The 137,108-nt window shown below is 43.8% G+C and overlaps 1 protein-coding gene across 3 annotated transcripts; it reads right to left on the reverse strand.

The window, feature by feature from the left end:
* Window positions 1-31,740: 31,740 nt before the first annotated feature.
* Window positions 31,741-97,011, reverse strand: bahcc1b (BAH domain and coiled-coil containing 1b). Of its 3 annotated transcripts, none has more exons than XM_045209779.1 (23): window positions 96,443-97,011; window positions 83,752-84,080; window positions 66,818-66,967; window positions 63,763-63,879; window positions 61,342-63,561; window positions 60,815-61,111; window positions 60,500-60,649; window positions 59,250-59,443; window positions 56,864-57,203; window positions 54,870-55,790; window positions 52,388-52,554; window positions 51,593-51,834; window positions 47,210-47,445; window positions 46,899-47,081; window positions 44,263-44,663; window positions 43,995-44,069; window positions 42,667-42,802; window positions 42,422-42,539; window positions 41,152-41,453; window positions 40,454-40,588; window positions 37,131-38,560; window positions 34,699-34,935; window positions 31,741-34,520 (listed from the first exon to the last, which is right to left on the reverse strand). In XM_045209779.1, the coding sequence occupies exons 2-23, from the start codon at window positions 84,029-84,031 to the stop codon at window positions 34,311-34,313; spliced, it is 8,541 nt and encodes a 2,846-aa protein (XP_045065714.1). In that variant the 5' UTR covers window positions 84,032-84,080; window positions 96,443-97,011; the 3' UTR covers window positions 31,741-34,310. The 3 variants fall into 3 exon arrangements, with proteins under 3 accessions (XP_045065714.1, XP_045065715.1, XP_041714827.2); XM_045209780.1 differs by lacking the exon at window positions 96,443-97,011 and adding an exon at window positions 87,356-88,242 and having other exon boundaries at window positions 46,899-47,078; XM_041858893.2 differs by lacking the exon at window positions 96,443-97,011 and adding an exon at window positions 87,356-88,242.
* Between the last annotated feature and the right edge of the window lie 40,097 nt (window positions 97,012-137,108).

The following is a 137,108-nucleotide window of genomic DNA, read 5'->3' on the forward strand; positions in this document are numbered from 1 at the left end:
AGGTTCACCTATTATGTTGATAAAAAAGTTTTCCTTGGCCTGTCTGATTTATTTCATCACCTTATTTCCCAACATCTGTCTGTCATGCTCCAATTTGGGACATCATGGCAGTTTTTAGAGCATGATCTCGTTATTTCATCAGTTTCCAGATTTCTCCATTTGGCAAAGGAAGAGTGCTCTTTTGGCAAGGTTTGGATTTGGTTTTCTTTAGGAAGCCATTTACTGTAGTCTGGATTGTGGATAGAAATACCTGACTGTCAGCTTCCACATTTGTATAGGACAGAAGATCATTCCAGTAAATTCCCTTAATTCAGCCTTAGGTATTCTGAGTTGATCAGGCTTTCTAACAGTAGAGGTTAAACCTGTTCTCGGGAAGCTTTCTGGCTATGAGTGCCAGATTATGGTCAGACAGCCCAGTAACCATATTGAATGATTTAGTCACTCTCTCTGATTTATTACTGAACACCAATCAATCTGTGTTTTAGAAGAATGAGTCACCCTGGTTGGCCCTTTAACTATCTGTGTAAGGTAAAAGGTATTAGTGATCTGTTTGAGGGTTTTCCCGCAAGACTTGTCTTCATGATTAATGTTAAAATCTCCCATTAAGATGACCTCTTTCCCAAAATCACATTTCCTAAGCATGTTATTAAACATATATATTTTTTTTTTACTTTTTGGTGAAGGTGTTCTGTACATTCCAATAAGGGTAAAATACATTTGGGGAGACAGTGTAACGTTTAGGCCAATACATTCCAGTTCATTATCACAGGGCTCCCGAGTGGCGCAGCAGTCTAAGGCACTGCATCTCAGTGCTTGAGGTGTCACTACAGACCCCTGGTTCGATTCCACGCTGTATCGCAACCGGCCGTGATTGGGAGTCCCATAGGGCGGCGCACAATTGGCCCAGCGTCGTCTGGGTTTGGCTGGGGTAGGCCGTCATTGTAAATAAGAATTTGTTCTTAACTGACTTGCTTAGTAAAATAAATAAAAAACATGACTGTTTATATCGGATATGTTCTTTAATGTAAATCATCAGACTCCCTCCTCTTATTTTTGATTAGGGGCAGTTCGGTAGTGCAATTAACTATCCCTTGCACTTGCACTGGATGCGGGAAACTAATTAAAACAGCTTGCGTGCCAGAAGCAGAGTCGGGGATCGCGTATAACGACTTAGATATGTTTGGAGAGTCATGGGACCATAACACTCACCCACCTCAGCGGTGGCGATGATTTGAGGACACGACCCTCCACTGCTTTCCACTATGGTGAGTATCGCTGGCTCGGTGATGTTAGGCCCAGGGTTGAGGTGCACATCCCCGGAGAGCAGGAGGGTAGCTTAGCAGTTTCCGATAGGTGTTGGACTTGTGTTTGTTACTCCCAAGTGATTCAGTCGAATAGGGAGCGAGGTAGACTTGGCCATTATTCAGAACATTATGGTATGATGTGTACTGTCCGCTCCTGTGGAACGGTGAACCAAGGTGTTTGTCTGGGGAGTTGGCATTTCCCGACAGTATATTGATTGTGTCATCCCAGCAAGGCCGCACTGAGATTATCAGTAGAGAAGCTACATAGCTGACAATCGTGGCTATGTACCGGAGATAAAACGCATAATTGCGCTTTAAATCTTTGCAAGAGTTTCTTAGCTGGGGTCGGCATACACCTGATCTTTTAGATAAAATAACAGCATCTGGAAGAGAAGAGGCACCTGCCGCACCACCCTCCCTTCGATCCGTCATCTTTTTCTTTGTGAGGGAGAGAGGGATATAGAAAGACAAAGTTTTAGTGTATATTAGTGAATGCAGGTGTAGACTAACAGTGAAATGCTTACTTACGGGCCCTTCCCAACAATGCAGAGAGAAAGAAAATAGAGAAATAATAGAAAAGTAATAATAATAAAAGTAATAATAAATACACAATGAGTAACGATAACTTGGCTATTGTCATGACTTCCGCCGAGGCTGCCTCCCCTCCTTGTTCGGGCAGGTTTTGGCGTTCGTCGTCACCGGCTTACTAGCTGCTGCCGATCCATTTATCATCACTCCACTTGTCTTGTCTAATTAACACACACACCTGGTCCTTATCCCCAATTAGTAATTGTATAAGTGTTCACTCTGATTCCTTGTCTGTGTGGGTGATTGTTTGTAGTGAGCTGTGTGTAGCTCGGTTGAGCTACCCTTACCTTGTTGTTGCCAGGGTAGATACAGCGAGGGAAAAAAGTATTTGATCCCCTGCTGATTTTGTACGTTTGCCCACTGACAAATAAATTATCAGTCTATAATTTTAAGTCAAAAATGTTATAAATTGATTTGCATTTTAATGAGGGAAATAAGTATTTGACCCCCTCTCAATCAGAAAGATTTCTGGCTCCCAGGTGTCTTTTATACAGGTAACGAGCTGAGATTAGGAGCATACTCTTAAAGGGAGTGCTCCTAATCTCAGTTTGTTACCTGTATAAAATACATCTGTCCACAGAAGCAATCAATCAATCAGATTCCAAACTCTCCACCATGGCCAAGACCAAAGAGCTCTCCAAGGATGTCAGGGACAAGATTGTAGACCTACACAAGGCTGCAATGGGCTACAAGACCATCGCCAAGCAGCTTGGTGAGAAGGTGACAACAGTTGGTGCGATTATTCGCAAATGGAAGAAACACAAAAGACCTGTCAATCTCCCTCGGCCTGGGGCTCCATGCAAGATCTCACCTCGTGGAGTTGCAATGATCATGAGAACGGTGAGGAATCAGCCCAGAACTACACGGGAGGATCTTGTCAATGTTCTCAAGGCAGCTGAGACCATAGTCACCAAGAAAACAATTGGTAACACACTACGCCGTGAAAGACTGAAATCCTGCAGCGCCCGCAAGGTCCCCCTGCTCAAGAAAGCACATATACAGGCCCGTCTGAAGTTTGCCAATGAACATCTGAATGATTCAGAGGAGAACTGGGTGAAAGTGTTGTGGTCAGATGAGACCAAAATCGAGCTCTTTGGCATCAACTCAACTCGCCGTGTTTGGAGGAGGAGGAATGCTGCCTATGACCCCAAGAACACCATCCCCACCGTCAAACATGGAGGTGGAAACATTATGCTTTGGGGGTGTTTTTCTGCTAAGGGGACAGGACAACTTCACCGCATCAAAGGGACGATGGACGGAGCCATGTACCGTCAAATCTTGGGTGAGAACTGTAGTGTATTAAGATTATGACTTTCTTAATGGGTTTAAGTGGAACCTTTGAGGATGTTTATTTTAGTATCAAGAGGGAATGTTTTAGTGTAACGCCACATACAACAGACAGGAAGTGTGTGTTGTAGACAGGGGATTGGACAGTAGAGGGAGCCACCCACATCTTGGGAAGATTATATATACTGGGTAAAAAGCGAAGAAGAGGTAGAGCGGCCATTGCAATTCGGGGGATGCCGTTCTCCGGGTGATCTTGACACCTGTAACTCATGCTGAAAGCTTGTGATATGAATAAAACTTATGATCAAGGTTCAGTATGAGCGGACTCCTTTGTTTATCAGCAATAATTGCCAGCATTTACTCGATACTACAAATGGCGTCACGAAAAGGGAGGGACTGCATCTCTTCTTTGTTTCATTCAGCCGCCAAGCTAACTCGTTCTGAAGTCATGGCCAGATAAGGGTGAGTTTTTTTTTTCTCACCGCTTTGGGAGTTTGTTAGTTTGGATGCTATTTGATTGTGCTCTGGAGAGATGTACCATTAGGACCGAAGTGTGCTTTGTGTTGCGTTATTGCTGAGAACTGGGGGTCTGGCTAATCATTATAAATTTCTTTGCACTGGTAGACAGTGCAAAAGGGGGGAGAGTAGGCTTGGAATTTTAGAGCAATCTATGGTAGTGAATAAGGCAGATATTGAAGGCAGATATTGAAGGCAGATATTGAGGCAGATATTGAGGCAGATATTAAAGGCAGATATACGTATACAAAATTAGGGCATTGCAATCTTGTAAAGACCCCAGGGGGGTGACCTCATGGTGGGCCATAAATCCTCATAACGCGTTAGGTGTTGTTAGGTCAGTCTATGACTGGGGTTGATGGAATTTATTTGATTGTGGTTACTGCTCATCTTTTATCCGACGGGATATCTGCGTGGGGGAACCTCTCGTTAGATATCCATTGAACTCACGGCATCATAAACGGTAGAGAATAAGACAAAGAAAAGGGCAATGCAGGTTCTTGTTACATGTTGCACGCCACATGATAAATGCTAATGCTAATGCTAATGCTGATTGTGTTTCATGCCACATTGTACATAAAGGCTAATGCTAAATGCTAATGCTAAATGCTAATTGTGTTGCATGCTACATGCTAACAGGTGACCTTAGAGGGCCATTGCGATGGAATAAAGCCTCTTAAATTATGTATGTGTGTGTAGAATTCAGGTTCTATGCGGTGTGAGCTCTGTTAAGTGTTATTGTTTGACATAAGGGGTAAAAGAGAGGAGCTGTGGCAGAATGCTAACGTTCTATTGTCTGGAAATCGTATCGTTGAATGTATTGCGCATGCGTTTAATTTTACGACACTACACTACAAAACGGGGGAGTTTACGGCACGAGATTATGACACGTTTGATTTTACGGTACTAAACTACAACACGTTGTTTACTAAAACTACAACACGGGGGATTTTGGGTAAATCAGTCATACTTCTGTTGGACTGTGCTGCAGGGGGAGACAGAGAAACAGACGAGAGGGAACAAAGAGAAAAGATTTGAAAATGAATGGAATCTTCTAGTTGTTAAAGCGGCTGTTGGTTAAAGATGAAACAGGTTTTGTGACCTATTGAATTTATAAATTAGATATATGTTGACGGATTAAAATAAATAAAATAAAATGACGGATTAAAATAAATAAAAATGTTATTGAGCTATTTAGTCCTGAGTTGATTTTTAGAGCGAATGGGAGTGGAGGAATATTGAATGGTTGAAGTGACTCAGTGACTGCATAGACTGCTAAATTCTTTTTCTGTGTCTCGGTTCTTTTGTCATATGAGAGGAACGATGGGGCGAGAGGAGAGAGAGAGGGAGAAAGAGAGGAGGTGCTGACGTATACGTCACGTCACGTGACAAGGATCGAGTCAAAAAGGTTTTGGTACTGTTCTGTTTACAAAATCTTCCCCTACAGGATATTTGATGTTATGACAATTTCACAGAGGCTTGGCAACAGACTGATCAATTTGAATAACATTTGCATTTTGGAGTTTCTGTGCATCACTTGGGTTGATTAGGGTTGTGTTGGAAATCGAGTACTGACATTATTCTGTAAAATTAAGATAATTAGGTGCTTATAGAGCAAGGGGGTTTATGGGTATTGTAGTGATTGTAGGGTTAGAGGGCTTTGTTTTTAGGATTGCTGTGAAGTTGACTACTTGCATTTACTTTCCTGATGGGTTGTGGTAAGATAGCCACTAATTGATAAATTGGTAAGATAGGATATAGAAATAAAAAATTGGTTTTAATTATTCATAATTTTTAATTGATTTTTTAATAGATTTTTTATTTTAATTAAAAATATTTTGTGAATAAAAAATTTAATTGAATTTTTTTAATATTCATATTTTTGTTGATTGATTTATATTTATATTAATAATTAAAGGGGGGAAGCCATAGGCTATATAGTCTAAAATAAAATAATTCACAATAAAGGAATATAAAAGGGTTGTTACAATGGGGAAAAACGACATCAAGGCTATGAAGGTAATTACACCTGTTGATATAGTACAAAATAGTAATCCTTTAACTAAAGTATTGCTAGGTTATCCGGCAAATGAAACAAAAGTTGGCCTGACATTGAACAAACCATAGCTAGTAGAGGGAATCTTAACCCTGACGTCATCAACATAATGAAAGTGCTTCTGTCAATTCATAAAGCAAATCAAAAGAAGGGAAAAAGGGAACTACGTAAAGAAAAGAGACAGAGAGCTGGGTGTTCTTAAGTTGTCCTTCATTCTCAAACAAAAACTGATAAAAGATTCCAGCGATAAGATAAAATGCTAAAGGAAGAGAAGGCGACAGAAAAACTAATGGCAGAAGTTAGTACACCTTTCTCACATACGGATTCAGCAAAAAGACCCCACCTTATGAGAAGGAAGTAGAGCTTAGGGATGTTTATCCTCAGCTTCCAGTGATCATCCAGGAGGGTGATTATTGCATCAGAGATGAAGATGAACGAATAATAGATAGAGGACAAGCAGAAACGACCAGAAAGATGAATCCAAAACTCCAGAAGTAAGAAAAACCGAGATGTCTGGAAACTAAGAGAAGAATACAGTGAGGCCAAGGAAAAAGGCCACTAGTAAGAAGATGATGGAAGATGATATTTTGAGGACAGAACTTAGAATATAAGCTGTTGAAGAATCCTGATATGTCAACAACAAGAAAGAACAGGACGAAGAAACTCTCAGAAAACTCAATCAAATACAACTGGTGAGAAGGAGAAGAGAAGCTTTGGTTATGAAGAATCAGGGTGAACCAAATCAACAATCACTGCTACAGCTTCAACTGAACAAGGTCAAATGCAATTGTACCAGCCACCAAGGGCGGTACCAGTTGTTTCATATCCACAGCCAGTTTCTGGACAGACACAGAATTGGAGAGGAAGAGGACGAGAAGGCTTAGAAGGAGGAGGAAGATTCCAGCTACACTTCCAGCAACTTTCAGAAGAGGGTTATAATTGTGGACAGATTGGTTACTTTACCTGTGATTGCAATGCGCCAGGAGGAAACAACAGAGGAAATTTCTGAGGAAGATAAAGGAGCAAGTGAAGATCACCTGTTCTCTAGGTGAACCCTTCAAGGATTCTAGAGTGCCTAGAAGATACGAAGGGGGGTGTCAGCTGATAGCATCGATTAGAGAAGAAGAGAAAATATCTAACAATTGAAGTAAAAACAAAGGACTAGGAGAGGTGAATAGTGGAAAAGCTTTTATCTGTGTTGAGCCTAAAGAGGTTAAACATCTCACTATGTAAAATTAACTAATTAGGATAGGGATTTGAGGTAGTAAAACAGTTAATTACTCTTAAGGAACCAAGTGAGCTCTTCTATAAAAAATCAAAGAGAAATTAAAATAGACATACTAATATTAGAACATATACCTATTGCATTGTTGGGAAGAGATGCATTGTGTAAATTGAACTGTACAATAAGATGTACACTAAACGGCTGTCTGGTAGAATATTTTAAAAGAGTAGGGTTTTTGGGAATCTATTAGACTGCCTATTAGACAATCTGTCTGAAAAATAAAGTTAAAAGGGGTGATTTATTCTGGGTTACATTCCTACACCAAGAGATTTCAGGCTGGGCTAAAAGATGTTTAGTCGTTTGCCAAGTCTGTGTGTGAAGAAGTCAGAAGCAGGTGGGGACTTCCCGATCACATATTCTAAAAATTGGTGGTAAAGGGATTTTGTGAATAAATCAGTGGAAAAAGGTTTTTAAAGGTTAGGAGAAAAGATTAGATTAAAAAAAGTTAGGAGAGCTAGGGTTGAAGGAACTCTAAGACAGTAAGCTAAGTTTCAAAGTTAGTAGTAAGAGAGAGAGAACAGTGGTGAAGGACATTTTAGAGTTTAGTGGGAAGATAGATATGGTAGGAGTTTAGATCTGTTAGGAGCAGATGCATTGAGAAAGTATGCGTTGCTGAATGATAAGAGAAGATTGAGGGTGATTGAGTATCTATACTTACAGTTCCCAGCAGGAAGATCAAGGTAATTGTAGGTGTATTTTTTTATAATCAAAAGTTTGAAAGTCAGGGATTAGAGGTAGGACTGAGAGCTAAAAAAAAGTGACACTAGTGGTGATAGAGGGAAATACAAGTAAGGAGTTAAAAGTCTTAGGGAAAAAACAACAATGACGTTAACACTTCAGCATATTAAAACAACAGTGAGAAGCAATTTAACTCTTTCAACATTGATAGTTATTAAAGCCATAAATATATCGCATTTGATTATAAGGGAACCAATAGCTCCAGCACCAATTTTAGGGGGAAAAATACTGTTATTAGGGTTAGGATGGGGACGTTCCTCCCACATGGAGAGATAATTATGGAGAAGAAGTATTGTTATCAGGACCAGAAGTAGAAGCTGTTGCCCCTAGTCAAAGGAAGTATATTTTGTACAATGATATGAAGTGGAAGAGGGTTATGAGTGATTGTTCATTTATTTTGCGTAATGTTACAGAGAAAGATCAGGGAGAATATACAGTGCCCTCCACAATTATTGGCACCCCTGTTTAAGATGTGGTCGAGGACTTCCAAAAATTCTCCTTTTTTTTTAAACAACATAGAACCCAAATGCAAAAAAATAGAAAAATCCAACCTTTTATTTAAGTACATTACTTTGGTGTAAAAAAAAATTTTTCACACATTTAGAAAAAAAATAACTTGAAATCATGTGTCCCACAATTATTGGCACCCCTGATGTTAATACTTTGTACAGCCCCCTTTTGCCAACAAGACAGCACTTAATCTCCTCCTATAACATTTCACAAGATTGGAGAACACAGAGAGAGGGATCTTTGACCATTCTTCTTTGCACAATCTTTCTAGATCATCCAGTGTCCTGGGTCCTCTCTTATGCACTCTCCTCTTTAGCTCGCCCCACAGGTTTTCGATTGGGTTGAGGTCTGGGGACTGAGATGGCCATGGGAGGACCTTGAGTTTGTGACTGCTGAACCATTTTTGTGTAGATTTTGCCACATGTTTTGGATCATTATCCTGCTGAAAGACCCAATGACGACCCATCTTCAGCTTTCTGGCAGAGGCCATCAGGTTTTTATTTAAAATGTCCTGGTAGTTCAAAGCGTTCATAATGCCATGCACCCTAACAAGGTTCCCAGGGCCTTTGGAAGAGAAACAGGCCCACAGCATCACAGATCCTCCACCATACTTCACGGTGGGCATGAGGTGCTTTTCAGCATACTCATCTTTTGTTTTACGCCAGACCCACTTAGAGTGTTTGTTGCCAAAAAGCTCAATCTTAGTCTCATCTGAACAAAGCACACGATCCCAGTTGAAGTCCCAGTGCCGCTTAGCAAACTCCAGACGTTTACGTTTGTGAGTGTTAGTGAGAAAAGGCTTTTTCCTTGCATGCCTCCCAAACAGCTTGTTGGCATGTAGAGAGCGTCTGATGGTTGTTTTGGAGACTTTGTGACCCCAAGATGCCACTCTTTGATGCAATTCTGTGACAGTGAGCTTAGGACTTTTTTACTTCTCTTACCATCCTCCTCACTGTGCGTTGTGGCAAGATAAACTTGGGACCTCTTCCAGCCTTGTTTGTCACTGTTCCAGTTGTTTTAAACTTCTTAATGATTCCTCTGACTGTAGATACGGGCAAGTTAAGGCGAGTGGCTATTTTCTTGTAGCCATTGCCTGACTTATGAAGGTCGACACAAATCTGCCTTACTTGAATGGTGTGTTCTCTTGTCTTTGCCATGTTGACAAATGGGTAAGAGAATTAGGCCTCTGTGTCACGTCATATTTATACCCCAGGGAAACAGGAAGTCATGAATTACTAATTAAAAGTTCCTAGATACCCTGACCAACTTTAGCAACTACAGAAAAATATATCTTTAAAAAAATCAATTAAAATTTTCAGCGGAATTGTTAGGGGTGCCAATAATTGTGGGACACATGATTTCAAGTTTTTTTTTTCTAAATGTGTGATTATTTTTTTTACCACCAAAGTAATGTACTTAAATAAAAGGTTGGATTTTTCTCTTTTTTTGCATTTGGGTTCTATGTTGTTTAAAAAAAAGGATAATTTTTGGAAGTCCTCGACCACATCTTAAACAGGGGTGCCAATAATAGTGGAGGGCACTGTATGTGTACTTATCTAGTGCAAGCATTAAAATTTGTTCCGGTTAAGAATTATTGGTTAAAAGGCGATGTAATTCGTAAAGTGACGCTTATAATGGAAGATTTGAAATCTGTTAAAGCTTCCACAGTCACCGAAGGAGTTCAGGAGAAGTATATTACAGTAGCCACTCCAACAGTAAATAATACACAGAGGATATTGGTAGCTTTCCCACTAGAAGTAGTTAAGGGTGTTAATACATCAACTAAATCAACTACTTTAATGGTAACTTGGAAAGGGATTAATGATACGACGGCAATAGCAAATGTAGGAAGTATGACACAGACATCAACAACAACTTTTCTGAAATTAAAGCATGTAGCAAGAGTGACTCGGGAGTTTATGTTACGGATGGAGAGTGCTGTCAATGGTAGTAAGGATAGGGTTAAAATTGGAGAACAGATGGTGGTAGAGAACAATATAGATTCATCTGAAATAGTGAAGGATACTATCATGGAGGTATAGGATGAGGTCTTTGATTTTAATGACAGACAAGGAGAGGTATCTGATCAGTACCGCTCGTTAGGGAAGAGAGAAACTAAATGGAAGGCATATGGTTTGATTCTTCTGTTGTGAAAATTAAAGATGGATGGGCAGGTAGGAATCTTTGGTTCCAGCAGCTAGCTCATTCTGTAAGATCAGTGAGGAATCTTGAGGGTCCATGTCTGTTGAGAATTCCAGCACCAAACATTTTAGAGACGGTCGCTCGACCTCTATCAAGTATGTGTCAATCTTATGCTTTGTCATGGCTGTTGTATCAGCAACAATCAGTAACAGATAAAATAATGTCGTTGTCAAAACATTTGTTTAAGCCTAGGTTTAAGTGTTCTTGGTTAAATGTAATTACCCTATGTGAATTTGTTAGATGGGAAGGAAAATCAGGTAACAGCGAACCCTGAAGCATTGGAGGTGAAACCAGTGAGGGCTAAAAGTTGTTTTTGTTCTAATAAAACATATGATGGAAGGGGTATGTTTATGGGAATATCAGATTGTGATGATTATATGATGACTTTGGGTAAGCATGACCACAGATAAATCTGAATCTAGGTTTGGAAATAGGGTGAAAAGAGACATGGCGACATTTCATAGTCTTGAAGCCTATCATTGGAGGATAAGTCTAAGAGAGAAGGGGGGACTTTTTCCATGGTATGGTGTAACATTTTTGGCAGATCATATTGATAATATTACCTATACTTTGATTCCAGATAGTTATAGATGCATTGAAGAATATAAGGGATGCGTTTGGTAGATCTGAAGGAGCTGGATGGTCAGCGAAGACTTGGTTGCAAGATCAGTTAGGCCCAGTAGGAGCAGTGATGGTTCAGATTTAATAGCAGTTTTGATAGCACTGTGTGTGATGTTTGTAATTTGTTACTGACCTTTGAGAAAGCTATGATATTGAGATAGGTTGGAGTTGTGATGCCTGGAGACAACACTCAGATGCCGTTGTTGACTGTTCCTGATCTGGATGAAGAGGGACAAGTGGGACTGGATGGAGAATTGATGGATAAATATCCTTTTTGATTATTTGATCATTTTTCATTTTTTATTTTTTTTCAATATTAGTGTGATTTTAGTATGATGTTATGAATCAAAGGGGGGAAATAGGATGATGTGATTCATACATCATTTATATATAATTTTTATATTCTTAGTTGATATTGATGTTTAATTTGAAAGTGTTGTTTTGCAAAAGATACTGTTTGGTCTTTTATTTTCTTCCAGAAGCATTTGGGGGAATATGTAGAGATTGAAATACTCAAACAAGGACAATATGAAGGGACAATATGAAAGGAGAATGACTGGAGGAGATGGAACAGGGAAGGTGTGGAAATGTTCCCATTCCATCATCAACGATGCATTGGAAGAGGAGACTACGGGGGAGATGAAGTGTAGTGAACTACATTCCAGTGTCTGCAATGAAATATGGACATATTTGCATGTGTAATACATAATATGTGTCATATTCTTAGGTATTACTTTTTGTAGAATGATATTTGATGTTATTGGATACATGTGGGAATCTTAGATGTTTTTGTTTATTTCGTGAATGCTTAGGGACAGGGAGTCTAGGCAGGGATAGAGGTCCACTATAGCGTCCGATGGGTCGACCAGCCTGAGAGTGGACATTTTGGATAGTATTTTGTTTGCAGGGGCTTACATGTGTATTTAATTGCATCATAGTTTCAAATGCATTGATAAAGATTTATGAATTCATCGGGAGTACCTAGGTGGTTGCCTGGGGCAGAGGGACCGTGAGAGAATTTTACTGTCTTGATTGATGGATGGATATTTGATAAAGAAGGCTGCCAGACAGTTTTTCGCTCTCACACTCCATAAAGATTTGTTCATATTTCATAGTAATGTATTCACACTTCATAAACATTTATTCATATTTCATGGAAAGGTATTTACACTCTAGAGAAGAATGTTTTTGGTTTAATGTTAAAGATACTCAATAAGATAAATTGTTACTTGTCATAATCCTATTCTGTTTGTTTTCGAGACTTTTAGTTCGTCTCGAAGGGGGGATATGTAGTGTATTAAGATTATGACTTTCTTAATGGGTTTAAGTGGAACCTTTGAGGATGTTTATTTTAGTATCAAGAGGGAATGTTTTAGTGTAACGCCACATACAACAGACAGGAAGTGTGTGTTGTAGACAGGCGATTGGACAGTAGAGGGAGCCACCCACATCTTGGGAAGATTATATATACTGGGTAAAAAGCGAAGAAGAGGTAGAGCGGCCATTGCAATTCGGGGGATGCCGTTCTCCGGGTGATCTTGACACCTGTAACTCATGCTGAAAGCTTGTGATATGAATAAAACGTATGATCAAGGTTCAGTATGAGCGGACTCCTTTGTTTATCAGCAATAATTGCCAGCATTTACTCGATACTACAGAACCTCCTTCCCTCAGCCAGGGCATTGAAAATGGGTCGTGGATGGGTATTCCAGCATGACAATGACCCAAAACACACGGCCAAGGCAACAAAGGAGTGACTCAAGAAGAAGCACATTAAGGTCCTGGAGTGGTCTAGCCAGTCTCCAGACCTTAATCCCATAGAAAATCTGTGGATGGAGCTGAAGGTTCAAGTTGCCAAACGTCAGCCTCGAAACCTTAATGACTTGGAGAAGATCTGCAAAGAGGAATGGGACAAAATCCCTCCTGAGATGTGTGCAAAGCTGGTGGCCAACTACAAGAAATGTCTGACCTCTGTGATTGCCAACAAGGGTTCTGCCACCAAGTACTAAGTCATGTTTTGCAGAGGGGTCAAATACTTATTTCCCTCATTAAAATGCAAATCAATTCATAACATTTTTGACATGCGTTTTTCTGGATTTTTTTGTTGTTATTCTGTGTCTCACTGTTCAAATAAACCTACCATTAAAATGATAGATTGATCATGTCTTTGTCAGTGGGCAAACGTACAAAATCAGCAGGGGATCAAATACTTTTTTCCCTCACTGTATTTCCCCTGTGCCTGAGTTTTGTTGTCGCATGCTTGCGTAATTGTTTATCGACAAAATAAACTCTTTGGATGCGTATTACTCTCCTGCGCCTGACTCCTTCTATCACACGCATCACAGCTATATACACTGGGTACCAGTACTGAGTCGATGTGCAGGGGTAAGAGGTATATGAGGTTCATATTTACATATAACTAGGAATAAAGTGACAGATAATAAACAGTAGCAGCAGTGTATGTGATGAGTCAAAAAGAGTAGTGCAAAAAGGGTCAACGCAGATATTCTGGGTAGCTATTTGATTAACTAGCTAACTATTTAGCAGTCTTATGGCTTGGGGGGTAGAAGCTGTTCAGGGTTCTGTTGGTTCCAGACTTGGTGCACTGGTACCACTTGCCATGCAGTATCAGAGAGAACAGTCTATGGCTTGGGTGGCTGGAGTCTTTGACAATTTTTTGGGCCTTCCTCTGACACTGCCTCTTATAGAGGTCCTGGATGGCAGGGAGTTCGGCCCCAGTGATGTACTGGGCCGTACTCACCGCCCTCTGTAGCGCCTTGCGGTCGGGTGCCCTGCAGTTGCCGTACCAAGCGGGGATGCAGCCAGTCAAGATGCTCTCAAGAACATTTTGAGGATCTGAGGGCCCATGCCAAAGTTTTTCAGCCTCCAAAGGGCGAAAAGGTGCTGTCGTGCCCTCTTCACAAATGTGTGGGTGTGTGTGGACCATGGACCACAGAGGAATTTGAAGCTCTCAACCGCCACACCACAGCCCCATCGATGTGGATGGGGGCATGCTCGGCCATGCAGTCATGGGTGAACAGTAATAAAGGAAGGGACTAAGCACACACCCCTAAGGGGCCCTCGTGTTGATGCTCAGTGTGGTGGATGTATTGTTGCCTACCTTCAACGTCTGGGGGCGGCCCGTCAGGAAGTCCAGGATCCAGTTGTAGAGGGAGCTGTTCAGTCAGGGTCCTGAGCTTGGTGATGAGCTTGGAGGGGACTATGGTGTTGAATACTGAGGTCCAGGGTGTCTGGGATGATGGTGTTAATGTGAGCCATGACCAGTCTTTCAAAGCATTTCATGGCGATACATGTGCTACGGGACGATAGTCATTTAGGCAGGTTAGTTTGACGTTCTTTGGCACGGGGGCTATGGTGGTCTGCTTGAAACTAACCTAACGTACCAGGCGTAAAAGAAACGGCTGAAACTAGATCCCCTACATACTGGTCTTGAAAACTGTCGGGAGGTTCTCTTCTGCACTGTTCAACCAATCCAGTAAATGTGGAGGAGGAGTAAAGATGGAGTGTCATCTCATTAACGTCCAAAAGCGGATGTCGCGTCACAGGCTCTCTTTCCATTTCACCTGAAAACCGGAACATCCGGTTGTTGGGCACTCGGCAGAGGCTATCTTGAAACAAGTTGGTATTACAGACCGGGTCAGGGATAGGTTGAAAATGTCAGCTGGTCAGCGCATGCTCTGAGTACGCGTCGTGGTATTCCATCTGGCCTTGCGAATGTTAACCTGTTTAAAAAGTCTTACTCACACCGGCTACGGAGAGCGAGACTCACACAGTCTTCGGGAACAGCTAGTGCTCTCATGCATGATTCAGTGTTGCTTGCCTCAAAGTGAGAATAGAAGGAATTAGCTCATCTGGTAGGCTCGCGTCGCTGGCCAGCTCCCGGCTGGGTGTCCCTTTGTAATTCGTGATAGTTTGCAAGCCCTGCCACATCCGTCGCGCGTCAGAGCCGGCGTAGTAGGATTCGATCTTAGTCCTCTATTGACACTTTGCCTGTTTGATGGCTCATCGGTGGTCATAGTGGGATTACTTATAAGCACCAGATTAGTGGCCTGCTCCTTGAAAGCGGCAGCTCTAGCCTTTAGCTCAGTGTGGATGTTGCCTGTAATCCATGGCTTCTGGTTGGGGTATGTACGCACGGTCACCTTGGACGACGTCGTCTATGCACTTATTAATGAAGCCAGTGATTGATGTGGTAATCTCTTCCATGTTATTGTATGAATCCCGGAACGTATTCCAGTCTGTGCAAGCGAAACAGTCCTGTAGCTTAGCATCCGCTTCATCGGACCACTTCTGTATTGAGCGCGCAACTGGTACTTCCTGTTTGAGTTTCTTCTTGTAAGCAGGAAGCAGGAGGATAGAGTTATGGTCTGATTTGCCAAAGAGAGGGCCTTACATTTTACATTTTAGTCATTTAGCAGACACTCTTATCCAGAGCGACTTACAGTTAGTGAGTGCATACATTTTTCATACTGGGAAACTACGCCTTGTATGCGTTTCTATGTGTGGAGTATAAGTGATCTAGAGTTTTGTTGCCTGTAGTTGCACATGCTGGTAAAAATGAGGTAAAATGGATTTCAGTTTCTCTGCATTAAAATCACCGGCTACGAGAAACGCCGCCTCTGGATTTGAAAATTCTTGTTTGCTTTTGGCCCTATACAGCTCGTTGAGTGCGGTCTTAGTGCCAGCATCGGTTTGTGGTGGTAAATAGAGAGCTATGAAAAATATAGATGAAAACTCTTATCATGACATATTCTAACTCAGGCGAGCAAAAACTCAAGACTTCCTTATGATTAGAGATTGCACAACAGCTGTTGTTAACAAAGAGACACTCCCCTCCTCCCTTCGTCTTACCCGAGTCTGCCGTCCGGTCTTGACGATGCATAGAAAAACCAACGAGATGTATATTATCCATGTCCTCATTCAGCCACGACTCTGAGAAACATAGAATATTACAGTTTTTCAGGTCCCGTTGATAGGATAGTCTCATTGCTCCAAACGTTAAAAAAAATAACACATTGACACCCTGGGTTGCTCCTCCTGCTCCGCATCATTCCGAATAGTTAAGTTAAGGGTTCAAGATATTGGATAGGGTAAAAACTATTTTTTAAGTGAATCTTGAGCAATCTGGCTGAATCTCTGGATGAAAAACAAACAGAACGTGACAACTCCTCTTTTCACAATCACAAAAATACACCCCTTCTTCCCCATCCTTCCCTCCGTCCCTCCCTCCATCTGTCACGCCATCCATGTTTCCCGTAAGGCTACAGTCATGAAGGAGAGGCACCATTCAACCAGAACCAACCTGACAAATCAACCCAAACTGATGAATGTGTCATTTTCATACAGTATGCAAAACAATATAACAATGTTTATCAAGGGCTGAATCTTAATGCAAACTCCCATTGACATTCAAGTTAAGATTTACAGTATGTCTCCAAGTCAGTTATAAAGCCTAGGGCTGATAGTCTCGACTGTGTGTGTATTAGGGGTATGGTGGAGTTGGAGGTATGTGTGTGTGTGTCTGTGTGTGTGTGTGTGTGTGTGTGTGTGTGTGCGTGCGTGTGTATGTGAGTGCATGCGTGTTCATCACTAAAGGAGGGAGATGGAGACATGGACAAAGGAGATGCCGCAAGGGACTCTCTACTCATCCAGCATGGCTGCCCATCTGTCGCCATGGAAACTGTGTGTGTGTGTGTGTGTGTGTGTGTGTGTGTGTATGTCCATTGATTTCGAGTGTGATGTGTGGGGGAGGGGGGAGTAATGTGACTGTTGTGGGTAGGGTATACATATATACCCTCTACCGTGTAAGAATACCTCCACTATACACTATACCTCAATGATTACATTGTGCGTGTCTGTGTGTGTGTGTGTGCGCGTGGTTGTGTGTGTGTGTGTGTGTGTGTGAGTGTGTGTGTGTGCATGGGTGCGTGAGGGTGTGTGTGTGCATGTGCGCATGTGTGTATTCAAGGGGTGGAGAGATCCTATCGTTTAAATACAGGCCCCCTCTGTTGATGATGGATCAACAGAACAGAATGATTGATGAGGGACGGAGTGATGAACGCTTGACGGGATGAAAGACTGGAGAGCTATCAGCACGCAAATGCAAACACACACACGAACGTGCACATGCACGAAAGTCTAAAGTACGAGCACAATCACACACACACACACAGTCTCAGGCGTGAAAGATGAAGGGATGATTACAGGTGAAACATTTTTGAGGCGACAGAGAAGTGAAGAGAATAACACAGCTTAGACTATGCTATCACAAACACACACAGACACGCCACACACACAGGAGGAGGAGTTAAAAGCAGACATGACAGGCTGGGTGACCAAACAAGCTCTCACAGTCTCATTGCAGAATCATAGATTTGTCCATAAACGTCACATTTCGAAGGTTAAGTTTAGGCATTCATTCTGAATGTTTAAGTTAAGGGTTAAGGTTTGGGATAGGGTTAAAACAACTCCACGGTTAAGTTTAGGCATTAATTCTGAGTGGTTAAGTTACGGGTTAAGGTAAAAAACGAGTGCTTAGCGGCTTACACCCATTCCACCATCTCTGTCCACATCACCTTAGCAAAACCCCAGCCTACTTGATGGTAATAGTCCTCACCATTGCACCTAGTGGCCGGTTTTGAAGTCTAATTTCGCAGTGGATCTTGAGCGACCTGGCTGGGGTGACACAGTGGTGATAAAGTCCACTTTGAACTAATTGTTTTCCTCTTTTGCTCTCCCGCTTGAAGACAGAGAGAAAATTTGAGGGAGAAAGAGAGAGAGAGAGAGAGAGAGAGAGAGAGAGAGAGAGAAAGGCGAGGGAGAAAGAGAAGCGAGAGAGAGGAAAGAGCGAGAGTAGCGAGAGAGAGAGAGAGAGAGAGAGAGAGAAAGATTGAAAAAAAAGAGAGAGTAATTTGTTTGCCGTCGGGAGGCTATTTCAGAATGCAGTTCCCCTCCGCCCCCCTTGCCCTGTTGAACAGGCCCACCCAGCCCCCTGGCGCACGCGCGCGCACACACACAGACACACACACACTTGGCACCTGAGGAGTGTGTCCCAGTGCCAGGCTGTGCCAACATGTGGGAGCAGTTACAGCACTCACCCCCATGCCAAAACAACTCTGAGCAGGGCATGCTGCTGCCAGATACACACACACACGCATATGCATATTGCACACACAAAAGAGAACACACTTGTTCGCAGGTACATCCACTTTGACATGGCAAAAAAAAAGACACACACGGGCACTGCATGGCAACACCTCTCTCTTTCTCTCTCTCTCTCTCTTTTTTTTCTGCTCTCTCACTTTCTCTTCCTCCTCTTTTTCTATCAGTTCCACACATACACACACAGAATATTAGAAAGTGCTGACTCATACTAAGAAACAGTGGGTGATAATATGATCACAACAGTGGAGGCTCCTCAGAGGAGGAAGGGGAGGACCACTCTCCTCAGTGAATTTCATACAAATTAAAATAGTAAAACATTAAAAAAGTTATCCTTTTTAGATAAAACTATACTAAATATATTAACATGTTACCAAATAATTGAAAACACACTGTTTTGCAATGAAGGTCTACAGTAGCCTCAACAGCACTCTGTAGGGTAGCACCATGGTGTAGCCAGTGCATAAAATGTGGTGAGTAGTTGACTCGAACAGTTTTGAACAAATTAATTTCTTCCAAAATTAAGGAGAAGCAAGAAAGAGATTGAGATTGTAATTTTTTTTCACTTACTTAGCTAGCAAATGCAGCTAGCTAGTTTAGCCTACTCAAACACCCTGATCAAACAGAGGAATGCTATGTTAGCTAGCTGGCTATGACTATCCAACACAACACTGAAACTCTTCCAAGTCAAGGTAAGCTTTTGGTTTTACTAATGTATTGCCACCGGGGCCCGCCAGTGTATGTCCTAAACTGCTTACTGACTGTACACTGTAACTTTACTGCATGATTGTAGCGGGTTTACTAACGTGATAGTTCTATTAGCTATGTTGACTATGAAGTTACTTTAGCGAATATGGTGACAACGATATAGGCTGTGTGTAGCGGTTATGATATAGTTTGGCTTGGAATGGTTTTTTCGCCTGGTCACATACAGCTGATGTGTTGTGCATTGAAGTCTACAAGGGAAGGGAAAATGTGAGAGGAGGGGAGCTCATAGATGCAAAAAGGAATATACCGTGGCTGCTATGAAAGTTAACCAGGTTTACGCGTGATCAGGGGTGTATTCATTCTGCTGATTTTGTGGAAAAAACATTTCTTAAACAGAAGCAAACGGAATGAAATGTGGATAAACATTGAGTGTGTCACTGTCTGTCCATTTGTCACTGTCTGTCACCTCAAATTGTTCTCTGGACATGTGTGCACCTACGTTGTAAACGTTCATTCATAGGCTAGGTTGTAGTAACCTCATGATGGGTATAGGGAACATTTTTGAATCATGTAGTAGCCTAAACCAATCGCTGTTACATTGAACTGGGTGAATGGAATATGAATAACAGTCATCCAATATGCTGTAATAGAAATAAGCTATGCTCATGAAAAGTAAAAATCGTCCTCCCTCATCTTAAACGGCACCGACCGCCACTGGATCACAACAACAAAATTGATAGAAATCAGAAAATATTTCATATTGACTGAAGGTGACATACACAGATACAAGTAACTGCCAAAATAATGGAAACACTGAGTAAATGGGGGATACAAAGTATATTGAAAGCAGATGCTTCCACACAGGCGTAGTTCCTGAGTTAATTAAGCAATTAATATCCCATCATGCTAGTGTCATGTTAGTGGTCACTGAATGGTTTGATGAGCATGAAAATGATGCAAACCATATGCTATGGCCGTCTCAGTCACCAGATCTCAACCCAATTGAACACTTATGGGAGATTATGGAGTGGCGGCTGAGACAACGTTTTCTACCACCATCGACAAAACACCAAATTATGGAATTTCTCGTGGAAGAATGGTGTCGCATCCCTCCAATAGAGTTTCAGACACTTTATTTTGGCAATTAAGTGTAGGTTTGCATACAGGGTTTACTGTCCATGTATTTTTAGAGCCTATGCCAGGGATCGTGGGTAACCATGTGTTGGCATTTTGAGGAATCTGACAATCCCTTAGGTGGATCGCAGAAGTTTGTGTTACATTCGCACAGTATGTGTGTGTGTTTATGAAATATTGATAAGCCATGAGGAAACTGGGTCTCATCCTCATTAGATGTTCCGTTGTCTTGTCAGCACTCGAAAGAGGAAGCTTGTCATTGGCCAGAGGGCAAACACACACACACATTCCTCATCTCACTGCCCAAGTCCTCCCGGACCCCCTACAGAGTGGACTTGGGTATCCCTGCATAACTCTGTGGTCTGACAAGGGACTGGTAGGTGGATCATCATGCCCTATAAGATCTCAGTGTTTGACTAATTTGAATTTAGATTCCAACGTTTGTCCAAGTTTCACCAAATGTCAAATTGTAGGTGTTTTGGACACCCTGGGTTACTCATCCTGGTGCAGCTGCACGCCGGGTTACGCCGCTGCTGTCGCAGGTGCCTCAAGGCTTGTTAAGTTCAGGCATTAATTCCGAATGGTTAAGTTAAGGGTTAAGGTTTGGGATAGGGTTAAAACAAAAACAAACCCACAGTTAAGTTTAAGCATTTATTCCAATTGGTTAAGGGTTAAGGTTTTAGATAGGGTTAAAACCACAAAATAAAAAAAGAGTGCCTGTCACTGGGATTGAATAAGCGACCCTCAGAGCCGGAGCTCACGTCTTACGCCCATCCACCACCCCCGTCCACAACACCCTAGCAAAACCCAAGCCTACTTGATGGTAATAGCGCTTACCGTTGCCCGTGGTGGCCGGTCTTGAAGGCATCTCCCGACGTCCTGGATACCTGGACGGACGTCGGATTTAGAAGTGGATCTTGAGCGACCTGGCCGACCATGCCACACATAGACCAGCCATGTTAGTTTGACATAGACCGAGAGCAAAAAGTGACATAGATACTGTGGGGGCATTGATGACAATGAGAGGCACATTGCCCTAAGATGGTCCGTGGCATGGAAAGCAGTTAGGGGAGAGGGGGCCGTGGAGGGGGTAGATACAGAAATGGACACCGCCAGACAGGGAAGGGGATTTCATAACTGTAGATACAGTGGGGAGAACAAGTATTTAATACACTGCTGATTTTGCAGGTTTTCCTACTTACAAAGCATGTAGAGGTCTGTAATTTTTATCATAGGTACACTTCAACTGTGAGAGACGGAATCTAAAACAAAAATCCAGAAAATCACATTGTATGATTTTTAAGTAATTAATTTGCATTTTATTGCATGACATAAGTATTTGATCTCCTACCAACCAGTAAGAATTCCGGCTCTCACAGACCTGTTAGTTTTTCTTTAAGAAGCCCTCCTGTTCTCCACTCATTACCTGTATTAACTGCACCTGTTTGAACTCGTTACCTGTATAAAAGACACCTGTCCACACACTCAATCAAACAGACTCCAACCTCTCCACAATGGCCAAGACCAGAGAGCTGTGTAAGGACATCAGGGATACAATTGTAGACCTGCACAAGGCTGGGATGGGCTACAGGACAATAGGCAAGCAGCTTGGTGAGAAGGCAACAACTGTTGGCGCAATTATTAGAAAATGGAAGAAGTTCAAGATGACGGTCAATCACCCTCGGTCTGGGACTCCATGCAAGATCTCACCTCGTGGGGCATTAATGATCATGAGGAAGGTGAGGGATCAGCCCAGAACTACACGGCAGGACCTGGTCAATGACCTGAAGAGAGCTGGGACCACAGTCTCAAAGAAAACCATTAGTAACACACTACGCCGTCATGGATTAAAATCCTGCAGCGCACGCAAGGTCCCCCTGCTCAAGCCAGCGCATGTCCAGGCCCGTCTGAAGTTTGCCAATGACAATCTGGATGATCCAGAGGAGGAATGGGAGAAGGTCATGTGGTCTGATGAGACAAAAATAGAGCTTTTTGGTCTAAACTCCACTCGCCGTGTTTGGAGGAAGAAGAAGGATGAGTACAACCCCAAGAACACTATCCCAACCGTGAAGCATGGAGGTGGAAACATCATTCTTTGGGGATGCTTTTCTGCAAAGGGGACAGGACGACTGCACCGTATTGAGGGGAGGATGGATGGGGCCATGTATCGCGAGATCTTGGCCAACAACCTCCTTCCCTCAGTAAGAGCATTGAAGATGGGTTGTGGCTGGGTCTTCCAGCATGACAATGACCCGAAACACACAGACAGGGCAACTAAGGAGTGGCTCCGTAAGAAGCATCCCAAGGTCCTGGAGTGGCCTAGCCAGTCTCCAGACCTGAACCCAATAGAAAATCTTTGGAGGGAGCAGAAAGTCCGTATTGCCCAGCGACAGCCCGAAACTGGAAGGATCTGGAGAAGGTCTGTATGGAGGAGTGGGCCAAAATCCCTGCTGCAGTGTGTGCAAACCTGGTCAAGACCTACAGGAAACCTATGATCTCTGTAATTGCAAACAAAGGTTTCTGTACCAAATATTAAGTTCTGCTTTTCTGATGTATCAAATACTTATGTCATGCAATAAAATGCAAATTAATTACTTAAAAATCATACAATGTGATTTTCTGGATTTTTGTTTTAGATTCCGTCTCTCACAGTTGAAGTGTACCTATGATAAAAATTACAGACCTCTACATGCTTTGTAAGTAGGAAAACCTGCAAAATCGGCAGTGTATCAAATACTTGTTCTCCCCACTGTATATGATGGCTAATATTTTATCTCTGCAATGTGGCTGCAGACACAATCTTAGGAAAGAACACACTGAGTGTAGAGGAATGGGGGGATGGGGCAGGATGAGGGGAGCAGGGGAGGAATGGGTTCTCCAGTTCCTGATGGATACCATACATTTACAGTACATTATCATTTTAGTCATTTAGTAGAAACTCTTATCCAGAGCGATTTACAGGTGCAATTATGGTTAAGTGCCTTGCTCAAGGGCACAGACAGGTTTTTCACCTAGTCGGCTTGGGGATTCAAATCAGCGACCTTTCAGTTACTGGCCCAACATGCTTTTTTTTCTTTTTTACTTTTTTACCCTTTTTCTCCCCAATTCCGTGATATCCAATTGGTAGTTACAGTCTTGTCCCATCACTACAACCGTGCGGACTCGGGAGAGGCGAAGGTCGAGAGCCATGCATCCTCCAAAACACGACCCTGCCAAGCCGCACTGCTTCTTGACACACTGCTCGCTTAACCCGGAAGCCAGCCATACAAATGTGTCGGAGGAAACACTGTACAGCTGGCGACCAAAGCCAGCGTGCATGCGCCCGGCCGCCAAAAGGAGTCGCTAGTGTGCGATGGGACAAGGACATCCCAGCCGGCCAAACCCTCCCCTAACCCGATCAACCCTGGGCCAATTGTGCGCCGCCTCATGGGTCTCCTGGTCGCGTCCGGCTGCGACACACCCTGGGATCGAAACCCGGATCTCTAGTGACGCCTCTAGCACTGATCAGTGCTTTAGACCGTTGCGCCACTCGGGAGGCCTGGCCCAACGTTCTTAACCGCTAGGCTAACTGCCGCCCATACAGGTGAAATGGAACGAGGGTCTCACAAATTAAAAAAGTGTGTGTGTGTGTGTTGTGGGGGTGTTGGCTTGCCCTGTAACAGAGTTGCAATGCCTGGTTGGGTCTTATATACATATATGTCCTGTCACCTACTGTCTCTAGGGCAGACTAGAACAGCTTGGCACTGTCTGCCGCCTTACCCAGTTACTGTACACACACACACACACACACACACACACACACACACACACACACACACACACACATATGCACACATGCAAGCATTCTGCACTGACACACACACGCACACACACACTTCAACCACACACATACTTCAACCACATCCAGATCATATCCCAAATATCACACACATTCCCAAACAACCTCAGATCATATCCCTCATATCAGCTGCATCCAGTAAGAATTTACACGATGTTTGACCTACACGCTCCATAAAACTCCAATGCCAGTTGGAAAAGTCCCCAGGGTTGGAACAGTCAACCACCATCAGGCTCCAATGCCTTAAATCTTCTCAGAGGATCCAGTTCCATGTCAGTATCAGCCGGGTGAATCAGCACTAACTGGGAGTATTACCTGGGCTCTGTGCATGATATCCCTTTCAACATTAACATTGGGCAATCGTGGGTACAGTTGGTACAGCTGGGTCACATGATTAAGTTATTTTGAGTGCTGTGTGCTATACTGGATCCACTTAAAAATAAGTAGGAAGATTACTTGGACTTCTGTAGCATAACCTTCAAAACAATACTTGGTGGTACCACAATATTTGTTACTCCCCCCTTCCCTTCTTCGGAACTCATGCCTGCTGACCCTGTGCAGAGTTCACAGCTCTCAATGCACAGCCATTGGCCAGTATCCGGGAAGAGGTTAGAAGGCTCCACCAATCAATCACTCAGGCCTGAATGGGTATTCAGGAGAGGAGACAAGAAGGGTTATGGTTGAGCCGGGGATGTGGACATGAAGCTAGGGTTAGGGTTATGGTTAGGGTTGAGCCATGGTCTGAACATAGGTTTAGGGTAATGGCAAGGGTTAGGGTTGAGCTGGGGTGTGAACATGAAGTTGGGGTTAGGGATATGGTTAGGGTCGAGACGGGTCTGGACAAAGGGTTAGGGTTGAGCTAGGGTGTGAACATGATCTAACTACTGCCAGCTACATTCACAGACACAGGTACAGTGGGGGAAAAAAGTATTTAGTCAGCCACAAATTGTGCAAGTTCTCCCACTTAAAAAGATGAGAGAGGCCTGTAATTTTCATCATAGGTACACGTCAACTATGACAGACAAAATTAGAAAAAAAAATCCAGAAAATCACATTGTAGGATTTTTTATGAATTTATTTGCAAATTATGGTGGAAAATAAGTATTTGGTCACCTACAAACAAGCAAGATTTCTGGCTCTCACAGACCTGTAACTTATTCTTTAAGAGGCTCCTCTGTCCTCCACTCGTTACCTGTATTAATGGCACCTGTTTGAACTTGTTATCAGTATAAAAGACACCTGTCCACAACCTCAAACAGTCACACTGCAAACTCCACTATGGCCAAGACCAAAGAGCTGTCAAAGAACACCAGAAACAAAATTGTAGACCTGCACCAGGCTGGGAAGACTGAATCTGCAATAGGTAAGCAGCTTGGTTTGAAGAAATCAACTGTGGGAGCAATTATTAGGAAATGGAAGACATACAAGACCACTGATAATCTCCCTCGATCTGGGGCTCCACGCAAGATCTCACCCCGTGGGGTCAAAATGATCACAAGAACGGTGAGCAAAAATCCCAGAACCACACGGGGGAACCTAGTGAATGACCTGCAGAGAGCTGGGACCAAAGTAACAAAGCCTACCATCAGTAACACACTACGCCGCCAGGGACTCAAATCCCCCTGCTTAAGCCAGTACATGTCCAGGCCCGTCTGAAGTTTGCTAGAGTGCATTTGGATGATCCAGAAGAGGATTGGGAGAATGTCATATGGTCAGATGAAACCAAAATATAACTTTTTGGTAAAAACTCAACTCGTCGTGTTTGGAGGACAAAGAATGCTGAGTTGCATCCAAAGAACACCATACCTACTGTGAAGCATGGGGGTGGAAACATCATGCTTTGGGGCTGTTTTTCTGCAAAGGGACCAGGACGACTGATCCGTGTAAAGGAAAGAATGAATGGGGCCATGTATCGTGAGATTTTGAGTGAAAACCTCCTTCCATCAGCAAGGGCATTGAAGATGAAACGTCTTTCAGCATGACAATGATCCCAAACACACTGCCCGGGCAACGAAGGAGTGGCTTCATAAGAAGCATTTCAAGGTCCTGGAGTGGCCTAGCCAGTCTCCAGATCTCAACCCCATAGAAAATCTTTGGAGGGAGTTGAAAGTCCGTGTTGCCCAGCGACAGCCCCAAAACATCACTGCTCTAGAGGAGATCTGCATAGAGGAATGGGCCAAAGTACCAGCAACAGTGTGTGAAAACCTTGTGAAGACTTACAGAAAACGTTTGACCTGTGTCATTGCCAACAAAGGGTATATAACAAAGTATTGAGAAACTTTTGTTATTGACCAAATACTTATTTTCCACCATAATTTGCAAATAAATTCATTAAAAAACCTACAATGTGATTTTCTGGAATTTTTTTTCTCATTTTGTCTGTCATAGTTGACGTGTACCTATGATGAAAATTACAGGCCTCTCTCATCTTTTTAAGTGGGAGAACTTGCACAATTGGTGGCTGACTAAATACTTTTTTTCCCCACTGTATGTACCCACACACGCACGCGAACACATACACACACACACACACACTTATCCATAAGCAGCCAGATCACACAGGATATCAAGTGGACGATGGATGAGGTGAGTCGGAGTAGTGGTTATCTCCTTCTACTCTCTCTCCCAACCCATGACCCCAAAATACCCCCACCACACACACGCAAGCACGACACACTGATGCACACACACACACACACACACACACACACACACACACACACACACACACACACACACACACACAAGTACTAACACACGCACACACAGGTTTTGAATACTGTGTTCTCTCTTAGTATCTGAAAGCCCTTCTCCCATTAACCCCAAGGTCATCCCTAGCTCCGCCCCTGGCCTCCCATTGTGCCTCTATCTCCCTCGGCATGCTGGGTAAAGTAGTTTAACAATGTCAACAAGATAAGCCCAATGCAAACGTGCAGATAAGCAGTCAAAGACGGCTCTTAATGTCTGTGTTTTTTCAAGGCGTTGGTTGGTTGAGAGGGTGAGTGGGGGGATGTAGTATGAGATATTAAAAGTAAGCAGTGTGTGTGTTCTCTGTGTACCCGTGTGAGTGTGTGTGTGTGTGTGTGTGTGTGTGTGTGTGTGTTTGTGTGTGTGCGTGAGAGTATGTGTATGTTAAGACTGGCAGGCACACAGCTTCATATCTCTGTGTTTCTGCCATAAAGAGGTAAATCGCCCACACATCCAGCTCTGAGAACAAAAGAGGACAAACATACACATACCACAGGATAATGTATGGGTGTCATACACACAGAAGTGGAACTAGACATTCCGACCAGTGGAGGCTCCTCAGCTCGGATGTTCATTTATCTGATCCTCCTCAGTGAACTTCATAAAAATAAAAGTTATCCTTTTTAGAAAAACCTATACTAAATATATTCACGTCACCAAATAATTGATTAAAACACTATTTTTTGCAATGAAGGTCTACAGTAGCCTCAACAGCACTCTGTAGGGTAGCACCATGGTGTAGCCGAAGAACAGCTAGCTTCGGTCCTCCTCTGGGTACATTGACTTCAATACAAAACCTAGGAAGCTCATGGTTCTCACCCTCTTCCATAGACTTACACAGTAATTATGACAACTTCCGGAGGACCTCCTCCAACCTATCAGAGATCTTGCAGCATGAACTGACATATTGTCCACCCAATCAAAGGATCAGAGAATGAATCTAGTACTGAAAACATAAGCTACAGCTAGCTAGCACTGCAGTGCATAGAATGTGGTGAGTAGTTTTTATTCATTTATTTAACCTTTATTTAACCAGGTAAGCCAGTTGAGAACAAGTTCTCATTTACAACTGCGACCTGGCCAAGATAAAGCAAAGCAGTGCGATAAAAACAACAACACAGAGTTACATATGGGGTAAAGAAAACATAAAGTCAAAAATACAACAGAAAATATATATACAGTGTGTGCGAATGTAGTAAATTATGGAAGTAAGGCAATAAATAGGCCATAGTGCAAAATAGTTACAATTTCGTATTAACACTGGAATGATAGATGTGCAAAAGATGATGTGCAAATAGAGATACTGGGGTGCAAATTAGCAAAATAAATAACAATATGGGGATGAGGTAGTTGGATGGGCTAATTTCAGAATGGCTGTGTGCAGGTGCAGTGATCGGTAAGCTGCTCTGACAACTGACGCTTAAAGTTAGTGAGGGAGATAAGAGTCTCCAGCTTCAGAGATTTTTGCAGTTCGTTCCAGTCATTAGCAGCAGAGAACTGGAAGGAATGGCGGCCAAAGGAGGTGTTGGCTTTGGGGATGACCAGTGAGATATACCTGCTGGAGCGCAGACTATGGGTGGGTGTTGCTATGGTGACCAGTGAGCTAAGATAAGACAGGGATTTGCCTAGCAGTGATTTATAGATGACCTGGAGCCAGTGGGTTTGGTGACGAATATGTAGTGAGGGCAAGCCAACAAGAGCGTACAGGTCACAATGGTGGGTAGTATATGGGGCTTTGGTGACAAAACGGATGGCACTGTGATAGATTACATCAAATTTGCTGAGTAGAGTGTTGGAGGGTATTTTGTAAATGACATCGCCAAAGTCAAGGATCGGTAGGATAGTCAGTTTTACGAGGGCATGTTTGGCAGTATGAGTGAAGGCGGCTTTGTTGCGAAATAGGAAGCCGATTATAGATCTAACTTTTGATTGGAGATGCTTAATGTGAGTCTGGAAGGAGAGTTTACAGTCTAACCAGACACCTAGGTATTTGTAGTTGTCCACATACTCTAGGTCAGACCCGCCGAGAGTAGTGATTCTAGTCGGGTGGGCGGGTGCAAGCAGCGTTCGGTTGAAGAGCATGCATTTAGTTTTATTAGTGTTTAAGAGCAGTTGGAGGCTACGGAAGGAGTGTTGTATGGCATTGAAGCTCGTTTGGAGGTTTGTTAACACAGTATCCAATGAAGAGCCAGATGTATACAAAATGGTATCGTCCGCATAGAGGTGGATCCGAGCATCACCAGCAGCAAGAGCGACATCATTGATATACACAGAGAATAGAGTCGGCCCGAGAATTGAACCCTGTGGCACCCCCATAGAGACTGCCAGAGGTCCAGACAACAGGCCCTCCGATTTCACACATTGAACTCTATCTGAGAAGTAGTTGGTGAACCAGGCGAGGCAGTCATTTGAGAAACCAAGGCTATTTAGTCTGCCAATAACAATGCGGTGGTTGACAGAGTCGAAAGCCTTGGCCAGGTCGATGAAGACGGCTGCGCAGTACTGTCTTTTATCGATCGCGGTTATAATATTGTTTAGGACCTTGAGCGTGGCTGAGGTGCACCCATGACCAGCTCGGAAACCAGATTGCATAGCGGAGAATGTACGGTGGGATTCAAAATGGTCGGTGATCTGTTTGTTTAACATGGCTTTCAAAAACTTTCGAAAGGCAGGGCAGGATGGATATAGGTCTGTAATAGTTTGGATCTAGAGTGTCACCCCCTTTGAAGAGGGGGATGACCGCGGCAGCTTTCCAATCTCTGGGGATCTCAGACATTACGAAAGAGAGGTTGAACAGGCTAGTAATAGGGGTTGCGACAATTTCGGCGGCTAATTTTAGAAAGAAAGGGTCCAGATTTTTCAGCTCTTTCAAAACATCAGCTGTCTGAATTTGTGTAAAGGAGAAGCGGGGGGCAAGTTGCAGCGGAGGGTGCAGAGCTGGTGGCCGGGGTAGTGGTAGCCAGGTGGAAAGCATGGCCAGCCGTAGCAAAATGCTTGTTGAAATTCTCCATTATTGTAGATTTATCGGTGGTGACAGTGTTTCCTAGCCTCAGTGCAGTGGGAAGTTGGGAGGAGGTGCTCTTATTCTCCATGGACTTTACAGTGTCCCAAAACCTTTTGGAGTTAGTGCTACAAGATGCAAATTTCTGTTTGAAAAAGCTAGCCTTTGCTTTCCTAACTGATTGTGTATATTGGTTCCTGACTTCCCTGAAAAGTTGCATATCGCGGGGGCTGTTCGACTCAAAGAGAGAGGTGACTCAAAGAGAGAGAAAGACAATAGTTGAACAGTTTTTAACAAATTAATTTCTTCCAAAATTAAGGAGAAGCAAGAGAGAGATAGAGAGAGATAGTCTTTTTTTTTCACTTTCAGTTTCACTTACTTAGCTAGCAAATGCAGCTAGCTAGTTTAGCCTACTCAAACACCCTGCTCAAACAGAGGAATGCTTTGTTAGCTAGCTGACTATGACTATCCAACACAACACTGGAACTCTTCCAAGTCAAGGTAAGCTTTTGGTTTTACTAATGTATTGCCACCGGGGTCCGCCGGTGTAAGTGCAAAACTGCTTACTGACTGTACACTGTAACATTACTGCATGATTGTAGCGGGTTTACTAAGGCGTTAGTTCTATTAGCTATGTTGACTATGACGTTCCTTTAGCTAATATGTTGACAATGATGTAGGCTGTGTGTAGCGGTTATGATATGGTTTGGCTTGGAATGGTTTTTTCGCCTGGTCACATACAGCTGATGTGTTGTGCATTGAAGTCCACAAGTGAAGGGAAAAGGTGAGAGGAGGAGAGCGCATAGATGCGAGAAGAAATACAATGTGGCTGCTATGAAAGTGAACTGTGTTTACACGTGATCAGGGGTGTATTTGTTCTGCCGATTCTGTTGAAAAACATTTCTTAAACGGAAGAAAACTGAAAGAAACAGAGATAAGATACCTGAATTCGTCCAATAGAAACTCTCGTTTGTAACTGTTGGACTAATGATTACACCCTAGATAAGCTAGATGCAGGCAAGAGTGTGCAAGGCGGTATTGAATGTGTCACTGTCTGTCACCTCAAATTTTTCTGTCAACCTGTGTGCACCTACGTTGTAAACTTTCATTCATAGGCTAGGTTGTAGCAACCTCATGATGGGTCTAGGGAAAATGTGAGTATCATGTTGTTGCCTAAACCTCTCGCTGTTGATATGAATGACAGTCATCCAATATGCTGTAATAGAAATAAGGCCATGCTCATGAAAAACAAAAACGTCCTCCCTCATCTTAAATGGCACCGACCGCCTCTGGTACCGACAAGGATCATTAGGACAGTCACTCAGGAAAGGAATGATTCAACTTTTCCAGTTTTGACCAGTCAAAAACACACCATAGGGGAGACAGCACAGAAACCATTTTGAATTTAAGCTCAGATCAGCTTACATTCCCCAACTTCTGACCTTAAACATTACCGAGGGAAACATGTTGAGATCCTCTACTCGTCCTGTGTAAGTTGCCATGAGCCGACTACATTAACATAATGCTTTAGGAAGGGCAGTAATCTATGTGACAAAGGATACTGTTATAATGTAATAAATGGTATGAATGTATCACAGGAAGTATCAAATAATATAATTCTCAAATATATACACTTTGTCTTAGAAACTCTATACTCTACAGGGGATATTATAGGCTTTACACTCACTGCGTGCTGCACATACGCACACACACAACACACACAGGTTTGTAGTCTTAATGGTTCTGCTCCGTTTGTATTATTATAAATACCTGATCCACCTGTACTGTCTCGGGAAAGTCTACCAGTAAACCACACTGTACTGCACACACACACACACCATATCTCTATCGCTCTCGCTCTTTCACTCAACCTTGGTATAAAGTTTCAGTTTCCCCTGCTTATTTTTCTCTCTGTTCCTTCTTTCTGCACCTGACAGTGGATTGTGAAGGAATTATAACTTCAAAACTAAATCCAGGTACTTCTTATCTACTATAAAAATACATTTAAAAACTTTGCTGATGTCATTTTTAGTATTTTTTTTTAATGAAACGCAACACAAAGGCAATAAAATTAAGATAAATAACTTTTCTTTTTTGTTTGTTTTTTACACAGGGGAAATATTTTAGTCATGTTTCCAACAATGACTGAGACAAATGTCACAAAGTATATATCAACACTACAAAGTAAATTGTTTCCAGTGGGCCTCAAAAACAGGTTGCGCAAGGATGATGACACTTTACCCAATGTGATGTTAAGAACTGAATCCAGTGTTTCTTTAAGAAAATACAGCTTTTAAAAAATTGTTTAAAGACCTACAAAAAGTAACATAACATGGATGTTCACATTATATTTCTTTTAAAGCTTTTGCTTTGCAGTGTAACAGCAACAATGTTTAAAAAAGTCGACGTATGTCGCAAACGAAAAGGCATGAATGTTTTCCTTGTGAAAACCCCAACACTGAAAACACAGTCATCCCAGGCTTGCATAACAGTCAGGAAAAAGACAATGGCGAAATAAAAATAAAAATATTAAAAACAGAAAGAGACATTTTTGGCAATGCAGGAACAAGATTAAGCACAATTTTGATTTGATCTATTTTGTTATTTTTTATATTACCCTCTTTTGATTGGCTCTGATTGTCCTTCACAGTCATGTGATGTCATATACGGTTGTCATGGAGCCTTCAAGTGCAAGAGCCGGGCAATGTGCAGAAAGAAAATGTTGCTCCCCTGGCAACATGGAGGTGAACCTTAAGCCGTGTTCTATGCCAACAAGTATGAGGGAACACAACTATTTTATTTCAATATGATTGCAGGATCCCGGAATTTTGATTAGATTGAATATTTTCATATTTGTATATTTCTTCATATTGTATTCTAATGTGATCAAGCGTACATACAGATGCGCTTTGTTTTTGTTTTTTTGAGGCCAGATAAATACCTACATAGATCTCCTCTAGGAATATAATATAGATATAGAACATCTAGAACTCTCCAGTCTAGATCTTAAGGATCAGCGAATAGAAGAAACTCAGTTTCTGTCCAGTATTTATATTTCTGTTAAACCCCCACAGGAGAATAAACACATAACAATAGACACAATAAAAACCTATATGAAAAATATACAAAAACAGACGAATGATAATGTGGACACAAAAAGCCTTTTCCACTTTTCTTATAAAAACATCCCATTCCATCCCCGTCACCAAATCCACCCTAAACCCCAAAATGGGACTTGAACCCATCCCTTGTAGCATATTTACAGCTTTACCCCTCATGGACCCCATCCCACCCCATCCCCACAACATACTCAGTGCAGGAAGAGAAGAATAAAACCTCCTCCTCCCTAAGCCAAAAGAACAACTCAAAGAAAACTCAAGTCTTTGAAAAAATAACACAACCTAAAGAGCAACAAAGAGGAATATAATTCTCTCTTCATGTATATTATATTTGTATACTATGTACAGTTTAATCATAACGTCTTTATACATAATGCTGTACAACACACAGAGATAGACAAATAATTCAGCTGTACATCTATGCACCTGAATAGGAGGATATGAGAGGTATTGAAGTGTATGGCTTGACTGGAGAAATAATCATTCCTTTTTGTCTTTTTTTTTTTAGTCTAGAGAAGAAGCTGTTAGTAAATCGATCTATATATTAATTAATATTCATAGATTTACGTTTAGTAGGTTTACTTTCTGAGTGTTAAAGACATCGAGGGTTTTCCATGGTGAGGTCTAGACTAGAGACCAACGCACGCACAGACAATCAAACACACACGCTAAAGCACTATTTACTCTGAGCTCTTCAAGTACCAAATGCATCCATTACAAGCACTCAGCACACAAACGTACACATACTCTCTCTCATACACACTCACGCACACACACACACTTCAGAACTACAGTGTTTTTGGTCCTGTTAGGATTTCTCAATCCTGCCGTTGTTCATTTATCATCAGACCAGTGTGGCCACCAGTAAGACCATTTAACCCAGTATGGGGAGAGAAAAGTCTCTGCTCTCCTCTCCTCTCCTTATGTTCTCTCTCTCTCCCAGTCTCTTTCATGTATTCTATATAACCCTTATTTAACCAGGTCTATAGGCTGAGAAGTGAAAACAACATATTCTCACTTACAGCAACAACCGGTGAGAGTTCCAGAAGTCTTTCTCTGTCAGACTGCCTGAGAGTCAGTCTATGACAGTCTTTGACTCTATGACAGACTGTAGAACAACTATTGGAGACAGAGAGTAGAGTGGGCACTGTCTGTCTTTGTTTTAGGTCAGTAGAGTACTGAAGTCCCTCTTCAGGTCAGATGACTCCAGTGCTGATAATAGAATCCACTGCGGTCCAAAGTGCTGTTATCCCTGTTGGGGTTTAGGATCGTCCACACCCAGATAGGACAAAGAACCAAGATCCAGAACCAGCAGGAACTAGAACCAGTCCAATGAAGATCCTCCTTTCCGGACTCTTCTAGTTCTGGACAGAACCATGCTTCACTGACACCAGCACCAGTTGCTCGGTCCAGCTCTATGAGATGAGGTAGCCATCTTTAAGGCTTTGTTTTGTTTACACTCCATAGTTGTTGCTAGGGGACGATGGCCACGCCTTCGGCGCTGACTAGCTGGCCTGTGGTTGGTTCGTAGGTCCCGGCCAGGTAGAACAGGTCCTGAGCTCCGCCCCCTGACTTGCGTCTGCGGATCAGGTGCTCGTACTCGGCACGGTTGACCACCTGACAGCGGTGGGAGATGGTCTGGACGTCATTCTCATCCTCGTGGCTTGACTGGTACAAGGCATGCTGGGTAGAGGAGGGAAGAAGGAGACAGATGTTAAACACAGAGATAAATAGAAAATCAAAAGATAAATAAAGTGCCACTTCCTTAATCCCCATGGAGAAATAGATTTAAGTTGATTCATTGTTGATCAAATAGTTGATACATTTGATCAAAAAGTTGTTGAATGATTATCCATCGTACCTTTCCGTCGTGGTGCCTCTTCCCCAGGCGTGTCTCCTCAGGATGGTAGAACCACTTGACCCTGACCACCATGCTGGAGGACCAGGACTCCCAGAGGCTCTCCACCCGCCCTACGTAGGGCAGCTGGGGCCGACCGGGGGACAGGAACACAGCACAGTCCCCCACACGCACCGTCTCACCACCACGCACGATCGCCTTGTAGAACAACTTACGGGCCTTACCCTTCAGACCACGCCTCTGTAGGGAGAGAAAGAGGGGGGAAGTTAGGAAGGAGTCCAGGTAAGAACATGGAACCAAACGTCTATGATGGCAAAATGGCTATGGCCAGAGCCTTTAGAGCAGTGGTATTAAAACCTTTTCAGCCATTTTTTGGCGACCCCACCCCACCTCAAATCTAATGACACAACTGTAAAATTGGTAAACTTTGATTTTCACATCAACAAATAACCTTCAATTCATTACATTTTCATCTTTCCTATCAAAATTAAGAAAATAAAAAAATACAATAAATACAATAAAATTGTATTTTTCAAATTATCATTCTCAATAACATTTGTCCCATAAAATAATCTAAATCTGTACTCTTAATTTTGAGTTCCCCCCTCAAAAATTAAATATACATTTTTAAATTTGGAGACCCCACTGCAATTCCTCCTGACTCCAACTTTGAATACGACTGCTTTAGAGTATTTAGAGGGCCCTGGTTATTCTGTAGCTTGTTTCTCAAATGTGACCCGTTTCAAGAAGCTAGGCGTATGTCGCACATCACTACTTCACAGGAGTGGCAATTGAATGTTTAAAAAAATATGTTTTATCAAAATGCGTTTTGGGGCAGAAATGCCTTCTGGAACATGTGAACTGTCATGTGCCTTAATAACAAACTTGTATGCCATCTGTAAATACGAATACAATTGTTAAATTACGAGCCTAGTTGGTTTAGCCACAGAAAAAGACAGGAACCTTCCCGCTAGCCATGATTGTTTGAGATAATGGATGGGCTGGACATGCCGAGAGATGAGTTCGGATTGGTCTGCCATGTAGCACGCTTCTGTCTATAACATGACCTGCTCAGTATGTGTAGATAATCCTTGCTACCGCAGCTTTTTTGAAAGATATAATGTTAGCCATGGAGAACTGCAAAAGTGTTGCTACTGTTCTCAACAACATTGCTGCCCAGAATTTAGCAGGCGCTATCGACAAAGATCAGTGGGAAAACGTTGTGATGGAATACTTTCTGCACACGGTCAGTGTGAACTGGAGTGACTTGACACAACAATGGACCAAACAAGCTGTAGCGAGCTACAAACCAAATGGAACAGACAAGCTGCCATGAAGCGTTCATCCATATATACGGGTAAGAGTCAAGCTACATTTTCAGATATTATACGTTTCTAATTTTGTCAGAAAGTAGTTTTCATTGCAAGTTAAAGCATACTTTTAGCTAGCTAGCGATCGTTAGCTTGCTGGCTCGCTAGCTGACGTTATGTGTATGATCTGTGTAGTAATATTTTTCATATCTCAGAAAGCCATTTGCATTGCTAGTTATAGCCTAATGTTAGCTAGCTAGCTGACATTGAACCTAGTTGGTTAGCTTTAGCTACCTGCAGATTCATACTCCAGCATTTCATGCTTGATATGACAATCCATTTGTACTGTAGTTATGGGTTGGGATTATCGTTCATTGTTTAGCTAGCTAGCTACATGTCTAAACAAAATACTCCACTTCGCAAAATAATGAATACATGACCCATCAAGTTAGCCAGGTGTGTCTGGGGGTGATTATGGCCATCTATTGTATTTCATGAACATGTGTACATGTCTAGACAATAGTGACATCCACTTAGCTAGAGGTGGTTATAGCATTTCTTTCACATGACCCATCAATTTAGACAAGTGTCTGGGTAAGCATCATCTAATAATTACAAAATATTTATAAAATATTTGTATCTGGACACTTTCAAAGTCAGTTTAGGATACAGGCCAAGGACTAGATAAAGTGTATTTTTACATGGAGTTTTTCCTTATTGTAGGCAACTACTTAAACCACTTTTAGTTTTGAAATCTTTGGTTGTTTACTACACTACCTTACTCAGTCTGTTTAGCACACGGCCTCACATGTGGGGTTACAAGTTTATGAACTTTCAAAGCAGAATTACTTTCCCATTGTTCCTCAACCACAGTGTATGACATACCATTTTGTAGCTCCGAGTCTCTACTTTTATCCAATGTAAAAAACACAATTTAAAATGTTGCTACATAAGACCGAATCGAGGCGGTCGGTCACAAATGTAGTGATCTTACTCAAAAAGTAAATTCAGTAAGACCTTACTCAATAAGTCTATTTCAGACTGTGTTAACCATCAAGGCTCCCACATACAAGCTTCCAGGACAGGTTATAATGGCCTCTACTCTGACTCTGTGTGTCCTCTCACCTGCGTGGGGTTTCCAGACCACTTCCACAGCTGGTGACCCGGCAGGAGGGCGGACATATTGGGATGGGGGTCCGGTGACAACATCCTCTGCCTCTTGGCTGCTGGGTGGTCCTTGGGAGGGTTGGGCTGAGAGGCCGGGGTGTTGGGGGTCGAAGTGTGTGTGTTGGGAGTCAGAGTGTGTGTGTTGGGAGTCGCAATGTGTGTATTGGAGCCAGGTCCATCTCTCCTCTTGGTTTGGCTTTTGGCTGCGCTACTGCTATTATTAGTCCTCCCCTTTGATGTGTACTCCTTCCTGTCCTCTCCTCTGTCACTTCCTCTCACCTTTGAACCTCCGGTGATGGCCATGGCTGACTTGGCAACGTAGGCGTGTGGTTGGGTCGAGGCTGAGGAGGCGGGGTTAGGGGAGGGGTCAGGGGTTAAGGGGTTAGAGGTCAAGCTCTGTCTGTGTTTGTGTTTCTGCTGCTGGAGCAGTGCTCGGTGGAGAAGGAGGGATGAAGACTCTTCTTCATCTGAGGAGTAGGAGGAGTCATTGTCGGAAGAACAGAGGGAGGAGGAAGAGAGGGAGCCAGAGGAGGAGGAAGACGAGGAAGAGGAGGAGCAGACGGAGAGACGGGAGAGGAAACGTCCCGCGCCCGCCGCTGCTGCTCTCCTCCGAGCTACGTCTTCATCTCCATCATCATCATCCTCATCCAGCTCAGAGTAAGAGCTGGGGCAGTCGCTGGGACAGTCCAGAGCTCCAAACTCTCCCCCCAGACCTCCTAAACCAGATGAGGGGAGCCCCTTTATGAGAGCTGGAGCCCCCTTCAGGAGCAGCTCAGACCTGGACACTCCACTCTCTCCTCCTCCTTTCTTTCTGTCCTTCACCACCAGGGCAGAGTGGATGTACCTCAGGGGTGCACCCCCCACCCCTGCAGAGGGACCCTTGTGCCCCCTGCCGCCCCCCAGACGCAGCAGAGCTTTCCCATTCTTGGTTTTGGGCGACGTCACGCCCTCGTGATCCAGCTTCACCAGGAACTGTTTTCTGTCCCTGTCGCTCGACTTCCTGTTGGAGGGCACTGTTGGCATGGTGACAGAGTCCCTCAGCCCCAGAGGCATAACCGTGGTTACAGGCCGGTGGGTTCCGGTTCCGAAGGCTCCAGCGTAACCATTGGCGATGCTACTGAAGGAGTCGATCTCGAATGGGGAACTGAAGATGCCCTTGAGGGGTGCGGGAGGGGCGAAGGGGTGTGTGGCTGGGCGGTGGAACACCCCCAGGTCTTGCTGGCGACCCACTCGGTGGGTTTTACGGGACGTCCCGTTGAACAGGAAGAAGTCCGCTGGAAGTCTCTTTGCTGGCCAGCTTAACGAGGAAGTGTTACCCCTGGTTACGCTCTCTGATGATGTTGTGGTGGAACTATTGGCCCCTGGCTTGACCTTTTTGGGTCGTCCTACTGGATAAAGAGAACGGGTGAGAGTGAGAAAGAAAGGTAGACAGTGAGAGAGAGATTTCTAAACAAGACTGATCAACCTAACCTTCCTTTAAACCAGGTAAGTCAATGAGAACAAATTCTTCGTAACCATAAATAACAGCCCTTACTGTGGAGCTGGAGGCAACTTGTCACATTTAGTCTGTGTTGAGTTATGAGAATGCTGTTTGACTAGAGGGCATTCAGATCAGTGACAGTTAGAATAGTGATGACGTTAGGCAGGAGGGGGGTTCCATGCAGAAGGAAGAAGTTGTAAGATAAAATCATATTATATATGTGTATTATACATGAGTAAAGCTGGTCTGACTATGAAGCAGTTTGTCTTGGGGCTACAGTGACTGATTGGGGCTGGGATGGTGAGTGATGAGACGACTGGTGACTGGTTGTCTATGCTATCTATCTCACTGGTGTTGCTCTGGTGCTGTAGGCCACAATTTCAAACAAATGGGAGGCACTGGCACCATCTACACTGAAGAAAAATATAAACGCAACATGCAACAATTGAAAAGATTTTACTGAGTTACAGTTCATATAAGGAAATCAGTCATTTGAAAAAAAATCATTAGGCCCTAATCTATAGATTTCACATGACTGGGAATAGAGATATGCATCTAGTGGTCACAGATACCTTTTAAAAAGGTAGGGGCGTGGATTAGAAAACCAGTCAGTATCAGGTGTGACCACCATTTGCCTCATGCAGTGTGACACATCTCCTTCGCATAGAGTTGATCAGGCTGTTGAGTGTGGCCTGTGGAATGTTGTCCCACTCCTCTTCATTGGCTTGCGAAGTTGCTGTATCTTGGCGGGAACTGGAACACGCTGTCGTACACGTCGATCCAGAACATCCCTAACATGCTCAATGGGTGACATGTCTGGTGAGTATGCAGGCCATGGAAGAACTGGGGCATTTTCAGCTTCCAGGAATTCATTGTCCGTAGCTTATGCCTGCCCATACCATAACCCCACCGCCACAATGGGGCACTCTGTTCACAACGTTGACATCAGCAAACCGCTCGCCCACACAACACCATACATGCTGTCTGTCATCTGCTCTGTACAGTTGAAACCGGGATTCATCTGTGTAGAGCACACTTCTCCAGCGTGCCAGTGGCCATCAAAGGTGAGCATTTGTCCACTGAAGTTGGTTACGACGCCGAACTGCAGTCAGGTCAAGACCCTGGTGAGGACGATGAGCACACAGATGAGCTTCCCCGAGACGGTTTCTGACAGTTTGTGCAGAAATTCTTCAGTTGTGCAAACTCACAGTTTCATCAGCTGTCCAGGTGGCTGGTCTCAGACGATTCCGCAGGTGAAGCAGCCGGATGTGGAGGTCCTGGGCTGGCGTGGTTACACGTGGTCTGCGATTGTGAGGCCGGTTGGACGTACTTCCAAATTCTCTAAAACGACTTCGGAGGCAGTTTATGGTAGAGAAATGAACATTCAATTATCTGGCAACAGCTCTGGTGGACATTCCTGCAGTCAGCATGCCAATTGCACACTCCCTTAAAACTTGAGACATCTGTGGCATTGTGTTGTGTGACAAAACTGCACATTTTAGAGTGGCCTTTTACTGTCCCCAGCACAAGGTACACCTGTGTAATGATCATGTTGTTTAATCAGTTTCTTGATATGCCACACCTGTCAAGTGGATGGATTATCTTGGCAAAGGAGAAATGCTCACTAACAGGGATGCAAATACATTTGTGCACAGAATTTGAGATAAATAAGCTTTTTGTGCGTATGGGACATTTCTTGGATCTTTTATTTCAGCTCATGAAAAATGGGACCAAAACTTTACATGTAGCGTTTCTGTTTTTGTTCAGTGTAATACGATGGAATTACGCTCTGAGCCATTACCTGGTCTCCGCTTCTGGCTCCTCCCTCCTGCCTCCCCATTGGTTGGTCTCTCTGTGGGCTTGTCTCTACTGTCCTGGGTGGAGCTTCTGCGACCACGACGACCAGGTGAGAGCAGGGCTGGAGATGGCTCCGCACCTGAGAGAGAGATAGAGAAAGCGAGAGTGTGACAGGGAGAGTTATTAGACATTCTTTCTTTTTCTTTTTTATAATTTCAGTTAATTAAATGTATCGACTGAAGATTACACAATACAACAGCAGTAGTGTTGTACCTGTATACATGATTATATGTACTATTATTATTACTACTGAAATTAACTGTATTTCATTATCCTCATTGCATTGTACTGTATTTACTGTATTTACTGAAATGCTGTACCACTATACTGTTTTAGCAATATCTACAAATCTACAAATTGTACTTCATGCCAATAAAGCAATCTGAATTTGAATTTGAGAGAGTGACAGAGCGAGAGAGAGCGTGACAGCGTGAGAGAGTGACAGAGAGAAAGAGATGGAGAGAGGGGGAGAGCGAGACGGGCGGGAGGGAGGTCAAAAAAGACTTCTAGAGTAAATCTGGATTGAATGTTGACAGACTCCAGTTTTCTCCAGACCACCTATTTACCCTCCAGGAATGTGTATATATGAGAGAGAGAGAGAGAGAGAGAGTGTGTGTGCGTGTGAGCGCGCAGTGTACTCACAGTGTATCTGGTACCCTGGGGGCAGCAGGCGTATGTTGGGCAGAGAGATTCTTCCTCTGTCTCCATCATCAAACTCCACCATCACACTGCCCTCCTTCTCCTCCTCTCCCGGACCCCCTCTGTGGACGTATCCAGGGTAGAGGCAGCGGGAGCGTTCGCTCCAGTAGGCACAAACACGCATCCCGGCAGTCAAGATGGCTTCCGTCTGCGGCCGCACATCCAACACCGCTTCCTCTAATAGCTGTTCTAGAGAGTAGATCCTAGGTCTGTTTCCCCTCTCCCCCTCGATCACTACACTGAATCTAGGAGAGAGAGGGAGAGAGAGAGAGAGAGAGAGAGAGAGAGAGCGAGAGAGAGCGAGAGAGAGAGAGAGAAGGAGCGAGAGATGGAGAGAGAGAGAAAGAGAGACAGAGAGAGAGTGAGACAGAGAGACAGAGATTGTATTAAATGTATTACCAGGCAGTCAGCCAGTCCTTTGCATCAACATGTCAATCTGTGATCAAATCAAAATCAAATCAAATCAAATTTTATTGGTCACATGCGCCGAATACAACAGGTGCAGACATTACAGTGAAATGCTTACTTACAGCCCTTAACCAACAGTGCATTTATTTTAAACAAAAAAGTAAGAGTAAAACAACAAAAAAGTGTTGAGAAAAAAAGAGCAGAAGTAAAAATAAAGTGACAGTAGGGAGGCTATATATACAATAGAATAAAGTGACAGTAGGGAGGCTATATATACAGGGGGGTACCGTTGCATAGTCAATGTGCGGGGCACCGGCTAGTTGAGGTAGTTGAGGTAATATGTACATGTGGGTAGAGTTAAAGTGACTATGCATAAATACTTAACAGAGTAGCAGCAGCGTAAAAAGTATGGGGTGGGGGCAGTGCAAATAGTCCGGGTAGCCATGATTAGCTGTTCAGGAGTCTTATGGCTTGGGGGTAGAAGCTGTTGAGAAGTCTTTTGGACCTAGACTTGGCACTCCGGTACCGCTTGCCGTGCGGTAGCAGAGAGAACAGTCTATGACTAGGGTGACTGGAGTCTTTGACAATTTTGAGGGCCTTCCTCTGACACCGCCTGGTATAGAGGTCCTGGATGGCAGGGAGCTTTGCCCCTGTGATGTACTGGGCCGTACGCACTACCCTCTGTAGTGCCTTGCGGTCAGAGGCCAAGCAGTTGCCATACCAGGCGGTATGAGTAGGTGTCATATGAGGTATCATATGAGGTATCATATTAAGCAGGCCATATGAGTAGGTGTCAGTGACTTACATGTCAGGCAGGTCCAGAGTGTGTAGTCGGGCAGCATACAGCAGCTCATCCTCCTTAGATATCAACACCTTCAGACCATCCACCAGCATCTCCCTGCTCAGCACACAGTTAAGCAGTGCTGCAGAGAGAGAGAAATATGAACATTTAGACTGGTATGTGACCCTGTGGTGTCTGTGTGTCTGTGTGTGTGTGTGTGTGTGTGTGTGTGTGTGTCTGTGTGTGTGTGTGTGTGTGTGTGTTCTCACCTGGTGCTCTGTGTGTGTGAGATGTATGCTCCATGTCTTCCTCCTCCCCCTCGGAGAAGCTACTGTCCTCGTCCAATCGGAATCCTTCGTCAGCCGCAAAGCTCTCCAGCAGCCGGCTCACCGCACGCCCTTTAGCCTGCGACAGGAAATTACATCATTAGACTATATATTTCTTTAAACTCCTAAACCAGTGGTCACCCTCCCAGGTCCTGGACAGCTACAGAGTGTGCAGGCTTTGGTTCCATCGCAACACTAATTCAAATGATGTCATTGCTCATCAATGAATTTGGTATTTTAGTGCAGACCTAGAACAAAAGCACCCTGTAACCTCTGCCATATTTTGTTGTCAAAACTATCCCTGTCCACCAACACCTCTTCACCGACACACGCCCGCACAAAACACACACACACACACACACACACACACACCAGCCCCTGTCCTATTCCGGTTTAAGCTGGTTTCCTAATGATGACTGATGACTGATGATGGAGCTGTAAAATCAGCCTGTTCAACAGGTTTCTGCCTGTATCTGGGCTTTCCAAAGAAAGGACCATATATTACTGCCTGAAAGATGTGTGTGTAAGGGTATGTGTGTGTGTGTGTGTGTGTGTGTGTCTGTGTTTCTATGGGAGTTTTCCACATGAAGGGACCATATATTACAGTGACAGAGGTTTCATCACCAGAGGGTATGGAAGATTACTCACCTCTCTGGGTTGGTGTGTGTGTATAGTGTGTATGCGTACATGAACGAGTGTGTTTGTGTATTTAGTACGCGTGCGTGCATGTAAGTATGTGTGTGTAGATTGGTGTTTTTGTTCCGTGCTGTTTGCTTAGAGTCATGTGTTTGTCACATTCCCTCCATATGACTATGATAAGGATCAGTCAGAGACACCCACCTCAGGACTGTTCTCACAAAAACACACTAGACTTGTGTTTACGCAACACACACACACACCTTATTCATCTACCGTATATCTCACCAGCTGACAGGTTCACGGTTGTTTAAAACTGATCAGCTCATGTAGAGTTAGGTAATAATGCCTTTGGTAAGATAGGTCATGCCATAGCTTCAGACTTTTATGGGTGCTGGCAAGGAAATTCGTCAAAGCACATTTATATCACCTTTCCAGTTACGTAATGTACCTTCTCCCCATTCCTCCATGCCCACTCTTCCTCTCTCTTCTACTCTACCTGTTGTTCCTGCTCAGGACTCTCCACCAACTGCCATTTCCTGTTCCACACTGCCTCTTTCTGTTTGCCCCTATCCCTCCTTTGCTCATACCCCCCCTCCCCCTCCACCCATGCCCATTCTGACTCCCATCCTCACCGGTTTCTTCCTGCTCCTCCTGCCCCTGCTGGTGTCCTCTCTCTGGGTCTCAGCCTCCAGCCAGCAGCCTCTCCTCTGGAACAAACAAACAGGTCAGGTTAGCATTATAGACAATGATCATGATCACCATGTAGCTAGGGAGACACCGTAACACGTGCATTTTAACAGCCTCAAGTAGTTGAGGGAGATTTTAACAGAGGAAGCCGTTTTTGATTAACCTAGAGACCCAAAGTCCCTCCCCCCAGGTCCTCCCATTCCCCCTCCTCACCTGTCCCAGAATGCTTTGTGGTCCTGAACTCTTCATCTCAGCCTCCGCCAGAGCTCCCTGGATCCCCCTGCTGTCCTGTAGGCTGTTGCCCACTGACGAGGCCCTCCAGCTGTGTGCAGGTCCTCTCCTAGCCCCCTGTGGCTCCTGGAGCTCTGGGTATCTATGGTCTGCAGAAGCAGGGCGCGGCCTGCAGGGGGCTCCTCTCATCCTCAGCTCCGCACTGGGCATGCTCGCATCATCACCTTGCCTCTCCTTCTTGCTCCTGGCTTTCTGATTGGCTTGAAGCTTAGTGACTGGGCCAATCGCAGCAGTGTTTATTGTCGTGTCTTTGGAGGATGGTGTCGTCGTCTTGACGTCATTGGTTCCTTTGTCGCTTTCATAGCCCCCCTCCTCTTCCTCCTCTGTGGAAGTAAGGGATCAATAAAATCGATTAGAAACTGTCTGCAGATCAGTTGTGACACGACCATCTCAAGCTCAGGCTCTATTGAAAGACAGTGTAGCTACAGTGGAGTCCAAAATTATTGACACCGTTGATAAAGATGAGCAAAAATGACTGTATAAAATAAATAATACAAATACTGAGCTATATTGTATGTTCCATTTTTGGCGGGAAATTATAGTATTTTATACTAATACAATTGCTCAGAGAAAGAGATCTGTTCAACAAGTAATAAATGTTTCCCTCAAAAAGGTAGTGGTAAAGATTATTGACCTCACCTTCCAAGGATAATGGCTCTGAGCCTTTTTCTAAAACGTTTTATGAGTTGGAGAACACATTGGGAGGGATCTTAGATCATTCCTCCATACAGAATCCTTTCAGATCCTCAATATCCTTAGTCTGTGCTTATGGACTGCCCTCTTCAATTCAAACCACAGGTCTTCAATGGGTTTCAAGTCCAGAGACAGATGGCCATTGCCACATTTCTTTGTGGATTGTAATGTAAATTTAGGGTTATTGTCTTGCTGGAAGATCCACTTGTGGCCAAGTTTCAGCATCCTGGCAGAGGCAACCAGGTTTATGGCTAAAATATCCTGGTACTGTAAAGTTCATGATGTCGGTGACCTTAACAAGGGCCCCAGGACCAGTTAAAGCATAATAGCCCCATATCATCAAAGATCCACCACCATATTTTACAGTAGGCATGGGGTTATTTTCTTCTCATGCATTCTCACTTGGACGCCAAACCCACCACTGGTGTGCGTGGTCAAAGAGCTCTATTTTCATGTCATCCAACAAATGTAAACACCTGGAGTTTGCAAAACAGCATTGGCACTTGGATTGGAAGCAGTGCTTTGGTCAGATGACATGAAAATAGAGCTCTCTGGCCACGCACACCAGTGGTGGGTTTGGCGTCAAAATTAGAATGCATGAGCAGAAAAGAACCCCTAGGTATTGAAAGGTATTGAAAACAGGGGTGCCAATAAGTTTGACCCCTACCTTCTTAAACAAAAAAAGTATTACTTGTTAAACAAAATCGCTTTCTCTGAGCAATTATATTAGTATAAAATAATATAACTTACCAATTTTTTTGAGCATACAATATAGCTCAGTATTTGAATTATTTATTTTATACAGTCATTTTTGCTCATCTTTATTAAGGGTGCCAATAATTCCAGACCACACTGTATATCCACAACTTAGCATCCACAACTCAGTGGCCTATAGACTATAGGCAATAAACTAACACATAGCAGATAGGCAGTGAAGACACCACACAAACAGTGCATACATATCGAACACACTACTATGGTCAGTTGGCCACCCAGAAATGCATGGACCCAATGGTTATCTCTCTTTCTCATGCACAGACAAGCATAAGCACACACACACACACACATACTGTACACACAAATAATCACGCACGCACACATGCAAACACGCAACATCTTTATTGCCAGCTGTGTGTGACTGACTGTGGGTCGTGTCGGGTGTCGACATGTTGCTGACACACTTGTCACTTACTCAGCGTTCTCGTCAACACTCTCTCACACACACACACACACACACACACACACACACACACACACATCACAAACACTACGCTGCCGCGAGGGGACAGGCAGATAGTGGCAAACACACACACACACAGGACCTAACGGCCACTTCAATGAGTTGACTTTATTTCTATGAAATGTTAATTTGAGATTATTGGGGAAGGGGGACATTGTGTCTCTACTGGTTGGATTGAGGGGGTGCAGGGGGGTGACAGGGGTGTGACATTCTAAAAGAGGCGATAGAGGGGTTCACGTTACAGTGCGGCTTTGGGGGCCGCATGCCAGTGGGCAGCCGTTAACGGTTTTAATGGTGTGACAGACGAGCCGGGAAGTGAGAGGAGGCCACCGTGATGGGAGACATCTCACTCACTTACACACACTCACACTTTCACACACACACACACTCTCACTCACTTACACACACTCACACACACACTCTCACTCACTTACACACACTCACACACACACTCTCACTCACTTACACACACTCTCACTTTCACACACACACACACACACACACACATACACTTTCACACACTCACTCTCACTCACTTACACACCCTCTTACTTTCACACACACACACACACACACTTTCACACACTCACACAGCTAGGATACATCTCACTGAGACGTAACTCACCCTGGCCGGAGGTCTCGCTGTTGCTCTTCCCCTCGTTCACTTCCTGGTTCACAGAGGCCCTGCCCACTCTGCGGAGGACTCTGGTCGATGGTCCGCTCAGTTTGACCTTTGGCCGACCTCTCCTCCTCCTCCTCACCACCTGATTGGGCACCCAGTCCTGCTGGGTACTGGATGTATTGGCTGCTGGGTGGACATGGAGACATGGGTGTTAGTGTCAGGGAGTGTATGAGGTACAAGGTTTACGTGTGTGTGTACCTGTGTGTATGTGTACATACATGTGTGCATGTGTGGAGTGCATGTGTGTGTTTTACCTGTGTCACTCTCTCTGCAGTTTGCGTGGGCTACAGGTCTAGGGTCCCCTCTGCGGCGGTGCATGCCCCCTGACGGTGCACCTCTCTGGGCCACAGCTTTCTGCTTCAACTGGGTCACCCTCCGTGCTAGTCTGGAGCTCAGGCTGGGACGACCTCTCCTCCTCTTGAGGAAGCCATGATTGGTCATCCTCTTCCTCCGCTTCTCTCCGCCCCCTTCTGCTTCCACATCCGCCGCCCTGAAACAAATGAAGAAGAGAGAGAGATGGATTTTAGAAAAGGGAGGAAGATGGAGAGGTGCAAACAAAAAGGCTGAAGAAGATTAAAGAAAAGGTCATGTCTTTCTGCCCTCTCTCTCCTCTCTATCTCTCCCTCTTTCAAGAGCTCTTCTGCTTTCTCTTTTTTTTTCCCTTCTCTCTCTCTGGCCTTTGATGAGTAGAGAGAGGGGGGAGGGGGGTTATTTTCCCGTATGGAGGCTGTGTTTGGAAGAGAGAGCATTCTGTCGGTAAACTCTGAAATATCCAAGAGGAGTGTGAATATGAGACCCTGCTGAATCACCACAAGAAAGTGGGAGAAATAGCTGGCGAGACAGCTACTGAAGAAAAACAGAGCGAGAGAGAGAGGGGGAGCCAGGAGGGGGAGCCAGGAGGGGGAGCCAGGAGGGGGAGAGTTGGAGGGAGCAAAAGAGAGAGCTAACAAAAGAGAGCACACAGAGCGAGAGAGAGAGAGCGAGAGAGAGAGAGAGAGGCGAGGCAGTCTCAGGGGAGTCTGTCCATTGACCTGCACTCCAGGGCTGGATCGATAAACACTAACCTCTATTGAACACCACTCTTCTCTCTACCCTTTTTCTCTCTCTCTCCCCAGTCTCTCTCTTTATCTCTCTGTCTCTGTCTCTCTCTCTTTATCTCTCTCTCAAAGTGCACACACACACACATACACACACACACTGCTGTGAGCAGCTGGTGTCTGAGGCAGGTGAATCCTATATTCCCACAGAGTGCTCAGCATCTCCCATCAAGAAAAAGAGAGGGAGATAGATTTGGGGAAGGAGCGGAGTAAAGGGAGAAGGGAGGGAGAGGAGAGGAGTGGGAGATTTGAGAGGATAAAGCAGGGAATGAGTGGAGGAAAGGAGGAGCATGAAAAAGAGGAGGGTAAGATAGGATTTGTAATATGAAACCTGAGAGAAATACGAGGTGGTTGAGTTGGTCATTTCAGACAGTCAGACAAAACTGTTCTGCTGAAGTTAAGATCTACAGAGAAGCCACCCACTGGGCACAGAAGTCAATTTAACGTCTATTCCAAGTTGGTTCAACGTAACTTCATTGAAATTACTTGGAAACAATGTTGATTCAACCAGTGTGTGCCCAGTGGGCAGCTTCTTGAAACCCCCTAAACTCCCCCTAACAAACTCCCACGTCCCCCATACCCATCCCCCACGTCAACCCTCCATGGCCCAGCCCTAACCTGCCTGTCGCCATCACCCCTTACAACCTTTGACCTTTTGACCTCCAGTCAGCCCTAAGCCCCAGCCCTCTGTCACATCCTCACTGGAAGGAGAGTGTGTGAAGAGGGGAGAAGGGCAGTCAGTTGACGTAGAATAATGTAAATCCACAGAGAATAGTGATGGGAGGAAAAAATCGATACAGTTACATATCGGGATATTCTTTTTGACGATATATCGCATCGTAGGCCTCCTGTAGCTCAGTTGGTAGAGCATGGCGCTTGCAACGCCAGGGTTGTGGGTTCAATTCCCACGGGGGGCCAGTATGAAAAATGTATGCACTCACTAACTGTAAGTCGCTCTGGATAAGAGCGTCTGCTAAATGACTAAAATGTAAAATGTAAAAATCATATCGTTTTGACAATATTGCAATATTATTTTTGTGCTGGTTGGCTCTACCTGCACCAAACCTCCAGTATTTTTCCTTCATAGCTTGTTCTCCATCTTCTTTTCAAATATAGCTTGTCAGCTTGTAGTCCTAAAAATCGGAAATTAGTTACATCTGGTTCATTCAGCCATTCCTATGGGGAAAATGAACGGGAAAAATAATAGGGTTTTGGGATAAACGCTTAGGAGATCTTATACGTTTTGTTCTATGAGATAATATCAATCAGTTAACATGACCTTTATGAATTATGGAGCCTTTATGTGCTTGTTTTGATTACATAAATGCTTCAAAATTCACAAAAAGTGACGTAGCTGATGAAGATGATCTCATAGAACAAAACATATAAGATCTCCTAAACCTGTGCTTACCACAGACCTTATTTTCTATGTTTATCCAAAAACCCTACAAAAACTCCATTCATTTTCCCATAGGCTTTATCCAACGAACTATGGCGGAGTTAGTGCCTACAAAAAGACACCATTACTATTGCTCTCTATAGGGAGCCAATTTGTTTTCAGCACTTTTATTTCCATGACTGATCAAAACTTGTTGTTTTCTCATGCTCTCACTCTTGTCCCTGCAGCAGATATGGTATGAGCAATATGTTTGGAACATCAAATCGCAATAAAATCACAGTACCGGATCGCAATACATATGGTAATGGCACCAAAGTATTGTGATAATATCGTAATGTGAGGTCCCAGCCCTAACAGAGTATTACATTACAATAACAGCAGCCTTCCCCCTCTCTCCAACACCGCTGCCAACTTGTACTGCCACCAACAGACCAGTCGCTAGAGAAATGTCTACCTCTTGCAGCTCCCCCCCACCCTCAGAGATGAAGGAATACACTATTGATACCACGCTCATTAATTAAGATAAAAATACACCCTGTCACATACCAGCCAGCTCCAGTAATTAAACAAATATGTCTGTGTGTGTGTCGTCGATGCATTTATCTGTGCAGTATGTAAATGCATGCAATGTGTGTATGTGTTTTTGCGTGTGTGTGTGTTTGTCTGTGTTTTGTCATTTTTCATTAGTGCGTTGTAATCAGTGTGGTAACCGTGATAAACCTTGAGTTTGTTTAATCAGTTTATCAGAGCGAGGGGAACACGCACTATCAGAGGTGGAGCACAGCCAGAAAACACATTCATCAATATGATGACTTAACACTGGAATGTAACACTGTGTGTGTGTGTGTGTGTGTGTTTGAGAGAGAGCATGTGTAGGGCATTAGGGGGTTTGCTTTGTAATCGTGTGTGTGTGCGCGTGCATGCCTTTGTGTATGTGTTAGAAGAGGAGGTTGTAGAGTCATTCATCACTGTGATAAGTTTACATGGGGACTTTGTCCAGCCATATTAATATGTGCTGAGGGTGAGAGGGAGTCAGGACATAATCAATGGTTGTGATAAATATGATTAAATGTGATTAATGATGATTAATGAGTCTCTCCTCTGAGCTGATTAATCTATTAACTCCTCTCATTTAGAAACCACACTGGGTTTACTACCAGGGTTCACACACACACACACTCATATGCTCAGTACGTGTGTGTTTGTGTGTGTGCGAGCGAGCGAGCGAGTGAGAGAGAGAGTTCCTCCTCTCTGCAGTAGCAGTTCCTTTCATAAAGATTCTCAACAAGGTTCATCTCAGGGAACAATTATTCTATGAAAGCCATATAAGTGAATATACACTATATATGCCAAAGTATGTGGACACCCCTTCAAATTAGTGGATTCTGATATTTCAGCCACACCTGTTGCGGACAGGTGCATAAAATCGAGCACACAGCCATGCAATCTCCATAGACAAACACTGGCAGTAGAATGGCCTTACTGAAGAGCTCATTGACTTTCAACGTGGCACCGTCATAGGATGCCACCTTTCCAACAAGTTAGTTCATCAAATTTCGGCCCTGCTAGAGCTGCCTCGGTCAACTGTATGTGCTGTTATTGTGAAGTGGAAACGTCTGGGAGAGCAACAATGGCTCAGCCGCAAAATGGTAGGCCACACAAGCTCACAGAACGGGACTGCCGAGTGCTGAAGCGTGTAGCACGTCTGTTCTCGGTTGCAACACTCACTACCGAGTTCCAAATTGCCTCTGGAAGCAACGTCAGCACAATAACTGTTCGTCTGGAGCTTCATAAGGGTTTCCATGGCCGAGCAGCCGCAGACAAGCCTAAGATCACCATGCGCAATTCCAAGCGTCTGCTGGAGTGGTGTAAAGCTCACCGCCATTGGACTCTGGAGCAGTGGAAACGCATTCTCTGGAGTGATGAATCATGCTCACTAATGCTCTTGTGGCTGAATGGAAGCAAGTCCCTGCAGCAATGTTCCAACATCTAGTGGAAAGCCTTCCCAGAAGAGTGGAGGCTGTTATAGCAGCAAAGGGGGTACCAACTCCATATTATTGAATGAATGAATTTGGAATGAGATGTCCGACGAGGAGACGTTTAGTGTATCTGGATAGAAGAATCCCTGTGGAGACACTCACCTGAGTCTCTTGGGGCCATCTGAGCCGCTGGGACCGGGGGTAGACTTGCGTTTCCGGGGGCGACCAGGCCCTCTGCGAACAGGGCTGTGAGAGGTCTCTGCTTTCTGGTGGTCATGTTTTCTCTGCAGCTTGGCTAACTCTCTCTGTTTCTCTTTGTAACGTCTCTGGATCTCCGCTAGCTGCACTCGCATCGCTAGCTCCGCCTCATCCATCATCTCCATGGCACCCTTCACCGGACACACCTGCAATACAGACAGACATGAAATATATAGTAGACTGTGTTGTTCAGAGAGATCACTCCAGATTCAAGTTGAAATTTGATGTTTTTGCAGGTCCCCAGGACGTCGGGAGACGCCGCCAAAACCATCCTCTAAGGGCAAAAATACAGATCATGCGGGAGCTGTGTGCCTAAATACAGGACGTCGCCACTAGGGGCAACAGTGAGCGCTATTACCATCAAATAGGCAAGGGTTTTGCTAGGGTGTTGTGGACATGGGTGGCGGATGGGCGTAATCTGCGAACTCCAGCGGTTGCGTGTTCAATCCCAGTGATAAGCACTCATCTTTGCAACTTCGAAATTTGACGTTTTGAGCAACTTCCAAATTTGAGTTTGGAGAAACGTGGAAAAACGTCTCATTCTGCAGTGAAACTGTGCGAGCTTGTTGGTGTTGCTTTTGTATCTGTGTGTATGTATATAGAGTTCATACTGTACATGTGCATTAGAAGTAAAAGTGTGTGTGTTCAGTTCTATGTGAGTGTATACAGTTCTATGTATGTTTTGGCATATACACATACCGGCTCGTGGCGAGGCATCCAGCTACATTTCTGTCGCAGGTTGAGGGTCCTTCTGACGGTACAGTGCTGCACCTCCCCCCTCCCTGTAGCTCCTCCCCCCAGCTCCAGACTGCGGGCCGCAGCCAGTGTCGCCAGGCTAAGCAGGTCAAAGGTCAAAACATCCTCACCTGAAAAAGAGAGAGGAAAAACGTTACTTCTTGCTGGAGATGGGTCAAAAAGTGGTGTGAAGATAATATGACATGATTTGTCCTATTGCCGCCCACTAAACAAGTGATTTACAAGCTAAACAAGTGATTTACAAGCTAACTTATAGCCTTCACACCCACACCAACCCACGCACGCATGACCACGCACGCACGACCACACACGCACACACACACTCACTCATCGGCTGAGTGAGAGGGAAAAAGGTAGACGGACGGAGAGAAAGAAAGAGGGAGAGCGCTAAAGGAGTACTGTCTCCCCATCTATCACTGTCATTAACTCTGTCATTGTCACCGCCTGCAGATCAACTAGAATATTCATGAGGGACCAGCTACCCCAGACACACACACATATACACAGGCTGAGCTGCACAGACACAGTCATATTGCTGCGTGCAAGAGAAAAGGAGCGAGAGAAGAAGGAGAGAGAGGATGATGAAGACAAAGGGAGGGAGGGAAGGAGTGGGTGAAGGGAGGAGAAGGAAGAGGAGAAGGAAGAAGAGGCAACGTGTTTATTGAGATATCTATTTATTCTCCTACATCTCCTCATTACCAACATGGACACAATCCAATTTACCCTACAGGGGGAGAGGAGAGGGGGAGGAGAGGGGGAGGAGAGAAGAGGGGAAGAAAGGGGACTGACTCAGTCTACTGAGAAGGAGAACGAGAGAGAAGGGGAAGATGGAGAGGGAGCGAGAGATCGAGAGAGAGGATGAGGGGAAGAGAGGGTGGCATAGCAAGAGAAAGAAGGAGAAGACAGAGGGAAGGAAGGCGAGTGAGCAAGAGAGAACAAGGCTAGATGACAGAGCAGAAGAGAAGAGAGATGGGCGATTGAGGAGAAAGAGATGTGTCTGCTAGGCCAAAAGGAAGCAGTGTCTGGTTTTACTACAGACCCACTCAAAGCTGGACCACTGGAGCTGAACGGCTATTCACTGACAATATTAAAAACCTGTGTGTACCTGAGCTCAAACCATAGAACAGGCAGGGTAAACAGAATATATTAAAAGCGAGGAAGGCAGGGAGCAATAATAGAAAGGAAGTGATGGATGGATGGATGGATGGGTGGATGGAGAGAAAGTGTGAATGAAAGAATGAGCAAATGAATAAATATATAAATGAATGAACCATTCCCCTCAGAGAGAGAGCGAGAGAGAAAAAGAGAGAGAGGGAGTGAGGGATAGGAGGGAGGAGTTGAGGGATGGATCTCTCTCCTGTCCAGTCCTGGAGTGGAGTCTCGTCTGTCAGAACTCTGGGCCAATGAGAGGCTCTGGTTACCCCTGACTGGATGACATCACCGCTGACATTAACAGGCCTAGTTTAGCCTACCCAAGGGCGGCTGCCACAGATAGATGCCTTCCGCCCGCCACACACACAGGCAGGCGTAAACACACACGCTCACACACGTACACAGACACACAGCTGTGCCTTATCATTTTTTGCACTTAGGTAGATGCCTTCCGCCCACACGCAGGCATAAACACACACACACACACACACACACACGCACATGCAATCACACACACAGCTGTGCTGTGCGTTATAATTTTTTGCACTTATTAATTCTGTCATCAGGGCTTGCTAAGGAAGGATTTACACAGAAGATTACATCGCTTTTTATAAATGAAAAAAAAGTGGGGGAGGGGAACAACAAATGGAGAAAAGCGCAGCCAGTGTGGTGAAGAGAAACACAGATGCTGATGGAGTGTAACAGGGATTCATCTGGGATTACTTAATAGCTTTCACGCACGCACACACGCGTAAATAAAAACACCTTCTCTCAGAGGGAAAAGAGGAACGGTTTAAAGAAGAAGTGTTTTAAACAAGAGCTTCTAATTAGCCAAGCCACACTCCAGAGCCTGAGGGAGGGAGGGAGGGAGGGGAGGGAGGGAGGGAGGGAGGGAGGGATGGAGGGATGGAGGGAGGGAGGGAGGGAGGAGACACTTACACTTTTGTATTGTGTTTCTTTCATTCTCCTATCCATCCCCCTCCCTTCTTTTGCCCCCTACCACTCCAAACCACTCTCCCTCACCACCACATCTCCTCCCCCAGGGAAACATTTGATCTTTGGACTTGAACAGAGGCTCTGAGAGAACAGAGGAAGGAAGCTGGACAGTCAGTGGGGACGTTGCGTGTGTGTGTGTGGCATGCACATCTGGGTTCCACACTCAGTTCTACCATCTCTGTTTCTCTCTCTGCTCCTCTGTATTTCTGTCTCTGCGTCTGCATGTCTGTGTGTGTGTGTGAATGTGTGTGCTCTCACACATTCTCTATCCACTCACTTCCTGTCTCTCTCTCCTTCTCCCTGTTCCTCTGCAGTATCCCCAGCTCAGCCAACTCTCCCAGTATCTCCATGCCTCGGTGTGGGAGTGGGCACGGGGCGGGCAGGGGTGTGTTGGAGGGGGGCACAGGGGGGTAGCGGGCATCCCGGGTGGCACACAATGCTGCGGCAATAAGAAGCTCCAGACTCCAGATGCAGGGATCATCACTGAGGGTGAGGGTGGAGGCTGCGGCTGCGGTTGGTGTTGGGGCTGGAGAGGGCCAGGGTCTGCTTAGTAACTCCACAGAGGCTTCACTCGTACTCATCCTACCTCCCTCCTCCTCCTTCTTCTCCTCCACCTCCTCACCCTTCTCTCTCTCCTCCTTCTCCCCATGTCCAGTTAGCTCAAGAGGCAGGGAAAAAGTACAATCTGGTAGGTGGTTATTTTTCAACTCTGCTGAACTTTCCTCTTTCTCCTCATCTTTCTTCGCCTGTGCTGGTTGTGGGTCCTTCAAGCCAGCTGGCTGGGCCAGGCTGCCCACAGAGACCTCTCCTTTCTGGGCATCCTCAGAAGCAGAGACTGGGGCTAGAGATGGAGCTGGAAGTGTGACTGGGGATGAGGCTGAGGTTGAAACTTGGGCAGGACAAGACACCATTTCAGGAGTCTTCACTCCACTGCCAAATAGTGGGGGCTCAGATACTGCTTGCCCCTCCACCTCTGCTCCTTCTCGTTCCCTTTCTACAACTTTACACCCGTTCTCCTTCTTCTCCGTTTTCACCTCCTCATCCTCCAAAATATTCACGGTGTGTGGGTGGGGCTTAGGACAGGGTTCAGCTGGCTCCACCTCCAGATCAGCATGTTCAGCCAATCGGGCCTCCTCTGGGGAAGGACCAGCCTTGTAACCCATGGCAATTTCTGGATAGGTGTAACCTGGCGGAAGATCTGAGACAGAGAAAGAAAATAAACTCCTTTAGTCAAGAGTGACTAATAAACAATCAATCATTCAATCAAAAAGGCAACAGAGCTTTAGTTGAGGAAACATTGATACAGCAAGTGTAGTCTACAGGCAGCAAGAAATAGGGTATCCCAGCAGCAGCAATTTGTGCATCTAGGCTATATGTCCGTGTGTATGTGTAGGGGATATTGATGACATCCTGCTGTCTGGCTGTGATTGCAGTGCCGACCCTGTCACCCCACAACTCTGTTATTGATGGTATCCCTCCGCCCCCTGACAACGCCGCCAGATGATTGCATATCCTTCCGCCTGCTGTCTTTCAAGGACCTCTGAAGGATAAGGAGGGTCCATCAGAAATGTCTCTGACCTCGTACATATTAGTACACACACGCACATTCAACACACAGACTATGGGTTCATCCTTGCTTCAAACGTTCTTTGCAGAATCAAAGAATAACAGGCTTCACAGACTAAGGTTTCTTATCTTTCCTGCGGCATCTTCGTCTCTCAACGTCTCTGTCTACTATCTGTTCTCCGTCTACTATCTGTTCTCCTCCTTTCTTTCCATATCCTTCTTTCACCAATTCTCTATAAATGTTTCTCTCTCCCTCTACTCCTCTCATTCTCTTGCTTTCTCTCTCACACACATTCTCGCTCTCTCTCCTATTTCCCTCTCTCTCCCTCCTCCTCCTCCTCGATCTCAGTAGTAAATGGAGGCTGGTACAGACCCTAACCTTGGGAACTGATGAAATGTTCCAGTGTTTCTCCTCTCTCCTCCACAGAGCAGAGGGAATAAGGGATAAGACCGCTATGTGTCTTTCGGTTTATTAGGTGGTGTTGATGAATACTATATCAGAAATAAAGACACAGTGCAGGAGAAAGTGCCAGAGACTAAAGCTCAAGTGTTTGTCAAAGAGGGAGTGTGTGTGGTGCATATTTGTGAGTAAAATTAAGAATGGGAGAGAGTTGGGAGAGAGTGCGTAGGCTACTTGTGTGTGACAGGGTCAGAGTGCGCCAGGAAACATACAGCTCAGACATCAGTCCATCAATCCAAACTCACCTGGCTCTAAGGATTGTGGGTAATCCTGAGGAGGCTGCCCCTCTCCTCTTTCCCCTCTTTCCACTCCTTTCAACAGGTGTGAGGGGGCGGGGCTTAGAGCTGGGGATCTCGGGGCTGCAGCCACAGGGCTGGGGGCGGGGTTTAAACGGTTATGGGGGTGTGGTCTCCTGGAAGGGGAGTTACAGCAGGGTGATTGGCGGCTGCTGGGACACACACCCTGGGAGGGAGTGGTGGTCTTGGAGGGAGCGGTATGGGAGAAGGGCTTAGCAGCACGGGAGGTTCTCGAAGTCTCGTGGAGAGGAGGGTCGTCAATGGTGATAGTGGTGTCCTCTGCCTTCCTCTGTTGGGAGGTGGAGGGGGGAGAGAGAAACGATGGGTGGGAGAGAGAGGGGAAAGAAGTTCAATCTATTTTGAGCCTTAGAGAATAGCCACATACTGTATTCCTTCAAAACCCTGACCATTTGTGATGCGCGGGTCAGCTGTTTATTCACCCGCACGCAATTGTTAATAATCCACGATTTTTGGACAGGCCTTTTTAGATAGGCCTATATTTCTGCTTCTAATTTCCAACATTTTGGTAGGCTATTTGTTAGGCAACTTGCCTATAATTAGATACATGCAGCTTCTCTTCTGTCATTACTTGTTGCCCTAGAACAGGGTTTTTGCCATAGCACTACACAGTTGATTTAATAATCAACTCATCATCAAGTTTTGATTATTTGTATCAGCTAGGGCAAACACCAAAACCTGCACACAGTGGGAGCCCCAGGACCGAGTTTGGGAAACCATGTCCTAAAAGTCTAAATAAACCCTTGCTCACCAGAATAATGTCATAAATCGATAGAATGAATGCTTCAATCTAGTTGACATCTGTAAAGTTTGTTTTGTCTTTCCTCTTACGTCTCTGCTTCTCTCGCGCAGCGAAGACGTTTAGGGACCGGGGAGAAAATGCAATAACCCCCAAAAAACGGGAAAGATTTCCATGCAAAATTTGCAAATTACATCAGTTTGACCGGTTTTAAGGAAATTAAAAGCTGTTAAAATGACCCAACATGTTTTTGATAAGATTTCAGTTCGGCTTGGATGCATATATGATCAGCTTTTATAATGCTGATAAAGATAGTACCGCCACCTTTACAGACAGTCCCTAACCGCACATTCAGTCTCTCAAGATGCTGAAAGAAAGAAATCATATTTCTCCACTCCTGTTCCAGAGTAAAAATTCACATTTGGTGTATAATTTTAATGCCAGAAATGCTTAATTCTGCAAGAGTTAATATTATATTAGGCTATGTGAGAGGTTATTGACCTACAGGCAGTGTCCAGATTTCAGTTAGGCTACTATTCCATTTAACCGACCTGAACAGTAGCCTACAGTTCCCTTGACGCGCCATTTTAAAGTCCGGTCTTGTGACTCACAATCATCACACATAACGTAGCCGGCATTGCTATCATCCTCTTTTACCACTTCACCAAATCTTTCCCGAACATTAGAATACTGTTCTGGCCCTCCCTTCTCTTTATTTTCAACTCTCCATTTCGCAGCTGTTCTCTTATTGAATTAAACTCCAACATTGTCCTTTTTGCCTCAGTGGATCGACGTTAACTTTTTCTGCCCAAGTTCCCAAAAGCATTTTGGCAATTGCCATGTATTTGGAGCAGTACAGTTAGGTCCTAAAGCTCAGGCTTAGCTACGTACTAACACCAGATACAAATAATGAAAGAAAAACCTAAATGTAGCCTGTAGATATGAATTGCACAAGAATGATATATTTATGCATTTTTCATGTTTTCCCCCCTCTTTATTCAACCCTCCCACCATCCACCCTTCATCCACACAATATTTAATGACCCTAAACCCGCCCACCCCGCGGATATAACCACGTGGACTGCGGGTTAGGAGTCAACCAGTGCATCACTACAGACCATCATGTTAGGAACACAATATGGGTTCTTGGGTGAACGCCACAAGCTAGTACAGACATTTTCAGCCAGCCAAAGGTCACTGGCAGTCTGCTAGGATCCTTTGTCTCTTGACAAAATGCTTTCTCTTTAAAAACAGCCTGGCTTTCCCTTTTCTCTGTGTTGAAACATCTCTGGCTCTTGTGGTTGAGAATCAACAGTCTACAACTGAATATGCTGAATATGGTGAAAGCATGAACTCTGGGTTTGTTTCAGCATGTTGTTTCCTAACTTCCTGATCCACGTGTGCAGACAGTTTCACAACATGAGTGTTGGCCATGGTCAAGGGGGAAACTGCAGTGTAAAAAGGTTATTTGGGCTACTAGGAGCAAAAGTCACTGTGTTTAAGAGTATTCTCTCCATTAAAAGTTACATACGAGTGTTGAGAGTGTGTGTGTTACCTGTGAATCACGTGTGTGTTTACCTGTGAGAGTGTGTGTTGTCGGTGCATGTGCTCCATGGCCCTGTGTTGTTGCTGGTGGTGCTGATGCTGCAGGGCGTAGAGCTCCTGTTGCCGTAGGAACGGCGAACGGGAGTAAACAGCGTGATGCTGCATGTGGGGGGAGGGGCCCCGTGCTCCATAGACCGAGGGCCACAAAGCTGACTGGTCCATCACATCTAGAGAGAGAGAGAGAGAGAGAGAGAGAGAGAGAGAGAGAGAGAGAGAGAGAGAGAGAGAGAGAGAGAGAGAGAGAGAGAGAGAGAGAGAGAGAGAGAGAGAGAGAGAGAGAGAGAGAGAGAGAGAGAGAGAGAGAGAGAGAGAGAGAGAGAGAGAGAGAGAGAGAGAGAGAGAGATAGTGGTATTTTCGGTCTGTTCTGTTCAAATCGATAAAGCGTGATTGAATTTTACTTTCAGAAAGGGACTGAGTGAGTGAGTGAAAGAGACAGCAAGTAAGAGAGTGTGTGTGTGTGTGAGTCAGTGAGGGAGAGCGAGAGAAAGAGAATAAGGGTGTGTGTGTGGAAGCAGCTGTGTTGTTTCTGTCAGTGTGGCCTCAGACATCACTCTCTCCCTCTCTTTATCTCTCAGTTTCTCATGGTGGTGTCTTTATGTGCATGGCAATACATATATTCCCATTTGCCCCACCCCTTCGTGGCTGCCACTGAAGTCGCTGGGAACCTTTGTTCTGTGAGATTAGCCTGAGTGGGCTTATGTTTCCCTGGGGAAGGGTTCAGTGGATGCACTTCCCCTCTCTGTAGGAACTCCTAAGGAGCGAGGCAAGGGAGCAGGCAGATAATTACATTTCACAGCCTGTTTGCAAAGGAGCGGTAACACACACACACACACACCACAAACATCTGACTACACCACACACACACTGCCAAACTCCACCACATAGGAACACACCAACACACACTCATCCCACACACACCCACACACTGCATCTTTCTCTCTGTGGCTGAACCATGAGAAGCGGTGCCATCTCTCTCCCTGAATTTTAGTATCATTAGCTAATCATAGTAAAATGGTTGGCTAAGTCCCTCTGTCAGAGACTCTGTGTTTTATGGTTCTGTTAATGGGAGCAGATATTCTAATGCCTCCTCTCTGAGTGTAAAGCATTATGCAAACCATTCTAATGGAGGTTCATCTTTAGCGCTGGCTAACTGGCTGGGTATGTGTGTGCGTGTGTGTGCGTGCGTGCGTGCGTGGCCTGCATGTGTGTTTGTGTGTCTTACCCAGGTGGTGGTGTGCTCCAGGCTCCGAGGGCAGGACCACCAGGGAGCCAGAGGGGTCCTGGGACAGAGGCAGCACAGGCTGCAGGGGGCTGGGCAGGCCAGGGCCAAACCCTGGGCCCATACTCTGGTGCAGCGCCGCATGGCTCAGACCTGAGACAGAGAAAACAGATGTTTAGAACATGAACTTTGAGTTTGTTTCTGCATGTTATTTCCACACTTCCTGATCCATGTGTAAAGACAGTTTTACAACAATATTATTGTTTGTCATGGTCTGTGGGGAAACTGTACTGAGGAAAACAAGAATGCTCAGCTCACCATATGAATGGCCCATCCAAAGGGAGGGACTTCCAGTCCGCTGCATCCAATGGTGGTGGGCATGAGCAGAAGGGTCTCCACCTAATTGGCTGGCCCTGCCGGGCACCAGAAGGTGAGAGGTCAGGTCACCATGGCAACTGCTGGATGGGTGGATCCTGGCAAACTCCCCTCTCTCCTTGTTTTCCCTGATGAGGAGTTCTCTGTCTCGGTCGAGGTGATGAAGGCTCAGCTGCTCCTCGGTCATCCTTTTCCTCTCTTCTGCCTCCCGGCCCAGCGGGTACACAGAGCGAGAAACACCTGGCAACACACACAGCGGGAGAGAGAGGGTTTAGAAAGCAGATCTGGTAACCCTTAAACAAAGCTAGCCTAGCTATGCCATAATTCTTAATAAGTCATGCCAGATTTCTAAACACAACGCAGCTGTTGAAAGAGTTGAAAAAACATTTAAAAACATTCCAATACTGAAGCTAAGACTAACATGCGTGCATAAATACAGAGACATACAGATAAATAGATCCAGCTCTCACCTTTGATGCTGGGCAACACCCTGCCCTGTCGGCTGTGTCCTGGGAGGGTGTCAGAGGGGCGTTGGAGGGGCTCTCTCTGCCGGGCGACCGCCACAGCTATACCCACAGGGGGCTGTCGCACCTCCCCCTCCCCGTGTGTCTCCCCCGTCTCCCTCTCCCCTCTTCCCCCTCCATCCATCCTTTCCCCCTCGCTGGTGGACCCTCTCCTAGGGGGTAGGGGCTGTTTGGGGGGGTCCTGAGGGGCGCTGGGTCTACCCCCTTTCACTCCCCTCTCGCCCCCTTGTTTCAGGCAGCCCAGCCCCCCGAAGGGACTCCTCTGGGAGAGCAGCAAAGGCTGCTGGGAACTGTAGTTCATTAGGTTCTTCATGGCGCTGCTCTCTCCCTCTAGGTGGGGGGAGGAGTGGGAGGAGTGGTGAGAGTGGGGGTGAGAGGGGTGAGGTGCTGTCATAGACTGCTGTTGGTCATGGTGGTTTTGAGTCCTGTTATCGGGGTAGGACTCTGTGTGGGGGGACATCCTCCTCTCGTCCTCTTGGGGACCTCTCAGTACCCCCCAGGGGTGCAGTGTGGAGGGCGTTTGACCCCCGTACCCCATGACAACACCACCCTCACCATTCTGATTTTGGCTCTGCCTCCCCCCCTCTCTCCCCCTCTCAGTGCCTGATCCATCAGAACCCGACCCGCTGCCATGACTACTGTGCTGCTGGTGCCTTATCCTAGCAACCTTCTGCCCCTTTCTTTGGGCACTCCCCCCCGACCCCCCCTTTCCCTCAGGAGGAGCTGAGTGGGAACAGTCCCGGAAGGGCGGGGTGCTGGCGTAGGGCCCAGTCTTGGTGGCGTGGTGCCCAGCCCCGGGGTAAGCGCTCTGGGCTTCAAGAGGCAGGGAGGGCCGGTAGACCTCTAGGACCTCCAAGTCTCCCCTGGAGGAAGAGGCCTCTAGGCTGCAGGTGCGAGGCCCGGGCTGGGGGTTAGGGTGGTGGGACTGGGGGTTAGGGTTATGGGGCTGAGGTTGAGACTGGGAGTTGGGCTGGTAGTTCTGGCTGTGGTGGTTGTATTTGTGGTTCTGGTTCCAGTCTGGGGGCTTGTCTGCCTTGCCGTAGCCCAGCTGCTGTTGATGGGGCTGGGGCTGCTGCGTCTGGGACGACAGCTTCCTCTGGCAGTTACTAGACTGAGGATGATGAGGATGAAGAAGAGAATGAAGACTTTCACTAGAGCCTCCTCCTCTTCCTCCTCCTCCGCTCTTCTCTGCCCCTTTTACATCCTTAGCTCCGCTTCCACCTACTCCTCCTCCAGCACCACGGCAGTCAGGGGACCCCATGTCCCCAAAAGGCCCGACTGAGGGGACGTACGTTGGGCCAGAGACTTTCGCCTCCCTCCCTGATCCTCTGTCTTTAGGGGGGGTGAGGGTGAGGGGGGGAGGGGGGCAGTAGAACTCAGGGTGGGGGTGATGGGGGTGGTGAGGATGGTGCAGCCAGCCCCCTCCCACAGCAGGCCCCATATGTAGTGGTGGAGGAAGGGGCGGGGGCGGCATGGAGTAGGAAGCCATGGCATGGGGGTTGTGGGGTCCCATCATGGCTGCTCGACGCAGACAGTCTGACGAGGAGGAGGGAAGAGTTTCACTTATCCTCATCTCCCCACTCACACCACCTTCCTTGGAGCATCGTCTCGCCCCCCCACTACCACTCCCCTGGGGTCTGCTACCCCCTTCACCTCCACCTCCACAGCTGTTCAGGGACCCGCCCTTGGACCCAGACCCAGAGTCACCATTGGATAGTTTACTAAGTTGAGCACAGTTAGTCATGTGTTTGGAGCCCTGGTTTAAGGGGTCGTTTCCGTGCTTTGCGGGGTCGTCCCTGTATTCCGTGGGCAGGTTGGGGGTTTTGTGTCTGTGGTCCTCCTCACCAATGTGAGTGGGGAGGAAGTGGGGGTGAGAAAGCGAATGAGGCTGATGTTGATGGTTGGGATGATGATGTCTCTCTTTGCTCTCCTGGGGTCTCTCTTTGCTGCTGGATCTCTCTTTCTCTTTCGACACACTCTTTTCCATCATCCCCGGTTCCTTGGAGCTCTTTTGGGGTCCCCCTCCCCCTCCTCCTTCCCCAGAGTCTGTTTCTCTGCTGCAGGACCCCAGAGGATGTCCGGGGGCAGTCCTAGACAGTGTCGGAAGGCTGTGATTGGTTGAGAGAAGAGGGGGCTGGGACGGCAGACTTCTCAGATAGAAATGATCTGGAAAGATAAAAAAATATTATGTGTAAGGATTGCAAAATGTAGAAAATAAAGAAATTCAAAAAATAGAAAAATAAATATGGATTTAAATTTGGCTGATGCCATTTCACTACAAAATTACTAAATAGCAACATACAGAAAGTGGTTCTGTAGCAAAAAAATACAGTTAAAATACACATAAAATAGTTCTCACACACACACCTTTCTGAGTGTCGTAGAATCGGTGCTGTCCGTAGAGAACGCTGCTGTTGCTATGGTGATCCAAGTGGCTCATGGGAAGAAAGGGGGAGGTCAGACCTCCTGAATAACGGGGATACCCTGAGAGAGAAAGAGGAGGGGAGAGTGAGAGAGAGCAAGGACATAGAGAGAGAGAGAGAGAGAGAGAGAGAGAGAGAGAGAGAGAGAGAGAGAGAGAGAGGAAGAAGTTCAATGAAATTCAATGTCATTTTGACCACAAGACCTCTATTAAATGCCCCCAACATGATTATCCCCATCATTTACAGTGGACACAGCGGTGACAACAACCATAACAGAGTGTAACTGCCAAGAGCTGAGTATTTTTCAGGATGGACTTTGCTTATACAAAATAAGTCTGTGTTTTTCTCTTCAGGACGCTCATCCAAGACAAATAGTGGTGCCCATAACCCATTTCAACCCGCGCCTTTTCACACACACACACACACACACACACACACACACACACACACACACACACACACACACACACACACACACACACACACACACACACACACACACAGAGAGAGTTCTTCCCAGGGGGTCAGCGGGAGGTAAATGGCCGTTCTGCTCAACTCCTCGCCTCCAAGGACATTGAACTGCATCCTGGGATAGCGGAGACCTCAACGGGGGGTGAGAGGATATTTATGTGAAAACCAAATATTTATGTCACCATGAAGCAGACAAAACACACAAACCAGACACACACACACACACACACACACATACATCAAACACATGCAAACATGTAGTCCTACACACGCACAAACACACGTTGCACACACTGGGCCTCCTACACACAGTGAGAGTGACCAAAATGCTTGATGTGTGTGTGTGTGTGTGTGTGTGTGTGTGTGTGTGTGTGTGTGTTTGTGCCCTTTCCCAAATTGGTTTCCCAGCTGGTTTCAAGCCCCAGAGTGTCCTTGCCGCCGGTTAATTGGCAGCAGTTAACAGTTTAACGGTGGTGGCCAAAGTAAACAGCACTCCATAAAACTCATCCTCCACATTCCTCAGACGCACAAAACCACCAACACCCCCGACATGTTGGTCCCAGTCAGTGTGTGTGCGTGTGCGTGCATGTGTGTGTTTTTTAACAACCAGTTAATCTAAATGGCAACAATTAACCAAAAGGCTCCATCGGCCATCTAGAGGCAGTCACAGGCTAATGGTGAGGGATAAACCTAACAGAGAGAGATGGGGGAGGAGAGAGATGGGGGAGGAGAGAGAGAGAGAGAGAGAGAGAGAGAGAGAGAGAGAGAGAGAGAGAGAGAGAGAGAGAGAGAGAGAAGGGAGGGAGGGAGGGAAAAAGGAAAGGGGAGGAGAGAAGGGGATCAGAGAGAGATGGAGAAGGAGAAGGTGGGGGAAGAGAGCGAGAGAGAGAAAAAGAGAAGGAGAGGAGACAGGGGACAAGAAAGGGGGGAAAGATGTGGGATCAAGGGAGGGAAATGGAGTGAGAACATGCACACACCAAAACAGTTTGAGAACTCTGTCAATAAAAACTCTAATCTGTAGGGAAGGGAGTTGGAGTAGTGGAGTTGGAATAGTGGAGTTGGAGTAGTGGAGTTGGAGTAGTGGAGTGAGAGAATAAGGAGAGAGGGAATAGAGATGTAGGGAGAGAGGATGGAAGTTGAAGGACTAAATGAAGGGGAGTGGAGAGCTTTAAGATAAGACAAGAAGAAAGGGAGGAAAAGCAAGAACACATGGGAAACGGGGAAGACAAGGACAGGTGTTTGACAGAGAGTAGAGTGTGTGTGTGTGTGTGTGTGTGTGTATGTGTGTGTGTGTGTGTGTGTCCAGGCTCTCCTCTCTGTACTGGCTGTGCTCCACTCTCTGGACTGAGGCCAGCTGGCAGTCTGCCTACTGGTGCTCCCTGGCTTGGATTCTTCAAAACAATCATTTGTAGTGTGTGTGTGTGTGTCTGTGCATGCGTGCGTGCGAGCGTGTTCATACACACACACATCAAAGGTGAGCCACACAGAGAGGAATCCGTCTGATACTCACAAACGTTTTCGCTCGCTCTCTTTTTCTCCTCTCTCTCTCCCCCTCTCTTTTTCTCCCCCTCTCTCCCTCTCTCTCTCTCTTTTTCTCCTCGCTCCCTCTCCCTCTCTCTATATTTCTCCTGCTCTCACTGTCTGACTATCACAATTCAACACTTCCGCTCTCTTTTACTCTTTCTATGAATTCAATTCAATCCAAATAAGCTCCAGGCAGTTTTAAATTAACAACAAGAAAACATTAGCAACTCTCCCTCTCTCTGACTAGTATGCTGCTTTTACTGTATATATAAAACATTTGGTATCTTCTGCACCTACCTACATTAACATGCATAAGCAGCATTCTGTTTTGTGTTATCTGTTTTAGCTCATCTCCCCTTGAAACTGCGCACACACACACACACACACACACACACACACACACACACACACCTGACTGGGGTAGATAACTGAGACAACTTCTCTTTCTGACCGCAAACGGTTAACAGCCAAAAGAAGATATGGTGCACCCGTCCAAAAGACACAAAACGTTGTATTTGTGTGTGTGTGTGTAGCAGGAAGGGGGCCGTTGGAGGTCGGTTAGCCCAGAGGGGCCCTGAGGGCGGGGCTGCGGTCTGAGAGAGGGGGGTGACGGGGTATAGGGGCTCCCGAAACTACACTCCTGATACCCACAAGGAGGGCAGGGGGTAAGTGAGGAGAGGCGGGGCTGAGAGAAGAGAGGGGTTGAGAGGAGAAAAGAGGGTAGATAAGAGATGAGAGGGGAAGGGGAAAGTCTATGAGAGAGGGGGAGAGAGAAAGGAGTGGGGCAACAGAGAGAGTGAGCAAGCATGTGCACACACATCCACACACACACCCTCCCAATCCCTGTTCCCAGAGAGTGTAATCCCAGGTCTGATAGATAGGGACAGAGTCATTACGTGCCTTAAAGAAGCCCCGAGCCAAAACACGGACCAGCCACGTTTCTGTTTACACAGCAACACTCCAAGGCTTACACAGCCTGGTGTGTGTGTGTGTGTCTGTCTTACCTTCATGTGAGTGGGGGAACCAGATGGGAGAGGCGCTGGAGTGAGGTCCTCCCCTGTAGGAGGGGGAGGAAGGGGAGGCAGGGGGGCCGGATGGGTGAGACTGGGGAGAGCCCAAACTGCTGGCCAGGAATGAGCCCATGAACGATGCACCTGAGAGAGAGAGTGAGAGAGAGAGAGAGAGAGAAATGTAAGTTATTTCACTTGTAAAGCTTCTTGTGTTAAGAGAGAGATAGAGAAAGACCATTTAAACTTGCTGAAAACCTTTGACAGACAAACTAGCCACAATAGTCTGTTGCACACAATGCCTGCAAACACACATGCGCGCACAGGCACGCACGGACGGGCGCGCGCACACACACACAGTCACGCCCTTGACAGTCAGACCACTACAAAACACCCCAAACAACCACAACCACAATAACCCTCAACTGCCTCACATCTAAGATGCTGTCTCTACACACACACAAATAGTATTTTAACAGAATAGGGTCAATAATAATGTGATAGGATGGGATGTGAGGAGGGGGTGAGAGAGGGTGAGGAGGGTTAGGGGTAAGAGACTGAAGGGGACAGGAAAGGGGCAATGGTCTGTGGACAAGGAGGCGGGTCAGTCGGGCGTTCTATTATTACAGCTGGAGCACACACACACACACACACACACACACACACACACACACACACACACACACACACACACACACACACCCTCTCAATCTAAAAGGAGAAACCGTCTATAGTTTCACTCAGCTCAGTGTAGTCATAATAAACCAGATTTCTGGGTAAAACCTGAAAGCTGTTTAAAGAAACCCAGACATGACTTCCCATACCAGAATGTTGTTTTCTCTGTCTCTCTCTCAACTCTCTCTCCCCCAGAAGACAATTGTCTGTCTGCCCTGATGGTTGTACTAACTGTGAACTTGTGCCATCCTAGAAAACACTCCAGACGTGTGTGAGGTTAGGTTCCCACGCTGCATCACAGGGGTTCAGATAGAGGACGGACGCACGCACGCACAAACACACACACAGACAACACATCGATGTCCAGGAAACCAGTTCTCAAACAAAACTGGGTCAATTCACGTCAGACAGAGAGAGTCTATCTCATGACTTCCATCTCTCACTTCCCTCTCTCTTTCACTCCTCTCCTCTCGTTCTGCTCTGTTTTCCGTCTGTGTGTTGAGGAGAAAATCATATTTGTTCTCCCTCTGGGCCGCTGATATGGAAAATCCTCTCAGAAGCCAACTGCCACCATATTTCTCTCCTCCTTTCCCTCTCTCTCCACTTCCCTTTGTTGCGTACATCCTTCTATCTCCCTCTATCCCTCTCTCTATCCGCATCTCTCTCTTCTACTCCTGCTCCTTCTCTCTGTTGCTCTCTCCTCTCTTTCTCTTTTGTAAAATGTCTCCCAAGCCTTGTAAAAACACACAGCTGGAACCCCAGGGAGATCTTTCAAGATTGACGTCAAAATTTGACATTTATCCATGTCCTGAGGACGTCGGGAAATACCTTCAACACCGGCCACTAGGGGCAACAGTGAGCGCTATTACCATCAAGTAGGCTTGGGTTTTGCTAAGGTGTTGTGGACAGGGGTGGCGGGTGGGCATAACTCTGGATCAGGAGGTTGCGTGTTCGATCCCAGTCGTGGAGAAACTCGATTTTTATTTCAACCCTATCCCAAACCTTAACTATTACCTTAACCATTACCTTAACCATTACCATAACCATTCGGAATAAGTGCCTAAACTTAACTTAGTGCCTAAACCCTTAACTTGGAAATGTGGAGAAATGGAATGATACAGAGCAGCAGGAGCAAAAACAACTTCTAAACTGTACGTTTGGAGCAACTTCTAAACTGTACGTTTGGAGCAACTTCTAAACTGTACGTTTGGAGCAACTTCTAAACTGTAAGTTTGGAGTAACTTCTAAACTGTACTTTTGGAGCAACTTCTAAACTGTACGTTTGGAGCAACATTATTATTATTATTATTTTTATTTTTTGTCATTTAGCAGATGCTCTTATCCAGAGCGACTTACAGGAGCAATTAGGGTTAAGTGCCTTGCTCAAGGGCACACAGACAGATTTTTCACCTAGTCGGCTCAGGGATTAGAACCAGTGACCTTTCGGTTACTGGCACAACGCTCTTAACCACTAAGCTACCTGCCGCCCCTACCTGTACGTTTGGAGCAACTTCTAAACTGTACGTTTGGAGTAACTTAAAACTGTACATTTGGAGCAACTTCTAAACTGTATGTTTGGAGCAACTTCTAAACTGTACGTTTGGAGCAACTTCAAAATTTTACGTTTGGAGCAACTACTAAACTGTACGTTTGGAGCAACTTCTAAACTGTACGTTTGGAGCAACTTCTAAACTGTACGTTTGGAGCAACTTCTAAACTGTACGTTTGGAGCAACTTCTAAACTGTACGTTTGGAGCAACTTCTAAACTGTACATTTGGAGCAACTTCTAAACTGTATGTTTGGATCAACTTCTAAACTGTACATTTGGAGCAACTTCTAAACTGTACGTTTGGAGCAACTTCTAAACTTTACGTTTGGAGCAACTTCTAAACTGTACGTTTGGAGCAACTTCTAAACTGTACGTTTGGAGCAACTTCTAAACTGTACGTTTGGAGCAACTTCTAAACTGTACGTTTGGAGCAACTTCTAAACTGTACGTTTGGAGCAACTTCTAAACTGTACGTTTGGAGCAACTTCTAAATTTGACATTTGGAGAACGTGGATGAACGTCTAATTCTTCAGTGAGACTGTGAGAGATTGTTGGGACCCCACATTCCAGATGTGCTGTATATCACAACCAGAAATAACCCCTACTCAGATCTAAACCATAGCTCCGGTACCTAACTGTTTGTTTCTGCATTCAACATTGTAGCCATGTTTGGTAAGACAACCACATGTTAACAACCACAAGCTATAGTAGATACAGACAGATGGGCATACAGGCTAAGAGCTAGGAGAACAAGGGAGAAAATGAGGAGGGTCTTGATGTAGGGAAGTGGCTCATAAAGAATGTCAAGGACACCAAGCACAAACAAAACATCTCTGATTGGCCTAGCAGATGCCGTCTTCCCAGGCCTCGCATCAATGACCTTTGACACTGAAGACATCACCTGGGAGACACCAGAGATGGGTCCGGAGACCACATTACTGACGCGGATCAACAATACTTCCATATTCCAAGATTCCCAGATCTGGTTGTCTTCTGCCAATGTGAGTCCAGTTCTATGTTAAAAGCCACAAGTACACAAACACACACTCACTCCCTTTGGTCGGTTTCTTTTCCACAGCAGCAGAGTGGTATTTGACTGGGAGAAGCAGAGTGAAAACATAATTGACTAGACGGCTCAAGGTCTCTCTCTGTCTCTGTCTCACACACACACACACACACACACACACACACACACACACACACTACTATTATGAAAAAAAAGGAACAAATTAACAAGAGTGAGGGAAGTTATGTGGGACTCTCAAACACAGATAGAGAGTAGGGAGGGAAGGGATGAAGAGGAATTTCCTTCAGTTTAGCTCACTGTGAATAACCTTCCTCCAAGTAGCCTACTCTTGCTTGAATGGACTGCCCCTGATCAATGGACACACACACACACACACTTGCATGCACACACACACACACCCGCGCACGCATGCTCGCTGGCACACACACACTCCTGTGAGATGGGAGGTTGGTAGACGCAATCGATCAGCAGCCAATCGGAGATCAATATCCCCTCATGTTCTATTGTCACTTTAGCCAATTAACAGTGCCTCTGTCCACAGGCTGACATACTGACCACTGAACACGACACACACTACCTCCACTTGACACAAATACAGTTGAAGTCGGAAGTTTACATACACCTTAGCCAAATACATTTAAACTCAGTTTTTCACAATTCCTGACATTTAATCCTAGTAAAAATTCCCTGTCTTAGGTCAGTTAGGATCACCACTTTATTTTATGAATGTGAAATGTCAGAATAATAGTAGAGATAATGATTTATTTCAGGTTTTATTTCTTTCATCACATTCCCAGTGGGTCAGAAGTTTACATACACTCAATTAGTATTTGGTAGCATTGCCTTTAAATTGTTTAACTTGGATCAAACATTTCGGGTAGCCTTCCACAAGCTTCCCACAATAAGTTGGGTGAATTTTGGCCCATTCCTCCTGACAGAGCTGGTGTAACTGAGTCAGGTTTGTAGGCCTCCTTGCTTGCACAAGCTTTTTCAGTTCTGCCCACAAATGTTCTTTAGGATTGAGGTCAGGGCTTTGTGATGGCCACTCCAATACCTTGACTTTGTTGTCCTTAAGCCATTTTGCCACAACATTGGAAGTATGCTTGGGGTCATTGTCCATTTGGAAGAACCATTTGCGACCAAGCTTTAACTTCCTGACTGATGTCTTGAGATGTTGCTTCAATATATCCACATAATTTTCCTTCCTTATGATGCCATCTATTTTGTGAAGTGCACCAGTCCCTCCTGCAGCAAAGCACCCCCACAGCATGATGCTGCCACCCCTGTGCTTCACGGTTGCGATGGTGTTCTTCGGCTTGCAAGCGACACCCTTTTTCCTCCAAACATAACGATGGTCATTATGGCCAAACATTTCAACTCTATCAGAGCAGAGGACATTTCCCCCAAAAGTACGATCTTTGTCCCCATGTGCAGTTGCAAACCATAGTCTGGCTTTTTTATGGCGGTTTTGGAGCTGTGGCTTCTTCCTTGCTGAGCGGCCTTTCAGGTTATGTCGATATAGGACTCGGTTTACTGTGGATATAGATACTTTTGTACCTGTTTCCTCCAGCATCTTCACAAGGTCCTTTGCTGTTGTTCTGGGATTGATTTGTACTTTTCGCACCAAAGTATGTTCATCTCTAGGAGACAGAACGCGTCTCCTTCCTGAGCGGTAAGACGGCTGCGTGGTCGCATGGTGTTTATACTTGCCTACTATTGTTTGTACAGATGAACGTGGTACCTTCAGGCGTGTGGAAATTGCTCCCAAGGATAAACCAGACTTGTGGAGGTCTACAATTTTTTTCTGAGATCTTGGCTGATTTCTTTTGATTTTCCCATGATGTCAAGCAAAGAGGCACTGAGTTTGAAGGTAGGCCTTGAAATACATCCACAGGTACACCTCCAATTGACTCAAATTATGTCAATTAGCCTATCAGCAGCTTCTAAAGCCATGACACCATTTTCCTGAATTTTCCAAGCTGTTTAAAGGCACAGTCAACTTAGTGTATGTAAACTTCTGACCCACTGGAATTGTGATACAGTGAATTATAAGTGAAATAATCTGTCTGTAAACAATTGTTGGAAAAATTACTTGTGTCATGCACAAAGTAGATGTCCTAACCGACTTGCCAAAACTATAGTTTGTTAACAAGACATTTGTGGAGTGGTTGAAAAACGAGTTTTAATGAATCCAACCTAAGTGTATGTAAACTTCCGACTTCAACTGTATACTGCAAAATAATGAATAACATTTTACAAATTAACAGAAAAAATATATTGGAATAGGAGTGGAAAAATAGGTAATTGTGTGTGTGTCTCCCTGTGTGTATCAGAGGTTCTGACTCTTGTTAGCTGAGCTGTTCCGCTCACTGCTGCACAGTTGGCACCTTCCCCTCCGTCCGACCCTTTCAACATGCTCCAACCACCCACAGTCCTGGCACACCGCCCTCAGCGAGTGTGTGGCAGGTCCTTCTGATATGTTTTGATGGGAAGGAATTGCAAAAGTGACAGGAGCACTCAAATAAGGTGGCAGTGGTACACACACACACCCTACAAATGTGAGCAGGCGCCAAGCATTGTTTACAAAAACACTCACACACAGCCAGAAAAAGAGAGGCTTTTTGTTAAACAAGATCTAGATTGCTTTTCCCTTCAGTTCTGCCTCTTTTATCCCTCTACAGTTCTTCTCCTGACTCATTCATGTTACTTCATCAAAGAGAGCGAGGAGAGAGAGAGAGAGAGAGAGAGAGAAATGGTGAGAGAATGAATGTGTGTGTGTGTGTGTACGAGAGAGTGCTAGCGAGGCAGAGAGAGAGAGCATGTCGCCTGGGACAACCAGCAGTACTGAATTACATTACGGGAGCCGGAGAGAGAGAAAAAAAAATAAAAAAAATGAAAATGAAAAAAAGAGATGAAAAGCTACAAATGAGAGATTTCCCTCTGAGGCGCATAAATCAGCAGAATATGTACAGGAGGGGAAGAGAGGGGGAACCTCTATTTTTCTCTTTCTCGCTCCCTCTATTTCTCTCTGTACTGAAGGGTTAGAGAAGGGGGGAACCTTATAACAGCCCTCACACATTCAGGTCCCCACTACCCCGTTATTCCTAGTATACCCTACCCTGTTACCCCAAGATGAGTCTGCTGGTTCTCTGCATTTGATTGCTTACAGAAGGCAAACAGCTGTTTCCCAGATCTGAATCAGATGCTGATTTGAAAGAAACTGAACTTGTGCGAATTACTCAAGTGTTAAACAGTGGGTTGCAGAACTCCATGTGCCCTGAGACATTAGAACCACCTTTTCCCAACCCCTGGTCTATGGACTGACATCCCAGTCCCTGCTGACATCAGTTTAGTCCGTTTTCAAGTTAAAGAATCAGGCCCAGATTAACCCATTAGGAGAGGAAGAAATGGTTCCAGTATCATAACCGCCGAGTTCTTCTGGCTAGACCTCACCCAGCCCACGTGGAAGGAACAACCATATATGGGCTTTCAGGAAGTAAAGGGATGAGTGAACTTTCCATGTTCACCATAGTAACAGGATGTGGGGATATGGGCCATCCAAGTCCACACTAATGAAAAGCACAAGGGTGGATGATATTTCTGGAGAGCCTGTGGTGATCTGCCTATACTGCAGGAGACTGATGGGAGTCAATAGTGCAAGAGTGTGTGTCTAGTCGTCACTCCTTGGCCCAGACTTGTCTGCCACACCTCTTGTCCATTCATCCTCTAGCCCTGGCTGATTCAAAACATACATGAACCATGCAAAGAGAGGAGAGAGAGACAGACAGACAGACAGACAGACAGACAGACAGACAGACAGAGAGAGAGAGAGAGAGAGAGAGAGAGAGAGAGAGAGAGAGAGAGAGAGAGAGAGAGAGAGAGAGAGAGAGAGAGAGAGAGAGAGACAGACAGACAGACAGACAGACAGACAGACAGACAGACAGACAGAGAGAGAGAGAGAGAGAGAGAGAGAGAAGACAGACAGACAGACAGACAGACAGACAGACAGACAGAGAGAGAGAGAGAGAGAGAGAGAGAGAGAGAGAGAGAGAGAGAGAGAGAGAGAGAGAGAGAGAGAGAGAGAGAGAGAGAGAGAGAGAGAGCATGACTGTGCTAAATTAGGTACCCACAAGCACCAATTTTTGAAGAATCTGAAATAAACCACTTTTGGTATTGGTCAAAACAGTCAGTAAATCCAGTGTTGCCAATGCTCTGATTTGAGTGGAGGTAGGAGTTACTTATCTAAAGTTAGAACAAACCCTGTACCCACCTACTCAACACAAGCACCCTCGGAGCACTATATCTACACAAGCATCAGTGTGTGTGTGTGTGTGTGTGTGTGTGTGTGTGTGTGTGTGTGTGTGTGTGTGTGTGTGTGTGTGTGTGTGTGTGTGTGTGTGTGTGTGTGTGTGTGTGTGTTGTGTGTGTGTTTGTGTGTGTGGGTTGTGGTTTATGCATGCAGCACTTTGCTTTACCTAAATAGACTGTTAACGGCTCTCTGCACAGGTGTCAGTGTGTCTGCACTATATCTACACAAAGCATTAGAGTGTGTGTGTCTTCAGTCAGACAGTGAATGTGTGCCAGTGCATGCAGCATACGAGAGGGGGACGGAGGTTAGTAGCCTAAGAGCATGAGAGATAGAGCAAATAGGACAGGGAGAGCGTATGAGTAAAAGAAAGAGAATGAGTGAAAAAGAGAGTGTGTGAGAGAGTTGAGTGAGAGCGAGAGAGCAATAGAGATGAGAGAGAGAGCCTTACCTAACCTAACCTCATCTATATGTAAGCTATTCAATCTAGTCCCATTTCATATTCCCTGACTTTGGCAATATTTACATGGGAATTTCCTGCCAATAAAGGCATTATTGAAGAGACCAAGAGAGAGAGGGGGAGTAGAAAAAGAGAGGGGGGGAGCATTGAATCCAATGAGAATCCAAAGAGGACTGGAGTGCAACTCACAGACACACACACATAGATGTGCACACATATGCATAGAAAAACATTGACTGATATGCACACATTCGACTCAAGCATGCATAAGTAAGCACAAAAGCACACACGTAATGCATGCGTGCAGGCTTCCAACATAAAAAACACATTCTTATGAAAACGATTGAAAAGGACAACAGATGATGATCAAAGTGACAAGAAACAAAAGACAAAAAGGAGGAGAAATACTAAACCTGCAATCAAAGATAGAGAGAATGAAGCAAAAAACGAGAGTTTGGTTTTAATCAGCGAACAGCCAAAATGTAGATAGACACACACCCAGGCACAATGAGTCCCCAAAGGATTAGGACCCAGGCGGCAGGGTGTATGAGTGTGTGTGTGTGTGTGTGTGTGTGTGTGTGTGTGTGTGTGTGTGTGTGTGTGTGTGTGTGTGTGTGTGTGTGTGTGCGTGTGTCCCACGAGACTGATTATCCATGAATGACTGATGACAGATCTTTGTTGTTTTTTTTCTGTTTTTTTCTCTCTGTCTCTCTCTTTTCTTGTTCCCTCACCCTCTTTCTCTCTCTCTGCACTCGGGTGAGAGCTTTCAGGAGACAGGCACACACTCACAGATCTGCATGTATATTCAACAGAGGATTCTGAATATACTTAATGCTTTCATGTGTTACGGTGTACCGTTCCACACTGTTCCACACAGTCACTTCCTTGCATGCACACAAAAAATACACACTCGCTCACACACACATCTACACACACACACACACACACACACACACACACACACACACTGGCAGTTGTTGGACCAGATAAACAAAAGTTTATACTCAACCTTTATGGATTTAGGTAACCCTCATGGCCCCAAAAATATTTTCCAATATAGAGTTGGTGAGACTGAACAATTTACAGTCCATACAACAAAAAGGTCTGGAGAGATAGAGTACATTTGATAAAGAGTTTGCCATCGAGAACGGGCGGGAAAGAAAGGAGAGAAGAGAAGACAACAGAATATAATTAAATAAAAGGATCATACTCCCTCATCTTCAAGCAGATCCTCCATGCCCCTCTATCCTCACTGTCCCCCTATATTCCCTCACCTCTTTATGAACCCTGGACCTCGCCATCCATCTAAGACCCTGACATTAACACACAAACACTGCTCAATGGACTGCATTACAATATGAATGAGCCAAATGAACTGAACGGAGCTGAAATTAATCAAATAGAGCTAAGATGCAGTAAACAGAGCTGACATTAACCAAATAAGAAGCGCACACATTTCAGCTGTACATTTCAGGGCCATTTCAGGTGGCTATCTCCAGGTATTGATGGTTGCCGTAGTGAGGGTTGCCGTGGCTGCATCTCTGAACATTGGTGTGTTTTTCAGGTGCCAGACCAGCCGCCTGAGGAGGAATCCCGTCGTGGATGACATTATGTCTGTCCCTGTTAAATGATGTCATCGCTCTGGCTCATGTAAACAGTGGATGCCTTGGCCCCGAGGCAAGAGGTAGCTGTCCACAATAATACCATAAACACCAGCTACTGTACACCTGCACACACACGAATGCACACACGCACACTTAAAAGCCAGTATGCACCCTGTCCACTATTGCACAACTACTTCTGTCCCCCTTTAACCCACACACACCACACATACCGGTACACACACACCTCCCCTCCCTCCTAAAGAACAAGAAGCACTTTTAGCGTTGTGTTTTGCGGGCAGTTTAAAATGCTATTTTTCTCTCGTTCTCCGACTTCAAAGGCGCTGCACTGAGCTCTTACTCCCTCTGCCAAATCCTCCAATCGTTTCTGATTTAGTGAGCTGGCTACGAGCCGAGAGAGAACGGGACGGACTATTAACAACATCGAAGGGGGGGGGGGTAAGAGAGAGAGAGCGAGAGAGCGATCTAGAAAGAGATTCAGAGAAAGAGAGAAGTACAGACGAGAGAGAGAGGGGATGAGAAGTAGAGGGAATTCCTGCTGGTCTTTTCATTCATATAGATATTCAGTCATTAGTCCATCAGCACACATCCCTGAATTTTACAACCAAAAACTGACTGGTTATATTACATTAATACAGTTGAAGTCGGAAGTTTACATACACCTTAGCCAAATACATTTAAACTCAGTTTAACTTGGGTCAAACGTTTCGGGTAGCCTTCCACAAGCTTCCCACAATAAGTTGGGTGAATTTTGGCCCATTCCTCCTGACAGAGCTGGTGTAACTGAGTCAGCTTTGTAGGCCTCCTTGCTCGCACACACTTTTTCAGTTCTGCCCACTAATTTTCTATAGGATTGAGGTCAGGGCTTTGTGATGGCCACTCCAATACCTTGACTTTGTTGTCCTTAAGCCATTTTGCCACAACTTTGGAAGTATGCTTGGGGTCATTATCCATTTGGAAGACCCATTTGCGACCAAGCTTTAACTTCCTGACTGATGTCTTGAGATGTCAATATATCCACATAATTTCCCTTCCTCATGATGCCATTTATTTTGTGAAGTGCACCAGTCCCTCCTGCAGCAAAGCACCCCCACAGCGTGATGCTGCCACCCCCGTGCTTCCTCCAAACATAACGATGGTCATTATGGCCAAACAGTTATATTTTTGTTTCATCAGACCAGAGGACATTTCTCCAAAAAGTACGATCTTTGTCCCCATGTGCAGTTGCAAACCGTAGTCTGGCTTTTTTATGGCGGTTTTGGAGCTGTGGCTTCTTCCTTGCTGAGCGGCCTTTCAGGTTATGTCGATATAGGACTCGTTGTACTGTGGATATCCAGCATCTTCACAAGGTCCTTTGCTGTTGTTCTGGGATTGATTTGCACTTTTCGCACGAAAGTACGTTCATCTCTAGGAGACAGAACGCATCTACTTCCTGAGCGGTATGACGGCTGCGTGGTCCCATGGTATTTATACTTGCGTACTATTGTTTGTACAGATGAGCGTGGTATCTTCAGGCATTAGGAAATTGCTCCCAAGGATGAACCAGACTTGTGGAGGTCTACAATTTATTTTCTGAGGTCTTGGCTGATTTCTTTTGATTTTCCCATGATGTCAAGCAAAGAGGCACTGAGTTTGAAGGTAGGCCTTGAAATACATCCACAGGTACACCTCCAATTGACTCAAATTATGTCAATTAGCCTATCAGAAGCTTCTAAAGCCATGACACCATTTTCCTGAATTTTCCAAGCTGTTTAAAGGCACAGTCAACTTAGTGTATGTAAACTTCTGACCCACTGGAATTGTGATACAGTGAATTATAAGTGAAATAATCTGTCTGTAAACAATTGTTGGAAAAATTACTTGTGTCATGCACAAAGTAGATGTCCTAACCGACTTGCCAAAACTATAGTTTGTTAACAAGAAATTTGTGGAGTGGTTGAAAAACGAGTTTAATGACTCCAGCCTAAGTGTATGTAAACTTCCGACTTCAAATGTACGTACTACAGCAGTGCCACTGACAAACACCCTACAGAACAGATGCAGAGTAGAATTAGTCACCCCATATAACAGCATACCTGTGTGTGTCTGTGTTAGTCTGTGTGTGTGTGTGTGTGTGTGTGTGTGTGTGTGTGTGTGTGTGTGTGTGTGTGTGTGTGTGTGTGTGTGTGTGTGTGTGTGTGTGTGTGTGTGTGTGTGTGTGTGTGGGGGGGTGACTGACTGGAGTGTAGTAGCTATTTGAAGAGCTCTTGTACATCTTCTCCAAGCGTAGGCTAAACCACATTATCTCCACCATCAACCCAACCACCCACTATTTGCTACCACCACCATCTCCAGCTCCATAGAGGGGGTTGCCTCAGCTGCCATGCCCCAGATGAAGTCTTCTCCCCTGGGGAGGACGGTGAGGGGGACTGGGGCCTGTCTCTGTCTCTGCCTGAGGCTTGGCAGATCTGCTGACTCATCACTGACACACACACACACACACACACACCACTTAAGCGCCAGCGTGTTCCCGCGGAGACGCTCGGATGAGTTGCTGGGGATGACGGTCCGTGCTGTCAGGCGGCGTTAATCTGACTGGATTATCAACCAGGTGGAAACGCTCAGCCACTCTCGCTCTCTCTCTTCCCCCTCTCCACTCCTCCTTTCCCTCTCTCCTCCTAGCCTCCCGCTCCACTCTCCCTCCATCCTCACCCTCCTGCTGTTTTCTCCCCTCCTATCCTGCTGTTTTACTCCCCCTCTCCTCTCCTCCTTTCCCTCCCTCCCTCCCTCTCTCCTCCCCCTCCTACTGCTCTCTCCCTTCATTCAGTTAAATCGTCCCTTCTTTATTTCCTCCTCCTCTCTTACTCTTCCCTTCGCACTCATCCCTTTATCCTTTCTTCATATGCCCATTCCTCTTCTCCTCCTTCCCTCCTCCTCCTCCAAGTATTACAACAATGTGAGCAGAAATCACCAATAGAGAGTCCTGTGGTGGGTGATAAGGGCTGGTGTGTCGGGCTATAAAGAGACACACATTACACATTCTCCCTACTCCCGTAGAGGCTTTTAAAACTGTTCTAGAAAAGATTCACGGCTAGCCTTTTAACTATGATCAGAGGACCACTCCACTGTTCTCCTCCACTGTCTAAAGGTACAGAGAGACAGACAGGCACACAGACAGACACACAGACAGAATGCACTAACTAGTCTGCCATTGGATTGGGGGGGAGAGAGAGAACATGGTGTCTCGTTTCTGTAACTGTGGCGATCAAAGTCATGGCACCCCAAGGCTAGAGCGCCTGAAACACCTTAGCCAATCAGCTTTCTCGCTGGCTCTGAGTCGCAATGAGAGCTGTTACAAGAGCATCAGGATGACTGGACAGGGCTGCGGAGTGTGAGACAGCGTCTGATACACACACACACACGACACACAGCACACACAGACGGCACAGTGTAGGAGCCAGCGCTGACATAACGAGACACAGCACTTGCGGACAAAGGAAGAGAGAGGAGAGGGAGAGAAAAAGGGGAAGAATAGAGCGAGAGGAAAAGAGACAGATTAAAGAAAGAGAGAGCCAACGAGGGTCTGACAGCCAGGTCTGCAGGTCTCTCTGAAACATGATTATTACAGCACTAAGCCTGAGCTGCTACAGATGTGTGTGTGTGTGTGTGTGTGTGTGTGTGTGTGTGTGTGTGTGTGTGTGTGTGTGTGTGTGTGTGTGTGTGTGTGTGTGTGTGTGTGTGTGTGTGTGTGTGTGTGTGTGTGTGTGTGTGCGTGTGCGTGTAGTGCAGCTTCGATGGCACAATTACTACATCAGAGTCGGCCTCTTCCTCTCTCAAACATGTGCACACACACACACACACGCCAATCCACACCTTCTGAGAAGTGACACACCTGTGCAAGGACAGGCTCAGCCACACCCTCCGTGATACAGCACACCTGTGCAACTATACACCTACAGACTAGACCACTGTCTGTCTACACACACACACCTGCACTGAAACAACTACAGCCTAGAGGCTAACATCACAGAGAGAGGGGGAAAGAAAGAAAGAAAGAAAGAAAGAAAGAAAGAAAGAAAGAAAGAAAGAAAGAAAGAAAGAAAGAAAGAAAGAAAGAAAGAAAGAAAGAAAGAAAGAGAAATGCATAAACAAGAAAATGGATTTGAGGAATAGAAAGACATAGGGTCCTAGTGCAACGCAATATCAGTGGTGTTCATCGGAGGGGCTGAGGTTTATAGTTATCCTATATAACAGTTATAATTCAGTCACCTCGTCATGCACAACAGATACCATGCTGATCCTTATAAGGATGTGGACGTTAAAGATGGATCATATTACAGATTTAGAAAAAACAACAACGACAAAAGAAGGAAATTGACATTCTTCCTCTCCATATCTAAAAATGAGGTTCTGGAATTACCCTGCTGCAGAAGCAAAACATTGGTGAATCTGTGTGTGTGTGTGTGTGTGTGTGTGTGTGTGTGTGTGTGTGTGTGTGTGTGTGTGTGTGTGTGTGTGTGTGTGTGTGTGTGTGTGTGTGTGTGTGTGTGTGTGTGTGTGTGTGTGTGTGTGTGTGTGTGTGTGTGTGTGTGTGTGTGTGTGTGTGTGTGTGTGTGTGTGTGTGTGTGTGTTTTGGCAGGGGAGTAGTCCCAGGGAGAGGAGATCTAACTAACCCCCAAACCCCGAAACCCTTTCCTCCTCCCCCTGCCTCCCCCCTGCCCTGCCTGCACCTCACATCACATCAACCCCCTGCCCAGAGGCCTAGGCCAGGCAGACAGCTATCTGAATCTCAAGGGGGGGCCCAACACAAAGTTCCCCCCTCCCCAGCCCCATTACACCAGAAGCCCATCCAAAAAACAATCCCCATAAGAATGTCAGTCGGCCATCAGGAATAATTAAGGAATACCGAAGCTCTGGCATTCTAAATATAATAACATACAATGTAAAGCACTTTGAGACTATATAAATGTTAACAGACTATATAAATGCTAAAAGACTATATAAATGCAATTCATATAGTTATTATTATTACAATAATATTCTGTGGTAAGATAATAGCCTCACCACTAAAGTGACTGTACAAGTAAAGAGAGCAGCCAATTCCTAACACTCGTCAAATATGCAGCTATATACCTTGTGCTGTAAAATTATCATAAAGGCAACAGTGTTGGTTTAGAAGAGCAGGACAGATTTGCACATGAGCAGGATATTGTATGTGACCAGTGTCATCTAGATAAGGCCTCAGGAACCTATGGTTAGAACACTATTCACCTTCAAACTCCACACAAGTATTTTAGGGTAATATAGGACCCAAGATAACCCAGGCAGGCATATACACCACTCATTTACTATGATATTAGTATTTTCTCTATTGAGTGATTAAATGATATACAAACAATGTAATAAAATGTTACTTAGACCTCAAAAAAGCAATAATTATAAAATATTCACAAACTGATTAATAAATAACATTATGGAAATATTATACGTTAAATTCACTTGGCATAAATGCTGAATTATTCTGTGCCAAATAGTGAATGTCTCTGAGAGCGAAAGTCCTAAAGATGATTATTTTTTAAGCCACAATTAACCTATTGAATAAGACACCTACAGATAATTCTAACGCAAATTGTTATGATAAACATGAGTGGTGAGAATAAATTCAGTCTCTATTTAATTTGTTAATTTAACCATAATTCTCATCTTCTTTTATTTTGTTATTTTTACTTTATTCAATCTTTATTCAACCTTTATTCAAAAGGTTTAGTCACAAAATTCGTATTTACAAAGACGGCCTGGCATATCTTATTTGAAAGTGAAGAAAAAATAAACGCAAATGCCTATATGACTTCCTTGGAAGTTCTTTCTAGTATGCCGTTAGTCTTGTAGATTTAAGGCATAGTCTACGAAGTCGTTCACTGTGAATCTCGCCTATTACAAGAGAGACAAAACGATTCAAATGGATAATTTAATTGATAGGCATAATATATTTAGACCAACATCTATAGCTCGAAAAGTAATTTTCCTAAATATAAGGACAACAACACGGGTTCTTAATCTCAACATAATAAGTAATTCATGTGATTTCCCTCGACACATATCTTTTATATTTCTACACGCATCGGCTCGGTTATATGATTCAATACATGATTAGGTGCAGCAGACACCCCTCCCCCAACCTCCACACACACACACACCTTCCCAGTTCCCTCCAGCTTCTCCTCCTCCTTTGGGGCAGGATACCAAAGCTACTTTTAAAATATAATGTATGCACTGTCAAACCATTCTCGCCCCGTCACGTCCGTGCTCAATAACAGAAACCGGATTTTCTCCGCTCCCACCGAACTGACCCCCGGTCCCAGACCAGTCCCGGGGCCTCACGGACAACCGAATAGAACGCACCAACTCGCGCGTCACCGCTTCCACCTCCAAACGCACCACACTCACCCAAATAGGCCTGCAGTACAGCCTGCGCACATACACCAATAATTTTAGCAAATAACAAATGGTTGATGGTAAATGTGGCAATATAAAGTTACAAATGGATTAAAACCCAATTATAACATTATGATGAATCCATTTAATTAAACTTTGAGTGAAACTATCAAACCATTTAAATAATCGTTGACAAGATTCCATGTCACTTGAAAGCAAATCAATTATATTAACAATAATCCCATAGATTTCTGAATAATCCCATAATATTTCTGATTTATGCAATAATCTAGGTTATAATAGGCTATAATCTAAAAATAGGCCTAACGTTGTATATTGTGTTCTTACTGGAAATCGTCTAGTCTAGAATAGGCCTAGTCTCACTAAATTTGCAATTCAACAAATGAAGCTTATTTTGTGCTTAGTTTGACAAGATGCGCGATTCTTTTTCATATTAACGTACACTCCCCACTGGGCACAGACATCAATACAACGTCTATTCCACGTTGGTTCAACGTAATTTCATTGAAATGACGTGTAAACTACGTTATTTCAACCAGTGTGTATGTTCTGACCAGGTAAGTAAGAAACAACACTAAACAGTTCAATAAAATGTAATATTGACTAAAACTGGAACATTAAATATCTAAAGAGTCCACAGCAAGTGCTAATTTCCTGAATGACCACATCGTCTAACTAATTTCCCTTTCCAATAAATTATCATTCTTCCCTGAAAAATGTCAGGGTTACGTTTTTAAAGGTAGACACACACTGTCTTTAGGCTAGCACTTTCCAACAGCCAAAAAACACCATAGAGGAATTAATAAAATTGTATAATTCATCTTATGTTGCATAACAAATTCGTATTCATACCAACCTGAATGTGGGGCCATGGAGATGTGAGAGGAATAGTATTTTCCGGGCTGGAAATGAGCGGGGTGCTGCACCGTGCTGTGGCCGCCAGGAGCTATCCGAGAGGCGGCATGGTGAACCAACGCGCCCCGCTCTGTCAAGAGGTGGTGTGGAGGAGCGAAATCCCGGCTTTCCATTCTGTCGAGAAGCGATAAATCCCCCAATCCAGAGGAAAAACCAGAAGCATCGAACGCTGCCCAGATGCAATAATCCCTTTTATGAACTTCGGATAGGTCGTCTTGCATTCAGTCGAGTTTTTGCCTTGCCGACCAAAAAGTATGTCCCGTTCATGTTCTACAATGAGAAAACACAAGACCACGTCAATGCACTGAAAACAATGGGACAAAAACACTGAAAGAATAATTTAGGCGTGTAATTCTCACACGCATCCTGTGTAATGTTGCCAACCACACTACTTCCTTGCATAACAAAAGTATACCTTTTAAGTGTTTTTAAATATCAGTAAAAGAATGCTAAACGTTTGACTAAATTAAACCCCAAAACAATTAGCCTTCCCAGCCTACAGTAAAGTATAGGCTACAGGTCTGGTCGTCTGCCGAGACCCAAACCGCATACTTCGGTCTCCATTGTAGACAAGAGACGGGTAGGCTACAAACTGAACAACAAAAGAAGTGGTCATCCTAAACTACGGGTTGTTTTATTGTTGGGGACCATAAAGCTATACTGCATCCGCGTATTCTGAAACCTAGATGTGAGTCAGTCTGTGAGGGGGGGTACGCTATATCTCACCCTCTCTGATAGAAGGAACCAGATAAAACCTGAAGCAAATGTTTGATCTTTCAGTCCATTAAAGACCAAATGTTCCCCTTCTCAAACTTCAAGCATCAAAACTGTTTCCTCGACCATAGATAGCCTACTTAAAATCATTAAAAGGAGCATACATTATAAATATGTCGAGGTAAACAAAATACTATGAAGACTTAAATGTAAACATATATATATTGAAATGGATCAGCTACAGTATTTTGTTAGACTTGGGACAATTCTGACATGTCAGTGAATTTTGACTGGCTCATAAATTGACTGTCTGTACATTTGTTTTTCTTTACTGACATGCCAGTGAATGTGCTTGAGAATAAGCATTGACATCGCTTGTTTATAGCAAAGGTAACTGAATAGTTAAGTCAGCATTGCATCTCACCCCTTTTACAATGGCAATCACTTATTATGCATGTAGGCATGGGTGGGTGCAACCATGTATAATAAGACAACTAACTAAATGACGTTTACCACCAGGGAGAGAGACGTAAGAATACATTTAGGAATGGGAATCAACATGCCCATGTGTGCCTTATAGCCCTAGTCATTCAGTTCAATGGAACACTCCATGGCGCTCAAATATGGATAGGTGGACCTATGTTCACAAAACACACCTCACTGCGCAATGTATTAGGCACCTTCCATAGCACGTCCATTCAGCGCACATTGAGGCTGATAAGGTGATTGGGCAACCACAATTATATCAGTAAAATCTAAGATAAGAGAACAAAGAAAATATCAAATGGCGAGCTAAACCAACTGGTCCCCTTGCTATTTCAAGGAGAAAAGTATACAGCGAACATTCTACTAGAATAGTAAGCCTTCTAGTCAAACTTTCAGGAATTCTATCCTGAGCAAAACAAGGCTCTCTCAAAACGACAGAACAGAGGCCTATAAGTTCAGGGAGCATAGGCTACTGACGTGTGTGTGTGTGTGTGTGTGTGTGTGTGCGTGTGTACACGGTGCTCAGTGAGTGATTTACACGTATCCAAATCCTTGAGCATGACAATGTGCATGGTAGAGAGAGTATTTGCATTCAAAATGTAGACAATCGTTTAAAAATGGTCTTGGTTATGAAGGGCCTACACGCCTCACAATGTGATCCAAAATGTTCTGTTTCATTCAATTACATACAACTGTAATTACTAAATGCAATTAAAAAATGCAATTTCAATTCAAATAGTCACATTAAAAGGGATAAACATTCCTGGTGACACGTTGAACGATTTTAATTTTCTTTATAAATAAGTAGGCTAATGGGACTATATGGTAAACAATTATGTTATTTCATGTTGCAACAATCAAAGATACATGGCTTCCTCTCATTTTACACTGATACATTTTTACATTATTCGTCGTCAACAAACGTCTAAAATGTTTACATTCTACTTCCACACGAAGCCACTCAAGCTATGCATTTCGACCAAACAACATTTACAATCAATGTAGGAGCCAAGGCCTACCGTACTTCAACGGCGTCACAGAGCTGACGAGAGCCCATCACATTAAAATTAATTTATTAAAATCAGATTAAAAAACAAGGTAGCCAGGGCCTATTTAAATCTGGGATCAACGTGGGAGTAGGCTACTCTAGGTTAGGAGACGCTGAGACTTCCTTCCCGTCCACTCCTCTGTGACAGACACTCTCTCTCTCTCGTTCACCCCCTCAATCGCTGCCCCAAAGGGTCAAACTATCAGGAGACAAAAAATCCCCCTTCGAAAACTACCAGTCGAATGGCAATAGGCTACATGAAAAGCCTGCATAAGCACTGAGGTGGAACAAGCACGAATTTCTCCTCTCTTCCTAGTCCCCCGCATGATATTGGAATACAAGTACGGCATTTTGGGCATAGAAAGCCCAAACAAATATCTTCTGAAAAAGAATAGACTCTCGTAAAGACATCACTGTTATCAATGTTATTTGTTCTCTACACGGCTTTACGTTAGGCCCAAGAGCGTACTCATTGCAATTCACTATTTTGCAGTAAAACAAAGTCACAAGCAATAACTGGCATACTAAATCAAGATATTCAAATGCCAGTTAAGCGAGAGAGACACTCCAAGCACAGCGAAAACTGCCGGGTGGGACTCGTCAAGATCTCTCTACTGGCAAAGCCCCCTCGATAACAACTGTGAAAAACTGCAATAGGCCAAGCCTATGTAATCAACTACTGATATTAAAACAACAAAACTACAATAGAATGAATCCATTATTTAGCACCAAATAGTGTTATCTTAACCGCAAAAAAGCGCGTCTTAGAATGCATACAACCAAATAAATGTAAATTATATTAAAATACATTAAATTGCAAACGTGGCATCTCATCTAGTAATGAGAGAGTAATTGGAGATGATTGTTTAACTGTACAATAATAATTGTCTTTACAACAAACAACGTTTAGGTTGTCAACAGCATAAGCAACTTGTCTCAAGTACAAATATTAAAATAGCTACATTGTCATGAATTGTTGTTATATAATATAACACTATGTTCACTATTGTATTTGTCATTATAATATTTCTAATTATAATTATTTTGTTAGCAATAATAATATTGTTATTACTTTCATTATTATTACTATAGGCTTACTGGACTACTACAAAGCAATAAAATCAATGTGCAGTGTGAATTAAATTAATGCATATGCTTTACATATAATTGCTCCAGACCCTCTCAGTCTAAAATAACACAAATGTTCTACTACAAAGACTCTTAAAAACAGCACTTGAAAGTATAAATGTTTATTATCACACACATTCAAAATGGATACAATAAATAAATTACTTACTGGTAAGTTATTCCTTGCATAACAATTAATGATTTAAAAAATAGTACGAAAACATACAAATGAAAAAAAGCGGCGTACAAAAATAAAAACGTGGAAATAGTTACATCCTAGTCTGCAGATTGTATTGTGCAGTTGAGGTATAGAGATGCATCGTAGAAGTTCAGGCTTCTAGTGAATCGAAGCTCGCACATCCACACAGAAACTCTCCCACTGTATCCGCTAGTGCCACAACTACGCGCGAAGGAGGGCCAGTAGGGGAACGCGCTCGTCCCTTGGTTTGGTAAACACAATGAGAAGCGTGCCCGTGAGGCGCGCCCCGTGATAAACAGAGTCTCCAATTGGATGATGCCGTGAACCAATGGCGAAGCTGCTGGATTCGCTAAACAAAACGGCGGGCGTTTGATTCAAGCTCTTTCCAGAGTCAGGCAGCACAGAACTGTGAGTGAACAGCCGAAAATATTACCCTTTTGATCATTAGAAAGTCAACTGAATATTTAGTGATCACATTAACTAGGCCTACACGTCAATCACCAAACTAGGTTAAAACAATACTTTTATGTTGGATAACATTGGCAGTTTTTTTTGTATTATTTTACAATAACGTTTTTTTTATATATATAGCTTCACACTTAGGCCTTACTTGTGTCACCAGAAATAGGCAAAAGGTTTTGATGGTCAGTTTAATCAAGCCTATTGAATGTATTTATAACTTGCTTAATAACACACCTGAATATCATATTTATAAATCATGCCTACAAATATATGTTTGTAAAATTTGCTAAATATAATAGAAAATAAGTAGACTAAAAGGTCATTAAAGAACAACAGAAATGCAGGAGGAATTCAAATTGGATTCTAATAGACTAAATAACTCGGGATGTAAAAACTTTGGGGTCTGTTTATGTTTACTGTCCTGACACACACACACACACACACACACACACACACACACACACACACACACACACACACACACACACACACACACACACACACACACACACACACACACACACACACACACACAGGGTTAGGGAAATCGAATAACAATGTAATTTGATAGCATTACTGTCCTCGGGGTTAGTTTTGCTCACGGTTCACTAATTTAGTCAATTAAAAAAGGAAGGATATGGCCTTGTGTGTTTCCATGTTAAAAATCTATGAGCTATAGGCTAATATTCCAAGTCCATACCCAGTTTGTTTTTACTGGAAGTAAAGGGTTAAAACTCGAGCGTTCGTTCTGTGTAAAGTGTCTCATTGGTTGGCATGTTGCCAGAGTGCTGTCAATCACAGAGTGTAAACAAGGCTCTGATTGGCTGCTGGCCAGTCCGCACTGGGCTGCCTGAAAAAAGCAATTACTGGCCCTGCGGTTTCAAGGCGGCCCCGGGTTGAACGATGAAAGGAGATAAGGAGAGGCTGTTTCAAGGCGCCCCCACGGCGAACCCCGTTGGCCCCAGAGCAAAAGGAGAGTCAAGAGTGACTAAATCAAAGGGAATACGTTAAAAAGGGGGAAATTACATGTTGTATTAAACGTAGAGGCTAGATTTGCGGATTAATGCGATGGAATAACAACGTTGCATAAAGAAAATGGAAGGTAAAACGGCCACAATGACAGGAAACAACTATTTAGCTCTTATTTGAAATGGGAACGCTGTCTTTCCAAGATACGAACCGCAAAAAAACGATTAGTTTGCAAAAGAGATAAAGAGCGAGAGCGAGGTCGATTCTGATTCAGTGGTAGAAAACCTTGGACTCATGTCATTTCATCGGTGTTTCTAAAACGTTAGCGTAAGTTTTTATTGCCAGCTATTCAATAACCATGCTTAAGTAAGTGGATATTTCCGATTTTACGCAGTAAGTACGCTACGTTACAATCGCAAATTGGAGTATTACCATAACTGTTCAAGGATTCCTCACATGGGTGTTGGTTTAACGTTACTTGTTACCATGAATTGGGATTAGCAACATACATTGCTTGCTACAAGAAAACAACAATATATCAAGGGTTGAAAATAAGGAGATACTTTTTTTTAGAAAAATGTTCTCTCTCTAAATCCAGTCTCTCATGAATCAGAATGGACCAGCATGGTCCCATTGCTTTATTGGTGGAGGATTTCATAATTAATTCACTAACTGAACAGAGCTAATAATAATAGCCTAATGATGATAATAATAATGAAAATGAATATAACATATATTAGTTTATTACGCAATGTTATAACACTGCTGACATACAGTGCCTTCAGAAAGTATGTACATCCCTTTACTTTTTCCAAATGTTGTTGTGTTACAGTCTGAATTTAAAATGGATTACATTGAGATTTTGTTGTCACTGGCCTACACACAATACCGCATAATGTCAAAGTGGAATTATGTTTCTCGAAATTTCCACAAATTAATAAAAACTGAAAAACTGAAATGTTTAACATGTTTTTTGAATAACTACCTGATCTCTGTACCCCACACATACAATTATCTGTAAGGTCCCTCAGTCCAGAAGTTAATTTCAAACACAGAGACCAGGGAGGTTTCCAATGCCTCCAAAGAAGGGCATCTATTGGTAGATTGGTAAAAATAAATAAAGCAGACATTGAATATCCCTTTGAGCATGGTGAAGTTATTAATTACACTTTGGATGGTGTATCAATACACCCAGTCACTACAAAGACACAGGCGTCCTTCCTAACTCAGTTGCCTGAGAGGAAGGAAACCGCTCAGGTATTTCACCATGAGGCCAATGGTGTCTTTAAAACAGTTACAGAGTTTAATGGCTGTGATAGGAGAAAACTGAGGATGGATCAACAACATTGTAGTTACTCCACAATACTAACCCAATTGACAGAGTGAAAAGAAGGAAGCCTGTACAGAATACAAATATTTCAAAACATGTTTGCCAAAAGGCACTAAAGTAATACTGCAAAAAGTGTGGCAAAGCAATTAACATTTTGTCCTGAATATAAAGTATTTGGGAAAAATCCAATACAACACATTACTGAGTACCACTCTCCATATTTTGAAGCATAGTGGTGGCTGTATCATGTTATGGGTATGCTTGTAAGCGTTAAGGACTGGGGACTTTTTCAGAATAAAAAATAAATTGAATGGAGCTAAGCACAGGCAAAATCCTAGAGGAGATTAATTCAGCATGACAATAACTTAAAACACAAGGCTAAATCTACACTGGAGTTGCTTACCAAGAATACAGTGAATGTTCCTGAGTGGCCGAGTTGCAGTTTTGACTTAAAATCTACTTGAAAATCAATTGCAAGATCTGAAAATGGTTGTCTAGCAATGATCAACAATCCATTTGACAGAGCTTGAAGAATTTTGAAAATAATATGCCTAATGGGAAAATATTGCACAATCCAGGTGTGGAAAGCTCTTAGAGACTTACCTGGAAAGACTCACAGCTGTAATTGTTGCCAAAGGTGATTCTAACTTATTGACTCAAGGGGTTGAATACTTATCTAATCAAGATATTTATGTTTTATTTTTCATATTTTGTTTTACTTTTAAAAATGTAAGAATTTTTAATTGACTTGAAAACCATAATTTAGGCAACATTTAAAAAATCCCAGACTACAAAAATAATATCGCTGCATCTCTGGGGTATATCTAATGAGCAGTCAAACATCAGATAAAATATTAAACTTGCACTCTTTATATCGGCAATATTCAATCAATCTCCTTTTGGTAGAACCACAACAAACACCAAAATCCCAACATCTGACCAGAAGCATCAAGCATGATCCAACATCATCTCCCCTGGACAATGGCAATGCCATTAACTAATAAATACAATTAAAATCAAATAATGTAAAAACGAGGAGCCTAGACTTGTACGTATAATTAAATAATCTAATCGTTCACTCACATCACAATCTACATATGCACCCTGCATTCCATGGGCCTTGACCCCAGTGGCCTGTCGATGGGTTGGAGCCACCACGTGTCCACACACACACAAAATCTGATCATCGATATTGTGAGGACCGACTTGCTCCATTCCTCAAAATTGAGGATTCATTGTGCAGCCCCAAATGTGCAAAATATACATTTCAGTATTTTCATTTATGCATTAGTGCTATTAGGCTGATAAAAGCAGGCCTATAGCCTATGTTTGAAATACTACATTAGTAAAATCACTCTAATGTAAGATAGGCAGTTTTCTATTCAACCTACATTTCACATGCTTTCATCGAGTTAGGGGGTGCATGCATACTCAGTGATAAACAGAATCGCCTTCCTCCTGATAAAAATGATAGCATTTTAATTAATTTCGGTGTGATTTTTTTAAATAGAAAAAATCACCTTCCAACCTCCCTCTCCCATTCCATTCTCTAACACTGTTGTCTTTAAAACTAATGACATCGGGACAATAAATAAGTATGTTCCTCGCCTGCACAAAAGGGGTCCCGCACTTAAAACAGAAATCTGCATTTAATTTATTTAGTGACAAGAAAAAGCCCTTTACTGCCTGATTTTTATTGGTTCTTTTTCACTTAAAAGTTGGGGGGTTGGGTGGGTGCTCGTCTACTCGGTGTGTATAGAAAGCATAACACACACACTTTTCTCTTCTCCTCTCTCTCGTGTGCCAGCGCGAGCTCCACTATAAGGAGGGGGCGCGCGGATAATTAATGCGGATTGACTGATTGCTCTTGAAACAGACCGGTCCTGCGCGAGGGATTGTCATCGAGCAATAAAGCGTTCTTGACTGACACTTTCCCCCCTTCCCTTCCCCGTCCCCTCTGACAGCCAAACTACTAGAGCGGGGCGTTTTTTCGCCAGGAAAGGCCCACTTCCAAAAAGCCAGGCTGGAGTTTTCATTTCCGCTGGAGAGACGAGCGTCTTTCTGATTGACCTGCGTTTTCACCGTGACCATTCTACAACCATAGAACGTCCGCACAGCACAGTTCACTCGCCTCCGCGCTCGAGGCAATCTCTGTAGGCAAAGGGAGCGTGCTGCTTGTAGCGTGTGCGCAAGTGTCTGCGTAAAAGGACTGGGTATTCTAAATAAATAAGGGGTGTCACGTATAGGTGCGATGTCCCTAAGGTAAAGATGAATTAACTTAGGAAGGGTATAGCTACATATTCCCATTGCAATTCGCAGTCAACGGGAAACACTGATAGACAGGGCGAGGTAAATGAGGGCCAACTGGAGGTCTCTACGGGAGGCCCTCTACAGCGGGCAACAATTCTATTCTCACGAAAATATTCCTGATGTCCCTTAATGATGACGAATTCCAAACAGGGCCTTTCACCAGGGAAACGCCTTAACAAGTCAAGGGTATAGGCTGATACCTCCGAGACATTGATGAAATTACTGACTGACTGAAATATAGCAAAATAGGTTTATTGAAATCTCTCTGCGGTTATTACTAAAATAACATTTACTTAAAACAGGTTCTTAAATGTAGGTGTAGGCTATGTCTGGGTCTCTGGGAGTAACATATAAACGTTAAGCCCTATATTTTGATGGTTTAGTGGTCAACAAGGGTGTGTGGAGACTGCAACTCAGCAACTCTTCAGTTTGTGTGTTTTTAGGCCTATACATCTATATCAATAAATTCAACTTTGGTATAGCCAGATGCACCCAGACAGAATGTGCAGGTCCCAAGACCCTGGTGAGGACACCGTCCCCAAAAGATGACATGATGGACTAGAACTTCAGCCTAAGAGCAACGTGACCTTTTCAGCTCAGTGTGTGCATGAGAAGCTGCTATTTCTGGTCATCGTGATACATAGCTACTTCACAACAGGCCATCGCCGATATGTTATAAAACACTACAAGCTACAGCACTGGCATGGTTGTAAACCAAATATCTCCAATGTTAGCAGCATTGAGCACAGATTTGTATAAACATAGGGTTTTAAAAATAACAAATAAGATATTTTTCTTCAACTTAATTTTTAGGTCTATAATTTTAGAATGGCTGAATGCATCTCTCACATCAACATATTTTGGACCACGCAAAATATCCAAAGTCTACAAAATAGCCAAAGTCTAAATTTATAACAGTGAGTGAATTATATGACAAATCGACCAAGTAAAATTAACCACAAAAGAGTATAAATAAATTTGTAATGTCAAGGACAACAGCCTAATTTTCCTCACAAACCTACAGAATGCCAGCCTGTTTCAGCTTTTGAACAGCTTGCCAAACAACAAGAAGGTTACAATGGGCTTGGGCAATACACTGGGACTGAATGCCATCCATTACCGAGGTCGCCATCGTGTAGGCTAACATGTCCTCATTATCAGCATTTGAACATACATAAAGCAGCTTTCTAAAGCCTCAATATAGAGCTTATTACCTGGACGTTCCATCAAGTCCCCGAATAGAGTTGCCAGCTTAGGCCTGCCTATACGTTAAACCCTTGGACGGCAACACAGATAGAGGAAACGCAGTTTAGGCCAGAACAAAACTGTCGCACCGTCCGTAGATATGGACACATAATGGGATTAAATATACCGGAGATATGCGTGTGGCTGACGAGTGACGAGGGTTCCAACCTGGAGCTATCATTTTCGCTAATTAGGGTTCGAGCAGTTTTACTGGCATCCTTCGACCAGAGGAAGCAAATTAGCGTTCCCTTCTCAACGGAGAACAAGCAGGGGAATGGCCATGGGGTCTACGAAGACTTGCTTCATATAAAATATGACCGAGTGAAAAGTATGACACCCCTGGCTTCACACCTACACGCTCTCAACACACACAACATGATTGGACACGATTTGCTTAGGCCTGCGTTCAGAGATGTGAGATATGCTATGCCATGATTTTCGGTTGCAGGAGAAGGCTAAAGAAGAGGCTCGTTCTTGTGTGGACAGGTGATTAAAGTGTAGGCCTATGTTGAACGTGAAGTCAATAGTCAAGGCCTTATCAAATGGAAGCTTTTCGCTGTCTCTAGGTCGTCGATCACAATTAGGGAAAACACTGAATATTTGTGCAATTGAAATAGTGCAAAAGAATACAAGAAGTGCATGACTGGCTAGAAAGTACGAGTTATTAGACTATGCATATGCCTACAGGTTACATAGACCAGATCATCAACATTGGTTAGGCCTACCAGATAAACATCGTTGCGCAGGAAGCCAGCTGCCAATACCATCATTTGTAATTTTAAACCCGGGTCTGAGTCCCTGGTCCCGGGTTATCGATAGAAGTAAACCTGCACCTCATTAGTGGGAGTATAGGCCCAGCTCCTATAAATGGCACATGCCTCCTTCATTACGACCTGTTTTATAGAAGAGGCTAAACGTCAAACTACGCAAAATAAAAGGCTACTATAACAACCTGAACATGCTAAAAGCTTTGGTTGGCGCAAACTATTATTTAATCGATTTAAGGTGACGGTATAAGCCAGTGGAGCCTACTGGATCATGTGTGGTTCATTATAAAATTACATAATTTAGATAATGAAACATGTTAATTGTTGAAGCATGCTGATGGTTTCTTTCAAAATGTCATCATCATTAAATGTCATAATTCATTAATTGGTAATTATTCGAATAAGTTATTGTTTATGGATCATTTTATATTGAAATCATACTTTACAATTTTAAAACTTTACAATTAATTTGAGTTGTTCTGGAAGTGAAACTACAAAATATAGGCTACTATAAAACAATTTGGGGAAAAGTGGCGTCACGTCAGGCCTTATGCCACAAATGTATTGCTTGTTGTATTAGCTAATCAATAATTGTCAAATCACTTAGTCTACTCCAAATCCTCTGACAGATAACATAAATAAAACAGTGACTGCATGAAACCTCAATGTGCTAAGACAAGGGAGTAACAAAATGGTCATAAAATGTCGACATGCAAATTGTTTACCATCTCTGGGTTAAATCTCTCTCAACTTCAGGAAATAAACAACAATAACAACTGAACACTGCTTCAAACATAGATATTTTAAATAATCATGTTACGTTTGTTCCCTCAAGTGTGTGTGTGTGTGTGAGTGTGTGTGTCGGTGCGTGTGTAGTGAGGATTCAGGAATCAGCGATGTGTTATTTTCCCACATGACGCACTGTTAACAATCAGATACGCATCAATTTATCGCATTACTATATAAAACTATTTTAAGTAGCCTAACCAACTGGACGAAGAAAGCGACAAACTGTCTTTACATAGTTCGATGGTCAGGCATCAAAACCTCTATAGGCCTCTTCCTGTCCTTCCTCGAATATGAGTGTGTGCGTGTGTGACCAATACCTTAATAATAAACAATCCATATGAATTTTTTTCTGGATAAAAAAAAGTCCCTTGCTTATAACCATACATTACATTAAAGCGATGTTCTACCCGCCAAAACCATGCCAAATCAGTAAAGATTGTCATTATTCTACTTTTTAAATGAGGCCGACGTAAGTGGCTCACACAGTCATATCCAAACCTAAAATGTGGCTACAAATGAATTACAACACAGGCTACATGATCTGTGTATGCAGGCATACTTATAGCCTAATCTAAAGTCACCCTATGTAATTTACAATAAAGGTGGTCAGAATGTCAAATATTTAAATGTGCAAATAGGCTACAGGAAAACTGGTGTTGTCTCGAAAAAGGGCAGTGTTAGCCATAAAGGTTGTGCTATAAGAGGTGAATAAATAGCAACTCTGGAACAATTGGCACAAGGTTATTACTACGAATGTTATACTTCAGCTGCTAGAGACTGTGGGAAAATAAATGCATGCTAAAATCATTCTTGCAGTGTTAGAATCGCCAAAAGTGCATATTTGAATCGGATACAATGAGCAGCAATTTATTTGATAAAACGACAATGTAAAACATAAAAAAATATTTCAGTGCTGCCTAAATAAATAATGCGTTGTGATTTAAATTCATGTGTGTCCTTGCAGCGTTTGCAATCCATCTAAACAAGACATCATTGGAAACGCATAGCCTATGACAAAATAAAAACATCTAAACCAGTATATAACACGCCAGTCTATTCAAGCCGTTATGTCAGAGTTTATCAACGTTTTAAAACGACATCCGTGCAAAATACAGCAGTTTGTTTTTATTCTGTAATTCACAGTGACAATGATAAATCAAAATGTGGAAAGTAGAAAACACCTACCTATAAAAACGACAGTCAGTCCCGCACAAAACTGTAGACTATTTATAACACAAGGGATCGCTATTGATTTACGCAGAAGGGAGAATAAAACAAAAACATAGATAAGGTGTAAAACCTTACCCTCTTTAAAATGTAAATCCTCAAACAGTCTTAATCCCTGCAAGTGTTATCTAACTAGTCTATCTAATCAAATCAGTGATTTATTAAATGATAACCGCATTAGTATACATAATGTTCTAATGCCTCTCCACTTCCTTTCCTAGTATTGTTTATTCCAAAGAAATAACTTCAGAAATCATCTATTTCCGTTCGCTAGAACTCTACACGTAGTGTTTTAGAAACACATGATCCTGTGCCTGTGCGCGCGCGAGACGGAATCCGTCCGAACAGTGTCCTGGAGACTGCATAATCGCAAATTTATGGCTGGATGACGCGTCCCTCTCTCCCACAATGGAGTTCGCGCGCTGACATTAAACAGAAAATTGATGGAAAGGACGAACGTAACGCAATCCCCGTCTCTCGCTCTCCTTGTCCAGGACAGAGCTTTCTTGCCGTTTTTAATTAGGGGTTGGGGCACATGCACACACCGACCGTTAACATGTATGCCCCCCCCCATCCCTCCCTCCCCAACACATACACACATAGCCCACCGAAAACACAAACACACACCTTCCCCGTGCCATTATTGTTTTGTTTGCATGTCTGATTGTAGTTGTGGACCGGATCTATGGAGGAGTCTGAGACAGAGAGATTGAGAGCGAAGACTCCCCCATCTTGGAGAGATATAGCTGGTTAACATCGAGTCCCATCGGATCCTCCAGTCAGAATTTTCACCTTTTGTTGCCTCTAAAAAAAGACCCTACATCTATCAAACTAGGCTACTGGCAGCAGAAAAACAAGTTTCGGCACACCCCCTCTCCCCCAGCTCGCGTCCTACCACAAGAATTTCACGGTTCTCAGACTTTCAGAAGAACATTGTTGTGCCATTTCAAAGATGACGAACGGACACAAACACACGGTCTGCGTTATAAGGAACCCCTAACTATTTAGCACACGCGTAAAAGTCCATGGCGTTTACTTGCGCCCGTCGAAGACCTTTGATCAGGTTTAAACCGTTTCGACGAGTTTGTGCATAAAAGGTGCGATTTGGCGCGCTAAAGTAAAAAAAGACTGATTATCAACTATTCGCCATGGAGAGAATACAACCCACATATTACCCATCTGGATTCACCACGCAAATAAATGTAAAAGCAAAGAGGACACAAACACACAGTCCTGAGCCGTTTACTAAGAAGTTTACTTTTGCATAAAAATGCAATTCAGTACTAAATAGAAAATAAAATATACAAAAAACTTTCAAAATGTGCGTCTAAAAAATAAATGAGGAACGTGGTCTAAAGTAGGACCTGAAACTTGATAGTCAGACTTTCTTTCCCTGTCCCTCCTCCTGCCTAAACTGCCCCCTACATAGGTCACCGCCCCAGGAATCCTGACGTCACGAGGTTAACCCCTACACTACCGGTTGGAAGGAGAGAGCTTGCTCTGTCTCGGGACCTTGTGTGTGTGCTAGAGAGAGAGAGAGAGAGAGAGAGAGAGAGAGAGAGAGAGAGAGAGAGAGAGAGAGAGAGAGAGAGAGAGAGAGAGAGAACCGAAGTTCATATGAGAGAAATCTCAAAACATACATAACATAGGCCTAAATAATTTCAGGTAATCAATTACATCTAAACACACACACACATAAAGGAAGGGCCAGAAAATCTAAACACACACACAAACACACCAAGGAAGGCCCGGAAAATCGTTAAAGATTCCAGCCACCCAAGCCATAGACTGTTCTTTCTGCTTCTGCACAGCAAGCGGTACTGGTGCATCAAGTCTGACACCAACTGGCTCCTGAACAGCTTCTATCCCCAAGCCATAAGACCCCTAAATAGCTAACAGAATTTCTGACTTGACCCTTGTATTTTATTTTTGCACTGTCTCTATGCACACTCACAGGACTCTACACACTCACAGGACTCTACACACTCACGAACACTGACACTTCAACACACACATAACCTGCACACACATTCATACTGACTCTACACACGCACACACACTCACATACAATCATCATTTACACTGCTGCTACTCTGTTTTATCATATATCCTGATGCCTAGTCACATTACCCCTATACATATCTACCTCTATCACTCCAGTATCCCTGCACATTGTAAATATGGTATTGGAACTGACCCTGTATATAGCTTCTTACTTTCTTGTGTTCTTAATTCTTATTTTAATTTTTTGTGTGTTTTAGTTCTACCTTATGTTATTTTTAGTGTTACATTGATATTGATTACTGCATTATTGGGTTTGTAACTTGCAAGAAAGGCATTTCACTGTACTTGTGCACATGACATTAAAACTTGAAACACACACACACCAGGGTTTTGTCATGCTTTTGGAATACAAATGTTTGGTAGGATTTATGGGGAAGAGAAGTGGGAGGGTCAGGTTGACCAGGGCCTCACTCAGGAAGTTGACCTCTAACCTACTATAGCGACTAAACACTGATGCACTAATGGTTCTGTAGTACAAAATAAAAATAAACCCCTTATAACTTAGTGTCCTATACCACACAGGCAATATTAGCATGCAATCCAACACCAATTACAAATGCAAACTAAATAAAGTAACAAAATTGTGTTATCACATTTATATACGTGAAAATAATTATTGGTCTTATTATACACTCTCCATATAACTCCATAGCACGATTAGAGGCCTCTAGTGGGCTTTTTGTCCACAGATAGACCCAAACTTGGTTCACATCTGCTTGCGATGTGTGAATGCTCCTGGTATTGCTGTGTGTGTGTGTGTGCGTGCGTGCATGTGTGTGTTTGCATTCATATGTGTGTGTGGGGGGGTATAATTCAGTTGGGGGGGGTATAATTCAGTTGCAAGTTCCTAACAGGGCCATGAAAGCCTGGCTGCGAGCGTGGGTGGAGCGGTGCGGGGGCTGGAGTGGGGGCGGTGTGGCAGGCAGGACCACAGCTGGAGCGGGTTAAGAATCAGACGCTCAACCTGTTTCTGCTTCCAATTTGGGCCAACAGACTGCTCTCTGGTAAACAGAAAACACTTCAAGGTGCCACGGACACTCTGGGTACAAGTTGCCCTCGGGCACAGATCTAGGATCAGCTTAACCCTGCCTGAATCTTAACCTTAACCATTACGGGTGAAATGGAAAAACTGACCCCAGATCAGTGTCTATGGGTAACTTAAGATGGTTCCTTGGCATCGGCCTCGTAAAATAAATACATGGTCACGTGAGCTCTCTAGAACTGGAGTTGAAGAGAGCCTGCGCCGGAAAAGGACCATATGCAAACACACACACACTCAGTTCAGTTCAACCACAAACTTCACTCCCCCTTGTTTTTAGAGGCCTCATGATTCGTCAAGTGGGTATAGAACACACACAGAAACGGTTTAACCAAATCAAGGAATGGACATAGAGAAACACTGGGCTGCCCACGATCAGAACATGTGAGCCCATGATATGTGGCTGCCTGGGTTGGTAGTCAGACAGACAGAGGGGATAGGAGAGTCTTATAGGACCACAGTTAAGAAGCAGGCCAGGGCAAAGGGCCAAATTACAGAACCCCCTTTTATAGGTCTTTGACATGCTACTGTATGTTACATATATGTACTGTATGTTACATATATATACTGTATGTTACATAACATCCCAGTACAGCACAGTAGTCGAGGATGGTCAAGCTGCAAGCTTACAGCTTCCCATTATTAAGGATATAGGTCTTTTTCCGTTTGACATCCTCACATTATGCATGTACCCCATAGAAGAGTCTTACAGTACAGGATGCCGAGGCTCGAACAAAGCCGTCTCTTAAACGCCAGGCTAGGCATTCTGCCCTCTCTGCCCTCTTTACCATTCCCTCCATCCATCCATCCATCATTCCTCTCCAGGGTTTCAGTCTAAGCTCTTTTTATCGCAGCTGCTGATGCAGCCTCCGGGACAGAGACAAGGGCTGCCTTGTCACCCTCCCTCTCTCTGCTGACACAGTTGGTTGTTGCCTACACCCTTCCTCTGTCCCTCTCGTTCTCTCTCTCGTTCTCTTCCTCTCCGTTCCATCATTAAAAACATATTTTTTATTTCCCTCTCTCCTCACATCTGCAACAGCATCACGAGGAGTGGCATGGCCGGGGTAAGTCATGTGATCGATAGTGATGGCCACCCCGCAGCAGTTGCCCGCCGAGAGAAGAAAATAAAGTTTGTGTCCGAAACCGTTTCAGACCCAGCTGTAGGGTGAGAGGTCAATGCAAATGCTGATCCAATCGGTTCGTCCCGACAAAGAGCCAACTCTCTCCCTCTTGCTTCTTTGCCAACTTTCCTTTCCTATTTAATTTCTGCCCCGTCTGATCCATCTCCATCTCTCCAGGCCCGAGGCAGATCTCCAGATAGCGCCAGTTGACCCGGGCATCACTGCCACAACATGGTCCCGAGACTGGGCAATATAGTGTTCTTAAACATCATATAAACCAGTTTGAAAAAGGAAGAATTCAGGGCATTTCAAAGAAGGGAGAAGAAAATGATAAAATACTAATCATTCTCTCTTTTATCCCCCTGCTCCACTAAAGGGTCACCTACCCACCTCTGGTTTCTACTTAATCTAGGTGCTTCCTAACCTTTTGATAACCCTGAACATCAGCATAGGCTTTCCATAAAGCTATACCTACATACGTTTATATGACATGTATTTTGATTTTACATGAACTGTTGCATTAAAAACATCCATTCCATCATTTCATCCCGCTGCTCCCCTCCCCTCCTCTCCTACTTCGCTATTCCTCTGTCGTCCCTGGCAACAGGTGGCCTCTTCCTCAGATTAATTTTTACATTGGTAGTATCGTAGCGGAGTGTGTTCCTGACGTGAAACAGAGGGGTGATATTTCATAGATTGGGCTTATGGGCCTCCGGGAACATTGAGTTATATGGGACAGCGAGCAAGTGCACTAAAAGAGGAGGGGGTAGCAGGAATAAGCAGAAACACACACACAGAGGAACGGTCAGAACACACACACACACACACACTTATACCTCTGAACAACCTTACTGAGTTAGCTGCTGATAAAATGTTAGTGTTGCAGTGATGCCTTGTCCTAGGGTAATGGCACTGAACCCCCCCCCCCCCTCAGTCCCTACTACTACTACTACTACTACCCCCCCCCATATGGTCCCCCACAAGTTCCCCTTACCCCCTTAACCCCTAGTCCTCTGCACCCCTGACCCCATCCCTCCACTGTCCCTGCTGGCTTTCCATTCTATAAGAGACTGAATATGCAGCAGTGTGTGTGTGTTTTGTGAGGATGTGCCCCAAATTAAAGACTTGGTTCATTACACAATACCCACTGAGGTTTAAGAGTAAGGAGTAGCATTTTATCATAGAACATTGCACATTTATAGATCTGCCTCTACTTTCCACAACAGCAAAAACTGTTTATGAAAATGTTAATCCTGCTGCCATCTTCCTCTGACATACATAGAGCGGCAGGTAGCCTAGCGGTTAAGAGCGTTAAGCCAGTAACCGAAAGGTCGCTGGATCAAATCTCTGAACAGACTAGGTTAAACATCTGTCGATGTGCCCTTGAGCAAGGCACTTAGCCTCAATTGCTCCTGTAAGCAATTGCTCTGGATAAGAGCGTCTGCTAAATGACTCAAATGTAAACATACACCAACATGCCATCTAAATCCACATCAGATCAGCAGTGATGTGACTGTCAGTGAGTGTACTCTATATTATACATGTGAGTGGATCAGCGGCAGGCTAGCATCACATTATTACCTCCTTCTAGAGAGTTATCCATTAATTCAGGGTTAAAGTCCATTTGCATCCAGACAAAAGGGAAATGGGGTATGGGGATGATGTGTGTGTTTGTGGGGGGAGGGGTGTCACAGTGTATGTGAGCGTATGTATGTGTGTGTGTGTGTGAGTGATATGGGGAGGGGGAAATGTGTTGTGTGTGTGTATGCTTGAGTGTATATGGGGACAGTGTGTGGGCTGGTGTGGTTGAATAGCCCTCTTGCAGATAAATCTGTTGCCCTCAGGGGTGCGTTTACATAGGTGAGGACTGACTGTTCAGCAACCCTAGAGTGATTTATCTGAAATACCACCAACTGCCTCCAGCCCCGCTCCTATAGCACTACACTGAATAAATTGGTTTTCTATGGGTGGAGTAGCCTATTTCACTTACGGTGCTACGTGTGCCATGTGTGTGTGTGTGAGAGAGAGAGAGAGAGAGAGAGAGAGAGAGAGAGAGAGAGAGAGAGAGAGAGAGAGAGAGAGAGAGAGAGAGAGAGAGAGAGAGAGAGAGAGAGAGAGAGAGAGAGAGAGAGAGAGAGAGAGAGAGAGAGAGAGAGAGAGAGAGAGAGAGAATGTGTGTATAAACTCTCACCCAGGTAGGCATATTCCATATTAGTGAGCACACACACACACAGCAAATTCCCCAGTGTTAAATTAGCACTGAAAGTGTGGGCCCATATAGAAACTGAACAGCGTTGAATTAACACAATGCTTAGCGTAAAGCTTTATTTGCATATTTCCCAGAATGCTTTGCCTTTTGAGTGAATTGTAGAGTTACCAGCCATGAATGAATTTGTTAGTGACAGAGACATGCTTGTTGCATACATCCATTTTCAGTCCTTTGGACTTCACCAAGTGAGATCCTAAGTGAATACTTTATCATTAAAATGTAATTATTTAACACAATACAATATGTATGTCATAAGGCCTTATTTTGAGGGCTTACACTCAAAAAAAATACTGGGTTGTTTGGATTGGGTCACTTAGATGTGTTGTTTTTGAGGGCTTACACTCTAAAAAAAATACTGGGTTGTTTGGATTGGGTCACTTAGTTATGTTGTTTTTTAAAAAGAGCAAGGTTGGTTTGTTGATGCTGGGTTATTGAGATATGACCCAGCGGGTCAGATCAGAAGACAGGAGTCCAGGTGGCCATTTGATTAACTGTTCAGGAGTCTTATGGCTTGGGGGTAGAAGCTGTTAAGGAGCCTTTTGGACCTAGACTTGGCACTCCAGTACGGCTTGCCCAAGTCTATGACTTGGGTGACTGGAGTCTTTAACATATTTTTTTTATAAAAATAAAATTGATGGTTAAATGTACCCATGTTTGGGTAATCCGAACAACACAACATGTTGGGTGATTCACGCAACCTGTCACATTATGCAGGCTTGCAAAGTGATGGGTAATTCCTATTAAAATCCAGCCAGCGTGGGGATATCCAACTTTCTGCATTTTTTTATCACCCGCATCCTGCATTCAGAATGACTGCCAGGGTTGTGAAGACTGAAATATGAGACTACCTAAAGCATCTAAACTGGAACAACCATTTCAGTAACGGGTGCAATAAATCCAAGTAACATATTGGATTATACTGAAAATATATATATAACAATGCAACAATTTCATTTTTTTTACAGAGTTACAGTTCATATACGGAAATCAGTCAATTGAAATAAAATCATTAGGCCCTAATCTACTGATTTCACATGACTGGGCAGGGGTGCAGCCATGGGTGGGCCTTGGATGGCATAGGCCCCACCCACTGGGGAGCCAGGCCCAGCCAATCAGAATGAGTTTTTCGCCACAAAATGGCTTTATTACAGCCAGAAATACTCCTCAGCACCCCCACCTGCCCTCAGACGATCCCGCAGGTGAAGAAGCCGGATGTGGAGGTCCTGGGCTTGTGTGGTTATACGTGGTCTGCGGTTGTGAGGCCGGTTGGACGTACTGCCATATTCTCTAAAATGATGTTGGAGGCAGGTTGTGGTAGAGAAATGAACATTGAATTCTCTGGCAACAGTTCTGATGGACATTCCTGCAGTCAGCATGCCAATTAAGCACTCCCGCAAAACTTGAGACATCTGTGGCATTGTGTTGTGTGACAAAACTGCACATTTTCAAGTGGCCTTTTATTGTCCCCAGCACAACGTGCACCTGTGTAATGATAATGCTGTTTATCAGCTTCTTGATATGCCACACCTGTCAGGTGGATGGATTATCTTGGAAAAGGAGAAATGCTAACTAACAGGGATGTAAACAAATGTGTGCACCAAATTTAAGTTAAATAAGGTTTTGTGTGTATGGAACATTTCTGGGATTTTTTAATTCAGCTCATGAAACATGGGACCAACACTTTACATATTGCGTTTATATTTTTGTTCAGTGTAGTTTCGAAACTGTATGTCATTTATATTTGAGAAGCATAACATTAATTAATAAATCAATGTACATGCAAAAACATAGATATTGAAACAAACAATTCTTAAAATTAACCTGCAATAGAGCATGCTGGGAAATATGATAATAATGGGCGTGGTTTTGGTAAAACTCTGGTTATTAACACCAACATTGGGGTTATTTTACAACAATGAGTGTTAATTCAATACTCAAGAGTTAATTGTGATGTTTAGAGTGTAGGCCCTCAAAATAAGGTCTTATGAAATACGTAGTGTGTTAAATAATAACATTTTAATGATAACATATTCACTCAGGATCTCACTTGGTGATGTCCTTAGGACTGAAAATGGATGAATGCAACAACCATGTTTCTTTCTCAATTTTTTTTGTCATGGGTGGTAACTCTACAATTCACTTGAAAGGCAAGGCACTCTGGGACATAAGGCTTTACACCAAGAAGTGTGTTAATTTAACACTTTCCAGTGTCTAGATGAGTCCAAACTTTCAGTGTTAATTTAACACTTTCAGTGTTAATTTAACACTCTCAGTGTTGATTTAACACTGAAGAATTTGCTGTGCACACATAGACGAGACACACAGATTTCAACTAATCACCTATACACTGAGTGCCCTCAGAACAGCCTCAATTCGTTGGGGCATGGACTACAAAGTGTCAAAAGCGTTCCACATGGATGCTGGCCCACATTGACTCTAATGCTTCCCACAGTTGTGTCAAGTTGGCTGGATGTCCTTTGGGTGGTGGACCATTCTTGATACACACATGAAACTGTTGAGCGTGAAAAACCCAGCAGCGTAGCAGTTCTTGACACACCCAAACCGGTGCACCTACTACCATATCCTGTCTCCTGAGGGGGTAAAGGTGTTGTCGCGCCCTCTTCACGACTGTCTTGTTGTGTTTGGACCATGATAGTTTGTTGGTTATGTGGACACCAAGGAACTTGAAACTCTCGACCCGCTCCACCCCCTGAATGGCACACACACAATCCATGTCTCAATTGGCTCAAGGCTTAAAAAATGTTATTTAACCTGCCTCCTCCCCTTCATCTACACTGATTGAAGTGGATTTAACAGGTGACATCAATAAGGGATCATAGCTTTCACCTGGATTCACCTGGTCAGTGTATGTCATGGGAAGAGCAGGTGTTCCTAATGTCTTGTACACCCAGCGTATATCCACTACTTCAAGAGAGCATGACTTAGCTGGTGATACGATTATAACTCCAGTCATGTTGTAAAGCATTGCACAACAAATGTAAAAGTTCTGTTCACGTCCACAACAACCCTGTCTAACTGAGAGATGCAGCAGAACACTGAACAGCCGCTAACGCTCTGACACCATGGGAGTGTGAAGAGCGGGGGGAGCAATACTATGACGGTGGATAAATGTAGAAAATTTGGTGACTCCATACATTTGTATGGGTATGTATTAGCTATGGCAGGGTTCTTCAATTCCGGTCCTGGAGGGCCGAAACACCTCTGTTTTTCATCCTCTCCTTCTAATCAGGGGCTAATTCAGACCTGGGACACCAGGTGAGTGCAATTAACTACCAGGTAGAAATAAAAAACAGAAATGTTTCGGCCCTCCAGGACCGGAATTGAAGAACCCTGAGCTATGGTAATGTATGGTTTTTGACTGATCCACTTCATCCAATAATAGCTAGAGCAGGGCTGCCCAACCCTCTTCCTGGAGATCTACCTCCCGTGGGTTTTCAGTCCAACCCTAATTTAACACACTTATTAGCTGCTCAACAAAACCTTAACTCGCTGAATCAGATATGCTAAATTAGGGTTGGACTGGAAACCTACAGGACAGTAGATCTCCAGGAAGAGGGTTGGGCAGCCCTGAGCTAGAGGATTGTCTGACCTAAAGGCCTTTTTATTTTTTATTTAACCTTTATTTAACTGCTGAATCATGAGGAAAAAAAATCTGAATTCATAATGGTTAATGGATTTTCAATTAGATGTAATATTTATACTATAATCTATAGATGGATAATATTAACAACACTGTAGAATTTCCCCCATCAAGCTGCCAATCCAACTCTCCCTCTCCTCGCGTGAATATGCAGATCCCCCTTTAACCCACGTGCCCTCATGCGGGATTTCCCCCCCCTCTCACTCTCTATGGCTCCGCTGAGAGAAGCGAAGGGGAGGGGGAGACCCCTTCTTCGCGTCTCTCCCCTGGCAGCCCAGCTGCCGTGCAGTCTGCAAGAACACTCGAACAGAGGTAATGGCGTTGTTTGGATATGGATAGGGCTACACCGCAAGGAGAGAGGTAAAGCACACGGCTGGACCAGGACAGGATGGATCAGGGCAACGCGGGAGGATCTTCTTTATCTGAAGAGGGCATCTAGGTCTTCGATATGGGAGAATTTAGGGCAAAGGAAAGTCGTCTTGCGGAAAAACTCTTCGCTTTTCGGAGAGGGGGGATGGGGACATTGGACACGGCACCATCGATACCCAAAATCAACCCCTTTTTACTTAGAAAAACGCAAGAAAGCCAAACCATTTAGTGTGGTAACGTGCGTGTTTTCGTAAGGAACATGCGAGGCTACCGGCAAATACCAGGGATGGTTTCATATTCGAATTCTACAACAACACAGGAACGCAGCCTATGCGCGCGACACAACGCCGTTTGGAACGCCCACCATGACAAGGAGGTGTCCGCTCCAGGGCGCGAGATTCAAACTTTTGCATAATTTGGTTTATTTGTATTCTTGAGCTAAACTGCATCCGTGCTCCCTTCTCATGTTACATGCAATCTGCCAGCTCTGAATGAGTTGAAATCTGGGAAAATTGAACAATTGCGTTTTTATCCAATTTGCGTTAACATATATAGAGGAGTTCCAAATCAATTGCAACGCTTTATGGAAAATATTTTGTAAAATAGTAATCGGAGCTGCAAAGGATCTATTTTTAACAAGAAAAGGTGGGCAATGTACTACACCCCCCTATTATTCATTCATAGTTGTGATGCAGATTGCAGAGCTAATTAATTAATCTGAATTTATTTTGTATTCGATCATTTGGATAGTCTTTGCAGAACATTAAATGCATGAAATTATCTTTAACAATTGAATGTAGCATTATGAAAAAGCTAATATAACTTCTATAGTTAGTTTGAAAATGTAGGCTATATTAATTCGTATCTTATTGACTATAATATGGACAATTTGAGAAAGCTTATTAGGCTACCTGAGAAAACATTGAAACTATGTTATATCCAGCATATGTAAATTATGTGCATGTTAGTAATAAAATAATTTACCATACACATAACAATGTATGTTGTTTAGGACGCGTTTATATTCAATTTAAAATAAAATAATTAGATTTATTTCACTATGTACATTTGATTCTCCTTTATTTTAAAGATCAAACTTAGTAGAATACTAACCAGATATACTAACAAGATATATACATATCTACAGAATTGTTGTGAAAGTGCCCTTTCACTCCTGTAGGAGCCATTGGTGCATTGAAGGCATAAAATCCACAGCAATAAAACCTTAAAATCGATCAAACGGGCGGGGTGAGCGCGCCTCTTTCGCCATGTTGAAATCCTTTGTGTAGCCTACATAGATAGATAAAGACTATGGCCTGTTGTTAACCATAAAGTTTTTAGTTTTTTTTAACTTCAATACAATCAACTATATCTGGTTAAACGTTAAGCATGGTGTGACCCTCAAAATTGCTTTTAGAGGATAAAAGGTTTAGAAGATTTTATTTCAAAATCAACTCATTTGACTTGATTTGACAATGTGTTTATAGACAAGACTACTTCAATTACACTTTAAACTAATTTCTCATAATACTTTTTTAATGTGTGAGTGTGATACAGTATAATTCAAAACCATGACAAAGTTTGCCAATACTGTGTGCACATTACTTTGTTAATTGATTAATACCTAGTCGTTGACAGTGCATTATTTGATAAGGCTACAATTTATTTAGCATTACAATTAAGCCTATATATGATCTGAGAATGTTTTTAAATTGCAATGGTATTTCTTCATTTTTCAGTGTGTTTAAAAAATACGTTTTTGTTGTCAAGGCCACTAGAATAGTTCATCCTGATATAGAGTCTGCAAAATAAGAAGTTAGCTACAAAAGGTTAAAGTGTTGAATAATATTTCGTTTTTAAATAAAATCCTAAATGACCATGTTAGTGTTTATAAACATGACTTAATGTGAACACATATTGCAAAACCTTACTGAGCTAGACTTTAAAGAGACTTTTCAAAATGTATACAAATCATTATTATACATGTATTATAATTATAATGATTGTAATAATAAGGCTATTAAAAAATAAATAACTTTATTTTGGAACATCTTGCTTCACTATCTTCTCCCATATCGTGTTCCCACATACAGGCCTTTAACACAGTTTGACTGCTTGGTTTAATCTTGGCCTAAACAGAATTCCACCATGCACACTACCATTCACATAGAATAAAATACGTGTTTATTTATTGTCGATTATGAACGACATATAGGGCCAAGTATGCATTATGTGGTGTGCTTTTGATTAACAAGTGGGCATTTAGACACATTAGAAATAGCTCTAGCTCTTTTTTTGTCAGAACGTTTGAACGTAACGTTTTTGAGGAATGGAATAGAGCCTATGGAGGCTCAAGCAGGGACCTGTGCACGGCTGTTGTGACGTTAATTCGAAGTGACTGCGGCGGGAGGGGGAGCTTTTGACTATGAACATGATGACGGCGATAATAGCAATAATAATAACACCGCCCGTCTGAACACAGGGCCCAACCTTAATTATATTAGGAAGAGAATATCACATGTAGGCCGTCATTGTAAATAAGAATTTGTTCTTAACTGACTTGCCTAGTTAAATAAAGGTAAAATAAAAAAATGTCATGACATCGACCTCGATTTAGTTAATATTGTCAGGTGTGGCTCAGTTGGTAGAGCATGGCGCTTGCAACGCCAGAGGTGTGGGTTCGATTCCCACGGGGAACCAGTACGAAAATGTATGCACTCACTACTGTAAAACGCTCTGGATAAGAGCGTCTGCTAAATGAAGTAAATGTAAAATGAAAAAAAAATAACTAGAAGAGATCACTACAAAACAATGTCTTCAGAATTTCAATGTAGGCTATAGGTCAAACCCTGAGTATCTTAAAAATATATTGTAGCTGACACGTGGTTATTGCATGACTCTTTAGGAGCATGAATGCACAGAAGATAACTGGGGGGCAGCCTATTGGTGTTTCGATGCTGGATGTTTTACTTTTGGATGGGGGCACTTTCCGGAGTGTTTAGCTAGCCAAACAAACAATTCAGTCCCCTTGGATAAGATTGTCAGTAACCGTGGCTTATTTGTTGAAAGAAAAAAGTATTATCAAAAATCCAGTAGGCCCAAATTCAGTGTAATAGTAATAATAATTTATAAATACAAAAATAAGTAGAAATATTCATATTCATATAAAACGTAGGCCTACAGTAAATATAGTACATCACACATTTAGGAATGGCTGCAAGAACAACTCCCAGCTTAGAGAAATGTAGCCTACAAGGTCTTTGATATAGGCCATGCTTTGAGAAATGTATTTCGCAATATTTGAGCAATTTGAATACATGTATTTCGAGTATTCAAATACTTCCAAAATGTTACGTTAGGAACATATTTTCGCGTGCGTAAAGATAAAAATGATCTAGAATTTGTTCTAGAATTCAAAAGATGCATACATGTAATCTACACTTAGAGTGTAGGCCACTGTGAGGGCAAGGGGCAATTATAGCGTTGAGACCTGCATCATTATGTAATGAGGTAGGGCTACTGATCAACAACTTGGACATGGGGAGGAAGCTCTAGCCTATAAGATCCTGCATTTAACTTGCAATCATTTACTACACAGGCTAATAGAATATGTTTCTAAACAACCACATTTGTTTCGCGAGAAGCACCGGTGTGAAGAAAACACTTCAAATCAGAAAGCAAGGACTATTCAGACTCCGTAGATGTAGGCTATGTCCTTTGATGGTTAGCGTTCCAAACCCCCATTTTGTACTCTGGCCCTTTACACACGATGTTTTGTAAGCTGACGCGTCTTAAATATGAAAGAAACCCAGCAGACTCCTAAAACATTATTTGTTCATCAGGGGATAGGCCAAGAGAGCGTTATTTTACACAGCTTGGGGATTTCTCCACAAATAGGCCTATATGGGCGTTATACTAGCTGGCTACCATCTCGCCTCATACAACTGCACCATGTTTTGTATCACGCACAAACTTCTGACTAGAGGTTATATGATTTTAAACAATAGTGGAGATAGTGTGGGCAATAGCAGAGGATAGCAGCAGTCACGTCGAAGTAGGCAACATATTTCAGTTCAGATCATTAAGTTGCCTTATTTGCATAGATAAATCATTAGGGTACTGTCTCTGATTGTCTACAATATTTCCAGTAGGCCTACTTTGCCTTGGGGACTCGGCTGCATCAGAATTTATGTATTATTTTTCTCGACGTAGATTGTCATTTTCGAAATGATAGGCATATACAGTTTTCTTAGGCAAGACAGGCCAAAACTACCCGTGGTCAAAGATACAAGATGCCTTCCTTCCTTCGCTACCAGTTGATTGTTTGGTGGCCAGCAAGGCAGAGTAGCTGCCTGCCTGCAGCAGGGGAAGGGGGCCTCCATCGCAGCGGGGGCTTCTCTCGCCACCCCGCTGAGTTGGGACGGGCGGAGAGCGAATCCTCACCCTAGGCATACTGCGCCCAGCTAAGAAATACAATACAACGTCAATTAAATGCAGTCTCCGCTGCGATTTACTGCAATGAATTATAAATTGGTAGTCTTTCTCACATACTAGGATCTTTCAAATTGCAATAATAGGCAAAATCGTTATGTAAAGTATGCATACATTTACCACATTTAGTCTCGCTGGTAAACCATCGCTCGCTTTTGTTGCAAATTCCAGTCTAAATAACCAGGTTTGTTTCAAGGCGTCAGTGTTTAAGGTTAAAATGTTTTATTGCTAGTTATCCTTTTTCACAGACGTTGGAAAATAAAAATGTACACATTTGCGAATAACATAATATTTTCGTTGCTGTCGACCGTGAAATGAGAACAGGGAAAATATGGTTTAGCTGTAAACAGTGTAAACAATAATTACAAACAGAAGGGGAAGGAGGTGGCCTGACAGACAGACAGACAGACAGACAGACAGACGCAGGGCTTCTATCCCAGGTCTGCAGAGAGGTGGGGGGGTCTACCTTCTAGACCTATTTTAGAAGTAGGCCTACATCCGATATAAAGTCGTACTTTATCTAATGAAATAACTTCAATAATGGAACAGAATGATGTTGTAAAGCTATGGATTTCACAAGCTGTTGTTGCAAGTTGGCTTCCATGGATCCAACCATGCACATTTAATAGCCGTTACCTTCTATGTGGGTATACAAACTAGGCAACTATAAGGCTATTCATTTGCAGATGCACGGTGATATGTTCACGTACAAGCCTTACCCAATTACCTCGCCCGTGTAGAAAAATGTGATAAAACAACAAAATCGATTCAATGTTTCCCTCCTTCAGCCTTTCATTTCGCAGACACATTCATGTTAACAGGGCGAGACGAGGCGTGTTGGGAACTGTGAATAAATATTATTAAGGTACATTTATTGAGGTAGCTAGAATATAGGCCAATTGCGCACGTGCGTCAGAAGCATATCTCCATCGTGGATCTTGACACGTGAAGTCCACCCCTGGTCAAGTGACTTTACCTTCTATTTTAAAAGTAGGGCTGTTTTATGATTCAGTTTCAATGGGTCAATGTCTGTTTTTATCGTGTATTTAGAGATTAAAAATACGATTTATAGTTAAAGAAAAAATCTGATAAAGCAATCTAAGCTCACACCAATAGCCTGCCACCTTTTTAAAAAAAAATACATTCCTTAAATTAACAATGTTGAATTTGTATGTACAAATTGATTCCCCTGTCACTGTCAATGCCTTTTGTGTTTTTTATATATAGATTTTTGCATCTGTAATTGGCAGAATTGTTTGCTATTGAGCCAAATATGAATTCTTGATTTTATGATGTTTTCAATTGACATAATACAATTAATCAAATATTTTACTAAAATATGATGGAGACAGGAAGTTTTTTTAATTTAATGATAGCTACTATATAAATGTCCAGACTAACTAAATTCAGGATTCCCTATCACATTTACATTTTAGTCATTTAGCAGACGCTCTTATCCAGAGCGACTTACAGTTAGTGAGTGCATACATTGTTATTTTTTTCATACTGGCCCCCGTGGGAATCGAACCCACAACCCTGGCGTTGCAAGCGCCATGCTCTACCAACTGAGCTACACGGAGCTACATGTAAACTGTAAATGGGATTTAATTTATTTAGGCTATGTCAAATCTTTTGTCAGACTTTCTCTCCATCTCCACCTCAGCGGTATGGGCCATGGAGGAGAGGCGTTTTATTCCTCTCTAATGTATTCTGTTCCTCTCCTCCACCCTCCATCCTGTATTTAATCCCACTACAAATGTTTTGACAGCAATAAAAATCATTTTTAAAAGATCAGCACACGCAAATCCTCTGTTGCTGAACCTTTAGCTCTCTGTCTCTATCCCCCCTCTCTCTCTCCAGGGTGTAGGAGAGTCGGGTGTGGGGTTGTAGGGAGAAGAGCAGTGGTGCTTATTTAAATGGTTGTGGACCTCCCAGAGTTTCAGTATTTCCAATGAATGGTTAGAAACCCCCTCTGATCAACTATTCTATGCTGATCTATTACAATGTACGGTTTGTATTGAAATGTGCCAAAGTCTCATGTCATTTTATGTTATTGTGTTACAATGGAATGTACAATGTTATCATAATATCCAATAATAAAGAGATTAACTCACATTTGGCCTTGCACTCATTGCCTTTTTTGCACTGACACGTATGTAGGCCTACACACACAAACAGACACAAGCAGACACACACGTTTTTCTATCCTCGTGGGGACCTACAATTTTCCCTAACCTTAATCTTAAACCTAACTGTAACCCTAACCCAAAACCTAACCCCTGAGTTTAAAATAGTATTTGTCCTCGTGGGGACGTGGGAAATGTCCCCACAAGCGTGCATTTTCCTTGTTTTACTATCCTTGTGGGGACTTTTGCAGATTTCAGGTCCACACGAGGATAGAAGTACAAGACCACGCACACACACCACTAGGGGGCAGTGTGAGATGTTAAGGTCATGGGGGGAGTCCAGTGAGTCCAGTGGAACCACACACACCTACCTACCCCAGGCACCAGACCCCAGGCAGCAATGCAGGCCAGGGCCCATGGCTGAGACTGACAGGCCAGAGGACCACTGGGGCAGACGAAGGAGGCAGGTGTGCTGCTTTCAGAGGAAGGAAGGAGACAGGGGAGGTCAGCAGGGTCAGCAGAAGAAGAGAGGAGGGAGATGGCTGGGAGAAGAATAAACGAGGGGAGAGAGAAGAGGTGAAGAGAAAAGGGAGAGAGAGGGAGAGAAAATAAGCAGAATGGGGAAAGAGTGAGAGGGGAGAGAAATGAAGAAAAAGAGAGGAGAAAGAGTGAGGGAATGGTAGGTGGTCTCTCCTAACGTGTGTATCCGGTGTGGGATAGTCCATCTATTACCCTTACGTGCAGGGGTTTACTTTGCCAATGATCGAGAGTGGAGAGACCATAACACTACGGAGAGAATTCAAATGTGTGTGCGCATGAGTGTACGTGTGTGTATATGTTTGTGAGTATGTGGGTGTGTGTATGTAGAGGTGGGAGGGGTATGGTCTGGGCCCCCTCGAACAGAGAGACATACATTCAAGTTCGAGTTGCGTCTTCTTTTGTACAGGGGTGCAGTCAGTGTGGCTAGCTCTCTGGGACCACATCCCTCCCTCCCTACCAAAACGAACCCCCCTGCACCCCCTCTCCCTGCCCGCCGAACGGCTAGGAGCACAACTGTATTGTCTGGGTGTTGACAAGGCGCTTGTTGCTAGCCTTCTGTCACTGCATGCTGAGTGCTTGACCATGGGATGTTTTTAAGTACGCAGACAATGAAAATAAATACAAATTCCTCCCTCCTGTCTGTTATTGTCACTTTTTAAAAGCTCTGCCCTTCTACACATTCAGACAATGCTTTATTCAGTCCATTTGAATCTCATGGCACAACTGCAAACATTTTATGGCATTTGGCATTGAAAAGTTTAGCATTGAAAAGTTTAGTGTTGAAATTTGGGCATTGTTATTACCTCTTTATATAGTATTTTTCCCTAGTTTGACATTAATCAAAATTATTCTGTAAAGGTTAAGGTTGTCATTATACTTGAACGTTTTTTCTAATGTCTAGCTTGTCTAGCTGATGCAACAGTTTAAGTGTCATTCATGGCTTCATTATAACCTATACAGCAAGACTTCTAATTCTCTATTAGAAACAGTGCTGCCAATCAGCCTTTTAATTGTTAAACAGTGTTCTTTTACTTCCAACAATGTGTGCAGTTTGCCGTTGTGGGGGTTTTAAGATGAATCTTCCCTATGAAGCCGGACGCTTAATACGGTCCTATTTAGTATTAATATTTGTAACTTCACAGTTGGTGTTTGTGAGGATTGAGGAGAAAGGGATTAGGGGTAGGGGGTACATCAGTAGATAGGGAACAATGGCCAAAGCAGATGTTGGGGGGGGGGGGTTGTGTGTGTCTCTCCCCCTCCCCTTCCCTACCTGCCGATGAATTGGATGACGATAAAACACTATCACACACGTGGTTGTTTATGTAGCCTATGTGCAGGAACCTCAACCTCAACCCGACCCCTACTTCTCTCTCACACACACACACACACACCAATATGACATCATAGCAGAAGATCACACTGTTGCAGGCCCAGCCATCTCCAGGAACTGACTCTGTGTTTGCAATGACATCAGCTTGAGAGAGTGTGTGTATGTGTCCGTGTGTCAGAGAGAGTTCAGGGTGAGATCAGGTGACATAACAGATAACTTGGTCGGAATCTCAAACAATCCAGCGTTGCCATGACAAACAGAAGATTATGCAACAGGCTGGAATGGGATGAGAAACAGGAATGGAGGGAGGAGTAGGGAGATGAAGGTGCCCCTAGATACTGATCTTAGGTCAGTTTCCCCCACAGTTTCTCTCCCCAATCCTAAACTTAAACATTAATTAACGTGAAAGCACAAAGCTGACCTTAGAACAGGATCTATGAGCAACCTCACTCTATACTTCAATTATTTCGCTCTCTGGATGAGAGACTGAAAGGATGCTTTGGGGCACCCCCTACTGGTAAATACACCAAACTACATGTTGATGTGGGAAGGAGGCAGCAGAGGAGTATGCATAGAGTGAGCGTGAACAATATAATGTTCTAATGGTGGCAAACAGATATTTGTAAAATATTTCATGACTACCATTGGTCTACCAGCTGATCAACATACAGATCTACTACAATTACTACCACCAAATACTGTGGATCAATCTGCATGGAGGTCTGTGAGTCTGCAGTGGGATATCTGGCAGCCAGCTGTAGAGTAACAGGACGGTTTATCTTTAGTTTGTGGAGGAGGGAAAGGGGGGAGGTTCATATCAGTAAACTGTAACACCTGTAGGATATACAGCATATGATTGGTCATAATATAGACATGTGCACACACTCAGAAAGAGGCACGCACGCACACACGCACGCAAAGAGGCGCAAATGCAAACACACGTGGCATGCACACACACATACGTGGGCACACACACACACAGGGACACACACATATAGGGTCACACACACACACACACACACACACACACACACACACACACACACACACACACACGCACACACACACACAAGCATGCACAGGAGGCAAACATCTGTAAGTGATTTGTACAGTGAGATGATACCCAATAATAAATAATGCTAACATTTGAAAGTAATTTTGGTCCCCCTCTGTGTGACCTCAAACAGGGTCAGAGGTGTGTGTGTGTATCAGTGAGTGACTTCAAGAGAAATGAAGGATGATCTTCATGTGGTAGCTTACTTGTTTTTGAATGCAGGTAACTCCGAGCCCCAGAGGGCTCCTAATACACCATGTTACTACCAGAGGGAAGGGCAGGCGGGCACACAGAACTAAATAGGCCTACATAACGTTACAGAGAGTTGCAAAAAATAACCCATAGCTACAGTGAGGGAAAAAAGTATTTGATCCCCTGCTGATTTTGTACATTTGCCCACTGACAAAGAAATGATCAGTCTATAATTTTAATGGTAGGTTTATTTTAACAGTGAGAGACAGAATAACAACAAAAAAATCCAGAAAAACGCATGTCAAAAATGTTATAAAATGATTTGCATTTTAATGAGGGAAATAAGTATTTGACCCCCTCTCAATCAGAAAGATTTCTGGCTCCCAGGTGTCTTTTATACAGGTAACGAGCTGAGATAAGGAGCACACTCTTAAAGGGAGTGCTCCTAATCTCCGCTTGTTACCTGTATAAAAGACACCTGTCCACAGAAGCAATCAATCAATCAGATTCCAAACTCTCCACCATGGCCAAGACCAAAGAGCTCTCCAAGGATGTCAGGGACAAGATTGTAGACCTACACAAGGCTGGAATGGGCTACAAGATCATCGCCAAGCAGCTTGGTGAGAAGGTGACAACAGTTGGTGCGATTATTCGCAAATGGAAGAAACACAAAATAACTGTCAATCTCCCTCGGCCTGGGGCTCCATGCAAGATCTCACCTCGTGGAGTTGCAATGATCATGAGAACGGTGAGGAATCAGCCCAGAACTACACGGGAGGATCTTGTCAATGATCTCAAGGCAGCTGGGACCATCTTCACCAATAAAACAATTGGTAACACACTATGCCGTGAAGGACTGAAATCCTGCAGCGCCCGCAAGGTCCCCCTGCTCAAGAAAGCACATATACAGGCCCGTCTGAAGTTTGCCAATGAACATCTGAATGATTCAGAGGAGAACTGGGTGAAAGAGTTGTGGTCAGATGAGACCAAAATCGAGCTCTTTGGCATCAACTCAACGTGTTTGGAGGAGGAGGAATGCTGCCTATGACCCCAAGAACACCATCACCACCGTCAAACATGGAGGTGGAAACATTATGCTTTGGGGTGTTTTTCTGCTAAGGGGACAGGACAACTTCACCGCATCAAAGGGACGATGGACCGTCAAATCTTGGGTGAGAACCTCCTTCCCTCAGCCAGGGCATTGAAAATGGGTCATGGATGGGTATTCCAGCATGAGAATGACCCAAACACACGGCCAAGGCAACAAAGGAGTGGCTCAAGAAGAAGCACATTAAGGTCCTGGAGTGGCCTAGCCAGTCTCCAGACCTTAATCCCATAGAAAATCTGTGGAGGGAGCTGAAGGTTCGAGTTGCCCAACGTCAGCCTCGAAACCTTAATGACTTGGAGAAGATCTGCAAAGAGGAGTGGGACAAAATCCCTCCTGAGATGTGTGCAAACCTGGTGGCCAACTACAAGAAACGTCTGACCTCTGTGATTGCCAACAAGGGTTTTGCCACCAAGTACTAAGTCATGTTTTGCAGAGGGGTCAAATACTTATTTCCCTCATTAAAATGCAAATCAATTTATAACATCTTTGACATGCGTTTTTCTGGATTTTATTGTTGTTATTCTGTCTCTCACTGTTCAAATAAACCTACCATTAAAATTATAGACTGATCATGTCTTTGTCAGTGGGCAAACATACAAAATCAGCAGGGGATCAAATACTTTTTTCCCTCACTGTACATAGTATTTTGTATTAAATAGACACACACACACACACAGCAGGATTGGCCAAAAAACACTCCATGGCCTAACTACTAACTATGTGGCCTTTGGACAGGAGGGGTCACTCTGAGCAGCTGCTGGATAGCAGCTATGGATTTAGGGAGAGGGGTCAAATCAAATCAAAAATCAAAAATAGAAAAAATAATAACACGCTGAATAAATACACAATGAGTAACAATAACTTGGCTATATACACAAGGTACCAGTACCAAGTCGATGTGCAAGGGTACAAGGTAATTGAGGTAGATATGTACATATAGGTAGGGTTAAACTGACTAGGCAACAGGATAGATAATAAACAGTAGCAGCAGTATGTGATGAGTCAAAAGAGTTTGTGCAAAGAGGGTCAATGGAGATAGTTTGGGTAGCTATTTGGTTAACTATTTAGTAGTCTTATGGCTTAGGGGTAGAAGCTGTTCAGGGTCCTGTTAGATCCAGACTTGGTGCATTGGTACAGCTTGCTGTGCGGTAGCAGAGAGAACACTCTGTGACTTGGGTGGCTGGAGTCTGACAATTTTTGGGGCCTTCCTCTGACACCGCCTGGTATAGAGGTCCTAAATGGCAGGGAGCTTGGCCCCAGTCCTGTACTGGGCCGTACGCATTACCCTCTGTAGCGCATTGCGGTCGGATGCCAAGCAGTTGCCATACCAATTGGTGATGCAACCAGTCAAGATGCTCTCAATGGTGCAGCTGTAGAACTTTGAGGATCTGAGGGCCCATGCCAAATCTTTTGACCCTCCTGAGGGGGAAGAGACGTTGTTGTGCCTTCTTCACAACTGTGTTGGTGTGTGTGAACCATGTTAATTCCTTAGTGAGGTGGACGCAGAGGAACCCGATGCTCTCGACCCACTCCACTACAGCCCTGTCGATGTGGATGGGGGCGTGTTCGGCCCTCCGTTTCCTGTAGTCCACGATCAGCTCCTTTGTCTTGCTGATGTTGAGTGAGATGTTGTTGTCCTGGCATCACACTGCCAGGTCACTGACCTCTTCTCTATAGGCGATCTCATCATCGTCGGTGATCAGGCCTACCAACGTCCTGTCGTCAGCAAACTTAACGATGGTGTTGGAGTCGTGCACGGCCACACAGTCGTGGGTAAACACAGAGTACAGGAGGGGACTAAGAACGCACCACTGAGGGCCCCCATGTGTTGAGGGTCAGCGTGGCGGATGTGTTGTTGCTTACCCTCACCATCTGGGGGCGGTCAGTCAGGAAGTCCAGGACCCAGTTGCAGAGGGAGGTGTTCAGTCCCAGGGTCCTGAGCTTAGTGATGAGCTTGGAGGGCACTATGGCGTTGAACAGTGAGCTGTAGTCAATTAACCGCATTCTCACATAGGTGTTCCTCTTGTCAAGGTGGGAAGGGCAGTGTAGAGTGCAATAGAGATTGCGTCAAATGTGGATCTGTTGGGGCGGTATGCGAATTGGAGTGGGTCCAGGGTGTCTGGGATGATGGTGTTGATGTGAGCCATGACCAGCCTTTCAAAGCATTACAGATGCTACAGATGCAAGCGCTACGGGGCGATAGTCATTTAGACAGGTTCCCTTCGCGTTCTTGGGCACAGGGACTATGGTGGTCTGCTTGAAACATGTAGGCATTACAGACTGGGTCAGGGAGAGGTTGAAAATGTCAGTGAAGACACCCGCCAGCTGGTCAGCACATGCTCCGATTACGTGTCCTGGTAATCTGTCTGGCCCCATGGCCTTGTGAATGTTAACCTGTTTAAAAAGTCTTACTCACATCGGCTACGGAGAGCGTGATCACACAGTTGTCCGGAACAGCTGGTGCTCACATGCATGATTCCGTGTTGCTTGCCTCGAAGCGAGCATAGAAGGCATTTAGCTCATCTGGTAGGTTCGCGTCACTGGGCAGCTCGCAGCTGGGTTTCCCTTTCTAATCTGTGATAGTTTGCAAGCCCTGCCACATCCGATGAGCGTCAGAGCCGGCGTAGTAGGATTCGATCTTAGTCCTGTATTGACGTTTTTCCTGTTTTCTCCTGTTTGATGGCTCGTCGGAGGTCGTAGCGGGATTTCTTATAAGCGTCCAGATTAGTGTCCCACTCCTTGAAAGAGGCAGCTCTAGCCTTTAGCTCAGTGTGTATGTTGTCTGTAATCCATAGCTTTTGGTTGGGATATGTATTTACGGTCACTGTGGGGACGACGTCGTCAACGCACTTTATTAATGAAGCCGGGGACTGATGTGGTAAACTCCTCAATGTTATTGGATGAGTCCTGGAAGATATTCCAGTCTGTGCTAGCGAAGCAGTCCTGTAGCTTAGCATCCGCTTCATCTGACCATTTCCGTATTGAGCGCATCACTGGTACTTCCTGTTTGAGTTTTTGCTTGTAAGCAGGAATGAGGAGGATAGAGTTATGGTCAGATTTGCCAAAGGGAGGGTGAGGGAGAGCCTTGTATGCATTTCTGTGTGTGGAGTAAAGGTGATCTAGGTGTGTGTGTGTTTGTCGGGCAAATGGGGAGAGAGGAGGTACAGGTCATATACAGTGCATTCGGAAAGTATTCAGACCCCTTCCCTTTTTCCACATTTTGTTACGTTACAGCCTTATTCTAAAATTGATTAAATAAAAATGTTCCTCATCAATCTACACACAATACTCCATAAAGACAAAGCGATAACAGGTTTGTAGAAATGTTTGGAAATCTATAAAAAAATTTTTTTTAAATACCTTATTTACAAAAGTATTCAGACCCTTTGCTATGATACTCGAAATTGAGGTCAGGTGCATCCTGTTTCCATTGATCATCCTTGAGATGTTTCTACAACTTGATTGGAGTCCACCTGTGGTAAATTCAATTGATTGGACATGATTTGGAAAGGCACACACCTGTCTATATATGGTCCCACAGTTGACAGTGCACGTCAGAGCAAGAACCAAGCCATGAGGTCGAAGGAATTGTCCGGAGAGCTCCGAGACAGGATTGTGTTGATGCACAGATCTGGGGAAGGGTACCCAAAAACAATTCAGCAGCATTGAAGGTCCCCAAGAACAAAGTGGCCTCCATCATTCTTAAATGGAAGAAGTTTGGAACCACCAAGACTCTTCCTAAAGCTGGCCGCCCAGCCAAACTGTGCAATTGGGGGAGAAAGGGCTTGGTCAGGGAGGTGACCAAGAACCCGATGGTCACTCTGACAGAGATCCAGTTCCTCTGTGGAGATCAGAGAACCTTCCAGAAGGACAACCATCTCTGCAGCACTCCACCAATCAGGCCTTTATGGTAGAGTGGCCAGACGGAAGCCACTCCTCAGTAAAAGGCACATGACAGCCCACTTGGAGTTTGCCAAAGAGCACCTAAAAGACTCTCAGACCATGAGAAATAAGATTCTCTGGTCTGATGAAACCAAGATGGAATATTTTGGCGTGAATGCCAAGCGTCACATCTGGAGGAAACCTGGCACCATCCCTACGTTGAAGCATGTTGGTGGCAGCATCATGCTGTGGGGATGTGTTTCAGCAGCAGGGACTGTGAGACTAGTCAGGATCGAGGGAAAGATGAACGGAGCAAAGTACAGAGAGATCCTTGATGAAAACCTGCTCCAGAGCGCTCAGGACCTCAGACTGGGGCAAAGGTTCACCTTCCAACAGGACAACGACCCTAAGCACACAGCCAAGACAACGTAGGAGTGGCTTCGGGACAAGTCTCTGAATGTCCTTGAGTGGCCCAGCCTGAACCCGGACTTGAACCCGATCGAACATCTCTGGAGAGACCTGAAATTAGCTGTGCAGCGACACCCCATCCAACCTGACAGAGCTTGAGAGGATCTGCAGAGAAGAATGGGAGAAACTCCCCAAATACAGGTGTGCCAAGCTTGTAGCTTCATACCCAAGAAGACTCGAGGCTGTAATCGCTGCCAAAGGTGCTTCAACAAAGTACTGAGTAAAGGGTCTGAATACTCATGTAAATGTAATAAAAAAAATGTTTTATACATTTGCAAACATTATGGGGTATTGTGTGTAGATTGATGAGGGAAAAAAACTATTTAATCCATTTTAGAATAAGGCTGTAACGCAACAAAATGTGGAAAAAGTCAAGGGGTCTGAATACTTTCCAAATGCACTGTATAAATGCACCCACATGTTGCAGGGGGATTCACATCTCTCTCCCCTATGGGGTTTTTCCTTGTGGGTGGGTGATTGGGGGGCGGATATCAGAGGCACACATGACTCCATACTCCAACACAGAGGGATCCGACAAAGAGTCTGTGAGAGAGAGAGAGAGACGGACAGAGAGACAGACAGAGACACAGGGAGACGAGTCCTTGGCAGAGGCTAAATTCTGGAAAGTAAATACAAGTCACCATTATGTGGGCCTACAATAACTAGCTGCTCCCTTGTTTCCCTTCTGCTCAAAAAGAGGGGCAGAACATGTAATCACAAAGGGAACCCATGTCTTTCTTCTTAAACCACAGCGGTACTGCACTCCTCTTCTCCCCCTCTCTCGCTCCCTTTCTCCTCTATCTCATTTCTCTCTCTGACCTAAAATAACCCTTTAAGTTGATGTTTTCAAATGTGTAGGAAGCAGATCAATCAGGTCCACCGACAGTGAATTAGACAGTTGAATGTTGATGAGAGAAGAAGAAAGGAAGGAGAGACTAGAACTAGAGGGGAGGGGGTGATGTGTGTGGATCATCTGGACTGTAAAGTGTTCAGTGTGGGCAGGGTTGGAGACGACAAACATTTATGGAGTGCTGAGTACACTGCCAAAACACAAATATGATCTGGGCAGGAACCAGGAAAACACACATTCGGTGTTAAGTGTACACATCTCAAGTTATGATTCAGACCTTTATGATTTAGACCTTATTGCACAATTTCTAATACATTCCACATTCCCTTATAACGAAGATCCACTGTCTCCATCATGATCTGTTTACATTGCTGTACATAATGTCCACTACTGCTGCACATTTTTGTGATGAAGCAGGACAAGCATCCATGTTATGAGGTCAGGGGTCGCCTGGGATAATGAATGGCTGCGTCTGTATTCTATTTACTGGTATTAAAGAGATATTTCCTGTTTATGAGAACCTTAATGTGTTTTTCTCCCAGAAGCAACTGCTTCTCAGCCACCAGCTGCTGTGGGGCCATCCACATACATAGTTGAGTGACAGAGGAAAGAGGGAAGAGAGAGGAAGGAGAGGGGGAGAGAAGGAGAGTTTGGAGAATGAGAGAGCAAGGAGGAAGACATACAGTGAGGGAAAAAAGTATTTGATCCCCTGCTGATTTTGTACGTTTGCCCACTAACAAAGAAATGATCAGTCTATAATTTTAATGGTAGGTTTATTTGAACAGTGAGAGACAGAATAACAACAACAAAATCCAGAAAAACGCATGTCAAAAATGTTATAAATTGATTTGCATTTTAATGAGGGAAATAAGTATTTGACCCCCTCTCAATCAGAAAGATTTCTGGCTCCCAGGTGTATTTTATACAGGTAACGAGCTGAGATTAGGAGCACACTCTTAAAGGGAGTGCTCCTAATCTCAGTTTGTTACCTGTATAAAAAACACCTGTCCACAGAAGCAATCAATCAATCAGATTCCAAACTCTACACCATGGCCAAGACCAAAGAGCTCTCCAAGGATGTCAGGGACAAGATTATAGACCTACACAAGGCTGGAATGGGCTACAAGACCATCACCAAGCAGCTTGGTGAGAAGGTGACAACAGTTGGTGCGATTATTCGCAAATGGAAGAAACACAAAATAACTGTCAATCTCCCTCGGCCTGGGGCTCCATGCAAGATCTCACCTCGTGGAGTTGCAATGATCATGAGAATGGTGAGGAATCAGCCCAGAACTACACGGGAGGATCTTGTCAATGATCTCAAGGCAGCTGGGACCATAGTCACCAAGAAAACAATTGGTAACACACTACGCCGTGAAGGACTGAAATCCTGCAGCGCCCGCAAGGTCCCCCTGCTCAAGAAAGCACATATACAGGCCCATCTGAAGTTTGCCAATGAACATCTGAATGATTCAGAGGAGAACTGGGTGAAAGTGTTGTGGTCAGATGAGACCAAAATCGAGCTCTTTGGCATCAACTCAACTCGCCGTGTTTGGAGGAGGAGGAATGATGCCTATGACCCCAAGAACACCATCCCCACCGTTAAACATGGAGGTGGATACATTATGCTTTGGGGGTGTTTTTCTGCTAAGGGGACAGGACAACTTCACCGCATCAAAGGGACGATGGACGGGGCCATGTACCGTCAAATCTTGGGTGAGAACCTCCTTCCCTCAGCCATGGCATTGAAAATGGGTCGTGGATGGGTATTCCAGCATGACAATGACCCAAAACACATGGCCAAGGCAACAAAGGAGTGGCTCAAGAAGAAGCACATTAAGGTCCTGGAGTGGCCTAGCCAGTCTCCAGACCTTAATCCCGTAGAAAATCTGTGGAGGGAGCTGAAGGTTCGAGTTGCCAAACGTCAGGCTCGAAACCTTAATGACTTGGAGAAGATCTGCAAAGAGGAGTGGGACAAAATCCCTCCTGAGATGTGTGCAAACCTGGTGGCCAACTACAATAAAACGTCTGACCTCTGTGATTGCCAACAAGGGTTTTGCCACCATGTACTAAGTTATGTTTTGCAGAGGGGTCAAATACTTATTTCCCTCATTAAAATGCAAATCAATTTATAACATTTTTGACATGCGTTTTTCTGGATTTTTGTTGTTGTTATTCTGTGTCTCACTGTTCAAATAAACCTACCATTAAAATTATAGACTGATCATGTCTTTGTCAGTGGGCAAACGTACAAAATCAGCAGGGGATCAAATACATTTTTCCCTCACTGTATAGAGGAGAGACAGAGAGAAAGAAAGTGTATGAGGGGTTGCGGGATGATGCAGAATAGTGAGACAGAGGATGAAAAAAAGGAGAGACAGGAGGATAGGTGTGTGAGTTAAACTCACTAATGGATCAAGTTAATCTACCAGTAACTCATAGTTGATGAATATTGTCTATATAGTCAATGGGTTTAACTGGAAACCAGCAGAGGCGAGGGCTCAACAACAGGACCAAGATGGCATCGACTTCTCTTAGCTCAGTAAGAGTTGAGGCCAACTTCACCTCAGTAAAGGCAGTAAAATCTAATCACACAGCGTTGGTAGACTCAGTTATGAAAGAGAGAAATGGAAGGATGGAGGGAAGGATGGAAGAAGGGATAAACAGAGGGAGGGGTAACAGAGGTAGTGGGGGTGGTGTCAATTAAGGAGAAATACAGCAGGGTTCATTTCCACCAATCCCTGAGCAACTTCCGTTTTACCCAGGCCAGTCAGTGTGAAAGTGAAAAGCCTGTGTAAATTATCATCCCTAGATCCCTGATTTTCTACATTTCTAACTACACCAAAGATACTTATGTCTCCATTTAAATGTGAAGGAATTTCCTCCCTTTTTACACTGAACCACGCACACACACACACACACAGGCTGTAGATCATAGGTGTGGGCAGAAGTGTCAGCACTCACACACACACTGTACCTTATAGCGTGGTTTAATAGAGGAGACCCAGCATGAATCCACACAGATGCTCTGTTCCATTCACTCACACAGGTAACAGTCTCTGCCATTCACACGGCACGCTGTCCCCGGAGGGTAATATACCATCTGTGCGTGTGTGTGTATATATATATATCGTTCTATGTGTGTGTGTGTGTATCTGTATGTGTGTATATCGCTATATATGTGTTCCCATAAGTGTGTATCTGTGTGTTTGAGCTGATGTAGACGGTGTAGAGGGGCCATCAGTGCAGCGTTTCCACCTCTCCTCTTTATGAGTCTGGCCTTTTAAAAACACACTGGATTCATGGTCAGTTTAGGCGGTATTTCATAGAAAGAGGGTGTGTATGTGTGTGTGTGTGTGTGTGTGTGTGTCCAGGCTTAAAATAGGTGACGGTGAGAAAGAGGCACCATTCGTATACGAGAAGAGTGTTAGAGGGAGGATTGAGCTGTCCTCCTTACCAAGAATGTTACACTGACAGTTTTACTGTCCCAAGCACCCGCTGCACACACTGGAAATACAGTTGAAGTCGGAAGTTTACATACACTTAGGTTGGAGTCATTAAAACTCGTTTTTCAACCACTCCACAAATTTATTGTTAACAAACTATCGTTTTGGCAAGTTGGTTAGAACATCTACTTTGTGCATGACACAAGTAATTTTTCCAACAATTGTTTACAGACAGATTATTTCACTTATAATTCACTGTATCACAATTCCAGTGGGTCAGAAATTTACATACACTAAGTTGACTGTGCCTTTAAACAGCTTAGAAAATTCCAGAAAATGATGTCATGGCTTTAGAAGCTTCTGATAGGCTAATTGATATCATTTTAGTCAGTGGGAGGTGTACCTGTGGATGTATTTCAAGGCCTACCTTCAAACTCAGTGCCTCTTTGCTTGACATCATGGGAAAATCTAAACAAATCAGCCAAGACCTCAACAAAAAAATGTGTAGACCTCCACAAGTCAGGTTCATCCTTGGGAGCAATTTCCAAATGCCTGAAGGTACCACGTTCATCTGTACAAACAATAGTACGCAAGTATAAACACCATGGGACCACGCAGCCGTCATACCACTCAGGAAGGAGACGCGTTCTGTCACCTAGAGATGAACGTACTTTGGTGCGAAAAGTGCAAATCAATCCCAGAACAACAGCAAAGGACCTTGTGGAGATGCTGGAGGAAACAGGTACAAAAGTATCTACAGTGAGGGAAAAAAGTATTTGATCCCCTGCTGATTTTGTACGTTTGCCCACTGACAAAGAAATGATTAGTCTATAATTTTAATGGTAGGTGTATTTGAACAGTGAGAGACAGAATAACAACAAACAATTCCAGAAAAAAACGCATGTCAAAAATGTTATAAATTGATTTGCATTTTAATCAGGGAAATAAGTATTTGACCCCCTCTCAATCTGAAAGATTTCTGGCTCCTAGGTGTCTTTTATACAGGTAACGAGCTGAGATTAGGAGCACACTCTTAAAGGGAGTGCTCCTAATCTCAGCTTGTTACATGTATAAAAGACACCTGTCCACAGAAGCAATCAATCAATCAGATTCCAAAATCTCCACCATGGCCAAGACCAAAGAGCTCTCCAAGGATGTCAGGGCCAAGATTGTAGACCTACACAAGGCTGGAATGGGCTACAAGACCATCGCCAAGCAGCTTGGTGAGAAGGTGACAATAGTTGGCGCGATAATTAGCAAATGGAAGAAACACAAAAGAACTGTCAATCTCCCTCGGCCTGGGGCTCCATGCAAGATCTCACCTTGTGGAGTTGCAATGATCATGAGAACGGTGAGGAATCAGCCCAGAACTACACGGGAGGATCTTGTCAATGATCTCAAGGCAGCTGGGACCATAGTCACCAAGAAAACAATTGGTAACACAATACGCCGTGAAGGACTGTAATCCTGCAGCGCCCGCAAGGTCCCCCTGCTCAAGAAAGCACATATACAGGCCCGTCTGAAGTTTGCCAATGAACAACTGAATGATTCAGAGGAGAACTGGGTGAAAGTGTTGTGGTCAGATGAGACCAAAATCGAGCTCTTTGGCATCAACTCAACTCAACGTGTTTGGAGGAGGAGGAATGCTGCCTATGACCCCAAGAACACCATCCCCACCATCAAACATGGAGGTGGAAACATTATGCTTTGGGGGTGTTTTTCTGCTAAGGAGACAGGACAATTTCACTGCATCAAAGGGACGATGGACGGTGCCATGTACCGTAAAATCTTGGGTGAGAACCTCCTTCCCTCAGCCAGGGCATTGAAAATTGGTCGTGGATGGGTATTCCAGCATGACAATGACCCAAAACACATGGCCAAGGCAACAAAGGAGTGGCTCAAGAAGAAGCACATTAAGGTCCTGGAGTGGCCTAGCCAGTCTCCAGACCTTAATCCCATAGAAAATCAGTGGAGGGAGCTGAAGGTTCGAGTTGCCAAACGTCAGGCTCGAAACCTTAATGACTTGGAGAAGATCTACAAAGAGGAGTGGGACAAAATTCCTCCTGTGTAGTGTGCAAACCTGGTGGCCAACTACAAGAAACGTCTGACCTCTGTGATTGCCAACAAGGGTTTTGCCACCAAGTACTAAGTCATGTTTTGCAGAGGGGTCAAATACTTATTTCCCTCATTAAAATGCAAATCAATTCATAACATTTTTGACATGCGTTTTTCTGGATTAATTTGTTGTTATTCTGTCTCTCACTGTTCAAATAAACCTACCATTAAAATTATAGACTGATCATGTCTTTGTCAGTGGGCAAACGTACAAAATCAGCAGGGGATCAAATACTTTTTTCCCTCACTGTATATCCACAGTAAAACGAGTCCTATATTGACTTAACCTGAAAGGCCGCTCAGCAAGGAAGACACCACTGCTCCAAAACTGCCATAAAAAAGACAGAATACGGTTTGCAACTGCAAATGGGGACAAAGATCATACGTTTTGGAGAAATGTCCTCTGGTCTGATGAAACAAAAATATAACTGTTTGGCCAAAATGACCATCATTATGTTTGGAGGAAAAAGGGGGTGCTTGCAAGCCGAAGAACACCATACCAACCGTGAAGCACGGGGGTGGCAGCATCATGTTGTGGAGGTGCTTTGCTGCAGGAGGAACTGGTGCACTTCACAAAATAGATGGCATCATGAGGAAGGAAAATTATGTGGATATATTGAAGCAACATCTCAAGACATCAGTCAGGAAGTTCAAGCTTGGTCGCAAATGAGCCTTCCAAATGGACAATGACCCCAAGCATACTTCCAAAGTTGTGGCAAAATGGCTTAAGGACAACAAAGTCAAGGTGTTGGAGTGGCCATCACAAAGCCCTGACCTCAATCCTATAGAAAATGTGTGGGCAGAACTGAAAAAGCATGTGCGAGCAAGGAGGCCTACAAACCTGACTCAGTTACACCAGCTCTGTCAGGAGGAATGGGCCAAAATTCACCCAACTTATTGTGGGAAGCTTCTGGAATGCTACCCGAAACGTTCGACCGAAGTTAAACAATTTAAAGGCAATGCTACCAAATACAAAAAAATCTGACCCACTGGGAATGTGATGAAAGAAATAAAAGCTGAAATAAATCATTCTCTCTACTATTATTCTCACATTTCACATTCTTAAAATAAAGTGGTGATCCTAACTGACCTAAGACAGGGAATTTTTACTAGGATTAAATGTCAGCAATTGTGAAAAACTGAGTTTAAATGTATTTGGCTAAGGTGTATGTAAACTTCCGACTTCAACTGTAGATGTTATTTAGACAGGACCATAACGGGACTATATTAAGACATTATAAGAGTGTCTGTATATATTTTACATTACAACTGCATCATAATGCATTAAACCTGCCAACGTTATGAAAGGATTAAGGATTCCACGGTAATGGAATTATGCTTTCACTCAGTTTTTTTCACTTTAAAATATATGCCAAACAAAAACCATTGATTTCAAAGTTTAACAAACCATACAACTCTACGCAAAATGACTATTCTTAACAATTTCCACAGAAAAATTTACAAAAACTAATTTAGTGGAAGAACTGTGCAGATGCAAACTTTTTTTACAATACAATTACGCCACTCTACTCTAACTTTCTTTACTGTACTGTATTGTACTGCTGTATTTGACTGTACTTTACTGTGCTCTACTCACTGTACTGGTACAGTATTGTACTCTACTGTGCTTTACTCACTGTACTATCCAAACTTGTGAAACATACAGCTGAAGTCGGAAGTTTACATACACTTAGGTTGGACTCATTTAAACTCGTTTTTCAACCACTCCACACATTTCTTGTTAACAAACTATAGTTTTGACAAGTCGGTTAGGGCATCTACTTTGTGCATGACACAATTCATTTTTCTAACAATTGTTTACAGACAGATTATTTCACTGTATCACAATTCCAGTGGGTCAGAAGTTTACATACACTAAGTTGACTGTGCCTTTAAACAGCTTGGAAATTCCAGAAAATGATGTCATGGCTTTAGAAGCTTCTGATAGGCTAATTGCCATCATTTGAGTCAATTGGAGGAGTACCTGTGGACGTATTTCAAGGCCTACCTTCAAACTCAGTGCCTCTTTGCTTGACATCATGGGAAAATCAAAACAAATCAGCCAAGACCTCCAAAAAAAATGGTAGACCTCCACAAGTCTGGTTCATCCTTGGGAGCAATTTCCAAACGCCTGAAGGTACCACGTTCATCTGTACAAACAATAGTATGCAAGTATAAACACCATGGGACCACGCAGCCATCATACCGCTCAGGAAGGAGACGAGTTCCTAGAGATGAACGTACTTTGGTGCGAAAAGTGCAAATCAATCCCAGAACAACAGCAAAGGACCTTGTGAAAATGCTGGAGGAAACAGGTACAAAAGTATCTATATCCACAGTAAAACGAGTCCTATATCGACATAACCTGAAAGGCCGCTCAGCAAGGAAGAAGCCACTGCTCCAAAACTGCCATAAAAAAGCCAAAGATCATACGTTTTGGAGAAATGTCCTCTGGTCTGATGAAACAAAAATAGAACTGTTTGGCCAAAATGACCATCATTATGTTTGGAGGAAAAAGGGGGTGCTTGCAAGCCGAAGAACACCATCCCAACCGTGAAGCACAGGGGTGGCAGCATCATGTTGTGGGGGTGCTTTGCTGCAGGAGGAACTGGTGCACTTCACAAAATAGATGGCATCATGAGGAAGGAAAATGATGTGGATATATTGAAGCAACATCTCAAGACATCAGTCAGGAAGTTAAAGCTTGGTCGCAAATGGGTCTTCCAAATGGACAATGACCCCAAGCATACTTCCAAAGTTGTGGCAAAATGGCTTAAGGACAACAAAGTCAAGGCATTGGAGTGGCCATCACAAAGCCCTGACCTGAATCCTATAGAAAATGTGTGGGCAGAACTGAAAAAGCGTATGCGAGCAAGGAGGCCTACAAACCTGACTCAGTTACACCAACTCTGTCAGGAGGAATGGGCCAAAATTCACCCAACTTATTGTGAGAAGCTTGTGGAAGGCTACCCAAAAAATGTGACCCAAGTTAAACAATTTAAAGGCAATGCTACCAAATACTAATTGAGTGTATGTAAACTTCTGACCCACTGGGAATGTGATGAAATAAATAAAAGCTGAAATAAATCATTCTCTCTACAATTATTCTGACATTTCACATTCTTAAAATAAAGTGATGATCCTAACTGACCTAAAACAGGGAATTTTTACTAGGATTAAATGTCAGGAATTGTGAAAAACTAAGTTTAAATGTATTTGGCTAAGGTGTATGTAAACTTCCGACTTCAACTGTATGATTGATTTGATTTGACCAAATCTGAACCTATCAAATCAAATTAAAGTCTGTGGACGTTAACATCAAGGCCAGGGTGGACTGACCAAATGTCAACTACTTTCCAATGTCCATGGACGTCCGGTGTCGATAGGTGCTCAGTGGGTTCTAGTTACTGTAAATGGAAAAAGAGGGAGCTCATGGGTAGGTGTCAGTAAGAGCTGGGAGAGGTTACATTAACTGGAGAGTGAGAGGCAGAGAGGGAGAGAGAGTAGGAGGGGTTGTCCAGACTGACACTCTTGGTTTGACCACCAGAAAACAGGAAGACCGAGAAAACAGTTATGAGCTGAACATAACAGAATGCCAGTGGAAGGGAGGACAGTAGCAGATGACACAACTGTGGTTTGTGACTATTATGTTTTCCCATTGTAGCCAATTCAGTTGCAGTAACTCCATTACTGATTTTGGGGTAATTCCGTTACCAATTTGGTAACGGAATTACGCGTCTGAATAAGTTAACAATTCATAAACAAAAATTGATATCAGAAAAATCACTATAACTAATTGGTAGATCTAGTATTACTTGTTACTTCTGTGAAATGTCATTATCCTCCCTCCTCATGAGGGAGAGAATTAAAAAATATATCTTAAAGATATGTGGGGTTTTGGTAACGGAATTACAAGGCACAAGGCAATATTTCTTAAACTTACATAAGATAAAACATTTCTCCAAAACTAAATATAAGTGTTGATATTACACTGAACAAAAATATAAATGTATCATGTAAAATGTTGGTCCCATGTTTCATGAGCTGAAATAAAATATTCCAGAAATGTTTAATATGCACAAAAAGCTTATTTCTCGCAAATCTTGTGCACAAATTTGTTTACATCCCTGTTAGTGAGCATATCTCCTTTGCCAAGATAATCCATCCACCTGACAGGTGTGGAATATCAAGAAGCTAATTAAACAGCATGATCATTACACAGGTGGTTATCCCACTGGCTATAGGGTGAACGCACCAATTGGTGAGTCGCTCTGGATAAGAGCGTCTGCTAAATGACGTAAATGTGCCCTTGAGCAAGGCACTTAACCCTAATTGCTCCTGTAAGTCGCTCTGGATAAGAGCGTCTGCTAAATGACTAAAATGTAATGTAAATGTAGGTGCACCTTGTGCTGGGGAAAATAAAATGCCACTCTAGAATGTGCAGTTTTGTCACGCAACACAATGCCACAGATGTCTCAAGTTGAGGGAGCATGCAATTGGCATGCTGACAGCAGGAATTTCCACCAGAGCTGTTGCCTGAAAATTTTAAGTTAATTTCTCTACCATATGCCGCCTCCAATGACGTTTTAGAGAATTTGTCAGTATGTCCAACCGGCCTCACAACCACAGACCACGTGTATGGCGTCGTGTGGGCGAGCGGTTTGCTGATGTCAACATTGTGAACAGAGTGCCACATGGTGGCTGTGTGGTTATGGTATGTGCAGGCATAAGCTACGGACAACGAAGACCATTGCATTTTATCGATGGCAATTTGAATGCACAGAGATACCGTGACGAGATCCTGAGGCCCATTGCCGTTCCATTCATCCGCCGCCATCACCTCATGTTTCAGCATGATAATGCATGGCCTCATGTCGCAAGGATCTGTACACAATTCCTGGATACTGAAAATGTCCCAGTTCTTCCATGGCATGCATACTCACCAGACATGTCACCAATTGAGCATGTTTGGGATGCTCTGGATCTACGTGTATGACAGTGTGTTCCAGTTTCCGCCAATATCCAGCAACTTCGCACAGCCATTGAAGAGGAGTGGGACAACATTCCAAAGGCCACAATCAACAGCCTGATCAACTCTATGTGAAGGAGATGTGTTGCGCTGCATGAGGTCACACTGGGGGTCACACCAGACACTGACTGGTTTTCTGATCCACGCCCCTACCTTTTTTTTAAGGTATCTGTGACAGATGCATATCTGTATTCCCAGTCATGTGAAATCCATAGATTAGGGCCTAATGAATTTATTTATATTGACCGATTTCCTTGTAACTCAGTAAAATCTTTGAAATTGTTGCATGTTGCATTTATATATTTGTTCAGTATAGTTGGCAGGGGTCTTTACGTCAACATTATTGTATTTTTATGTATTTCTGATACCTTTTAAGACGTTTTCTGGTAGATATTTTCTAAGACCCCTTTTTCATCTGTTTATCCAGAAATCAAAGCACGTACAGTACTACCTAATTTTTAAGATGGAAAATGGTTGAAAATGTATTCTATGCCTTAATTTTCCAAAAATATTGACTCTTATTTGACACCCAATTTGATATGCTCCTATGAACTTCACGTTGGTGCTCATGGGTCATTTTCGATGGAAATGCCCTTAACTAGCTTTCTCATGACCCAAATACTTAGGACATAACTGTCCATTTTTCAAAGGCAGAATTTTTTATTTATTTTTATTTTTTAGTCATTTAGCAGATGCTCTTATCCAGAGCGACTTACAGTTAGTGAGTGCATACATTTTCATACTGGCCCCCCGTGGGAAACGAACCCACAACCCTGGCGTTGCAAGCGCCATGCTCTACCAACTGAGCTACAGCAGTACACTAAAATGAACTGAAGTTGCATTTTAAAGCTTCATTCCGATTCTACATGGCCTCCCCATTTAACTACAACAACACCAGACCTAACCATCCAGCCCAGAAGACATATTTTGTCCATTCCTTCATTCTATCTGTAGTCTAGTAGCCTATTAGCAGAGTGGTCATTAGAGCCTCTAGCCCCCAGTGTATTACTGATGGTCAAATGACAGGGGGTTAATAGAATGTTGAGGGGCCAGAGGCACAAAGGTAGGCAATGTTCAGTTGGATAGACAGGGCCATGCAGTCTCTCTCTCTGTATAAGAGGCTGGTTGAAAACCCCATTCATGGCCAGGGCTAATGCTGCGTTGTAATTAACTGTGATTACTGGAGCAGAGGGCTCTCTCTCTCTCTCTCCCTCCCTCTCTCTCTCCCTCCCTCCCTCCCTCCACTGGTTTCCTGGGCAGACTTAGGACCTCAAGCCCCTGGTGCTCATGGGAAATCGTGTGCATGCCTGGCCCCAGAAAGGTCTCCTTTCAGCCATCCGCATGCTTGACCTCTCAGGGGTCAGTGCTCTGCTTTGTGTCCCGCGACCCCACCGAGACCTAGGGTCACCCCCAGAGGTCAGTAGGTCAAATCCAGATGCCTGTGTCTAATTTCACCCCGACTGGGTTATTCTCCCAAATCTGCCATGAAATGTGTCCCCAGAAAAATCCCCCTAACTACAACTGCTGCCCATGTACATGGTCCTGCCTCCGTCAGTCTTAGCAAGGCAACTGCCTTCCATACCTGCTTGCACCCATCTCCTGCCGGCCTCATTGCACGCAAGCACACACACTCCCCCAGGCCCCAGCTGTATCCCAACCCAGGCCATGGGCCAACCTTGAGGGATTAGGTGTGGACAGCCAGGACCCTCCAGCCAATCAACCAGTCTGTCACATTGATTTTGAGGGGTCACTGGAGCACAGTGGCCAGGCTTTTCATGTCTTAACCTCCCCCTACCTCCCTGACGCACACACACTTGCGCATGCACCCACACACACACTATTTCCCCTTCCCCCACCACCGAAAGCTCCATCGGATCCCTGCCTGTCAAATCCCCCTTCCCAGAGCCCTTACAGGGGTAAAGTGGTCAGGTCATCCCCCTCCCCTGATCCCACACCTTCCTGGTCAGATGACATAATAACCACCTACAGAGAGCTAGGGCTCAGGGAAGTTACCCTAACCACAGATCTAGCCTAGGATCATCTTACTCTCCCCCAATCATAACCGTAACATTAGGAAGAAATACACAAAACTGACCTCAGATTCGCGTCTAGGGAACCTAATAGGAAAGTTCAAGAGAGATAGGATTCCAGCTCACATATCGACCATTCCGGTTTCCCCTTCCTCCTGGAATCTCGAACGCATTTTGAGAAACAGTACATCATGGATGTCATGTGTGTGTGTTGCTTTCGCTTAATTTGGGACGAGTTGTGGTTGTGTTTCTGATGATAAAGTCTGTGCTGTATTCAGTCTCTTCCTGCACTTTGTAAGTAATATTATCAGCGTAGGAAAGTGATTATGAGAAATGGCTACACGATAATGAAATGAGTAATTTCTCAAATTTTATATGCAAACTGAAAAATGCGAGACCGTAATATGAACCTGAAGCAAAGCGTGTCTATTCTTTTTCTTTAAAGTTTTAATGGCAGACTACACCTATTGTTGTATTGCCGCCACCTACTGTACGGGTTCTTCTTTAATATTACTGTGGTCTGCAAACAAATGCTATAAGTGCTCGCCTCCACCTACTGTTTTGGCTGTAAATCAGCCCAAATAATTAACAAAATCAAAGTAAACTAAACTAAACTAAACTCAATGTACTCCTTTATTCAGATTCAACTGCCAACGCCCGCCCCTACAGGCTCTGGGGCCTGAGAAGAAAGAGCATCTTCAGACAGTATTCTTTGCAATGTTTCGGCAGTGAAGTCCTGGAAATCCAAAAACCTTTCAGCCGCAGATACTATTATATCCAGTTTCTTTGACTTTTTGTTCGTTTGGGCAGTACAATTAATCACATGCGCAGTAAACACCATAAAATAAGATTGTCTATTCTCTGCCTGAAGGTTTTTTCAAATGGTCGCGGCTGCGTAAACAGTTAATTGGTTAGATTTAGGGTCGCTACTTTTTCGAAATGCTGCAACACGCTTGGGCGCCCTCTAGCGGCCAGGCGTGTTGCAGCATTTCGAAAAAGTGCGTCCCTAGATCCAACCAATTAACTGTTTGCAAAGAATAGGACAGTATTACGCCCCACCAAGCAGACTATCGACCAATTGTGTTCACGTTGTCATGCTGCGTCACGCAATCCCTTCTCAAAGTCAGGGTATGAGTCGAGAAACTTGACTATTTTCCACGAAAGTACGTAATGTCACGATTCCAAAGCTATACGATATTACAGAGAATAAGTTAGTTATCTAACATCTCGGAAAATATTTGTAATGTTGTACTTCTTGTTCCCGAAATTCATGCTAATGTTGGGTTTTTGAGCTAGCGCCCAATTGACTCCCATTGTACTCCTTGAAGGAGAGCTCGCCTTCTCCCAAAATAGCCCAGAATGCATCGCGTGGCCCATTGACGACGCATGGGCAACGTACACACTGGGCATTAATACGATTTCAAAGGAGTTTCCAATGTC

Source organism: Coregonus clupeaformis, chromosome 31 (assembly GCF_020615455.1).
Source record: "Coregonus clupeaformis isolate EN_2021a chromosome 31, ASM2061545v1, whole genome shotgun sequence".
Lineage (NCBI taxonomy): Eukaryota > Metazoa > Chordata > Actinopteri > Salmoniformes > Salmonidae > Coregonus > Coregonus clupeaformis.

Bases quoted from the DNA above. Each gene is read 5' to 3' on its own strand.
- bahcc1b (XM_045209779.1), bottom strand. From the start codon at position 84,031: ATGCAAGACGACCTATCCGAAGTTCATAAAAGGGATTATTGCATCTGG. The intron at 42,540-42,666 runs GTGAGAACACAC...CTCTCTCTGCAG, and splicing joins TCACACACACAGAGCACCAG to CACTGCTTAACTGTGTGCTG. The intron at 41,454-42,421 runs GTAAGTCACTGA...TCTCTCTCCTAG, and splicing joins ACTCTGGACCTGCCTGACAT to ATTCAGTGTAGTGATCGAGG.